Source organism: Rattus rattus, chromosome 9 (genome assembly GCF_011064425.1).
Source record: "Rattus rattus isolate New Zealand chromosome 9, Rrattus_CSIRO_v1, whole genome shotgun sequence".
NCBI classification, from domain to species: domain Eukaryota; kingdom Metazoa; phylum Chordata; class Mammalia; order Rodentia; family Muridae; genus Rattus; species Rattus rattus.
Window position 1 is genome coordinate 60,429,407 of NC_046162.1, and position 113,971 is coordinate 60,543,377.

At 48.7% G+C, this 113,971-nt stretch overlaps 5 protein-coding genes across 11 annotated transcripts; 2 read left to right on the plus strand and 3 right to left on the minus strand.

Moving 5' to 3' along the window:
• The first annotated feature begins 24,718 nt into the window (after nucleotides 1-24,718).
• LOC116910611 (tubulin gamma-2 chain) lies at nucleotides 24,719-30,662 on the plus strand. Its single transcript, XM_032914558.1, has 11 exons — nucleotides 24,719-24,767; nucleotides 25,045-25,157; nucleotides 25,357-25,524; nucleotides 25,830-25,898; nucleotides 26,173-26,252; nucleotides 27,699-27,825; nucleotides 28,928-29,014; nucleotides 29,121-29,270; nucleotides 29,686-29,838; nucleotides 29,917-30,078; nucleotides 30,284-30,662. Exons 1-11 carry the CDS (start codon nucleotides 24,719-24,721, stop codon nucleotides 30,479-30,481), a joined length of 1,356 nt encoding a protein of 451 aa, XP_032770449.1. The 3' UTR covers nucleotides 30,482-30,662.
• Nucleotides 30,663-31,545: 883 nt separating this feature from the next.
• Nucleotides 31,546-39,973, minus strand: Plekhh3 (pleckstrin homology, MyTH4 and FERM domain containing H3). Of its 7 annotated transcripts, none has more exons than XM_032914553.1 (13): nucleotides 39,357-39,973; nucleotides 37,282-37,337; nucleotides 36,858-36,937; nucleotides 36,571-36,762; nucleotides 36,328-36,485; nucleotides 36,100-36,220; nucleotides 35,034-35,340; nucleotides 34,277-34,484; nucleotides 33,873-34,000; nucleotides 33,476-33,608; nucleotides 32,822-33,283; nucleotides 32,345-32,536; nucleotides 31,546-31,925 (listed from the first exon to the last, which is right to left on the minus strand). In XM_032914553.1, exons 1-13 carry the CDS (start codon nucleotides 39,516-39,518, stop codon nucleotides 31,749-31,751), a joined length of 2,376 nt encoding a protein of 791 aa, XP_032770444.1. In that variant the 5' UTR covers nucleotides 39,519-39,973; the 3' UTR covers nucleotides 31,546-31,748. The 7 variants fall into 7 exon arrangements, 4 of the variants coding, with proteins under 4 accessions (XP_032770444.1, XP_032770443.1, XP_032770442.1 ...); XM_032914552.1 differs by having other exon boundaries at nucleotides 33,864-34,000; XM_032914551.1 differs by lacking the exon at nucleotides 39,357-39,973 and adding an exon at nucleotides 38,787-39,345.
• Nucleotides 39,974-42,071: 2,098 nt separating this feature from the next.
• On the minus strand, nucleotides 42,072-43,476 carry Ccr10 (C-C motif chemokine receptor 10). Its single transcript, XM_032914426.1, has one exon. The coding sequence runs from the start codon at nucleotides 43,171-43,173 to the stop codon at nucleotides 42,232-42,234; it is 942 nt and encodes a 313-aa protein (XP_032770317.1). The 5' UTR covers nucleotides 43,174-43,476; the 3' UTR covers nucleotides 42,072-42,231.
• A 1,210-nt stretch (nucleotides 43,477-44,686) lies between these two features.
• Cntnap1 (contactin associated protein 1) lies at nucleotides 44,687-58,469 on the plus strand. The gene is given in 24 exon segments (XM_032914427.1): nucleotides 44,687-44,897; nucleotides 45,798-45,899; nucleotides 45,996-46,189; nucleotides 46,595-46,742; nucleotides 46,833-47,036; nucleotides 47,377-47,561; nucleotides 48,037-48,180; nucleotides 48,837-49,098; nucleotides 49,766-49,915; nucleotides 50,174-50,345; nucleotides 50,623-50,729; nucleotides 50,853-50,972; nucleotides 51,293-51,496; nucleotides 51,642-51,817; nucleotides 51,888-52,011; nucleotides 52,285-52,470; nucleotides 52,911-53,132; nucleotides 53,425-53,664; nucleotides 54,498-54,851; nucleotides 54,987-55,114; nucleotides 56,028-56,121; nucleotides 56,267-56,512; nucleotides 56,617-56,664; nucleotides 57,122-58,469. Coding segments are annotated over 24 exon segments (4,167 nt in total). The 5' UTR covers nucleotides 44,687-44,827; the 3' UTR covers nucleotides 57,409-58,469.
• Nucleotides 58,470-58,897: 428 nt separating this feature from the next.
• Ezh1 (enhancer of zeste 1 polycomb repressive complex 2 subunit) lies at nucleotides 58,898-95,926 on the minus strand. Its single transcript, XM_032914428.1, has 21 exons — nucleotides 95,862-95,926; nucleotides 85,425-85,492; nucleotides 84,059-84,179; nucleotides 83,813-83,941; nucleotides 82,092-82,211; nucleotides 80,620-80,740; nucleotides 78,363-78,539; nucleotides 77,216-77,318; nucleotides 76,544-76,707; nucleotides 76,082-76,173; nucleotides 71,849-72,029; nucleotides 70,866-71,062; nucleotides 68,820-68,911; nucleotides 67,903-67,943; nucleotides 67,047-67,172; nucleotides 63,465-63,643; nucleotides 62,841-62,936; nucleotides 62,416-62,497; nucleotides 61,622-61,702; nucleotides 61,122-61,206; nucleotides 58,898-60,903 (listed from the first exon to the last, which is right to left on the minus strand). The coding sequence occupies exons 3-21, from the start codon at nucleotides 84,173-84,175 to the stop codon at nucleotides 60,843-60,845; spliced, it is 2,244 nt and encodes a 747-aa protein (XP_032770319.1). The 5' UTR covers nucleotides 84,176-84,179; nucleotides 85,425-85,492; nucleotides 95,862-95,926; the 3' UTR covers nucleotides 58,898-60,842.
• Between the last annotated feature and the right edge of the window lie 18,045 nt (nucleotides 95,927-113,971).

The following is a 113,971-nucleotide window of genomic DNA, read 5'->3' on the forward strand; positions in this document are numbered from 1 at the left end:
GAGTCAAAAGCTTAATTTTAATTTTTTTTCTTTTTTCTTTTTTCTATTTTTTGGAGCTGGGGACCGAACCCAGGGCCTTGCGCTAGGCAAGCTCTCTACCACTGAGCTAAATCCCCAGTCCTTAATTTTTCTCTAACTGTTCACCATAGACATAAAACCATGCAGAAGATTTGAGAATAAAAACTAGTCAATCAGGGCTGGAGAGATGGCTCAGCGGTTAAGAGCACTGACTGCTCTTCCAGAGGTCCTGAGTTCAATTCCCAACAACCACATGGTGGCTCACAACCATCTGTAATGAGATCTGATGCCCTCTTCTGGTGTGTCTGAAGACAGTGACAGTGTATTCAGATAAATAAAAAGTAATAAAAAATAAAATAAAAAACCAATCAATCGGGGTTGGGGATTTAGCTCAGTGGTAGAGCGCTTGCCTAGCAAGCTCAAGGCCCTGGGTTCGGTCCCCAGCTCCGAAAAAAAGAAAAGAAAAAACAAAAAAACAAAAAAACAATCAATCTAGGTGTGTTATATACCTACAGTCCTAGCTATAGAGAGGCTGAGACAGGAGGATCATTTAAGTTCAAAGTTCTGTGGGGGTGTGGGTGGAAGGTATAAAGATGTGTGGTGGTTGGAAGGGGTTGTAGGAGGAGGTATGAGGTGTGAGAGGTGTGGAGGGTGTGGAGGTATGGGGTGGGGATGTTCATGTGTGGGTGTCGGGTGTGGGGGTGGGGTGGGGGTGTTGACTGGGATGAAGCTCAGTTGGCAGCATGCTTGCCTGACATGCGCAAAGCTCTGGGTTCAATCCCCTGAAGCACGTAGAACCGGGCGAGGTGGTGCTCTGCAGTCTGAACACTCACCGGGAAGATCCAAAGTTCAAGGTTATCTAAGGACACATGGTGAGCTTAAAGCCAACCTGGGCCATATATCAGGACCTCATTTCAGAAAAATTTAAAAAAGGAGGTATAAAATCCATGAGGTGGGGGTAGGGGGGGATAGCTCAGCAGTTAAGAGTGCTGGCTGCTCTTCCAGAGGACCCTGGTTCAAGTCCCAGCACCCACAAGGCAGTTCACAACTGTCTGTGACTCCCGTTCCAGTGAATCTGGCGCCCTCACACCGACATACATGCAGGCAAAACATCAAATGCACATACAAATAAATGGAATGTTTTTAAAAAAAGAAGAAGGGGCAATCAACGAGGTACTATTGTTCATCCTTTGACCACTGAGCTCAGGCCACAGGTAGGTACATGGTGACCAAATGAGGCAACGTCTTCCTCTGAAACTGACACCGGCTGGTCCTCCTGCTCTCGCCTGTACACCTCTGGCTCCAGCCCAGACCTTAGGCCCCTCCCCTCCAGACAACCAGGCCAGCCAGAAGAGTCCGGCTCTCAGATTATCCCTTTGTAACGGGTGCGTGAAAAGGACTTCCAGTTGGCCAGCCGCACAGTTCTGTGTCCCTGCTTCTCTGCCTTGTCTCTCATGGCCTCCAGCTGCTGTGGAAAAACCAGTAAGCATGGACACCGGGACACTCTCGGAGGGAATTTTCTGAATCTATATTCTGGGAAGTCTCGTTTAGTAAGGTCTGCCACTTGGCCACTGGCCAGATGACATTTTCTGGGTCACGTTGACCTCTTCAAAGGCTACGGCGCCTAGGACTCTCCCTCGCTGGCATCCTACTCCGACTCTGTCAGCCCCAACAGAACCAAAGGAGCTCTCCATTCTGGCACCAGCCTGGGCGCTCGTCGTTATAGAGAGGATCACAACCTACGCCCGAAAGGACGATGGCATTGCCCCCTTTATTCAAGGTCTGACTGCCTTCCAATTCAGTTACCTCTCCTCTAAGCTAAGGGTGGCGATGTGTCTACAACCCTAAAGCTCAGGAGGCGACAGCAGGAGGGGCCAGGGGTTCAAGACCAGCATGAGCTACCTGAGACCCTGTTGCCAAACAAAGAGAAACAAAGCAAACCAGTGGTTGAAAAAATAGTGGGCGGAACTTTCCGAAATAACAATTCATCCACTCTACTAAACTCCATCCCTCTGGGGAAGTTCTTCCAGTCAAGTCTTTCCCAATTGTGAGACGCCAGGTAGATCCTTCCACAAATACAGACCTATTCATTCCTACAGGTACAGGCAGGCCCTAGAGGCCTTCTTGGATGTTGTAAATTATTACAGGACATATTTTAAGGTTTTCTTTTTTTTTTCATCTCATGCACCCAGCATGGCAAAAAAAAAAAAAAAAAAAAAAAAGTCCCTCTAGAACCACACAGCCATGAGTGTCTGATCTCCTGCCTCCACCCTCAGAGTGCCCACTAACAATATGTTTTTATGACTATTTGGGGGTTGGGGTTTTTTTTTTTTTTTTTTTTTTGAGCATTTTGCCTGGATGTATGCCTGTGTACCACATTCCTGATAGCCTTAGAGGTAAGAAGAGGGCATTTTTGTTTTGTTTTGAGACAGTTTGTCTGTGTAACTTTGGCTGGTCTGGAACTCACCCTGCAGACAAGTAGGCTGGCTTCGAACTCACAGAAATCCAGCTGCCTCTGCCTCCTGAGTGCTGGGATTAAATGTGTGTGCCAGAGCCACCTGGCTAGAAGAGAGAGAGAGAGAGAGAGAGAGAGAGAGAGAGAGAGAGAGAGAGAAAGAACGTTTTGAATCCCCTAGGACTGGAATTATTGACAGTTGTGACCTGCCCTCTGGGATGCTGGGATTTGAACCTTGTCCTCTGCAAAGCCAAGTGTTCTTAACCACTGAGCCATCTCTCCAGTCCCAACACTGTTCTTTATTTTTAGTTGTTTGATACAGGATCTTATTCTACAGGCTAGTCTGCCCCGAAAGTCAATTTGTAACCCAGGTTGGCCTCTAACACATGACAGCCCTCCTGCCTTAGCTTCCCAAACACTGGGATTACAGGCATGGGCCACCACACCCATCTCACAAATTTCTAATTCTGCGGAAAAACCTGCCACCAAAAGTTTAGGTCAAGATACAGTTTAACTGGGCAGGGTAACTATAACTTTAATCTCAGTACTCAGGAGGCAAAGGCAGATGAATCAAGTTTGAGGTCAACCCATAGGACATCTGGGGTTACATTGTAGACCCTGTACCAGGATGGATGGATGGATGGATAGATAGATAGATAGATAGATAGATAGATAGATAGATAGATAGATAGATAGATAGCCTCTGACACTTTCCTTCCTCTCTCTCTCCCTTCCTTCCTTCTGTGAAACAGGGTCCTAACATGTATCCCAGGCTGGCCTGCAGATTAGGTCCTTCTCCTCCTCCATATCTTCAAGTTCGGGATTACAAGTCAGTACACCATAGCCAGTCTTATAGCTCGGTTTCAAATAGTACAGTTCAATTAAAATGTCTTGGTAACTTCCCTCTCAGAAAGTTGTTATTAAGTAGACTCGTGATCTTGGGCAGGTCACTTCCTGTCCCAAGATCATTCATCATTCATTCATTCATTCAGACAAATGTTTATTGAGAGACTACTAATTTATAGACACCTGTTAGGTGCCGGAGACAACTAAGATGGGCAAGATACCACAGCTGTAAAATTCCACTGCACGCTGTTCTCCTGTCAGCGTAAATAACTCATCAAGTTGCTGCGTGATTAGGTCTCTGGTGAGGAGGCTGGGCAAGACACTGGAGGAACTGGAGAAGACATTTAAGTCTCATTAGGGGTACAGGGGTCTGCAAAACAAGGGGTTGCATCTCTAGAGGGGCGTCTGCTACTATACGGTCGGGATGCATTTCAAAAGCACACAGAGGTTGCTAGGATACTCAACTTCAGAAGAACCGTGTGAGATACCAGCTCTGCACACATTCACCTCAGGAGTTGGCCAACTATTTATGGCCCAAGATCTTCTGGCCGGATTCAATGTTAGAAGAACATTTTATAAAGTTGAGTTATACGTGTAGTTATAGGATCAAAGAAACGAATATATCATTTGGCAAAGGATTTAAATCTAGACATACATAAAATGAGCCCATCTGTCTTAGTCAGGGTTTCTTTCTTCTTTTTTTTTTTTTCTTCCTTTTTCTTTTTTTTCAGAGCTGGGGACCGAACCCAGGGCCTTGCGTTTGCTAGGCAAGCGCTCTACCACTGAGCTAAATCCCCAACCCCTTAGTCAGGGTTTCTAATCCAGCACAAACATCAGGACCAAGAAGCGAGTTGGTGAGGAAAGGGTTTATTCAGCTTACACATTCACATTGCTGTTCATCACCAAAGGAAGTCAGGACTGGAACTCACACTGGGCAGGAAGCAGGAGCTGATGCAGAGGCCACGGAGGGATGTTACGTACTGGCTTGCTTCCCTGGCTTGCTCCCCTGGCTTGCTCAGCTGGCTCTCTTATAGACCCCAGGACCACCAGCCCAGGGATGGCACCACCCACAATGGGCTGGATCCTCCCCCCTGATCACTCATTGAGAAAACGCCTTACAGCTGGGTCTCATGGAGGCCTTTCCTCAACGGAGGCTCCTTTCTCTGTGATCGCTTCAGCTTGTGTAAGTTGACACACAGAACCAAACATTACACCCTCCTAATGCCTTCTCTCAAACAAGGCAAATGCCTTGAATTCCCAGCACTTGAGAGGGAGAATTGGGAGGATGGGGAGCACAAGGCCAGCCTCAGTTACACACGGAGTTGAAGGCCAGACTGAACCATAAGAGACTCTGTCTCAACAAAACAGACCAGAAATAACAGCAACAGAAGTTGTCTTTAAAACAAAGCTACAAAGAAAGTTTTCTTGCCAGAAACCCTGTATCCACCCCGAGTACTGTTGAATTAGTAACTTACTAGCTGTGATTTATGCCTAAGTCAAACACCAGCTGATACTATGTAAATCCTTAAGTGCTGAAGAGAATAGTTATCATTCCTAAAAACCACTGTGAATCCTCCCATGTAGTCACTCTGGTCTACAGAGCAAGTTCCAGGATAGCTGGGACTACACAGAGAAATTCTCTTTAAAATAAAAATGAAAAAGCAAGGTTTGTATTAGTGTATGGGTGTTTTGTCTGTGTGCCGCGTGCACGACTGGTGTCCTTGCAGGCCAGAAGAGTGTATCAGATCCCCTGGAACTGGAGTTAAATGCTCGTGAACTGTCGCGTGGGTGCTGGGAACTGAATCTGAGACTTCTGGAGGAGTACCCAGTGCTCTTACCCACTGAGCCATCTCTCTACCTTTCCTTTATTTTCTAGACTTACTTCAGTACATGCTTTTGTTTTTGCAATGCTTATTTATTGACTGACTTCTGGATTACGTTTGGTGGTGCCAGAGATGGAATTCAGGGCCTCGCATATACAGGCAAAAATGCTCTACCGGGGGTTGGGGATTTAGCTCAGTGGTAGAGCGCTTGCCTAGCAAGCGCAAGGCCCTGGGTTCAGTCCCCAGCTCCAGGGGGGAAAAAATGCTCTACCACTGAGCTACATCCCTAACCTGGTTGTCATCATATTCAAAGATCGAGAGAAGTTATTTTATTCAGAATAAAGTGTGCTTCAGGATTCTCTATTAACAACCGTGCCTTATTTTTCAGGATTTGTTTCTTTTTATGTATATGAGTGCTTTGCCTGCACGCATGGAAGTCTACCTTTCATATGTGTGCCTGGTGCCCTTGGAGGCCGGAAGAAGATATCAGATCCCCTTGGCACTGTAGTTACAAATAGTTGTGAGCTGCTGTGTGGGTGCTGAGAATTGAACCCAGGTCCTTCACAACTGCAGCCAGTGCTCTTAATTACGGAGCCATCTCTCCAGCCCCAGTCCTGTTGCCTATAAACAAACAAAAATTTTTTATTTCTTCCTTAAAACAATAAAATAAAACAAGACACCTCTACATTAGCAAGTAAAAGATAACAGGGACTATAATAAGATTTTTTTTTCTGTATAAAATATTTTTTTCTGTAACCCAGTCACTCCAAAAAGTCTCTGGGGGAGGAAGTTTACTAGATGAAGAGAACACAAGATTAAAATCACTTTGGTTCCAACATCTGAGAACAACAGAAAACACCCCAAGCCACTTGTGTGTCACCAGAACCACGAACAGGGATGTACAGCAGAAGACAGCAGGATCCTGCACGTGGTTCTCTTTTTAAGGTCCCTTGGTTTATCAACTCCTTATCGTTAGAGCACAGGGTGATTCAACCAGGGATCAGTTCCAACCTGTCTGGTGTTGGTCTATCCTGGGAACTTCCTGGTCCACTTGCTTCTTGCTTCATTGCCAAAGTGCAGATTGTAACAGCTCTCACCACTGGGGACGCTTCATAGGCATCGCGCATTCACTGTGACGGTGTCTACAGGACAGAGCTACTGGGCTCCAGGGTCAACAGCCAAAGTCTTACTCAGACAGAGTAGGCTATGGGAAGGCACTAGGCAGGCTGACTGACTGCAGCTACTGCTCTCCATGAAAAGCTGGGTGTGGTGAGCACGAGACTATAATCACAGCACTTGGGAGGAGGGGCCTGTGGTGGGTCAGGGGTTTTAAATCAGCCTAGGCTACATGAGACTCTGTCCAAAAATAAAAAGGCCTGGTGGATCAGGCTCATAAGGGACATTGAGACCCGTCACCTTTGTGGTTGCTGCCTCTAGCAGCCCATCCAGGACAAACGGCTTCTACCTCCCTGTCCTATGACATCATTTCCTGTGTGAGCACTGGGGCAGGGTTGGGAAGACCTAATTAATAAATGATCTCCAAGTCCGGTCCAGCTGTAGCATGCTGTCACTGCCCCTGCAATGAATCAACTGCAGGATGCATGCCGGCTGCACAGGAGGAGACAGACTCCATCATCATTCTGCACAAAGGCCAGAAAGAGAAGGGTAGAAGCAGCAAAGAACAACACAATTTTGAAAATTAAATACAATCTAAGAGCAGTAAAAAGGGGGTGGGGTGGGGGAGTTCCTTTTCTTTCTTTTCTTTTCTTTCTTTTTTTTTTTTTTTTTTTTTTTTTTTTTAGACAGGGTTTCTCTATGTAGCCCTGGCTGTCCTAAAACTCGATCTGTAGACCAGGCTGGCCTCCAACTCAGAGATCTGTCTCCCACATGCTGACATCAGAGATGTGTGCCACTATATCCAACTGCAAAAATGTGTTTTCCACAGTGGACCTAAATGAAGACTGGGGGAGTATCTATTATGGCTCTGCTGGGAAGTGAGAATTGAAAAGGGGACGATATGGATCTGAACAAAAACTGTCACAGAGTCACGAAAACTACATCATGAGGTTCCAATAAATAGCACAGAAATAGACACAGTGGAGTAAGGAGACGGCTCAGTTGGTAAGGAAGCTTGCTCTGTAAGCAGGAGGTCCTAAGCTCAAATCCCCAGCACCCACATAAAAAGCTGAGCAGAGCTGTGTGCCCCTGAAACACCAGTACTGGGGTACAGAGACAAGTGGGTCCTGGGAGTTAGTTGGCTGGCTAGTCAGTTCAGAAGAAAAAGCAAGCTGCTGTGTTGTTGGGAGTCCCTATTTTTTTCCTTCCCTCCCTCCTCCTCCTCCCTCCCCCTCCCTCCCCCTTTCCTTCCTTCCTTCCTTCCTTCCTTCCTTCCTTCCTTCCTTCCTTTTCCTTTTCCCTTGGTTTTTCAAGACAGAGTTTCTCTGTGTAGCTCTGGCTATCCTGGAACTCACTCTGTAGGTCAGGCTGGCCTCGAACTCACAGAGATGCACCTGCCTCTGACTCCCCAGTGCTGGGATTAAAGACATGGGCCACCACCACTCAGGGAGAGCCCCTGTTTCTTGAACCTGGCACAGGTCTTTAATGCCAGCACTTGGGAGGTAGAAGCAGATGGATCTCTGTGAGTTCAAGGCCAGCTTTATCTATGGAACGAGTTCCAGCACAGCCAAAACTACACAAAGAAGCCTCATGTCAAACAAAAACAACAACAACAACCATAACATACTGTGGTGTAGTGCCTGTGCATAGGACACAAAGATCTCCTAAAGACACAGGTCCAGATCCAGGAGGTCCGCAGTGGCCCTGAGATGAGGCGGTTTCAGTGTGCCCTCCTAAATGACAATGCTGCGACTGGTGCAGAAGTCCACAGCACAGCAGGGCAGCTGGAGGATTGCACCCCTCAGTTCTCAGGTGCTACAGGCCTCTGAAGGGCTCCTTTGACCAGATTGCTGCTTGCCACCCCTAGGATTCCTGACTTCGAAGCCCTTGGATGAGCACAGAACACTGTGATTCTGGAGACTTGCTAGGTGCTGGTGTTGCCTGCCTGAGACCACTCTTAGAACCATTGCTGCCCAGGAAAGACTCCAGAGGGCTAGGGTGCAAACCTGGGTTTAGCTTTGCCTCTGCTTCTAGCCGGTTCTATGACTCTATCGAGCAGGAATGCATTCAGCTGCAGTCAACAGAATGCCCAATTAACAGCAGCTTAAGCAAACAGCACACTGTGGATGTTTTTCTTACTTGCTAAACACTGAGACAGGCAGACCAAGGCTTGGCCTCTCTTAGGAAGTCAGCGAGAACACTGTGGTCTGCTAGAGTTTGGATCTTGACTATTCCCGCAAAGGCCCATATGTTAAAAAGCTTGGTCCCCAATGTGGCCCTATTGAGAAATTGGAAAGACTAAGGTCAGCAAGCCTGGGAGATGGCTCAGTGGTCTGAGTAACTATTCCAAGCTTGGTGAGTTGAGTCCAAACACTGGAACTCACAGGGGAAGCAGAGACTTGACTTCTGAAAGATGTCCTCCAACTTCCTTCCATGGCACAAGTCCACTACCACTGTAACACTCGTGCACGGACGCACGGGTGGGTGCGTGCGCTCGTGCAGGCCTGCACGGACACCCAAGCGTGTGCACAATAAGAGCAAATTAAAATAAAAAGGGGTAGGGATTGAGTCAGACTTGGTGATGTTGCCCTGTCATCGCTGCATTCCAGAGGTGAGGCACTCGAGTAAGTTCAAAACTGTCCTCGGCTATGTAGCAAGTTTGAGGGATAGCCTGTGCTATGTGAGATCCTGTCTGACCCCCTCACACCCCCAAAAACCCAAACGATAAAGGAGTGGGGGTGGGCTCATTGTTTAGTATATTGTTTGCCTGGGTTTGATCCCTAGCACTGAATAAAAACTGCATGTGCTGGTGGACGTCTGTAAGCCCAGTGTAGAGGTAGCGCAAGTAGGAGGTTGCTAGGCGGTTGACGATTTCCTGAGATCCAGGCCAGCCTGGACTACATGAGACCCAATTTTTTAAAATAAGAGTCAGGGACTGGGGAGAGTTCTTAACATTATGGAGATGTACCCTTTTAAAGGGAACTGTGGGAACCTGACCCTTCCTCTTTTGTTCCTTTGCTATAAGGTAAATGGGAAATGGGTTCGTTCCACCACCACGAGATCCTGCCTCACCGCAGGTCCAAAGCCATAGGGCCGAGAGCTCATAGAGTCCTGAAAGCTGGGCGCCAAATGACCCTTTTCTCCTTGATGGTTGATCTTCTCAGTTATTACAGGGGCAAGTCACCAACATGTGGTCACCTTGCCTCTCTGTCTGTTGTGTGACAAAAGTTCCCCTGAGGAGATGCAACACCCACGTCTACTCACAACAGACCACAAGATGGACAGCACTAAAGTTCAAGCAGGTGAACAGTGAGTTTCGTTGGGGTGATTTATGGAGTGGTTCTCAACCTGTGGGTCGCTAGCCCTTAGGAAGTTGAATCATCTTGACACAGGAGTCACCTAAGACCATCAGAAAACAAATATTTGCATTGTGATTCATAACAGCAGCAAATTTACAGTCATGGCTAGCAATGAAAATAATTGTATGGTTGGAAGTCACCACAACATGAGGAACTGTATTAAAGGGTTGCTGCATTAGGAAGGTTGAGAACCACCGACTTATAGGAATTTGGATGAGGGGTTACTCAAAGACAGATGCATCACCAAAACCCACCCCAGCATGGATAACATCTCACACAGCTGGGAACCTGGAGCCCACTGCCCAGCCTACACGCAGCTCAACAGGCCGGCTGGAGAGTGCCCTTTCCGGGTGCCTCAGTTGTTCTAAACCTCTACTAGGCTGGTTTCTGCTTCTCCCAGACAGCTGGTCTGGTCTAAGAGTCTTCTTTGCAGCTTTGCAACTTGACTGCCTTTCTGATGGGGACTCTGAGCTTTTTACTGCTTACTCTGGCAGGGAGGAGCCTAGTAAACCTGGTCAGTTTCAGGGACTTCCTGAAGTTACTTTAGTTGTCCTGCTTAAGGAGCGCTCCTGTAGGATGGAGCAGGCACAAGAAGGCTACAGAACCTCCAAGGAGAAAGAGGGGAGCAGAGCAAAGGAGGCTGAGGCATCAAGCTGCTCCCACTTTTTCCAGTTTCATGTCTTATCTGGTACTCAGAGTCAAACCCAGGGTGAGTGGTAGACAAGCATTCTATGGAGCCACATTCCCCAGGTCTATCATCATTGTCATCGTCGTCATCATCATCATCATCATCATCGTCATCGTCATCGTCATCACCATCATCACTACTATATAACGATGATGATAACTATTAAGACAGGTCTTGCTATTTCTCCCAGGATAGTTTCAAACTTGCAATCCTCCTGCCTCAGCCTCCTCTGTGCTAGAACAAGTGTGTGCCATGAAACCCACCTTTATTACGACTTTGCTTCATTTTGCCAGGTGTGGTGGCAACATGCCTTTAATCCCAGTATCAGACAGGTGGGTCTCTGTGAACAAGGCCAGCCTGGGCTACATGGTAAATTCCAGTACAGCCAGGGCTACATTCTGAGACTGTGTGTATATATATATATATATATATATATATATATATATATATATTATTTAAGTTTCAATATAATATTTGTTTGTTTTTTATTTTCCAGTGATTTGATCAACTTCAAATTTGTTTGGCAACAAAAGGGTTTGTTTATTTTTCAAGTGTACTGGCCAGAAATTTGAAGGAACCTGAGGTTCTTTTTTTTTTTTTTTTTTTTTTTTTTAAAGATTTATTTAATCAAATGCTGAGCCTTCAGACAACAAGGGTTCTTTACAGATGGGGGAGTTGTGGGAATGTGTCTTAGGACCTCTGGCCAGAACATTTCGGAGCCATATCTCCATGTGACTCTGAGGGTTCTTAATCATAAGAAAAGGAGAAGAGGGGAGATCCCTGTTCTCCACACAGGCAGTCATATGGCAGAGCGCTGTGTGAGTGGGTGAAAGGACTTGCCCTTCAGACCAGAAGATAAAACAAGACGAAATTACTACAAGGGAGGAGCAGCGAGCCTGCAGGGACAGAAGGACCTCCTGCCTGATGCCTTGCATTCGCACTCACCAGGCTCCTCCCTGCACATGCCAAGCCGACCTTCATCCTGGTGACTCATGCATCCCTACAGGTAGCTCTCCTTGGAATGGCCTTCCCACCTCCTGGGCCCTTCACGTCTCTGCTTCATTCGCCCTCACTGCGGCAGATCCCAGGGCTGGTTCTCCTGCCGCTCCTTAACTTTAAACTTTGAAATGTTATTTTATTTGCCTATTTAATATTTTTTTAGATTCTTGTTTATTTTGTGTATGAGCGTTTCACCTGAATGAGTACCACTTGTGTGCCTAATGCCTCCGGAGACCAGAAGAGGGCGTCGGATCCTCTGGAACCAGGGTTACTGATGATTGGAAGCTACCCAGGATGGGCGCTGGAAAGCAAACTCAGATCCTTTGCCACAGCAACCGTCCTCTTAACCTCCGAGCCATCTCTCTACCCTTAAATTTCGCTTTTTCTTGTTATTATTATTTATTTTTATTTGTGTGTGTGTGTGGTGTGCATATCACAGCAGGCACATGGGTGCCACTGCACATGTCTGGAGGTCATAGGACAACTTTTGGAGACTGGTGCTCTCCTTCCCAGGTGGGTCCCAGGAATTGAACTCAGGTCATCGGGTTTACACTAAGTGTTCTTAACTGCTGCATCGTCTCTCCAGCCCTGTGCTTCTTTCTTTCTTTTTTATTTATTTTATTTTATTTTTTGAGACAGGGTTTCTCTGTGTAGCCTTGTCTGTCCTGAAACTCATTTTATAGACCAGGCTGACCTTGAACTCAGAGATCCAACTGCCTCAGACTCCCTCGTGCTGGGATTATAAAGGCGTGAACGTGTGAGGGGGGTGACTGTGCATGTGTGTGTGAGTGACCTTGGAGGGCTGAGGTGTATGCCCTAGAATGGAGTTACAGGCAGTTGTGAGACACTTGATGTGGATGCTGGGAACCAAACTCTGGTCCAGTACATGATCTTATGCTTAACTGCCCTGGAGGGCAGTAAGAGCTCTTGACTCTATAACCACTGAGTCATCTCGCCCGCCCCTACTACTTTCAACCTTAAACTTGACGGCTTATTCCTGTGAGTGCGTTTCCTGCACCTCTGTTTCCTTTCTCTCTTTGTCTCGCTGTCTGCATAGGGCCGCTTTCTCTCTCCCAAGTCATCGATGGCTTTGTGGATTTATATCCTTCTCCCTAGAGTCTGGATGACCCGATCTAATTATCCTTTACTCCGTCGTCATCTTCAGCTGGCCCCCCTGATCAAACCCGGGACTAGCTTTCCCTGCCTGACTGCTCTCAAAGTCCTCCAGCTGAGTACCGATCGAGACGGTGCAAGCCTAGGCTGCCCACAGTTGTCATGGCAACTGTCTTCAACCTGGCAATCTTCCCCCACCCCTTGGGGCTCGGAGTACTGGTCTGTCTTCACCAGCTCTCTGCTGTTTCCTACCGTTGTCTCCCTCCTCTCTCCGCTCCAAATGCGGAACTTCACTCCTACTTGACAGTGAAAATCAAAGCGTGCTGAAGCCCCATCAACTTCCTGTTCCCCCCCCACACACACACTTCCATCCCTACTGACTTATTTTTAACTGCCCTCATCCTTTCCTCCTTCCTGCAGTTAATCTCTCTACCTGAACCCTGAATCCAGTAGTTCCACCTTCTCAAGGACCTTGAGCTTCACCCCCACCCCCCACCCCCCCACTCCTGTCCTTTCAATATTTTGACAAGGAAGTTTCCTCCCTCATTCTGAAAAGCCGAGTCTCCCAGACACCACATTCCAGTTCCATCAGGAGACAACCTTCCTTCCTGTCTGTCTTTTAGAATACTTCTTAACTTATTTTTAAATTATTGTTATATTATTAGCAGTAATTTTTATTATTTTTATTTTATGCATTTAGTTTTTATTTATTAGTATTATTTATAGTTTTTTGAGACAGGGTCTCTTTATATAATTCTGGCTATCCTCGAACCCCCTGTGTAGAACAGGCTGGCCTCGAACTCACAGAGAGTCGCCTGCCTCCAGAGCACTTGTACTAAAGGTATGCACCACCATGCCCAGCTTCTTCTTAACTTTCTCAAATTACAGATGCCTTCTACAGCATATTCTTTGACTGCATAAAGTAGCATGTGTGGAATCACAAGGAGAGTCTGCTGTATTGTAAGTACTGTTACAATATTTGTAAGTTTTATGATATTTGGGGAGTGGGGTCGCAAGCACATGCATATGTGTTCTTGTATGCTTGCAGAGACCAGAGAAGGATGTTGGTGTTCAGCTCTGTTAGTGTCCGTTTATTCCCTTGAGAGAGATCTCTCAACGAAGCTGGATCGAGGCTGGCACCCAAAGATCTTGATCAACTCCTCAGTGCTGGGGTTACACAGGCCTTCATGTGGCCATGTCCAACTTAAAAAAAGTATATATTTGTGTATATGTGTATATGTATGTATATATGTGTATATGTGTATGTGTGTGTAAATATGTGTATGTGTGTAAATATATGTGTATATGTGTGTAAATATGTGTATGTGTGTGAATATATGTATATATGTGTATGTGTGTATATATGTGTGTATGTGTGTAAATATGTGTAAATATGTGTATAGGTGTATATCTGTATATAGGCATAACACACACACACGTATATGTATATGTATATGTATATGTATATGTATATGTATATGTATATGTATATGTATATATGAGGCTGAAGAGATGACGTGGTGGATAGGAGCACTTGTTCTTTCAGACGACCCAGGCTCAATTCCCAGCATCTCTTCGGCAGCTCACAACTGTCCATACAGTTCCCCTTTTGTGACCTTCGCGGGTACCAGGCATGTGGATGATGGGGATCTGATGTACCTGTGGGTGGTGGAGAACAACTTTGGGAAGTCCGTTCTCTTCTACTTTTTTCTTTCTTTCTTTCTTTCTTTCTTTTTTTTTTTTTTTGTAGCTGGGGATCGAACCTGGGGCCTTGCGCTTGCTAGGCAAGCCCTCTACCACTGAGTTAAATCCCCAACCCCTCTCTTCTACTTTTATGTGGTTCTGTCCCTGGGATCCAACTCAGGTTGCCATGCTTGGAGGGCAAGTTCCTTTATCCCCTTAGCATCCCGCTGCTCCATTCCCTTTTCCTTTCTTTTTTTTATTATTATTTATTTATTTATTTTATATGCATTGGTGGTTTTCTTCCATAGAAGTCTGTGTGAGGGTGTTGGAACCCGTGGAACTGGAGTTACAGACAGTTGTAAGCGGCCGTGTGGGTGCTGGGAATTGATCCGCAGTTCTCTGGAAGAGCAGCCAGCGCTCTGAACTGCGGAGCCATCTCTCCAGCCTCCCCTCCCCATTTTTTCTTATAAAGAGCTCCTTTGCATTCCTTCACAGGGATTTGCAAAATATACTTAACTAGAATTTTTATTGACGAACACAGGAGCATATAGGTTGGTGTTCACCGTTATGAACACCCCCGCAGGAAACACCCCCACGTGTACATCTTCAAACACATGTCCTAGGCTGGATTCCTCAAAGTGGAACTGTCAGGTCATGCACTTTATATAATAAGACCACCAGTTCCCCTCAGGAGTATAGCCACTTACGACACCATGAATACTGTACAAAAATACTGCACAGAAGACGCTCCATCAACACTGTTACCATCCGAAGCTGTCTAGAGCCAGCCTCTGAAACCAACGATGACATCATCCCTAGGCAACAAGGACCCTCCTGTGTCTGTTGCCATAGCCACCGTCGCACACACCCCTGCGCATGCGTTACCTGCACGTTACCTGCTTCACCTGCGCATGTCACCACATGCGTAACCTACGTCATGGCCCAGATAAAAGACACAGACCCTGACCCATAGATAGCTCTCTTCTCTCTTCCTCACTTCTTCCCCTCTTTCAATAAAGACCTCCCAAAGCGAGAACTGTGCTGGCTTGGCGTGATCTATCCAGGAAGGAATATGCTGCTTTTCAACTAACAAACACTGGATGCTAATCAGACCCTTATATTTGTCCTTCAGCAATTTATCATCTTCAATCTACATGCTTCTTTTTTGCACATGTATCTGTGTGGTGTACATGTATATGTGCATGTGTGCTCCTATGTGTGTGTACATGTGTGTCTGAGGTTTCATGTGCACATGCATCCCTGTGTAGAGGCCTTAAGCTGACATTGGGCGTCCTCTTCCATCACTTTCTACTTTATTTATTGAGGGGGAGTCTCTCACAGAACCTGGAATTTGGCAATCCTTGCTAGTCTAGCAAGCCAGCTTACTCTTGAGAATTCTGTGTCTGTTCCATGAGTGCTGGGATCGTAGGCAGCCATGACACCGGCTGACTTTTACAAGGGTTACAAGCTCTGGTCCTCCTGCTTGCAAGGTAAGTGTTTGCTCCACTAAGCCATTGCCCCAGCCCTAAGTCTGCATATTTCTGACAACTAGTGAGACTGAATATCATATAATTTATCATGAACGGTTTATTATTATTGTTATTGTTGTTGTTGTTGTTGGAGTGTTTTGTTTGTACCTCCCTTTATTTTCCCTTTATTTTTTTCAGCTGCCCAATTACCAAACCAAACTTCCAGACCTGGGCCGGGTGCCACCACCTCCAGAAAGTCTTTCCGGGTTAATAGTCCCACCTCACCAAGTTCAACCGGTTATGCCGAAGTCAGGCCCAACATATTTGCAAATTTATTTCTTCCACAAGACCATAAGCAGGTTGGTTCATTATCAAGACAGGCCAGCTTAAAGCAGAGTCCCTGACAGAGTGCAGATACGTAATAAAAGAACCAGCAAACGGACCACGAACAGGATTACTTTCGGTCTTATTTTCTCTTTCCTCTTTCTTGAGTAAACAAGACAGCACAGAAAAAGTCTGCTTCACAATCAAAAGTATGAATTTACCACAACTCCCTTCACACAGAGAACTTTGCTTTTGTTTTCATTGTCCATGCTTTAATTTTCAAAGATTTTATTACATCTGTGTGGGGTCGGGGGAGGACTGGGAGGTTTGTGAAAGTCAGGACAACTTTTTTTTTAAAAGGTTTATTTATTTTACGTATGAGTACACTGTCGCTGTCTTCAGACACACCAGAAGAGGACATCAGATCCCATTACAGATGGTTGTGAGGCACCATGTGCTTGCTGGGAATTGAACTCAGGACCTCTGGAAGAGCGGTCAGTGCTCTTAACCACTGAGCATCTCTCCAGCCCTGCCCCCCTTTTTAAATATATAGTTATATTTTATTTATTTAATGTCTGAGTGCTCTGCTGCATATACATACACCTGTCTGAAGAGACCATCAGATTCCCCTGTAGATGGTTGTGGTTGCTGGGATTTGAACTCAGGACCTCTGGAAGAGCAGTCAGTGCTTTTAACCACTGAGCCATCTCAGCAGCCTGTCAGAGGACAACTGAGAAGGTTGATTCTCTCCATCCACCATGTGGGTCCAGAGGATGGAACCTGGATTCTCAGGCTCCGTGACAAGTGCCTTTTTTTTTTTTTTTTTTTTCTCGGAGCTGGGGACCAACCCAGGGCCTTGTGCTTCCTAGGCAAGTGCTCTACCACTGAGCTAAATCCCCAACCCCGACAAGTGCCTTTACCCAGTGGCAGAACCTGTGAGAGCTGAATTTCCTGGGGTAACAGATTCCTGGCCTGAGGACCGGGGGCAGCTTTATGTAGCAGCCGTATGGGATGAGCCCTGCTGCTCTTCTTCCAGGCACTGGGAAATAGCCTCATGTCCCAACCTCACCCCTCCACCTCTCTTTACCTCCACAAGACGCCTAAGCTACTCACACAGTACAGCGAAGCCAGGCAGAATGAAGGCGCAGCCAGGGATGATGGCTGCTGCATCTCTGTGAGTTCGAGACCAGCCTGGTCTACAGACTATGACGAGCATGTTCCAGGCCAGTCGGGGCTACACAGTGGGAGCCTGATCTCAAAAAATCAGAGAAAGGAAAAAAAAAATGAAAATGAAGGAGTACCCGAACCCATGTTTCCTCAATATTGGGACGTCCCCAGTAAAAGGTCCATATGTTTGTCACTTGTTAGTTTACAGATGCAACAGGTAATTTGAAAGGCAGGCTAAGGCCTTGGACAAGGAACCTCATCCTGAATAATTATCATAACCAGGATCAGAAAACCTCGAGTCAAGGATTCTCGACACCAGCAATGGGCAAACAGCCTTTAGATCCTGGGTGAGACCAACCCCTCTACCTATGCTTTCTGCTTGTCAGTAGAATTCAAATGGAAACCCAGTCTGTACAATCGTAAACACCCGAGTTCAGGTGTTTTGTTATTAGTTACTTAACTATTTGTTTCTTCGTTCCCTGAGTAAGATGGATGGTTCATCTGTAGCGACACCCAAGCTTGCTGCATCCCTGATTACATCCAGCCATGATAAAAACAGCTAATGTTCCTTGAGGGTTTGCTAGGCACTGGGTGTGTTCAGTGCCCGTTCTCTGTCTCACCGAACCACTACTAATGATCAGTTCTCAACAGAAATAGACGGAAGGGTTCACCCTCAGCTGCGTCAACACACAGATTTCCCAGTTTCCCACTCATCTCCACAGGACTAAGAGGAGAGGACACCTCTGCCGTGTCAGGGTATGATCTGCACATTCTAACCTTGCTTGCCTATAAACAGGGATTTGGAGACAAGTCTCGCCGCTTCTGGCAGAGTAGAAGGCGCAATAAGGAAGGCACTGTGATTAATCCAAGAAAGGGCGAAATTCAACTCTTACTCCCCAAGCTTTCACAAACTGCTTACAGCTTATTTGAAAGGCAGTAAACTGAGCCTCACCAGGCTCACCCAGTGGGGAGGCAAGTTCACACCCATTTGCCCGGGCTTCTGGGTAGGCTCTGCAAAGTGGAAGGCCTGGCCTCGGAAGATCATCCCAGCCAGCAGTCACAAACCCCCAGCTCTCCCACCCCACCCTCAAGCTTCAAAGGCTGCAGCTAGGCTCTCCCTGGCACTTCCTCTTGGGGTCGCTTGCTAACTAACCTGTAAGAGGAAAAGAGTCCTGGCACCGGGAGGGGGATGCAGACAGCCGAGGCCAGGGAGGGCTGTGGGGTGATTTAAAGCCTTCTACAGAAGTCAGAAGGTTCTATGCGGAGAGCCTGGGAGGCAGCCAAGCTCTCTTTTTAAAAGAGAAAGGAAAGAAAAGAAAAACCCTTGTCTGATCATGACTTAGTAGAGGCACTTTGCCTAGCAATTTTCAGTGTCTCCCTCCCAGAGAAAGGCAGCCAGACCGGGACTGCCAGACCCAAAGGAGGCCAGAAGCCTGCAGCTGGTGGCTAACAGCCCAGCCAGATTGTAGAGAGCAGCAAACAATCAGCAAGCAGGGCTCGGAATGTTCCAGAGGCTGGAGGAGGAGGCTCCGACCGACCCCTCAATAATTGGTTCAGAGACAATTAGACATCCATATGGAAAAAATAAAATAGATCCCTATCTCACGGCAGGCCTCCAGATAAATTCCAGATGAATTGAAGACCTACAGGGAACAAGCTGAACTATCCAAGCGCGGCTGGAAGAAGGCATAGGGTAGAGTCGGGGCTCCGGGACAAACATGTAAGGAAAAGATGGGTGCTATCCTCATGAAGAGGAAAATGGTAAGCAGGAGTTCAGGGGTGATGCCCGCTGTGCTTGATCTGGAGCTGACTCTGGGGCTCGATCTGGGGCTCGCTCTGGGACTGGGAGCAGGAAACAAAACTCTTTTTCTTTTTTAAAATTTTATTTTCAAGACAAGGTTTCTCTGGGTAGCCCAGCTGTCCTGGGACTCCCTGTATAGTCCAGGCTAGCCTGGAATTTAGAGTTTCACCTGCCTCTGCCTCCTGATTGCTGGGATCAGAGGAGTGTGCCACTTTAAAACAAACAAACAAACAAACAAACCCCCCTATTATTGTGTATATAAATTTCTGCAAGTGAAGGCCAGAGGACAATTGTATGTAGTGGTTTCTCACCTACTTTGGGTTCTGGGAAATGAATTCTTGTCAGCAGGCTTCTGAAGCAAGTGCTTTTCCCAATGAAACAGCCCGTCAAAATCTTTTCGAGGTGTAAAACTTAAGACACCTAGAATACACACACACACACCACACACCACACACACACACACTTCAGCCAAGAAAGTGCTGTGATGACAAGTGTGCACCACCATACCTGGCTGAAGAATATCTTTCACTGTCTAAAAGAGACAATCCAAGGAGCAGCCAATTCAGGGAGGAAAAAAACCCCAAATCATAAGAAAAGTAGAAATGCCAGGTGGTGGTGATCTTGTTACTACCAGGCTGCCTGCCCTTGCGGGATACTCAAAAAACCCATTTTCTTCCAAAAGAAAGAGGAGTCGGGGGAGGTGGGTAGCAAAGTTTAATGGAGTTCACTGTGATAACTAGAAACAAGAAATTCCATCCAGGATCCAGGGAACTGACAACTGTTGCCATCTGATAGCCCAGGTGCAGATTTAGGTACAAGAAAAAAAAAGAGAAGAGTGTAACGCGCTACAAGGATCTATAATGAAATAAGAAACCCGTTGAGTAACAAGTTTCCCAAAGATTAAAATTCCATCCTGGAAGAAGCTCCTAAGGAGGAAGGTAAACAATTCAAAATAACTTCAGGAAGCCCCTGAAACTGACAAGGGTCACTAGGTTGTCTTTGCCAGAGTAAGCAATAAAAGCTGAGATTGTTTATGAGTGAAGAATAAATTTACTTTATTCGTCCACTGGGATACTACCAAGACGCTGCAAAGAACGAAACCGGGCTGGAAATGCAATTCAGAGGCGGGCGGGAGTATTTACTAAGCTTATGAGCACAAAAAACAAACAACTCAAACAAACAACAAAAGGGGCTTTAGGACAGCACAGTGGGCAAACATGCTGACCACACAAGGATGAGACATGCATTTCATGCATTTCGGGGACCTGGAGAGATGGCTCAGCGGTTAAGAGCATTGACTGATCTTCCAGAGGTCCTGAGTTCAATTCCCAGCAACCACATGGTGGCTCACAACCATCTGTAATGAGATCTGATGCCCTCTTCTGGTGTGTCTGAAGACAGCTACAGTGTACTCACATACATAAAAGAATAAATAAATTAATAAAAAAAGAAAGAAATGGGAAACATACGTTTCCTCTCTGGAACCCACACTCCTAAAAGTATGACCTCCATGGGTCATGATTTGTTCCTGCCTGGTGCCTACACACACAAGATATATACATATATCCAATAATAATAATGAAATAAAAATAGTATGGGCCGGAGAGACAGTTCATCAGTTAAGAGTACTTGTTGCTTTTGCTGAGGACCGGAGTTCAATTCCCAGCACCTATTTGATGGCTCACAACCATCTGTAACCCCAGTTGTGGGAGTCTGACACCCTCTTTTAACCTCTATGCACACAAGACATGCACATGGCACACACACACAGGTGCGTTATATGTATATGCGGGCAACACACTCATATATATATAAAATGTAATTAAATAAATAATACATGGTGGCCAGGGATGTGGCAGAGATAGGACATCTGGCTGAATACCTGTAAGGTCTTGGGTTCCATCCTTAAGAACTAATATTTTAAAAGTGTTTAACTAAAAATAATAGTACAAAATATATATATATATATATATATATATATATATATACTCTTTGTGTACAGGAGAGAAGGAAAGAAAAGAAAAACTAAATTTACATACATAAACATGACCAGATCGCAACAATTCTAATGTACAGAGAAAAAAAGTAGGTTGCTTTTTATGCTGTTATACTCTGACACCATTTATATAAGATTTCAGGGCTGGAGAATTAGTTCATCAGTTAAGGGCACTTGTTGTTCCTACAAAGGATCACCCTCCCACCCCAGGTAATCTGATGCTTTCTTCTGGCCTTTGAGTGCATATTCATATATGAATACAAACCACTCAAATACAGAAAATAATAAAAATCAATAAATCCTCTCCAAGGCTGGAAAGGTTTTGGTCTGACCTCAAAGCTGAGGTCAAACAGTCATAAGTTCAAGGGTAGCCTGGGCATTTTAGTAAGACCCTGTCTCAAAATAAAAAGTAAAAAAGGAGCTAGCATGGAGATTAAGCACCCTGACCAATCTTGGAGAGGATTAGAGGTCGAATGCACACACACAAACACACACACACACACACACACACACACACACACACACCAAAGTTAAAATAGACATTTAAATTTTAATTTTAGTTTTTGGGGTTTTTTTTTTGTTTGTTTGTTTGTTTGTTTGTTTGTTTCCTGAGTACTGGTGTTTGGGCTGCAGGGTCTGTGCTACAGCAGGGACCAGAAGAAAGCATCGGAACCTCTGGGACTGGAGCTGTTAGCCATGATGCACTGCTGTGTAACAATTTCCTCAGAGATTGAAACATTCTATTTCCTCAAGATTGAAACACTCTACCTCTCTAGGAAGCTCCCGAAGCAGGAAGGTTTAAAAAAAAAACAAAAACCTCAAACTTCAGGAAGTCCCTGAAACTGACCAGAATCAATAGGCCCCTCCCTGCCAGAGTAAACAATAAAAACTGAGAGTCCCTTTCAGCCAAGGTAAAGCTAAGCCTCAAAGATTCTCAGACCAAACCAGTTTTCTGGAAGAAGGAAAAACCTAGAAAGCTGCTTGAAGGAGGGTTAGACCAACTGAGTCACTTGGAAAGGACAAGGTCCAACCTGTTGAGCTGCCTGTAGACTGTGCAGTGTGCTCCAAGCTCCCAGCTTTGTGAGCTGTCACCATCCTGGGTGGGCTTTGGTGATGCACCATGATTCATTTCTGCTCCTGTGTGTAAGCCTTCACCCACATCCCTGTAAGTAACCCCAATAAAACTCACTGGTTCAGCAACTTTGACTTTGGTGTTATCTGTGTACTATGGTCTGTCCTGTGCTTCCTATCTGGGGTGAGTAGATGTGTGTGTTGGGTCTCCCCAGGAAAAGTTTTGTCACTCTATACAAGTGCTGGGAACCAAACCCAGTTCTCTTAACTGCTGGGCCATCCCTGCAACCCCAGTGGGTTTTGTTTTGTTTGTTTTTTTAAGTAAAAAGAGAGCTGTGATTATATCTTGAGGAAGGGTATTAGCCTCATGTGAGAGCAAAATCCTAGGTTCAGTTCCTAGCACCACAAGAAGAAGAGGGAGGAGGGGGACCATTAAGAAGAGAATGGATCAAACACACACACACACACACACACACACACACACACACACACGTAATTCTTTACTTTTTATCTAGTTTTAAATTTTATTACTATTATTATTTTATTTATTTTTATTTGTTCATTTTCTAAGACAGGTTTTCACCGTGTAGCCCTGGCTGTCCTGGAACTTGCCCTGTAGACCAGGCTGGCCTCTAACTCAAAGATCTGCCTGCCTCTTCCTCCCAAGTGCCAGGACTAATGGCATGTGCCACCACTGCCTGGCCTATTATTCAACTTTAAAAGGCAAAACTGTCCTGACTTGGGTACAAACTGGAGAAAGATATTATGCTGCCTAAAAGAAATGGGCAGAAACAAAAGGAAAAAAATATTGTATGGATCCTTTAAGTAGGTAGAGAAGGCAAATCCCTAAGACAGAAAGGATGGTCAATGTCAAGGGCTGGAGGGGGCGGGGCTACACAATTGAGGAGTTTAGTTGTGAAAGTTCTGGCTGTGGTGGCCTAACCTGTGATGCTAGCACTCGAGAAACATCAGCCGGGGGATCAAGAGATCATGACTGTGAGCTACACAGTGACACTGCGGTCAGCCTGGGTCGTGTGAGAGACCCTGTCCCCTCCTCCAACCCCTCAAAAAAAAAAAAAATCAAGACAAAAAGTTCTTACACTTACAAAAGGTTAAAATAGTAAACTTTGGCATGGCAGTGGTGGCGCACACCTTTAATTCCAGCGTTTGGGAGTCAGAGACAGGTGCATCTCTGTGAGTTCAAGGCCAGCCTGGTCTCAGATCGAATTCCAAGACAGCCAGGGCTACACAGAGAAATCCTGTCCCCCAAAACCACCTGGTATCTTTTAAAAAGGTACACATTAATTAATTAAGATACAGTGTAGCCTGAGCTGCCCTAGAACTCAATATGTAGACTAGGCTGACGTCTCTGGCTCTGGGTGCTGGGCTGAAAGGTATGCCTCTGTCTGGACCTACTTTTCTTTTTCTTTTTTTAAGATTTTATTTACTTATTTTATATGAGTACACTGTCGCTGTCTTCAGACACACGAGAAGAGGACATCAGATCCCATTACAGATGGTTGTGAGCCACCATGTGGTTGCTGGGATTTGAACTCAGGACCTCTGGAAGAGCAGTCAGTGCTCTTAACCGCTGAGCCATCTCTCCAGCCCAGGACCTACTTTCTAATTATATTTATTTATTCTGTGCAAGTTTGCATACTCCAAGAGCAAGCGTATACAGAGGTCAAAGGACAACCCACGAGTAGGTTCTTGATTCTCTCTTTCCATCATGGGGACCCCACAATCAAACTCAGACATTGTCAGGTTGGTCAGTCAGGGCCTTTATGACGCCCGCCAACCTAAAATGTGATTTATTTTATGACCCAGGGTCTCACTATGTAGCTCCAGTTGGTCTGAAATCCATTAAATAGATTGGATGACCTAGAACTCACAAAGATCCTCCTGGCTCTGCCTCTGCCCCGCCAAGTGCTGGGATTAAAGGCACAAGCCACCACACCAGGTCCCAGTTGAAAAACTCTATAGTTTTCATAGTGTAAGACTATGTAAATAGCTGAACCCTTTTAATCCCAGCACTTGGGAGGCTGAGGCAAGCAGATCTATGTATTCGAGGCAGCCTAGTCTACAGAGTGAGTTCCAGGATAGCCAAGGCTACACAAAGAAACACTGTCATGAAACACAGAAAGATAAAATTAAAGAATACACACACACGGGGTTGGGGATTTAGCTCGGTGGTAGAGCGCTTGCCTAGCAAGCGCAAGGCCCTGGGTTCGGTCCTCAGCTCAAAAAAAAAAAAAAAAAAAAAAAAAAGAACACACACACACACACACACACACACACACAAATTCGGCTTGGGTTAGATGTGTAGCTAAGTGGTTTGGCTCTTGCCTAGCATGCTCAGGGACATGGGTTCAATTCCCCAGCTTAAATATAGCCCCTCAATTTAGCAGATCCGGCAGGTGTAGGCAGGTGACTCCCACACTTGGAGCATCCACCTGGCCGCTTCTCCCTCTCCTCCCCCACATCCCTGGGGATCCTCGGCTGGCCAAGTGTTACCGTGCGCACGCGCACATAGTGACAGGAAGCGTGGCCTCACTCTGCGCCTGCGCTGAATTCCAGCTGCAACTGCTAGGAGAGAAAATGATGCCCAGGATGGGCTCTGCCGCCCGCCGGCTGCGGAGAGGCCCACACTGCACACGCGCAGACCCAGCGCCCGCATCAAAACAGCGGCGGACAGCGCGGTCCCCATGTCCTGCGCCTCCGGCTGGCAGGAGTTCCTCTCAGCCGTGACCCCCGCCCGGCCAGGCCAGACAAGCTCCCGTCTGATCGGAGATGCCCCGGGAGATCATCACCCTGCAGCTTGGCCAGTGCGGCAACCAGAGTGAGCAAGCAACCACTGTGCCCCGCTAGTCTCTGGTTCTATCCCTCGGGCCGCACTCAAGTGCCTGGTACCCATCAATTCCCTTTGTCCTTCCCATGGACCACCCTTCCTATTGAGCATGATGATTCAGGGAAGAGCTGCCTTCTCAGCCCTGGGCTGTGACATCTTCCAGACCCAGGCGTTTTGGGTCACCTCCTGGAGTGTAATAGGCTCTGAGCCTGGGGTTCTCAGGCCTTAAGGCTCTAGCAGACTTGGGCCTCTTTCCCCCCTCCCCCAGTTGGGTTCGAATTCTGGAAACAGCTGTGTGCTGAGCATGGCATCAGCCCTGAGGGCATCGTAGAGGAGTTCGCCACCGAGGGCACTGACCGCAAGGACGTCTTTTTCTACCAGGTGCCCCTCCCCCTCCACAGAAACTTGCCAGGACCTTGGAGACCTGAAGGGACTGGCAGCGACATGGTGCTGGGAAAGTCACTGGGCAGATGGGAACAGAATGGCTGTCTTGAGGGAGGGCCTGCCAAAGCCAGAGTTGGGGGACTCAGGATTTGACTCATCCTAGCTCCCTGGGCCCATCCTGGCTTCCCTTTGACAGGCAGACGATGAGCATTACATCCCCCGGGCTGTGCTGCTGGACCTGGAGCCCCGGGTGATCCATTCCATCCTCAACTCCTCCTATGCCAAGCTCTACAACCCAGAGAACATCTACCTGTCCGAGCATGGAGGAGGAGCTGGCAACAACTGGGCCAGGGGATTCTCCCAGGTGTCAGTCCCAGACTTTCTTGGTAATCCTAGCCAGGGATAAGGCAAGGCTCAAACAAATCTGGGGATCTGTCCAGGCTAGACTTGCAATAAATAAAGAGACTAATGGATATGTTGAGAAGAGGGACTACTTGGAAGGTTATGCAAATTTTATGTAAATCCTTTCACAAAGTAGCATTTCAGGGTTGAGAAAGATTGCAGTCGGGAAGCTCAGCTTCAGGATGGCAACAGAGACAAAGTGTGGAGTTCTTGGTGCTGAGAAAGGAACCTTTGGCCTGACTTTCCCTTCCCCATGTCTACATATAGGGCGAGAAAATTCACGAGGACATCTTTGACATCATAGACCGAGAAGCAGATGGAAGTGACAGTCTAGAGGTAAGGGTCTTCCACAGGGAAACAGACTGGGGGAAAGATCAGGCAGGATTTAAACACGTGATGTGGTGGAGCCATTCAACTGGGCATCCATTTGGGGACATCATATAGAACACATTAAGGTGACTAAGCCACTGCCTTGTTCCAGGGAAATCAGAATCTCAGTGCTGTCACTTAGCCTCTCCTTGGTCTCTGAGCCTTTCCAAGGAGCCTCAGAGACAAGGCTGATGTCTCTCTTTGAGATACCTGGACACTGCCTCTTTCTCTCCCCATTCAGGGATTTGTGCTGTGTCACTCCATTGCTGGGGGGACAGGTTCCGGTCTGGGCTCCTACCTCTTAGAGCGACTGAATGACAGGTAAGCCTGTGTTTAAGAAGTCATTAGCCTTGACTCTTTGGTATGCTGGTTAATATTTTAATTACATTGTTGCTTATTTTGGGGGAGGCATACCTGTCCATGCATAGATGCATACGTGTGGAAGTCAGAGGACAGAGTGTGCCGGTTGGTTCTCTTTCACCATGTGGATCTCAGGAACCGCTGAGGTCATTATTGTGGTGGCAAGCATCTATACCTTACCCGCTGAGTCACTTTACTGTTGACTGGTTTCTTTTAAAACCCAGTTATGTTCTGTGAATGTTTTTGTTTTAATCCCAGGTGTGGGATGAGAGGCTGCTTCCCAGCAGGTGATTATGATTTGCCTCATGCACTGGAAGGGGCATGATCTTTGCCAGCTGCAGATAGTTTGATTCTGGGGACTCTGGAGAGAGTATAAATGCCAGAGGCCTGAGAGGGGCAGGGGTGCTTGAAGGGAGGCTGCTGCTCTCCCCCACCCCCTGCTGCTTCTGGTTGCTGTTGTTGGTTGACAAGAAGCTGGAGATACCCTGACATGAAAATCGGACTGGCCCCAAGAAGCTCGACAACCCTAATCAGCAGGAAGTAGTCTAAAGAGGACTATAACCGCTTTCCCCTCTAGCCTTCTTTCTCCCATATCTAGTGTTTGGAGCATTGGAAGGGATCAGAGTGAAATAAAGGTTGGAAGGGAGGTAGAAGTAAAAAAATAATAATAATAAAATAACTAAAAAAAACAAAAAATGCGAAGACCTCATTGGTCAATAAGAAGAGAGTTTTGATGAGTTACCTACCTTGAGCTGACCTGTTAACATGTCTGGAAGGGACCGGCCTGATGGTTAATTGATACAGGAAGACCTGGCCTATTGTAGGTGGCACTATTCCCTTGGTAGGTGTTCCTGCACAGCATAAAAGAGAAAGCTAGCTGCCAGCCAGCAAGCAAGGATCCATGCATTTAATTCCCTCTGCTCTTGACTGTGGACATCCTGCTTTGACTCCCCAGAAATAATGTGTTGTAACCGAAAACTGAAAGTCAAACAAGTCCTTTCTTTCCCAAGTTGCTTTTTGCTGTGTTTGTCACAGTAACAGGAACTGAAGTAGAATTCCTAATCTCTTCCCACGTTGTTTCTTTACCCCCTTGAGCTGGAAGTTTTGGGGGGTTCTGTTGTGGTGTTGTTGGGTTTTTGTTGTTTGTTCATTTGTTTGCTTGCTACTCCTTGAGTCACCGGGACAGAACCATCCAGAGAACACCTTGGAAGCAAAAACTGGGCAGGGAGATGGGATGTTCCCTTGGGACCTACAGAACGTGGTTTATCCTCTGGGTGCGGAGCACTGAGGTGTGTTCTTGATCCTTTTGTACACGAGCTCAGTGGCCTTTGGAAAGGAGATCGATGGCTGGGGAGGTCCTTCCGGTTCACAGTGCCTTCCTCCGCTTTCCCTCTTCTTTGTCCTCAGGTACCCCAAGAAATTGGTGCAGACCTACTCTGTGTTTCCCAACCAGGATGAGATGAGTGACGTGGTGGTCCAGCCCTACAACTCCCTCCTCACCCTAAAGAGGCTGACCCAGAACGCGGACTGTGTGGTAAGGAAAGGAAGAGGGAGTCAGGACTTAGCTCCCCTTCTAAGACTTGTCCGTGCCCTTCTTTGGCCATGGCTCACACAAAACACCCAACAAAGCCATGACACTGGACCAGATTATGAACTAAGATGCCAACTTCCAAGTTGCTTCCTGGATTTTGGGGCAGCGACAGAGTATTCCCCTGTCCCAACATATTACCCCCTTTTGCCTATTCAGTGCCTCCTTGTGATTGAACTCAAAGGTCACTTTAATAGCAAACACCCCCCCCATTATTCAGGCAAGGCCAGATCCCTTTGTGTATATTGTTAACTAAATTTGTCTGACTTTTTAGAAACAGCATCTTAGGTGCACGTGGTTGTTTATGCCTGTAATTCCATTTTTGAGTAGGCTGAGGCAAGAGGATCACTATTTGTTCAAAGGATAGCCTGGGCTACATAATTAAGTTCCAAGCCAGTCTGAGCTATGGACTGAGATCTAGTCTAGACTAAAAGAAAGAAATGAAGCAGGATTTTACTAAATCTGCCCTAGCTGACTTCAAACTTGTGATCCTCCTTACCTCACCTTTTTCTTAAATGTATTTATTCTATGTGAATACACTGCAGCTGTCTTCAGACACACCAGGAGAGGGCATTGGCTCCCATTACAGGAGGTTGTGAGGCACCATGTGGTTTCCTGGGATTTGAACTCAGGACCTCTGGAAGAGCAGTCAGTGCTCTTAACCACTGAGCCATCTCTCCAGCTCCCCTACCTGGCTTTCTAATTGGAAATGTGTGTACTCCCATGCCTGCTGTATTTATGGCTAAAAGAGACTAAATCTGAGCTATACCTCCAGCCTTGTTTCGATAATTGCTTTTTCCTGGACTGTAGGCCCAAGGGCGGCACATGTCTGTTCTCTGTAGTCTCTCTAGAACCAAGGCATGTGGGGGACATATATGTTTACGGTCCTGTGTCATGCCATTACTCTTATGGTATCCCAGAGATAGAATATTTCTTTGAAGGTAGCAAACCCACTTCCTGGTTTGGGAATTTACAGACATTAAGCATTGTCTTATTCCAAGGTCCCCTTTTGCCTCAAAGGATGTTATAGAGCCCCATATCCTGCCAGGTGGTGCTGGACAACACGGCCCTGAACCGGATCGCCACAGACCGCTTGCACATCCAGAACCCATCCTTCTCCCAGATCAACCAGCTGGTGAGCCCCCACTCCTGGAATGAGAGCCCTCTGTCTAGAGAGGGTCATCAGAGGAGGGACGCTCCACCTCCATCAAGCCCCATGACACAGTATCTCCTGCTCCCAGGTGTCCACCATCATGTCAGCCAGCACCACCACCCTGCGCTACCCCGGATACATGAATAACGACCTCATCGGCCTCATCGCCTCGCTCATTCCCACCCCTCGGCTGCACTTCCTCATGACTGGCTATACCCCCCTCACCACGGACCAGTCAGTAAGAGCTCCCCCAGTGTCCCAGCACTGAGGCCTTTCCCTTTTCCATACTCTCCCACACAAAGCCGCTCTTTGCAGCCCTTCTCTACCCACCTCCCAGGTTCTATACTCAGGGCCTGACACTGCCACCAGCTTGCGGCCCTGCCTCCGTGTTCTACTACCTTTGGCTCCTGCAGGAGCAGTGCCCATTGGGGTCTCCTGCTCATTGCTCAAGGGCATGGGATTGGTGAGCTGAGAGCCATGATCGATCCTAATCCCATGGCAGAGACTCAGCACAGACCTGATCTAAAGACAGTCCCCAGAGGCCACACCTCCTGCCAGCTGATGGGGGCAGAGTTGACCCTTCTCCTCTGTCCATGCCTCTCTGAGTTGTTCCCTGACTGCTGCCCGGGTCCCTGTGAACCCCGTTCCCTCAGGTGGCCAGTGTGAGGAAGACAACGGTCCTGGATGTCATGAGGAGACTGCTACAGCCCAAGAACGTGATGGTGTCCACAGGCCGGGATCGTCAGACCAACCACTGCTACATCGCCATCCTCAACATCATCCAGGGAGAGGTGGACCCCACCCAGGTAAGGGAGGCCCCTTCACCCTAGCCTGGGGACCACAGGATGGAGAAACAGCCACCACCACCTCTCTGCCCACCCCAGGTCCACAAGAGCCTGCAGAGGATCCGGGAGAGGAAGTTAGCCAACTTCATCCCCTGGGGCCCGGCCAGCATCCAGGTGGCCCTGTCAAGGAAGTCTCCCTACCTGCCCTCAGCCCACCGGGTTAGCGGGCTCATGATGGCCAACCACACCAGTATCTCCTCGGTGAGCACAGTCTCCTGTTGTTCCTGTGTTACCGGGAGTCAAACCCAGGGCTTCGGGAATGGGAGGTAGCTCTCCCCGCTCTGGGCCACACCCCCAGCTCCTGGTCTTTGGCCACTCTGCTCCACTCCCTATGTCCTTAGCACCCTGTCTGTCCCTAGTTCTGTGTCCTGCCTGGATGCTGTTCTGAAGCTCTCTTTCCCTCTAGCTTTTTGAAAGTTCCTGCCAGCAGTATGACAAACTGTGGAAGCGCGGGGCCTTCCTGGAGCAGTTCCGCAAAGAGGACATCTTCAAGGACAACTTTGAGGAGATGGACAGATCCAGGGAGGTGGTGCAGGAGCTCATCGACGAGTACCACGCTGCTACCAGGCCGGACTACATCTCCTGGGGCACGCAGGAGCAGTGATTGCATTTTCTGCTGTTCCCCTGGACAAGCCCAGCCCCCACCATGCCTGGACCCTCTGACCCAATGTCCCCTCACATTTCTGAGTTCATGTCCCGTCTAGGAGCTGTTCCTATCTCTTCCTTCTCATTCCTGGCTCTTTGCCGACTTCTTTGGTTCTAATAAAGCAAGAAGGCTCGATGATGAATACAGCAGAGCTTGGTCTGTGACTATGGGACACCAAGTGAGCACACCTTCCATATGACAACACATGACAACAGGCTGGCCTTCACCTGCTCCAACTTACTCCTTAGGTCTTAGTGTGTTTTCACTGTTCCCCATCTTACCTCGAACCAGCCTGTTTTCCTAGGGGTCAGTCCCTCTCTTGGGATTACTGAAAGTTCCTGACCTGCTGTATCCTCAGTGCCTATGCCCCTGTTCCCAGTTGGGTGACGTTGCCTTAACCTCTTATACTCAAGAGAGACAGGGTCTAGGGACAAAGGGGCCATGGTGGTCTGAGTAAGTTAGAATAGCTAGGATAGAGGAGTCCCATTGTCGAGGACCACCAGCGTCTTCAGGAACATAACCGTACTGAACCAGCCTGACAGAATAAAAAATTCAAGAGTAGGCCTGCGCCCACCATACCAGAGATGTTTCTACATCTGCACTCGGCCCCAGTCACCTCTCCATTTCATTCTGAAGGCACAGGGAAATGAAACATGGACCAGATAGGGCCCAGGAACTGAACACCAAGGGAGGACCTGGGTAGTGCCTGTCTTGATGACTCACTGCCCTCACAGGCCAGGGATGACAGGAGGCCACCCTCATACCACTTCATGGTGAACAGAGGGTGAGTAATTGCCAGCTTCCAGTATTGCCTTCTTGCCCGCTCCACCCACCATCCTATGATGGCATACTGGCCAGGAGGAGGTTAAAACCAGAAGGTCAAGGAGGGTGGAGCTCTGTGGTATCCAGACTTCCCTCAGTGCCTGGTAAAAGCCCAGTGTGTGGGTGTCCTGGTAGGGGGGAGGGGTTGTTCTGAGCCATGGGGACTCCGACTTGTCCCACCAACAACAGTCCCTCAGGAAGGCTTTGTGTAAATAGCGATTTTTTTTTCTTCTACAAATAAATTAAGAAACAAACTAGAAAACTGTCCACACCCATTGCTGCCCTCTGGTGTGGGTGTACCCTGTCCCTGCAGGGCCAAAAAGGGTCCATGGTTGCCTCGGATCTCGGAGCACTCCCGGTCTCAGGCTGGAGGCAAAAGAAAAGTCCTGACCTCTTGGCAGACTTAGTCCTGCAGCTGCCTCAAGCAGCCAGACTGTCCCTGGGGCTTTTCCAGAACTTGGTGCTGGCTGGGAGGGGAGGTGTCCGGCAGGTCTTGGCTTGGAGGACCAGAGCTGCTGCAGGGCCTCTCAGGGGAGGGGTTGGCCAAGTAGGCATTCACGAGCTCCATGATCTCGTCCACCTAACAGAGGGCAGAGGGCAGTGTGTAACAGGACCCACTGGGTTCTCTTTTTCTTTCCTCTTCCTAAGCTCTAGGGCTCAAGCTTCTGCTAGGTAGGTTCCTGCATGTTCCAGGACGAGCAACTTTCTCTTCCCTTTCACCTCTCTCCCTTCACACTCATTCCTCCCAGCCCTCATCTCTTTCCCCACATCTTCCTAAGGCTGTCTTTGTGAAACTCCCTCCCTACCTACCCAGTGCCTCAGGCCTCTCCAGTGGACTCCTGTCCAGTTACTCTTTGTACTATCTTGGTCTTAGTCTATCATTTGACTCCCCCCAATCCCTTGAAAGCTCCTTAGGCTTGCTTCTGACCACAGCTGGAACCCGAGTATGTACAGCTGTACCTATGCCCGCGTTTTCTCTTCAGCCACCCTTGTTCTCACCTGGGGACTCTGCAGGAGGAGCTGGCTGTCACCCACCCTCAGCGCTAAGGTGTGAGGGCCTATTAGCTGGCAGGCGGCCACATGACCATAGCTGACACTGTGGATGGGTTCTGATTCACCAGGCCTGGAGAGCGACATGGCCTTTGCTCCCAGACCAAGGCAGAGCTTCTGTGGAGCACCTCCACCAGGCTCCTGCAGAGAGATGGGCGGGGTCAGGGTCGAAGGCGGGGCTGCTGCATCTTTATTTCTGGTAAGGGAGATGGCTGCGATCCGGAAGCTTCCTTGACCCTTGATTGACAGCACAGGTGTGGAGTGGCCAAAAGCACCTGGAGGTGCAAGCCTAAAAGCCTGAGAGTCCAGGAGTTTGAGATGGGCGAAATGACCCTCACTGGGGGTATAGAGGGAGGCCTATGGCTCTGGGATAAAGGTGTTGGGGCTTGGACCACCAGAGTCCCCCTTCTCCCTTCTCCCCCTCACCGTGCTCAGCTCCAGAACGTCATACCGAGCAGCGCCGAACCCCGGACACTGCGCCGCCAGAGCCAGGTAGGCAGCCATAGCCTCAGCTTGGCCCATGCCCCGCAGCCGCTTCCAGCCTCCCAGCACCGCAGCCGTCGTGCTGCCGCCGCCTCCTCCTCCCACCTGGGCTGTGCTTTCCGTCGAGCGGCCCGTCCCGATGCGCCGGGCACGCTCCGCCCGCCTCTTGGCCAGGCCAGGGCTCCAGAGCGCCCCGGCCAGCAGGGCGGCGGAGGGCGGTGGCCTCCGGGCAGGGCGCGACGGTTGTTCGCGCGGCGGGGCGGGGGGCGGCATCAGACGGTCCAGGAGCGGCAGGGGACCCCGTGGGGAAAAGTCGCGGTGCAAACTCTGCAGGCGCAGCGCCGCCAGGGCGCGCAGTGTGTCATCGGGTGGGGGCGGCCGGCCGCGCAGCAGCAGTGCGTGCGCCTGCAAGGGAGGTACAGCGTCAGTGTTGAAGCTGTAAAGACACCTCCGGGTTTGGAATCTGGGGAGATCTGGGTTTGAGGAAAGTCTCCCGTGGGGTTGCCACAATGATGAAATGAAGTTGGTTGGGAATAAGAGTTGTGCAAGCTTTGGTCGGTTTGGTCTGTCTGGAGGCGTGGAAACCAGAGATCCCACCTGCTCAAAGAGGAAAGGCAATTCGTGACCCTCTGGAGATAGCCCTTCTGGGTGCAGAGGTCCGTGAAGACGAAGACACAGCCTCCACCCGGAGTCGGGCGAGTCCTCCAGTTCGGCTTCCTCTGAGGTCAAACTGCAGAAGGGAAAAAGCAGCATTGAGACCAGGAAGCAGGGCCCTTTGGATGCAGGCTAGTGGTGGGGAAGGGGCAGGGACAAGACACATTTGGGGGCTGGGCCCTGGCGAGCTTTTTAAATCAAGACTACACACCACCGGCGGGTAAGGACTTGTCTGCAGATCAGCTAGCTACTGGCACGCCTAGATAAACGTGCTCAGTGATAGACAAAGTGGATTGGCTAATACAGCGCAGGGCTGGGGCTGGACATTTACTTCTCAAACCTGGTGAGCACGTCGGCCACAAGAGTCCCGCCAGCCAGGGCTCGCTCCTGGGCCCCTCGCTGCTCATACAAAGCGAATGCGTTCCGGCTCCGGGCCAAACCTAGTCTACCCACCAACTCTCGAGCCACCTAGAAAGAAGGGAGGAAGACGAAAGTCAAACCACTCGGGAGTCTTTTTCAGAATTCTGGAAAGAGCTGATCCTACTGGAGAGGGTCCCTTCGTTTTTGTTACCACCATTCCCAATGAAACAAATCTCAGACTAGGGGCAAAACGGTACCAGAGTTGGGCATGAGAAGCTAGAAAGGGTGTACCCTGTACCGGGGACCCTGAGTTCAACCACCAGTACTGTGGGTAAACAAAGCTGGAAGGTGAGTTTCCGAGAGGGATTCTTTCTTTGACCTCACCTCTCCCGCCGTAGTGTGGGAATCGATGGACACAGGACAGGCTCCAGCTCCGGGACAGTGTACGGTACACAACAGCTCTTGCCTTCTGCTCAGTGCAGAAATCTCTGCTAACGAAGGCACCAGCTCTCGGCCCCGAGTACGGCCCAGGGCTTTCCGAATGAAGCGTGCATATTCTGCCAGTTCTGAGTCCGGGAGTGCCTGCTCCGTCCTGAATTAAAAGGAATCCAAGGAACAGTGTTCCAAGAGTTTCTTTCTTAGTTTCTTTCTTTCTTCCTTCCTCCCTTTCCTTCCTTCCTTCCTTCCTTCCTTCCTTCCTTCCTTCCTTCCTTCCTTCCTTCCAGCCTGCTGTCCTACAATTGCTCTACCTACTTCCTCCAGCTCCATGATCTTAGGGGGATTAAAATCTGAAATCCAGGGGTTGGGGATTTAGCTCAGGGGTAGAGCGCTTGCCTAGCAAGCACAAGGCCCTGGGTTCGGTCCCCAGCTCTGAAAGAAAAAAAGAAAAAAAGAAAAGAAAATCTGAAATCCAAGCACATTGCTTCCTTAAATCTTGCCTCGCTGTGATTCACCTGGTCACGCGTGGGATATGATCTTGTAATTCCTATGAAGGTACTAAATACATTATTAGCACCAGGCCAGCTCTTGGGCATGTCTCGTCCCTTCCTTGGATCTTGGTTCTCCATTTCTCAAACTATTACACCGGGTCTGCCATGCTCTCCCAGCCCGGTAGCTTTTTGACTGAGGCCTCCACTCTTACCTCTCCAAATGCCCCAGGAGGTGCCCTCGGACAGCTCCCCCGGGCCGAAAGGTACAGCTCATGCAAGTGAGAAGCTGCCAGTATCGCAAGGCTGCAGGATCTTGAGTAGCAGGGAGCCCAGGGGGACCGGCAGGACCAGAGGTCTGCTTAGCCAGCTGCAGGAAAAGTTCGTCCTGGAGTGCAGGCAGGTCCCGGCAGGTCTGGAGCACACCCTGCATCAGGGGCCCAGGGCGCCGTGCCCCCTCCAGGGCCTGCAGTGCCAGGAACAGCCTCACTGCCTCCTCTCGTAAGGGTGCATAACCTGGACCTGTGGGAGGGTGGAGGTGGAGGGATGGTTTGGAGAGGGGACACAGAGCAGCGCCCTGGGAGGAAGGCACCATCCAGAGGAAGGTCAGAGGGAGTTTAAGGGCACAGGGGATGGCATGGACAGGAGGTACTAATGAAAGGAAAAGCAATGGTTCACAGACCCAAACTCTCAAGAACTCCTCTCTAGCCTGCTTAGCCTTTCCTAGTGAGGAAGAGAGAAAGACGAGGGGCCAGATATTCAACCCCTCCCCACATTCTTTAACTGGGTACCCAGAGCCATCACTGTGAGTCAGTAAAAGAAAAAAAAGCTGCTCTGGAAACCGAAACCAGGGCTCCTGACATTCTGTAAGCCTCTAGCTTTATGACTTGAGCCAGTCAGTACTCCCTTTGCAGGGAGAAGTGTCCCTAGATGAGGCTGGCACAATTCCCCCAAATGATGGTTTCCCACTACCTGTAAGGATGATGTGTCCTAGTCTTAAGAGGATAATGAAAAAAAGATAGGAACGTGTAAATGCTTCTGAAGGAAGTAATCAGAATGAGACCCTTAGGGGTAGAAGCCGGAGGAAGGCAGAGTTTTTATCCTGTTCTGGTTTTGCTGCCTCCAATCTTAGACTGCTTCCAGGTACACCCATAGACACTTTGAGAAGTCAGGTGATGGCTAGAACCCCAAAAGACTGAAAACTCCCTTCAGCTATTCAGTTCTTACCCCAAGTCTACCCCATCCCATCAAGGAGACTTGATCTAGGGTTCACTCACTCACCTGGAGCACTGACTTCATAGGGCAGGGGCAAGAGTGGGGCATACAAGGCACTACTGGTGTGCCTCAGAATAGGGTTCCGCCGGTAGATAAGGGCCACTGCTTCTGGGTCCCCACCGCTCTCCTAGAGGTCAAGAAGAGGCTCACTTAATAGAGGAAGGGAGTTCTTTATGAGACCAGAAGGTTTCTAGGACCACAACCCTCCTGGTTCTGATTGGAGAACTCTCTTACCTGTATGTCCCTGAGCAGTAGTTGGGTAGGGGTCTCCAGTGGGGCCTTGGAGGCAATCACCTCACGCAGTGCTACCCCCCAGCGCTCTGCCTCTGCCTGGCGTGGGGAGCAGAGGCGGATGCTATGTTTCCGGCCAGACACAGTGACTGACCACAGACCTGGTGGAAAGAGAAGCCACAGAGAGCAATCAGGGATTGTTGAGGCCCCTACCAGGAAGGTAGGGAAATTCTCAAGATGTCTCACCGGTCTCTTTGGGCCTACGTTCCGGCCCAGTCACTGAGCACAGGCTTGTGAGGACCAGACTTCCGAGACGCCTTGCCCCTTTCCCGCTGCTGCTGAACTGGTCTAGGGAATCTCTGGTGAGCACAAACCAAGCTCTGCGTGGGAGCAACCATGGCCGTGCCCCTCCTCCACGGGGCTCCCGGTACAGCCAACCTGGGGGGTGGGGTGGGGAGGGGGAGATAGGGAAGACATTATTCCTAGGAGGGATGTGTTTGGGGGCCTCCAAAATTGGACCCAGGTGTTCCCACCTTTCACAATGACGTCAGGGTCGTCCTCCGGAAGTCCCTTGTCTGGGATGAGGCTCCAGGTCTCTTCCCAGCTCTGCAGTCTGGACCAGAGATGAAAAGTTGGACGAGGCTGAAGGGCCTCCACTCCGTCTCCTTATTAGGGGTTCCCCAGACTACAAGGGGTACATGCTCCCTCACTGGGCACCCATCCTCCAGGCTGTGGGAACCGCGGGGCCGTTCTGACCTTGCACCAGAAATAACTAGGACCCCCCTTCCTCCCCGCGCCCCCGGCTGGACCGCCCCCCGGGACCCCAGCCAAACCACAGCGTCCGGAGGCACAAGGCCTCTCCCTTATTGCACAACCCGAGGAGGAAAGACAGCAAGGAAGGGGGTCCTGAGAACTGGCTGCAATATTCGAACTAAAAGACTTAGAGTAGAAGCTCACCTGTCTGTGATGGGCCCGTTCCTTGTTGGCTGAGTCAGTGTAACGTCCAGGGAACCCTAGGGAGATAAGCAGGAATACACTCAGAGGCCTTGACCCCTGGCACCAATGGTTTCACATGGGCCCAGGACATCTCTCACTGGATTGAGGAAGGAGTGTCTGAAGTCCGGTGACCGGGCAGGAAGAGCCAAAGCCACTCTGGGATTGTCCCTTCTACATACAAGTCTCTGAGGACCACTAGAGAATGCCCGAGAGCTATGAGCTCTAGACTTTTATCCATTGCCCTTTGAAAATGCAAGTATGGGGTGGGCAGGGAAATACAGGGCTGGGAGTCAGGAGACCTGTGTTCTGCTGACAGAGGCTGGACCACTAAGCAGCTGCCATACCTTAGGAGAGTCCCCTCCCATCTCTGGGGTTTAATTCTCCATCTTTCGAACTGGAAACCTGATGAAGTCCCTTCTACCCACGGAAGCCTCTTCAATTTTTTTTCCCTTCCCCCTCCTTGCTTTGCTCAGAACCTCCAGGGAAGAAGAAGATAGGCTCCCAGGAAAACTGCAGGACAAGACTGGGCAAGGGTGGTTACAGGGTTGAACGAAGGGAAGAAGGGCCCTTTTACAGAAGATGTTCTCCAAGAGCTTTGTGTGTTACTTTGCAGACAACCCTGAAGAAAGTGACATATGACCCCCTTGCCAGGGCTCAGGAGGGCATGAGGCTGCTAAGTGCATACAATTCAGGCCAAGGGTGGTTTGGAATTTTGCCCTTCTTGTACATAAACCCTGCCTAGGAACTTCAATTGTAACCTGGGGTCTGAGGTTGGTCAAAATCAACCCAGAGTCAAGCTAACTAGACAGGAACTGTGCCACGGTCCCATTGAGCCCAGACTGCTAAAGCCAGGAGGAGGATTGGGGGAGGAGGACTAGGGACACCTGTCCCTGAGCTCCTAGGAGTGGGGTGGAGGTGGGGCACAAGAGAGGCCATGGCCTATTTGACAGATATCCTACCCATGCTGGAAGCTTGAGGACTTCCCTCAAGCCTGGGAACATACCCATTTCTTTTCTGGAGGTTCTGAGGCGGGGGGCTATCCACCACTCCATCAGAGGGCAGGTACTGATCCCCCCACCCCCCAACTACCCTAATCTCAGTCCCCTGCTTCCCTCCTCCTCCTCCCCTCCTCCCCTCTATATTTATCTGCCCTCTGCCTCGCCAGGTGCTGGCTCCTGCACTGGCTTCGGTGCAGCCCGCCCCACCCAGGAATGAAGCCACCGGGCTTGCTAGGGACCCCTGAGCGGGGTGGTGGTGGGGAATAGGAACTGGACCCAGGCCACAGCACACAGAAGTCTGGTTGCCTCTGGTGGGTAAGGGTGTGAGAGAGGGCTCCTTGAAGGATGGAGGTCCTACACACCAATTGTTCCAGAGTGTCTCTCTCCCAGGGGAGATTTGATTAAAAAAAAAAAAATCATCAACCAAGTGACCCTCACCCATTCCCCCTGGTTTCCCAGGAACCTCACCAGAGAAGGCAGAGAGTTCTGTCTTAAGTGGCAGGATAATGAGAAGTCCTCAAAGGGCCATCGTCCTGAGCTTTTTCTTTGTGAGGTCCCTGATGCAGACCCCAATTCTAGGATGTCTTTTTCCCCTCGCCCAGGATCCCGTGGTGGGAGCTCCCGCATCTGGCCCCAGTGCTCATGAACTATGAGCAGAGCGAACCCAGGCGTTCCAGCCGCCCAGCCGGCCTCACCACATTCCTTGGCTCTGGCGGAGGCGGAAGGAGACGGGATGGGACGCGGGCCCGGCAGGGAAGGGAGAGGCAGGGCCAGGTCGGGCCACGCGTGACGCCTCCTCTGCCTCAGGGCCCCCAGCAGGTGGACAGCGCCTTGTGTGAGGCGCAAGGCCCACAGGCACATCCCGAATAGGGATACTTGCCCCTGGAGCTCCGGGGTTCTGGCCTTCAGACAAGAATCTCCCCCACATTTCCAGTTGGCCAAGAGGACCGAGTTTGGCCCGAGTATGGAGCAGGCTCAGGCGTGACGGCGATTGTAGTAGGAAGGATTGAACACGGTTCTAAATCCCTCTAGACTTACCCTCCCGCCGCCCGCTGGACTCGGGGTCCTTAGCTCAAAGGTCTCGTCGTCCTCGTCTTCGTCCCCGTCCCCGCTAAGCTCGCCGTCCCCGTAGTCCCGGTGCAGAAGAGTGAAGCCTCGACGGCAGCAAAGAAGCCACCACAATCCCCCGGGGAGAGGCATCCGGGCGAGCAGCCTGGGAATGGGGGCGCGGGCAGCGTTGCCGGAGCAGCAGGGAATCTGAGAAACTGAAGGTGCTCCGACCAGAACTCGGTAGAGATGAGGTGCGATGAGAGGAAAGAAGGGGGCCGGAAGGAGGCAGTGTCCAGCGCTGAGGTGCAAGAGAACTACCACCAGAACCCGTTGGGGGCTCGATGTTTGGGCCCGGGCAGAGGAGGGGGGATTAGTGTCCAGGGCCGGGAGAAGGGAGCGGGGAGCAATGTCCGGAGCTGGGAAGTAGTGTTCGTTGTAGTGTCCAGCCCTGTAGGAGAAGTGCCTGGTGCAGCAATCGTGGTGGGCGGTTGTCCAAGCTCCAAGGAGGGTGGTGTCCGGTAGGGCGTCCGGTGGCCGGGGCCCGGGCGGCGCGCGCTGCGCTCCCTGCAGCCCCGGGACTGGCGCGTTGGGGGCGCGGGCAGAGTTCCCAGACCCCGCCTCCCTCTCTCCCCCCCCCTTCCCTCCGCCTTCCCTCTTCTTTCTCTCCTCCCTTCTTTACTGGGTAGGGTCTACACTGCATCACAGCCTCCTCTGCCCAATCACTGTTCCTGGCGCCGGCCAGTGAGACCAATCCCAAGCTCAAAACCACGGCGGGTTGTGTCACGTGTCTCGCTGAGCGACAGTGCGGAGGGGCGGGGGGAACTGGGGAGGGAGGGGGCGGTGCGATGTTAGCTACGCCCCAGCTTTTGAGGTCGGACCAGGGTGTCTGTGGCGTCACGAAGGCCCGCCTTCGTGCTCTTGTTTTAACTCTTGGCTCACCAAGCAGCAAATTAAAAACCCTCTCGAAGATCTGGAGAAGGAAGAGCATAAAACTGGAAGGAAGCCGAGCTACTGGCCTGTGATTACCTGTCACATCTTGGAGTCCCTGCAAAAGCAGAGAGCCTTAATATCTTTGAGGCATCCCACTCCTGCGTGTGAGATTTAGCTGAGAGGATTTAGATGAGATGGCAGCTCTCCATCCTTGGAGTTAAAAGGGTCCAGATTTAGATCTTAGCGACCCCCACTTTTGAGATGAAAAAGCTGAGAAAGGAGCACCTGGAAATCTCAGACAAAGATCGGAAATAAACGCAAATTTACAGTGCATCGAAGCGGAATGGGGAGAGTGGCATGGCATGCTCGGGGATTCTGTGGTCTCAGAAAATCGACAGATCAGAAGCCCCTCAGGGCATCTATGCTGCATTATCTGAACAAGAAGGGGTTAATAAGGGTGCTAAGAGTCCAGGGCGGGGTCCGCGCTACAGCCTAGACAGCGGGCGCGCACGAGTGCGCGTTGCTGACTCAGCGGCGATTCCCGCGGTCACTGGCGGAGGGCTCCAGGTGGACTCCGGTGGGTAGTGTATCCCTCTTGGAGTATATGCACAGTTTTCGAGCCTTTCCTCGTTTCTGGTTCCAAGAGGCCAAAGTTTTAAGTCTCTACCGCCTGAGGCTCTAGGACAGGCGCACGACTAGCCAAGGCTGGGCTACGCTAGGCTGGACGAAGTGCAGACTTCAGGCCAACGCCTCCCTAGGGACCTGTACACCACGCCCCTTTTGCTCCTAGACTCCAGGCTGGAGCGGTGGTCTGACTTTGCTGACAGATATAAGCTGGGAGAATTGTCTCATTTGAGCACAATCCTGGCACGTGTGATTATGCAAAGCAGAGACCAGAAATCAATGTACCATGTCCAGAAGCCATGCTGACGGTACTTTCACAGTAAAGTGGTGTATGCTGAGATTTCAGAGGGCCAGGGACTCCACAACCATAACCTCCCTTCCTCTTCAAGATCCTAGACCCTTGTCTGCCGGAGAGTTCTGTCTGATATCTAACCTCCCCTTTCCTGGCAAGCTCAGCGCGTTTCCTTTGACTTGATCCCCAGGGGAAATAAGCAGCACAAGCCGCCCGCACCCGCACCCGGAGCTCAGGCTGATTAACTCCTCTTGGGAAATTTGCAAATTGCACGCCCCCCCCCCATTTTTTTTTTAAAATCCTAGGTGGAAAACTCCGCCTCAACATTTTTCTATCTGTCTCAACCTCTGGAGTGGCTGGGGTTACAGGTATCTGGTCGTCACACACCATCAGACTCAACTTTTTAAATACGTTTCTCTTTTCACAGCAGGACTTTAGAAGGGATCCCCAAACCCACCCCAAGCTAGAATCTCTTGCCTCCTGCCCCTACCAGACCCACGCACAAACAGCTTGAGACAACATCACCGCGCATATTTCACACGCTGGGAGCTAGGTACTTGCTAAAGCAGCCATTACTGGATAGCTCTAGGGTTGTTAGAAAGCCCTTTCTTACGGTGACTCGCGAGGAGAAACCCCGCCCCTCCTCACCTTGGCAGCTTTCTCACCTCACCTCGGTTGGCAGAGACCGAGTGAAGCAGAGGGCGTGTCAGTATTCAAAGCTTTAGCCGACTCAGCAACCCCCGTCCCCTCACACCTCCTACTCAGATCCAAGCAGGGGCGTGGGGGGGTGTGACCCACTGCCTTGGCCCTGCTGCAACTCATTTCCAAAGCTGCTAATTCAAAAATAGTAACAGTAGTTGGGTTGCAATATCATTTGCATTGAATCATTTAATTGAGCACAGAGTGAGTTCCTTTAAATCCTAAAGTCTTTCTCAACGTCCCCCTACTTACCTCCCCTTTCTGTTTCCCTCCCTGGGATCGTTTCTTTAGCCCTCCCCCTTCTCTGGAATTGTAGCCCTAGTTGTCCCAAGAGACACTGTGGGTCTCAGTAGGAGCGGAGCAGGAAGAAAGGCGGAGTCGGCGGGGGCAGCGGCCACGAGGGTTGGGCTTCGGGCTGCATCCTCCGCCCTGTAGCAGCCTCCTCAGGTCCTGGCGGAAGCGCAGGCCCAAAAAAGCGTACAGCACCGGATTGAGGCTGCAGCGGACTAAGGTCAGGCCTCCGGTGACCAGCAGAGCTAAATCCTTGCGCTTGCTGGAGGAGCAGCTCCGCTCACGGGCTGCCAGTAGATCGGCTGTATCCAGCAGCAGGGCGAGGCTGTAGGGCAACTGCAGCACCACGAAGGCCACCACCAAGGCCACCACGACGCGCAGTGCACGCCGCCGCTCTGGCCCCCTGGCGGCCAGAAGCGTGCGGCCCAGGAGCGCATAACAGGCTGCCATGACACCCAGAGGCAGCGCGAAGCCCAGGACCACCTGCGCCACGGCGCTTGCCCCTTTCACAGTCTGCGTGAGGCTTTCGGGAAAAAGGAGCCGACAGCGTCGTTGGCCTTCCCGTGGCCCGTCCCGGCTGAAAAGGAGCGCAGGTAGAGCCAGAAGCAGCGACAACAGCCACACGAAGACTGAGACCAAGTGGGCACGGCTAGGCGTGGAGGGCCGCTGCCCTGCTGGGAGAGCTCTTGTGATGGCCACATAGCGGTCGGCGCTGATGCAGGCTAGGAAGAGGAAGCCTGCGTGGAAGGAGGCCGAGTAGAGGCCTGAGATGGCACGGCAGGTGGTACTTCCTAAATTCCAGCCCTGAAGAGCCCCTGCTGCAGCAAAAGGCAAGGTCAGGGCCAATAAGAGGTCAGCCAGGGCCAACTGGAGCAGGTGAACGGAGGTGGGAGATCGGGTAGTTCGGCGGGCTGCCAGATGGGTGGCCAAGACTAAGCCATTGCCCACCAGACCCAGCACAGCCACCATCAGGGAGACACTGGGTTGGAAGGCCCGACTAAAAGCCTGGACATCAGCCTTGTAACAGAGCTCCGGCAGCGGCCCAGCTGAATAAGCCTCCTCCTCATACCCGGAGTAAGGTCCCCAGGAGACCTGGTGGCATCAAAATGAGAAGAGGGACCGTGTAAGACACATTCCTACACCTCTCCCTCTCACACACTAGTCCCTCACTTGAAGCCTCGACACCAGCAGAAGACGCATATACTCTTTCCAGATTCTTGCTAGTGTACCCTGAGTAGGCAGTTCAGCTTCCCTTGCAGTCTCCCTAGCGCTGCTTCGAGCTTCCCAGTGACCTTGAGCAGCCACTGGCTCTTTCTGGACGCCACTTACCAAATGTGTTCTACCCAGTGTAGAGGTCCTTCCTATTCAGCCCACGGGGCAAGGTTAGCAGTGAGCACGGTTGAAACCATGAAAGATAACAGACAACGGAAACATCTAACTCCCCCTAGACCAAGCATTTGTATTATTAATAAATCTCAGCTCTTCTGTTCGCTTTGAGTGCCCTCTCATGGAAGGCAGGTCAGATGCAGGGCTCTGCTTCAGCCCTGGACCCTGGACTTCAAGCTTAGGCTAAAGGGCTTCTCCTTTCCCTTCTCTCCTCCCCGCCCTACCATTAGAACTCAGACATATTGAAAACACTCACACCAGCGGGGTCTTACATAGGATTTATAGGCTCCTGCACAGGTGCTAAATGGCAGAGGCCTGCTATCAGGCGGGGAATCCCATTCCTTTCCCCTTCCCCACCCTCTCTGCAACCCTTTTCCGCCTCCCTGCCCCGACTCCCACCTGTTCTGTGGGCTTGGTCCCCATCTCTGGCTACAAGGGTTTCTGAGGTACAGTCACAGGGGCTAAAGTTAAATAACTAGTGGGGCAGGAAGGAAGGGGTGGGGAGAAGAGCCAAGAAGGAGGGTGGAGATTAGGGTCTGCGGGTTCACTTTTCCATCCCACCTTGCCTGGTTTCTACCTAGTCAAAGGAAAAGGAATGCTCGCATGGTCTTGTGTGAGCTTTGTTTTCCTCCGAGCCTTCCCTATGTAAGGTACAGTAAGGTGAAAGTTCACAGTTTCCAGCACTGAACCAGGAGCACTTTTTTTTTTTTTTAATTTGCCCTTCATTCCATCTCTAGGTGTCCTTCTCCAAAGCTTTTCCCCTTTCCTTGAAAATGCCAGGCTCCACCTCGCCTCCTCCGATTTCTCTTTTATGCCACCCTGTAGCTCCATTCCTTGTCAGCCTTGGGTTACTTGGGGGTATTTCCCAGCCGCAGGTTGTCTACCCCGCCCTTTCGGAACAGGGCCGAGGCACGCGCTTGCGCGGGGTCCGGGAAAAACCGTGCGTGCAATGAGAGGCGGGGTGGGGGGGCAGAGGGAGAGAGAGAGAGCGGGAGGGAGGGAGAGAGGAACAGAGAGGGAGAGAGAGGGGAGAGAGAGAGAGAGAGAGAGAGAGAGAGAGAGAGAGAGAGAGAGAGAGAGAGAGAGAGAGAGATTGGGGGGTAGGAGAGGGAAGGGTGGGTAAGGACGGAAAAAGCAGCATCGGTCAGCCGCGAACCCCAGGAGAAAAGCTGGGGGCCTGAGGCAGAACCGGAGCCCTAGCGGCACAAGGCAGACACCCAGGGTTCGTCAGCTCCGCATGATGAGTCTTCGGCTTTTCAGCATTCTGCTCGCCGCTGTGGTCTCTGGAGCCCAGGGCTGGGGCTACTGTGAGTGCTGGTCTCAGAGGCAGGTGGGATTTGGTGCAGGAGTCTGGAGTTTACAGGGCGAGTTCTGCACCGCATTGCGGCTGGGTGGTCGCCGGTCCTTCCCGCACGCGCCGGCTCGCTCCCATCTTTCCCTGCCTCTCCCCAGCGCTCCGCAATGCAGTTCTGAGGCTGCTGCGCGCGCGCCGCCGCCGTCTGGGGCTGGTCTCTGATCTGAGGAACCAGTCAACCCAGGGGATTTGGAGCTGTTAATCCAAGCGGGAGCTGGTGCCTAGGTTTGAGGTTAGGGTTGGCTGTAAGTGCTGTACTGGTGACCCAGCCTAGAGTTGAGGATTTCCCCTAAGGGGTTGGGGCTAGAATTGGGAGCTGGCCCAGGGACTAGGTTGGTTTGTGGTTGAGGCTGGATTTTATGGCTAGAATCCAAATAGGAGTTGGTGACCTCGACTAAGGCCAAGGATGATGCTAAGAATGGGACTGGGGCGGGGGCAGATTGGGGAGTAAGGTCTGATTTGGGGATTGGTGCACGTTTTAGTGGGGAGGGGTGCTGATGAACGGAAGCAATGGTTAGGCTGGGGTTAATTTCATGTTCTGAGGCCCATTTAGATTTTAAATACGCTGAAGTTTGGGGATTATGTTTAGGGGAGCACTGAGCCAGGGGAGGCACTGGGTTAGCAAGGATCTGGCTCTGAATCTATAGATGGAGGCTATGGGTACCCCAAGAGGAGAGGGCAAATTCCCCCCAGGGAGTAGCTGTTGCTGCAGCCCAGGTTGAGTGCACGGGCTTTAAGGTAGGGCTGAGTCAGCCACAGGGGGGCAGTGAAGAGGCGCTTTAACTGCTAAGTGGGCACAGCCTTTGGAAGAGGGGTCACACTAACACGCTCATCTCCTCACCCCCACTCCCAGATGGCTGCAATGAGGAGCTGGTGGGGCCTCTGTATGCACGGTCTCTGGGCGCGTCCTCCTACTATGGACTCTTTACCACAGCCCGCTTTGCCCGGCTACACGGTGAGTTTAACCAACCAGGGAGGGGAGGAGGACCTCCCCCCCCCCAGTGAGCTGAGAGAGGAGAGTGGGTGGTAAAATCCCTTGCCCCTTTTGCAGGCATCAGTGGATGGTCGCCCCGGATTGGGGACCCGAATCCCTGGCTCCAGATAGACTTAATGAAGAAGCATCGAATCCGGGCTGTGGCCACACAGGGAGCCTTTAATTCTTGGGATTGGGTCACACGTTACATGCTGCTCTACGGGGACCGTGTGGACAGCTGGACACCGTTCTACCAACAAGGGCACAACGCGGTACTCTCAGTGCCCAAGCGCACATACTTGGGGAGCCTTCCCCAGCTCTGAGCCCTGGGCTGGGCACTAGCCTGAAAGGAAGGGGAGGGGACAGCATGAGGCAAAGGTGAGGTCCCCTCTCTTGGAATCCAGTCATCTTAGAATGTTCCATAGGGTTTAACACGTAAACCATAAGGTTTAACACAATTTAGGGTAAAACCTAGGAGAGCTTCCTGAGGGCAGTGACATTCGATTTTTACTTTGAAGAAATAATAGGACACTCTAGACCAGGAAAACTGTGTAATCATGGAGACGGAGTAAATTCCTGTTGTTACTGCTCCAGTCAAGGTTGGGTAGGTTTAAAGCTATCGCTGCCAGGGAAGCTGAGGGTGGAGGCAGAGTTACTACTGTTCCCAATCCCCGCAGACCTTCTTCGGTAATGTCAACGACTCGGCGGTGGTACGCCATGACCTGCACTACCATTTTACGGCTCGCTACATCCGCATCGTGCCACTGGCCTGGAACCCGCGCGGCAAGATTGGCTTGAGGCTGGGCATCTACGGTTGTCCCTACAGTAAGGCTGTGGAGGCCAGGGGGTGGGGGCGAGGACCCTGAGAGGGACCATCTCCCTGGTCCCTCCACCCACCCACGGTCCTTTGCACAGCGTCCAACATCCTGTATTTTGACGGCGATGATGCCATCTCATACCGCTTCCAGCGAGGGGCCAGCCAAAGTCTTTGGGACGTGTTCGCTTTTAGTTTCAAGACAGAGGAGAAGGACGGGCTGCTGTTGCACACCGAAGGCTCCCAGGGGGATTATGTGACGCTTGAACTGCAAGGAGCACACCTGCTGCTGCACATGAGCCTGGGTGAGCCTCAGAACCCCACGAGGAGCTGTCTGAATCGAACTTCCCTTTTGTAGCGCTTGGGGCTAGCAAAACAGCGGGCTTAAGAGTCAGAACTGGATTTGGTTTACCAACTGTGTGGAAGCCTTGAACTAGACATCACAAACACATACAGACACACAAAATGATTTTTGTATCTCCTTTGCTTTCCATAACACCCCTGTAATGAGATACAAGCAGCGGCCTCCTCTCCACTCTAGGCTTTGACTGGGTCCTGGGTAGCCTCTACTCTGTATTGAGAGCTGCTGCTGGCATGGGAGCTAGAGCCTGCTAGAGTCCTCACTCTGTCCTGCACTGCCCTCAGGCAGCAGCCCCATCCAGCCGAGACCTGGTCACACCACGGTGAGCGCTGGTGGCGTACTTAATGACCTAAGCTGGCATTATGTGCGGGTGGACCGATATGGCCGAGAAGCAAATCTCACCCTGGATGGTTACGTACATCGCTTTGTGCTCAACGGCGACTTTGAAAGGCTGAATCTCGAAAATGAGGTGACTAAGGGTGGGGTACCATTTTGGGGATGTGATAATAGGAAGGTAGCGATCCACCCCCCCCATCCCATGTGCCAGAGTTAGTTCTTGTCATTGTTCTGGTCCTCACCAGAGATCTACTAAGATGGGTCTAGAAATCCAGATTTGGGGTGCAGGGGGAAAAGTAGAAAATTGTCCCCTAGTCTCCTCCCAAAATTTTGCACGGTTGATAAAAACCATGTCTCCATCGTCATTTTAAGTATCTAAGACTGACCATTTGACCTACTGAAGGCCTACAACCAACTATGATGTACTGATGTTAAGGCTTTTAAGCCTAAACACAAGTTTAGCACTAACGCTGGGGAAATTGTGTTCCAAGGCTTTTGGAAGCCAGGCCAGTACGCCACTGTGGAAAGGGAACTTACTAAGCATGCACACAGGAAAAGCAGGCGTTCCCCTCAGCCCAGGGAAACCCCTCTTCACCTGCTTCCCACAGATATTCATCGGAGGTCTAGTGGGCGCAGCGCGTAAGAACCTGGCCTACCGCCATAACTTCCGTGGCTGTATAGAAAACGTGATCTACAACCGGATCAACATAGCTGAAATGGCAGTGCAGCGCCATTCGCGGATCACCTTCGAGGCCAGTGGGGCAGGGAGATCTGGGAGGACAGGGACATTAAAGCCACTTGGGAAGCCAAGAGGCAAAGAGAAAAGAGGTCTTGTTGGGGATGAGACCCACTCAGAACGGTCAGCTTCTCAGATGTGGGGGGAGTACCACGAACTCAAAGCTCTAAGTACCATTCCCCCCTTAGTTAAGCTGTGAACCGATCCAGTTGTTAGCTAGACAAGGAAAGTGAGGTGCAGAGGCTGAGAGCAGTTTGATCAGGAGCATGTGACTCTGAAGTGACAGGGTAGTCACTGAACTGTCTGTCACTGGAAGTCTTGATACGCTTTCCTCTTCGGTCGACTCTGGAGCTTGTGCGCATGCTCCGTAGCCTTTGGGCTAAATTTGGCTTGTGCTCTATGATACTGCTCTTAGCTCTCTGAGAGGAAAATTTTTTTGTTTTGTGGACATTAGGATTAGCAACAAAAAGCAAACACGGGGTGGGGTGGGGGAGTCCGAAAGCAGGCTTGTTAGAGTCTCTTCCACAAACATGGACATATTTGCATGGGTGATGGAAGGAAAACAATTGGAGGTCTTATCTCCACTAATGCTTGGGATTATTTCAACTGGGTCTTTAAACCCAGTGAGAATATTGATGGCGAGTCCTGATGCATCCATCCATTCTTCTCTAGGGTAATGTGGCTTTCCGGTGCTTGGATCCCGTTCCACACCCCATCAACTTCGGAGGCCCTCACAACTTCGTCCAAGTGCCTGGCTTTCCACGTCGAGGCCGCCTTGCTGTCTCCTTCCGCTTCCGCACCTGGGACCTCACAGGGCTGCTCCTTTTCTCCCGCTTGGGGGATGGGCTGGGTCATGTGGAGCTGATGCTTAGTGAAGGGCAAGTCAATGTATCCATCGCGCAGACTGGCCGCAAGAAGCTTCAGTTTGCTGCGGGTGAGGGATTCTTGGGGAGGCACAAGCAGGCTGGAAAAGGGTGGGATCTGGAAGACACAGGTGTTCTCCGGTTCTGGGGGATTCCTGAAGATGCTTGCCAGTTAGAATCAGTTTTGCACACTGTGTCAATGACTAGGGCTGCGGATAGTGAAGCAAACCATCAGAAGTGCCACTGCGCAAGGAGTGAAGTGTAATAATGGGGTGCACTTAGACTGCGATTGGGATCCAGAGTGGGGCTGCTGCTTCCCCCATTCAAGACCATCCACTCTCTGGGCATGGTGGCTTCTGGTAATTGATGCCCATAATCCCAACATCTGGGAGGCCAAGACAGGAAAACCACGAGTTTGAGGCCAGTCAGGACTACATAGTGAGTTCTAGGCCAGAATACAGAGAGACCCTGTCTCAAAAACACAGCGAGGGGGCTGGAACCCTGCTTGGGTGTTATGCAAGAACAGTCAGTAGCTACTGAACTGCTCTCCAGCCCCACTGTAATTCCATGAGGACGCAGCTCCCCCTTCTGGCTTTCCAGGGTACTGCGCTCATGCGCATAGTTCAATTTTTTTTTAAATTTTTTTATTTTTTCAAAGACAGGTGCGAGAGTGGGGAACAAACCAATCTTCTCATATTCTGCTTACTTCTTCTTACCCCGTCCTCCTTTCTTGTTCAGGGTACCGCCTGAATGATGGCTTCTGGCACGAGGTGAACTTTGTGGCACAGGAAAACCATGCGGTCATCAGTATTGATGATGTGGAGGGGGCAGAGGTCAGGGTATCATACCCACTGCTGATCCGCACAGGGACTTCATACTTCTTTGGTGGTGAGTGGCAACTTTGCCCTGTCTCTGGGTGAGAAGGTCTCATTTCAGTTCTGATGGGGCCACATGGAGAGTACTGGAGAGAGACCAAACCTCCTTTCACCTCTGGGACCTTGGGGTGTAGTCCCTTGCCTTTATTTGCACTTGGATTCCTGCATCCTTTCATTTAATGTACAGCTCTCTCTTGGCATTTCCTCAGGGGGGTGGGGCACGGCTCTGGGAGCTCTCCTGGGAAGGACCTTACAGGTGTGGTTGCTCCAGGTTGTCCCAAACCAGCCAGTCGATGGGGCTGCCACTCCAACCAGACAGCATTCCATGGCTGCATGGAGCTGCTCAAGGTGGATGGTCAACTGGTCAACCTCACTCTGGTAGAGTTTCGGAAGCTTGGTTACTTTGCTGAGGTCCTCTTTGACACATGTGGCATCACAGACAGGTATCTAGAAGGTTCTCTCCCTACCTAACAAGTGACCCCTCCAAAGCTCACTTCCATTTTTCTTTTTAAAAAATAATCTCCCTTCTGCTTACGTTCATGCCCTCCTACACACACACACACACACATACACGCGTGCACACACACACACACACAACAGAGAGAGAGAGAGAGAGAGAGAGAGAGAGAGAGAGAGAGAGAGAGTGAGTGCACGCTGGGAGTCTGGTCCTCTGGGTAGCTGGTCCCAAGCCTCCTTCCCTTGTGCTGACCCTTCCCCCAGATGCAGCCCTAATATGTGTGAGCATGATGGGCGCTGCTACCAGTCTTGGGATGACTTCATCTGCTACTGCGAACTCACTGGCTACAAGGGAGTTACCTGCCATGAACGTAAGCTAGATGGTATAGGGGGTGGGGTGGGGGGTTGTTGGGGATCAGGAAGCTACTAGAGATGATAGGGATGACCATTCTTCTAGACTTCTAGCTTCACAATTGCCTTGTTGCCCCCACTAGCATTGTATAAGGAGTCCTGTGAAGCCTATCGCCTCAGCGGGAAATATTCTGGAAATTACACCATTGATCCTGATGGCAGTGGACCCCTGAAACCATTTGTAGTGTATTGTGATATCCGAGGTAAGTGGCTTTGATGGGTAGAGGGTTGACTAGGCAATGTAGGAGATGTGGAGGTCAGAGAAGCTGTAGGAGGGGTCAAGATGAAACTGTAGTGGGGCTAAAGGACAGCGTGGAAAGGAACACCTAACAATTTGTAATGTAGCCTTACAGCTAAGTTCCCACTTCTGGCCATTGCAGCAGCCTCATCTCCATCCTCCATTGCGGAGAACCCAAGGCTGGACTGCAGTGAAGTGGCTGGCCACTTTGATTGGCTCTAGCTAGGTTGGTAAGGAGGGAGACAGAATGTTCACGTACAGCTAAAGCTCTGTCCTCTCTTTCAGAGAACCGAGCGTGGACAGTTGTGCGACATGACAGGCTATGGACCACTCGAGTGACAGGTTCCAGCATGGATCGGCCCTTTCTGGGGGCCATCCAATACTGGAATGCCTCCTGGGAGGAAGTCAGTGCTCTGGCCAATGCTTCCCAGCACTGTGAGCAGTGGATCGAGTTCTCCTGCTACAATTCCCGGCTGCTCAACACTGCAGGTTGAGGCTGGTGATAGGGAGGGCAAGGCATAGCTGGTAGAAAGCCTTGGGTGGGGGTGAGGTCAGGGATGCTTGAACCTAGGTAAGAGGAACTTAGAGGCTGACAGAGAGGCGGGGACTGGAAGCTGCTTGGTGTCTGCCCCAGGAGGCTACCCCTACAGCTTTTGGATTGGCCGAAATGAAGAACAGCATTTCTACTGGGGAGGCTCCCAGCCTGGGATCCAACGCTGTGCCTGCGGGCTGGACCAGAGCTGTATAGACCCTGCACTGCACTGCAACTGTGATGCTGACCAGCCACAGTGGTGAGGAAAGGACGGCAGGGTTTTCTCCTCAAGACTCTAGGGGCAGCCGAGAGGCAAGGTTGAGTCACTGCATCCTATTCCCACAGGAGAACAGACAAGGGCTCCTGACCTTTGTGGATCATCTGCCTGTCACTCAGGTAGTGATAGGTGACACAAACCGCTCCAGCTCTGAAGCTCAGTTCTTCCTGAGGCCTCTGCGCTGTTATGGTGACCGTGAGTGGCAGACTTTGGTGTGCCTATCCAGTACTGGCTGTTTCCGAAACCTAGATCACCTGACCCCCTGAGGATGAAGCCACATGGCCAGATGCTCCAGCTGTGATCTTACCTCCATTGTCTTTCTGCACCTTATTCATCCCCCATCTTAGTCTCTGTTCAAAGAGGCTCCCCAACTCTCCCTGCTCCACCCTCCCTCCTGTCCACTGAGGCTCCTTTACTCCTCCACCCTCCACCTCCCTTGACAAGGCCTTCCTCACTCTGTTTTCGCAGGCAATTCCTGGAACACTATCTCCTTCCGCACTGGAGCTGCACTGCGTTTCCCTCCAATCCGTGCCAACCACAGCCTTGATGTCTCCTTCTACTTCAGGACCTCAGCTCCCTCAGGAGTCTTCCTAGAGAACATGGGGGGTCCTTTCTGCCAGTGGCGCCGACCTTACGTGAGAGTGGAACTCAACAGTGAGTGGGCAGACCAGGAGGAATGGGAAGATAGAGAGGGCTGGGTTAGGGAACAGGGCAGTCGCCTTTCTGAGAGATGGCAGGGAGAGGATTGGAAATCACTCTAGGTCCTAGACTTACTGTCTTGGTGTCTGGCTCTGTGGCCAGTGACCCTTGGGCACATACTCTGCGCTTCTGCAAGCCCTTAGGCTCTTGAGGTCTCAACCCTAACTAGCTAAGCTTCTAGCCTGGGCATGGAAGCTGGGATACTGACTGCAGGAAATCTGTAAAACTGGGGAAGAGGTTGTGTGGTTTCTTTCGTAGATTGTTTTAGGCTATGAATGAAGTGGAGGGCTATAGGGGGACCCCATTAGGTGAGGAGATTGTACTGAACAAGAATTCTGTGAGGGATCTAGATCTGGGCTTCTCTTTGCTCCCTTACCTACTGTCACGCTGTCCAGCATCCCGGGATGTGGTCTTTGCCTTTGATATTGGCAATGGGGATGAGAACCTGACAGTGCACTCAGATGACTTCGAGTTCAATGATGACGAGTGGCATTTGGTCCGGGCTGAAATCAACGTGAAGCAGGCCCGGCTGCGAGTGGATCATCGGCCCTGGGTGCTAAGGCCCATGCCCCTGCAGACGTACATCTGGCTGGAGTATGACCAACCCCTCTATGTGGGTAAGCATCAACCCCGGAGCACAGAGAGAGCCTTCATGACACTCCTATACTCTCATGAGTCACGTTTCCAGGAAGTCCATGTTCTAATCCTCCCTGCCCAAGTGAGCCAGGGGGCCATATATCTCCTTCGCTCCCTTATATCCTAGTCCCTCCTCCTAGCCCCCTGGGCTCCCTTCCCACTCATAGTACTTACTCCTGTCTCTGGCTCTGCAGTCATTTTAGGGGAGCTCTTGGGATGTTCTACCTTTGAGCTACACCCCCAGCCTTAGCCTCTCCACTTATTCCTGACCAGGATCTGCAGAGCTTAAGAGGCGCCCTTTTGTGGGATGCTTGAGGGCCATGCGTTTGAATGGAGTGACTCTGAACTTGGAGGGTCGTGCTAATGCCTCCGAGGGCACCTTCCCCAACTGCACGGGCCACTGCACACACCCCCGGTTCCCCTGTTTCCACGGAGGACGCTGTGTGGAGCGATACAGCTACTACACGTGTGACTGTGACCTCACAGCTTTTGATGGACCATATTGTAATCACGGTCAGTGCTGCTGGTCACCAGGGATGGGGGTGGGGATGACAAGGAGCCTTAGGACATGATGGGAGCTTAGAAGGAAGGGAAAATAACACAAGTCGGCAGTCGTGGAAAACTAGAGTTGTCAGGAGACTTCTGAGCTCTTAAATGGGGCAATCAGGCATTAGAAGATGCTGGGTAACTCCAAAGTCATAACAATGGAGTGACGGTAGAGCTAGCTGACCCAAGAGCCCCAACATTAGACAAATAACTCCCATTTTCTCACTATCATCAAGGTCACACAGGTTGCTCCCAGGCCCCATGCATATCTGCTTTGTGTATACACAGATGTATGTGCATGTATGTTGGTGGTGCATGAAGGCCAGGGGTCAACCCCGAGTGTTGTTTCTCAAGTGCATCTACCCTGTGTTTTCAGACAGGGTCTCTCACTGGGACCTGGAACTCAATAATTAGGTAGGCTGGCTGGACAGTGAGCCACAGAGATCCTCAGCCTCCCTTGGCTGTCCATATAACCTCGTCCTTGGGAGAAATCATCACTCATCTTTAGGGTTCAGTTTCCTCAGGTGTAAATGCAGGGATGAGACCAGATGATTCCAGTTTCTTAGACGACTATTCTTCTATTTAGTGCTACAGGGGGTGGTGTGAGCTTGTCATCCCAGCACTCGACAGGCTGGCTGAGGCACAGGATTCTAAATTTGAGCCACAAAGTGAAAGTGTCCCCAAAATTAAAGGGGGGAAAAAGCAAATAGTGGCAGATACGGTTACGTGCATGGATTGGTGACATAAAAACCCTTTGAACTTGTGACTGCGACGTCTTCACCTTGATATCTTTGCCTCAGATATTGGTGGATTCTTTGAGACTGGCACGTGGATGCGCTATAACCTCCAATCAGCACTGCGTTCTGCTGCCCAGGAGTTCTCTCACATGCTGAGCCGGCCGGTACCGGGCTATGAGCCTGGCTATATCCCAGGCTATGACACTCCTGGTTACGTGCCTGGGTACCATGGTCCTGGGTACCGCCTACCCGACTACCCAAGGCCTGGCCGGCCAGTGCCCGGATACCGGGGGCCCGTGTACAATGTTACTGGAGAGGAGGTCTCCTTTAGCTTCAGCACCAGCTCTGCTCCTGCAGTCCTGCTCTATGTCAGCTCCTTTGTGCGTGACTACATGGCCGTGCTCATCAAGGAAGATGGTAAGTCCTCCACGGCTGTCTCCCTCCAGGCACCCAAACCCCCGAGATACTGATGAATGCAAAGACCCACACTTTAGAAGCCGAGGGGTTGTGGAAGCTGAGAGAAGAGCCCATGTTCCTCCTCCCACCCTACAGGGACCCTACAGCTTCGCTATCAGCTGGGCACCAGTCCCTATGTGTACCAGCTAACCACCCGGCCAGTGACCGATGGCCAACCCCATAGTGTCAACATCACCCGGGTCTACCGAAACCTCTTTATCCAGGTACAGGCGGAAGGGGATGGGCCAGTTTAAGTCATAGCCTCATGATCCTGGCTATGGCACCAAGAAAGTGTCAAAGGATTACATGTCTGAAACACAGTTCCGTATGCGAGGGATTTTCACATGTTATCGCCATTGGCTCTGTGAAGTAGGTGTGACTGGAAACTATTCTGAGCCTCACTTTACAAACCAGTAAACAGGCTGAAGAAGGTAAAGTGTTTCTTTCAGTCGAACTAGTAGGGGTATTGATGTAGCTTAGTTGATAAGAGTGCTTGTCTGCTAGGCATGAAGCCCTGGGCTCCACCCCCAGCACTGCGTAGCCTGGGCACGTCCTCTCAGTATGTGGGAGGATGGCAGGAGGATCAGAAGTTTAAGACCATCCGTGGCTGTATAGGAGTCTGAGGCCAGCCTGGGCTACATGAAACCCTATATCAAAGAGGGGGTGGTGGTGCTGGTGAGATGCTCAGTGGGTAACCTGATAACAAGAGTTTGATATTGAGATCCACATTGGAAAAGGGGAGACACGACTGCCACGTTGCTACCTGAACTTCAGACAACTTGTGGCACTCCCCCTAAGAAAGTGTAGTACAACAGCTCAAGCTTTTAATCCCAACACTTGGGAGGCAGAGGTAGACATGGATCTCCGAATCTGAGACCAGTCTGGACTACATAGGGATTTCCACAACAGCCAGGGCTATGTAGAGACGCCTCCCACCCTACCCCCACCCCAAAATAAAGTTAGATTACTGGTAAACTGCAAAGACGGGGACCAAAACCAGACTGAGTTATGTGTCAGCTCCTACCTCTGGGCCCAGGGGTTCGCTCACTTTGAGCAAGGCTGGTTTGGGTGGAGTGAACTCCTTTATGGTCTTGGCTATGTCTACCCAGGGTTCTCCCTCCCGCACTCCTACCCTAGGTGGACTACTTCCCGCTGACAGAACAGAAGTTCTCTCTCCTGGTGGACAGCCAGCTGGACTCCCCCAAGGCCTTGTATCTAGGGCGCGTGATGGGTAAGCTGCTTGTGTGGATGGATCTGGGGAAAGAGCAAGTGAGAGTGAAGAAATGGAAGGCAGGAGGGTAGTGGGAGGGGAACAGAAGAGGGGCAAGGCTTCCGGGTGGATCTAGATGCCTCTCTCTCGGTGGCCTCTCCCCCAGAGACAGGAGTCATTGACCCAGAGATTCAGCGGTACAACACCCCAGGTTTCTCAGGCTGCCTGTCTGGTGTCCGGTTCAACAATGTGGCTCCTCTCAAGACCCATTTCCGAACCCCTCGCCCCATGACTGCTGAGCTGGCGGAGGCCATGCGGGTTCAAGGAGAACTGTCGGAGTCTAACTGTGGCGCTATGCCACGCCTTGTCTCCGAGGTGCCACCAGAGCTTGATCCCTGGTACCTGCCCCCAGGTAAATCGCTAGACTCAGGTGAAGATGGGGGTGGGGTGACAGTGATTGGAAATGGCTCTGAATACAGAGGCAGTGTCCCTTGATCAGCCTTTTCTCCTCTTTAGATTTCCCATACTACCATGACGACGGATGGATTGCCATACTCTTAGGTTGTAAGTAGCACTGGCCACGAACCCAACTTCCCAAGACCACCTTGCCAGCATCTTTCCTGGCTCCTGTCCTCAGAAGCGGGGTGGGTGGAGGGGTTCTCGGTGAGAAGGGTGAGGGAAGAAGGGTGAGACAGGCTATGCTGACATCAGTGTATAGCTGGGGGAAGATTGGGCAGCTATAAATTTTTAATTGAAATGAAATATTAAAATGCAGCCCTAGTTACAGGATAAGGAAAGAGAGAGATGTAGTAACATTTAGAGAAATAAGAAATTGGAGAAGCCATCAGAGATATGGAAAGAGTAAAGTGGGCCGTGGATAAGCCAAGAATTCAGCCATTTTAGACAGAGCCACGGCCTGACAGTTATGTTTGCCATACACGGGTATACACAATGCTTTGGCCGAGTGTGTATGTGTGTACCCCAAAGACCGTCCCTAAGTCACTGCTTTTCTTCCATTCAGTTTTGGTGGCCTTCCTGCTGCTGGGGCTTGTGGGAATGCTGGTGCTGTTCTATCTGCAAAATCATCGATACAAGGGCTCCTACCACACCAATGAGCCCAAGGCCACCCATGATTCCCACCCTGGCGGCAAAGCTCCCCTACCTCCCTCAGGCCCTGCCCAGGCCCCTGCCCCCACTCCAGCTCCCACCCAGGTTCCGACCCCGACCCCAGCCCCAGCCCCAGCCTCTGGCCCAGGCCCCAGGGACCAGAACCTCCCCCAGATCTTGGAGGAGTCCAGGTCTGAATGAGTCACAAGGGCTTCAGGGACCAAGGCCAACTCCTCTAAGTCCCTTCAGCTCCTGCCTCTCCCCTCCCCTGCCAGGGACATTTGGCTCTTCTTAGCAGGCTCTGTTCACCAGGAGGATCCCCTCTTGCCAAGTTTGGTGTGCAGAGCTACAGATGGGACCAAAGGGAGTGGCCGAGCCTCACTGCCTAAACCAATGCCCTGCCCCCACCCCCCACCCCAGCTCCTGGCTGTTTGCCTGCCCTACGGGAGAAAGCTCATGGAGCTGAGGCCGGCCTTTCCTGCCATCTCTGTCCCAGCTGCTGGCAAGGATTAACAACCAAGGGCAGGGGAGATGAACTGCCTCCCTTCCTGTGGGTATTATCAGCAGGGACAGATGTGGGGGATCGAGGGGCTGCACAGGGCAGGCAGGGAGGGAGGGAGGAGGCTGCTAAAACACACCCTGGAGCCTCCCCCCTGCCCTGCTGACCGGCTGTCTTCCATCTGCTTCCTCTCAGCTGGGGTTGAGGGAAGAACTTCATCATCCCCACCCCCCACCTCACCCAACCCTTTTTGTTCTTACAGAGACCAAGAGGCCTCAGCTTAGCACTTTAGTACCTCCACTGCTTCACATGCTTTAGCCAAAGCCATAAAAAGCCTGCAAGTAGAAGAAATAATGCAGACCCTGCCTAGCCAGTCCTCTGCTCCTCCACCCCTTTCCAAAATACACAATAGCCTGGGTGCCTGTGTGCAGGCCTGGCCCCCTCCGTGCATGAGGAGCCCCCCTCCCCCGCTCAGAGATGCTGCGTGTTCGTCCAGGAGGTCATATTCTTTATATATATTTTTTGTTGCAAAGCCTCTCTCTAGAGAACTATATATTACTCTAATTTTTTAATTATCTGTTTATATATAAAAGAACTCAGTGGGCCGTCCTGTGCTGTGCCCAGTTTGTAGTGAGCTCCTTCTGTGTTGGATGTCTCATGAGTCCTGCCAGCCACTCACCCACCTGCTGGGCCTCCATTCTAGAGCAGGGCAGAGCCCGCTGTGCCCTCACCTGAGCAGGTTTAATAAAAGCAGAGTGGCAGAGCCCCAGTCTGTGCGTGGTAGCTGGCGTCATGGCCAAGGTGAATGGAGTCTTCTTAAGGGATCTACTATGAGAGCTTGGAAATCTCCAGTCCTCAAAACCTATACAAATAAGTCAGGAAGTGGTGGTCACACCTTTGATCCCAGCATTCAGGAGGCAGAGGCAGGCGGATCTCTCAGGCGGATCTCTGAATTCAAGGCCAGCCTGGTCTACAGATTGAGTTCCAGGCAGCCAGGGCTACACAGAGAAACCTTGTCTCCAAAAACCAAAACCTATGCACCTGACAGGGGCTCCACCTGGTCACCCTACCTCCCACCCCTGCTCCCAGAGGATTGTGGGGATCAGAGTGCTAAAGCTTCTACCCAATCTGTTCCCATGCCACCACCTCTTATGCTTCCAGCCCAAGCATGCAAGACACAACTTGCCAAAATGGACTCTAACACTTTATTAGATAAGAGGTCACAAGCCACAGGGCTTTAAAGTGCAAGAAACTCACTGGCAATAAAGCCGCATGTACGCCAGTTCCCCACCAGTCCACAGCACCTCACATTATCATTTTACATGACGTGGGGCACAAGTGGAGAGGAGGGGTGAAACCCGTCATTAAAAATAGAGGACAGCAGGAACCAAGAATGGGTGTCTGGAGGAGCATGAGTATTATTGGCCTGAACTGTGGTGGAAGGAGGGGCTGCCAGTGATGCTTGCTGAGGGAAGGCTGAGGTCAGTCTAGAGCCGACATGTTTTAAAGCATTCCTCATGACCAGTCCCTCCTCCACCTGTCTCTGTTTCCCAGAGAATTCATGAGTAATTCAGAGCCTGTAGCTAGGCTTGAGGGTATCCCTGATACACACAACAGACACAAACCATTGGCAGATGTCAATTTCAGAACTGTGGTAGGGACTAGCATGATTGGGAGGTGGGCGAGGCTACTGTCAGGAGCTGTGGGGTGTGTGCCGAGTGTGAGGTACACATGTACCTACCAGTGCAGTGAAGGAGTGTGTATGTGCACAAACATGCATGACCCATGCAAATCTCTAAGAGGCAGTGTGGTGGAAAGGAGCCTGGTTTCTTTGGTGGAGAAGGGAACGGTTAGCAAGGACCACGGGAGGAGCTCTGGTTCTCCAGGAAGCAAGAAGCCTGTCCCCATTCTAACACTGCCTAGGGCAGTCTATCTGCCCAAGCCCTTTCCAGAACATAGCCCTGTGTTCTCAGCACATCAGATACAAGGCTGACTAGTTTTTGTTCTTGTGTCAAGCCAGCTCCTCCTGCCTCTCAGAAGATGAGATAGAACTGGAGAATCTTCTACTCTCTTCCTCCTACAGAGGTGGGATTTGGGTAGGAACCCCAGAGACCTTGGCTTAAGCTCCACTCTATGCTCTAAACCTTCTACAGGAGAGTTAAAGTGCGTGGTTCTGTAGGAGTCCCAGAGGACGGTGGTCTGCCTGCCACTCTACCCTGCACTGTGACACGCCCCCACCCACAAACACAACCAACAGCAGGTACTACAGATAGGAGAACCCAGACCCGCAACACCTCCCTCTGTCTAGATAGACCCAGCTACCCTGAAGAAGCCAAGCTGCTCCCTGGATAAGCCTCTGAGGAATGGAGGGCCTGACGCCAACTGCAGCTTCACTGACCTGGAGTACACGCTCCAGCCAGGCACTGCCCCGTGCTCAGCAGCGGCCTAGGCATGTGGCCATTGAGCCAGGACTTCGGAAGGGGTGACTTCGGAAGGGGTTGGGTCACTGGTGCATGCTCCTAGGAGCCTCCAAACGCCCTACCCCCCCCCCCCGAATCTGTAGGATAGGCCTCTGCCAGGGTCTAGTTGGCTCTTCCTATATCTACAGGATGGGGATGTAGCTTTCCCTCCGGTATCCTTAAATTCCTGCTTTGATGTCACGAGATGCATCTCCCTTTGAGTTCTGTCTGCATTGCCTGCCAGGCTCACCTTTGACCCCGAGCACCTGCAGGCTCCAGGCACCTGGTTTCACTTAGCAATGCCTGACAGCTAGTGACATAAGAACTCTCAATTTAGAAAGCCGAAATGGTAGCACTGGTTGATTCCTGAGGGCCCACAGCTTGGGAGCTGAGGAAAAGTCAAGCACTGATATCATCCCAAGCCCACCATCTCCTCTCCTCTAACATGGAGGTGCAGCTTCTCACATCTGAACTCTCCTGGGAGAGCAGGTCTTCACCGCCTGTTCCCCTTCTCACTGAGGCAGTGTGTCATCCCCTTGGAATAAAGTGGAGGCCTAGTTATGCAGGAGTGGGTGGGTTTTCAGCATGGAAGACATTGCAGGAGCTGGAGCAGCAGTGGTGTATGCCTGAAGCCATGACAGTGCAGCTACCACAGCACTGGCACAGGGCCCAGAGGGCTAGAAGACGTCCGTTTCCCTTTCGATGCCCACATACTTGAGGGCATCAGCTTGGCTGTACCTATCCCAGGGCAGGGAGGAGGAACCGGGTTACTCTGTGATTGACAAGATGGGGGCCCCTCCTGCTTCCCTCCCACCCGATTTCCAGCAGCCATTCGTAATGTTCCTGGTTCCGAGGCAAACAATGACAACTGTAGACCCTCTCCTCCCCCCACTGTAGCTGCTGCAAGCCCCAAAGCAGTTCCAACAGTCACTCTGCATCCTTCCCAACCACCTCACCTATAATCAAAGAAGAGCTCTTCGCCAGCCTGAATTGCTCTCTTGGCAAAGATCCCAATGCGGTGATCTCCATTCACCATGACCACTGCAGAGAGGAGAGGACAAGCCTAGGCTAGCTTCCAAGCCTTCCTGCTTATTGACAGGGCAAGCCTGCATTCAGGAGAATACTGGGCTGGTTTCTCCAAATTCCCAAGAGGATCAAATGGAAATAGAATGTAGTCAAGAAGGCAGGCACTTATCTCTCTGCTTTTGACTCAGCTATTCCAACAGTGAGTTTGGGGAAATGGTGACCTTTTGAATCATGGTTGTAAATTTTTACTGTAGTCAGTGGAAAAGGCCAAGTAAGAAAGGAGAGGCCTAAAATGATGGCAGCCAGGCCACCAAGAATCTCCTTGGAAAATGGTTAACACAGCCTTGAAAGTTGAATGACGGCTAAACATCACAGGCTGTGAGGAGTTCACTCGGCCCGCCCGCTCCCTAGGCTCTGAAGACTCACTCACCTTTGGCATAACAGTTGGGGTTCACTGAATGGTTTGCAAAGCGAATTTTGTTTCCTTTCCGGGTAGCATCCACTACAAAATCTACATGACATAAATCAAAGAAAATCATGAGTGTCCCAGGAATCTCTATAGTTGGGGGGTGAGGGGGGTGTATACAAGGTCTAGCTCTGTGGCCCAGGATGGCCTAGAACTTACTGTAACCCTCATGCCTTAGCCTCCCCAGTGCTACGATCACAGGTATGTACCACTGTGATCAAAACAGGCAAAAATATGCCTGTTTTTGTTTGTTGTTGAAGACAGGATCCCCTGTGGCTCAGGCTGGCCTCAAATCTGTGGTAGTTCTCTTGTTGTAGCCTGCAAATGCTGGGATTAGACATGAGAAATGAGCCTAGTTTCAACCCCCCACTTCTTTAGTTCTAGTTTAGGATCAGTTAAGTGGTAACAGAAACAATGTAGTCTAATGGGAATGTGAAGCCCAGAACAGTTAACAGGAGATGGGAAAAGCAGAGCCTGCCTCCTCAGGTGGGGGCGTCCCCTGTGGGTCCTCCCTCTGAATTTTGGACCTCCTCCCATCTACTGGTTGGGGTAGCATCTCAAGTGGAAGTGTCCACTGTTCCCACTCCAAGCAGAACTCAGAAATGAAGCAGATCCAATGAGGCCTCAGAGCTCAGCTTAGCATTCTGTTAGAGGAATCTGTTGACAGACTCAGTGTGGTTTGAACCTGGATCACAGCAAAGGTTGCTTAGTGTAAAGACTTGCACATGATCACCTTGGTACAGAAGGCCATGCCATACCATTGTTGAGGTTGAAGAGGAAGCTGGACATATATTTATCATAGACCTTCCCTCGTCGATCAGCCTCATCCTGAGAGATGAGCTGGAGGAGCAAACAAGGAAGAAGAGGGTGTCATGCCCGCTCGAGGTATGACACTGTCGGAACCGGGAAGGGGCAGTGCAGGAGAGCAAGACCCTGCTAGCCCCATCCCTACCCAGAGCTGATCAGGGTGAAGGCTAGAGAGAGCCAGACACCAACACTTGACAAACAGTGGTTTGTTTCAGGATTGCAAACAGTTCTGTGGGATTCCCTGTGAGGCCACATGAAAACTGGGCTGAGTTATTTAGAGACTAATTAATTCACAGAAGCCTCAGCCACAGAAAGTCAGAGAGTTTCTTGTCAGTATCTTCCCAGTAAGAACACGGGCTCAACCTGGAACACTCACCTCACCACAATATTCAGAAATGAATTCGTTCTTCTGCACAGACTCCTTGATGAAGGTGCCCCATCCGGCCACATCGGAAGGGGCCAGCAGCAGGTGCTGGGGGAGAGGGAGGCAAGCCTTAGATGGCAGGCGGGCTGAGTGGGTGTGGGTGCTTTATGTGCACGTGTGTGATGGGGGCAGGTGGAAAGAATTACCAACTGTCAGGGGAACCTGAAAACAGAAAAGGTCCAAACCATTTCACGCTTGAGGGGGTAAGAAAAACTGGAAATGGTCAGGAAATAGGATACTTTCTTCCTCTTCCTTGGGGACCTCTGGGGCTGAGTCTGGGCTACACTATAATGTAGGCAGTAGCACAGGCTACACTGGGCCTGAAGGCAGAGGCTGGAGGTAAAGGGCTCGTCTCCCATGTGTAGAGACCTGGACTTCAATCCAACACCAAAGGGGAACAGAATGGTACGTACTCCTTTGCTCCGTTTGGTAGAATGGAAAATTAGATTAATTCGACCACTGGCAAAATCTGTCAAGCACTTTTACATACAACCCCTCCGAGGAGCCAAAGGAACAATGACATCTGGGGACATTTCTTCTTTCCCACTATGATCTTGACCCAAGAAAAGACCTCACCTTTTTGAGGCCACGCTGGATGCTGCAGTTTTTGCAAGACACCACCTTACAGTCCCAGTGCTCTGAGGCCCCGCAGGTGAGGCACAAGTCAGGGTCACACTCACGAACGGCCAAGTAGCAAGGACACTGCTTGGTATTGCACTGAGTCTTACAGCGACAACCAGGGAAGCGGTTCTGGCCTGAGTGAGGAGATGGGGTGGTTAGGAAGCCCGCACTGACACAGGTCAGACTCGGGGACAGCAGAGCAGTGAATGTGACACGGCCAACCAAGGACTCTCGGCACAACAGGCAGAAGGCTCCTTCCCTTGAACATCTGGCTTTCCCCTTAGACAAGGAAGTGCCTCCTTCAGGGCTCAGGACATGGCTCAGTTGGTAAAGTACTCACCATGTAGACAGGAAGAATTGAATTTGATCCACAGAACCCATATACAAAAATCAGGCATGGGAGCACCTTGTGCTTAGAACCCCAGTGCAGGGAGGGTGCACACAGGTGGATTCCAGATTGCCTTAACTAATGAGCAAGCCTTAGCTGCAGTGAGAGATCCCATCTAGAAAAACAAGGTAGGTGGCTCCTCACAAATGACGCCCAAGCCCAAGGTTGACCTTTGGCTACACATGTATGCACATGCGCACATGTGCTTACACAGAAACAAACACACTGTGAACAAATTCCCAACAGACAGGAAGGCAGGTGTAACGACCAAGTGTCACCTGGAGATTTCCTAACAGGGTTCCCCTCTTGTCCTTGTTGACAGAGTTTGGAATCGAGGTGGAAAGAACCCTAAAGAAAATGAAATCAGTGCTTTTCACAGTAAACCCTCCTCTTCAACACAAGCATCATCTTCTGAAACGAACGCATCCGCTCTACGCTGCCCCCCTGCCCGCAGCCCTCAACAGCTCTAGTTATTATCTACTGTGGCTGAGATCGCTATCTGTTCCTTGTCAGGTGACAATCACAGCACAGATGCCTGGGCACTGCCCTCTGCAAACCCAGAGGCTGCCATCTACTGCTTGGCCACAAGCAGGAAAAAGGGGAAAGGTATGGTGGGTAAGAAGTGGACAACTTTTCTGCTGACACCACCCACTCTGTCTCCCACCAGATGTGTATGCACCTATGTATGTATTTTTATTTGATGTGGGTATGTGCGCCCACGTATCTATGTGAAACAAATCCACAGAGGCCAGAAGAAAATAGCAGATTCTATGAGTAGAGTTATAGCTGGTTATGAGGGTGCTGTGAACAGAACCCAGGCTCTCTGCTTTTAACCACTGAACTGTCTCTCTAGCTCCCTCCTACACATGTATTCTTAAATTTAATTATTTGTGTATATCTTATAATTCTGTATATTATTTGTGTATTATTTGAGTATGTGCACCTGAGTGCAAAAGCCCTTGGAGGCCAAAAGGTGACAATAGATCCCTCAGAGCTAAAATTTTATTTCCTTCCACTCCGGAGGCAAAGACAGGTAGATCTCTGTGAGTCTGAGGCCATCCAGGACTGCACAATAAGATCCTGTCTCAAAATGAATCAAAATATACCAACAAAATAAACTCCAGCTAATAAGAAAATATTGAAATCAATGTTCTTTATCCTGCTCACGTAATACATGCTGGGGAAAGAGTTCTAAGAGAACTTCAGCTAGGATGAGCATACAGACAGAGTCTAGCAAGCACAGGTCATAGAGTCAACAGCGAGTCTGCAGTTATTACAGACATAAAGAATCCACACAGGGGCTGAAGAGACGGCTCAGCAGTTAAGAGCACTGACTGCTCTTCCAGAGGACCAGCGTTCAATTCTCAACAATCACAACCATGAGTAGCTCCAGGATACAACATCCTCATACAAACATACATGCAGATAAAACACCAATGAACTTTAGAAAATTAAAGAAATAAATAAAAGACTCCGCGTGGGTCCAGCGTGATGGTGCACACCTATCATCCCAGCAGCTGGGAGGTGGGGCTGGAGGAGCAGGAGGTCAAGGTCAGTTCCAGTTCAGAAATGTTTGCTCAAACTGCTAAAAAATTCTACGCATGTACTCTTTTTCTTCTCTTCAACCTTTTCCCTTTAATTACATATTTAGTGGGTGTGCACCCACGTGTGGGGTTAGAGGACAGCACAGGAATCCTTTCTTCCCTTTCCTCATGTGGTTCCAGGATCTAAGCAGCCCTCTTTTTTCTTCTCTTCTTTCCCTTCTCCCCCCCTCTCCTGTTCTCTCTTTTGAAGCAGGGTTTAAGCTGGGTTCAAGGCCTGCGTCATTCCCAATGCTGGGGTTGGTTATAGGTAGGTGCTCCTGTATGTACTTGAACAAACCTGGAGGTGGTAGGTGTTGCTAAGATATAGTTTCTTTAGTATCACAGGTTGGCCTTGAACACTGATCCTCCTGCCTCAGACTCCTACAGTGGAGTTCCAGACTTAATTACAGTTACACACTACCACACTCAACCCACATAACTTTTTTTGTTCGCTTTTATTTTTATTTATGTCTATGTGGATGTCAAATGTGCATGGATGTCCAAGGACAGAAGAGAGTGTCAGATCTCCTGGAGCCAGAGTTACAAGTGGTTGTAAACTGCCTGATACAGACGGGTGCTGGGACCAAACTCAGGTCTTCCAGAAGAGCAGAAAATGTCTTAACCACTGAGCCATCTCTCTAGCCCTACACTCTTAAAAACATCGCCCTAGAGAGGAGACCCTGAATGCACCTTAGCAAAATCTCCTGCTTCTCAGCGCTCCTTGGAAGCAGATGGAGAAGCATCATATCTAGTTCCTGCTTCTAGAGTCCCCACTAAAGGCTTAAAAATGACGTCCACAGCTAGGAAAGGTGGTCATACCTATAATCTCAGCTACCTGTGAGGTAGAGTAAGGAAAATTGCTTGAAAATACAGACCCCGTAGGAAGGAGAAGAAGGCGGCAGGAGATGGGAGGGAGAGAAAAGTCTTTTTGGTGGTGGGGGCGTGTTTTGTGACGGGGGTTTTCTGTGCAGCCCTGGCTGTCCTGGAACTCAAACTCACTCTGTAGACCAGGCTGGCCTCAAACTTTAGAGAGCCGCCTACCTCTGCCTCTAGAGTGCTGGGGATAAAGATGTGCACCACCACCTAGTGTTTAGTTTTTTTTGTTTGTTTTGTTTTTTTGAGACTTTATGAACTCAGGAATTGAGTAGAACAGGGGTTGGAGAGACAGCTCAGCAGCTAGGAACAATGGCTGCTCCTCCAGAGGCCCTGAGATTGATTCCCAGCACCCACATGATGGCTCATGACTATCTAACTCCAGTTCCAGGGGTTTTTATTCCCTCTTCTGACCTCCTTGGACAACAGGTGTGCCCCACAGTGCAGACATACATGCAGGGAAAACACTCATATACATAAAATAATAAAATAAAGTTTTAAAATTAAAAATAAGAAAATAGAACACACCAATCCCCACAACTTGGGGATCCCACCTTCCTTCCCTGTAGGATGCCTAAAGCCCAGCAAAGGGAAAGGAAAAGTCTACAGGCAGCTAGGGGGCAGGAGAAAAGAGCCTGGGCAGTCCAAGGCCAACCACTTTGGTAGACGATGGTGAAAGCAGGGTGCTCTTACAGTCTGGGCTGCACTGGCAGAACTTTTCACAAAAGTTCTGGGTCATGATGCAGGGGCATGTGCTGTCACAGGGACGGTCCGGGTGGTCACAGGGTTGGTAGTTATACACTTGTGTTGAATTGTTGTCTAAAAGAGAGAATAGAGCAGGACATTGTTGCGACCAGGCTGCCTTGATGGCCTATCCCCCAAATGTTCCAATGCCCCAAGTTTGAAGCCGGCTTGTCCCAACCGTGACCCTGGACACACTCATCACCTGATTATGTGGCTGACCCCGTGCATAAACAACAGAGTATCTGCTTTGTGGGCAGGGTGTAGAGATGGCCCGAGATAAGAAGGCAGCTACTTTAAACATGAAAAGAGGCCTAGAGCTGGCAAACAGCGTACTAGGAAACTCAAGAGACCACAGGCTTAGAGTTTATCTTCTGAGACGGCGTCTTGGCTGTAGTCGTTGGCTCAGCCCTAGAGAAGCTGCAAAGAAATCTGCAATCTGTAGAAGCAGCCAGGGCCCACAGGAGAGCTACAGGGTGCAGCAGGGCGATAACCACAGGGTGAGGCCTTAATCTGAACTCTGTGTGTGTGTGTGTGTGTGTGTGTCTGTGTGTGTGTGTGTGTGTCTGTGTGTGTGTGTGTGTGTGTGTGTGTGTGAGCCAGGAGCCTAAGATGGAGCCCTTGACCTTGCACATGTATCTGAACTCTGTGTGTGTGTGTGTGTGTGTGTGTGTGTGTGTGTGTGTGTGTGTGTGTGTGTGTGTGTGTTCCTGTGAGCCAGGAGCCTAAGATGGAGCCCTTGACCTTGCACATGCTAAGCGTGCACTCCACTTTGCTCTGTCCCCCACCTTTCTTCAACTGAACTCACCTTTCTTCAGCTGAATTTTCCTGCAGTGCGCAGCCCACAACCTAGGGGAAAAAGAAAGACAGGGCTGAGCGTGCAGGCAAATGACAGCGTGCCCTGCTCTGAGGGGCAGCTTAACAACTGTAAGGTACCCTTTCTGAGTATTTAACAGGAGGCTCCTCCTCCCAAAATGAGAACCTGGACAAAGCAAAAGTCGTGTAACTGTTGACTCACACTACCGCTTCCCCCTGTCCCCACTTCTTCCCTCGCCAGGCAGAACTCTAAGGTGGTGGATGAGAAAGACTTTTCCAGTGAAGATGCTGACAGAGAAGAGCAGAAGAACTTCCTTTCTAGTAGAGCTAGAACCACCTCCTTTATTTGTCTGGTAATACATTAGGGAACCTGGCCATCAAAGACAGCGTCTCACCATGTAGTTCTGGTTGGCCTGACACTATGTAGATCAGGCTAGCCTTGAACAAACAAACAGAGACCCCTCTGCCTCTGAGGTCTGGGATTAAAAGTATATGACCATGCAAAGCTATTACTTTTTTTTTGTTCAACTTCCAGCCAATAAACAGCACTGTGTATCTCTGAAAAACAACACTACAGTTAAAGAAAGGGAACAAACTCTGCAGAGTGGGGAAGATGGTCAGCACCCAAGAAAGGGAAAATAATCTTAGTGAGTGCAGAGCCAAAGGCCAGCCATATCGGACTGGCTAGACAGCTAGCTCAGAGCCCTCGGGGTGAGCACGGGGAAGGGCTGGCCCCAGTCACAGGTCCTGAAGGAGTTATGAAGACACTGGCTCTCATCTGAGTGTCCCAGTGAGATGGGCTGGCTCTGCCAGTGCAGTAAGTGGCCAAGGGGGAGGCAAGGGTGACCCCAAGGAGGTCAGAGCAGAGATAACACGAGGAGCCTTAAGAGTCCTTTGTGTAACCCTTGCCTGTGTTTTCTTTTCTTCTTCTGTGAAGGGTTCATGAGCTCATCTGTTGGCAGCTTCAGGATAAGTGATTCTTTGACTGCAAACTGAAAGACCTGGAAGAGAAATGAATAGGACCAGTCACATCTCTGGGATGGGGACCAGGCAGGTGACTGGGCCAGGTGCTGGGCTTGTTAAGAATCTGGAATTTGCAAGCAGCTAACAGGGCACCTTTTTAATAGAGAGAGGCAGGATGTGGCTGGGATGGAGGTCACTGGCACTGAAGGTTTAGTTAGACCCGGGAGGCAGAACTCCCGAGCCGGTACTGCTGTCTACCATTCTGGCTTTTACCTACCACTTCTCAAGCCACAGTGAGCTGCCTGAGTAGCTCTGTGTTTTTAGAAAGAAAACTGCAGTTGCTGAGGGAGGCCTGATGGGAAGGGTGTCACTGGGCTAAGCACTAGCTCCCTCTGTCGGTAGAAAGGTACTAGGGCCTTGGCTGTCTATCAGGGCAGCATTTAGGGAAAGCCGGCTCCTCTTCCAGGGTCCTCTTCCTTTACAGCACTCATTTCTAGTGTCTCCTCCCTCATTTTCTTTATTCCCCTCTTGGCTACAGAAACATCTGATGTCCTGCAAAGACTGTAAATAGTATCAGGAAAAGACTTGCTTGTTTATGGTTTTCAAGACTGGGTTTTCTGTGTAGCCCTGGCTGTCCTAGAACTAGCTCTTTAGACCAGGTTGGCCTGGAACTCAGAGAACTGCCTGCCTCTGCCTCTCAAGTGCTGGAATTAAAGGTGTGCACCACCATGCCCAGCTGTCTTTTTAAAAAACACATATAATCTACAGACTTTTAGGTTAAGGAACCTGTGCTGTGGGCTGGCAATACAATGGCTGAGCAGGAAAAAGCACTTGCCGGGCAACTCTGATGACCTGAGTTTCGTCCACAGATCCTATGGCTTAAGGAAAGGACTGATCCCAAGAGTCGTTCTCTGCCCTCCACAGAAATGCTATGGCAACGCACACTTACACACTTACATACCACATGCAGACATAGTAATAAACATAATAAAATTTAAAAAAGAATCTGGGTTGCAAGGAAACAGATCTGGGCTCTGAAATGAAAGTGCAAATCCCTTCCTCTCATAATTCTCCTTAGCAATCCCATGAAGGAGCGTGATGAAGCAGGCGCCCAAGGCCTTCAGAAGCGCCTGGCTTAGTAATGCCATGGATGTGCTCCTAGGAAGAAACCATGCAGGCCTGCAGAAGTCAGGGAGCTGTGGGGTTAGGGTGTCAGCATTGGGCTCCCTTCTTGCTGGACAAACTGGCCCAGGCACTTGATTCTCATCTCTGTTCTGCCCTCCTTTCTCCTGCCATTTCTTCTGAAGAATTTTACTACATTTCATTTATTCATTGCGTATGCATGTGTATGTTTGTGTAGGTGTGTGTGTATCATAGTAAGTGTGAAGGCTGGAGAACAACTTTGAATAGATGGTTCTCTCCTAACGAGTGGGTTCTGGGGATCGAACTTGGGTCATAAAGCACCTTTAGTCTGCAGTCTTTTCTTGCCTCTGGACCATCAGTGCACAAGGTGCTATCAAACTGCATTTTCAGGTATGGTATGAGCAAGAAGGCTAAGGTCTGCACCCAGGTATTGGAGTGGCAATTAGAAAGCCAAGTGACAGGAAACTTTGAATACAGCATGTGAAGGGCTGGGCATGGCAGCACACACAACTGTACTGCCAGCATCTGGGAGGCAAAGCAGGTGCATCTCTGGGAGTTCAATGTTAACTTATATGTTAACCTATAGCCTACATAGTGAGCTCCATTCTAGGCCAGCCAGAGCTATCTCAAAGAAAAAAATTTCTCTCTCTCTCTCTCTCTCCCCCCCTCTCTCTCTGTCTCTCAACACATGCACACATGCACACGCATACATGCACGCGTGCATGCGCACTCCCTGATCTAGGAGAAGTTCGCAAGACAATTACTGTCTGGACCCAGCCTGCTAAGGTGGTGGAGGAGGTGAGCAATGAGGAGAGAACCCACTTTCATCCTGTTGCTCTCAGGAAGTACCTGTTTGCATGTCTTTGTCCCCAGAAGCCTGGCTATTGAGCAGAAGTTGTTGAAGTAGGTGCCATGGAAGACTCGGAAAAGAGATTCTTCAGCTCCAGTCCATTCCACGGGCTCTGAGGGAGCTTCCACAACACAGAGCTGAGGTGGGGCTGGACTAGCTTTCTGCTTCGTGGGGGTCTGACAGCGAGAGTTAGCCTCTGAGCAAGGGAGAAAACACACATGTGTGGAATGCAGCTTGTTGGCAGCCTTATGTCAGAAGTGCACCGTTCTGATTTGAAAAGAACATTTAGGAATGGAAATGTTAGCTGTACATGGGCACCTTCCTATAATCCAAAGTCAGCAGGATCAGGACAAGTTTGTGTGTGTGTGTGTGTGTGTGTGTGTGTGTGTGTGTGTGTGTGTGTGTGTGTGTGTGTGTGTGTGGTGTGTGTGTGTGTGTGTGTGGTATCTGTGTTTCTGTGTGTGTGTGTGTGGTATCTATGTGTGTGTGTGTGTTATCTGTGTGTGTGTGGTATCTATGTGTGTGTTATCTGTGTGTGTGTGTGTGTGTGGTATATCTGTGTGTGTGTGTGTGTTATCTGTGTGTGTGTGTGTGTTATCTGTGTGTGTCTGTGTGTGTGGTATCTGTGTGTGTGTGTGTGTGGTATCTGTGTGTGTGTGTGTGTGTGTGGTATCTGTGTGTGTGTGTGTGTGTGGTATCTCTGTGTGTGTGTGTGTTTGTGTGTGTGTGTGTGTGTGTGTGTGTGTGTGTGTGTGTGTGTGTGTGTGTGTGTGTGTGTGTGTGTGTGTGTGGGTCTGTGTGTGTGTGTGTGGTATCTGTGTGTGTGTGGGGGGGGTATCTGTGTGTGTGTTATCTGTGTGTGTGTGTGTATGTGTCTGTGTACCTCACTTTCATTGCTTACAGATAAATTGGTAGAAAAGATGAATAGTTTTTTAAAAGTTATAAATATTAAGAGATTAGGAGCTGGGCATTTTCTGTTTACCTGATGAACTGGAGGCCCAGTCATTGCCAGTGTCTCTGTCACTGTCTCCTTCTTTAGTCTCGGCCATAGCAGAGGCGGATGTATTGGAACAGGAAGCACTGACCACTGGGTGCCTTCGGCGGCGGCGCCCAGAGCACTTGGACCGAGGGTTATGCAGCATGGCGTACTCCTTTGCTCCTTCCTGTGGTGAACACATTTCAGGACAGAAACAGGAATAGGCACAGTCTCTAAGTTGATGCCACCATCATAAAACTGTGCACAATGATACTTTGTTTTTATCTGTTCAAATGATGTATGAAGTGTGACCATATTATAACAGTGGTTAAACATTCCCCAAACATGGAAACATCCCTTTTCACAGAAAAGGTATCCTAAAATCTTAAAAGATATAATCTATACATCTTGAGCTTTGAGGAGCATCTGAAATTCTTCCCGTGTTAGCCATCTGGGATTTGAGAACATCCCCTGCGTATGAACCGAGGGTCAGAGGGGTTGGAGCCTGCTTCGGAGACTGTAGCTCCACGTTCCAGAGTGGATAAAGAGTCAGGGCTCCTTTCCCTAGGCCACTCTCTTCACAGATGACCACAAAGCTTCCGTTTCAGCTAACACACGTGTGATCTTTGAATTACAACATAATCTACCACTGTTTAACTTAGAAGCTTCTCCCTAAATCTGCATAAGACTCAGAAGAATGCAGAAACTATAACTTAGCTCGGCCATAACTGCCTCCCACAGATTTCTACCTGTTTCTCAGGAATAGTATATTGTGTTTTGAAATTAATTGGCTCTGATAGCACTCATGCTCTCCACTCTGAATACACAGCACTGGCTTCCTATATTCCGTGTACTTTCTTCCTCTTTTTTGTTTTGTTTGTTTGTTTGTTTGAGACAGGGTTTCTCTGTGCAGACTTGGCTGTCCCAGAACTTGCTCTGTAGATCAGGCTGACCTCAAACTCAGAGATCCACATGTCTCTGCCTCCTGGGTGCTGGGAGCTGCACCCAGTCTTTCTTCCTCTTTTTTTCAGTGCTGGGAAATGAATGCAAGGCATTGTACATGTAGACAATTGCTCTCCCGCTGAGATATATCCAAGTCCTATAAATATTAGCCCAAAATACTGTATTACCATAAATAAAACCCGATCACAGAGCTTGCTTCTGAGAATCCTGGGGTCAGAGAACAAGGCCAGTGATGCTCTGAGAAAACAACTAAGTCTAGAACACAGGTCATCCCACAAGACTGAACCTGCACGAGGAAGACATGAGGGCTGGATACCAGCACTCGGGAGACAGAGGCAGGCAGATTTCTGGGAGTTTGAGGCCAGTATGGTTTTCAGAATGAGTTCCCAGACAGCAAGGCAAACAAAGTGAGACCTTGTCTCAAAACAAACAAACAAACAAACACAAAAAGAAGAGATGAATGATGGAATTGTCTGATGTAAAAATAGTAAAGTATCTTATGTGAAATATGGTCTCTGCCTAGATAATGTGTAGTCAAGGATGTGGCTCCCGGGAAGGGATGTGTCTAGCAAGCATGTCACCTTGGCTCTAATTCCTGCACCAAAGTCTTCACAAACATCTGGATAAAGATGGGAAAATATTTCAAGTCCAGGAGGGCTTCTTTTGATTTCTTTTGGACATTAAAAATGTTATTTAAGAGCTGATGCAGACAAGTGCTGGTACACACCTATAATCCCAGCATTTGAGAGGCTGAACCAAGATCTTGAGCCTGAACTATATTTCAGACTAATCTAAAACCAAAAAGTTCTTATTAAAAAGTTGGTAAGCCGAGAATAGCTCAGTGTTCGAGCACCTGCCTAGCATACATGTGGCTGTAAATTCAATTCTCAGCACTGTAAAAAGGAAAAAAACCTAAAGAAACTATAAACACTGGTTTCTCTTCAGTCTTTTGCCTTCTTCTGAAGCTTTTTATAAGAACTGAGTCCTAGGGGTTGGAGATTTAGCTCAGTGGTAGAGCGTTTGCCTAGCAAGTGCAAGGCCCTGGGTTTGGTCCCCAGCTCCGAAAAATAGAAAAGAAAAAAAAAAAGAACTGAGTCCTAGATTACCATTCCAAAGGCTTGCTTTGGCGGGGCCAAACATCTTGTTATGATTAAAGACACTGTCTGTAAAGAAAACAAAAATAGGGGAAGATAGCCCAGCACATTAGACAGGTCACACAAATGTATGTGTGTGGCTCTCAATTGAACAAACACACACACAGGGTTCCAGAGTGGTGACCCTGAGAAGAGTGATGACCTTTTGAGTTAATGAAGTGCTAAATAATAATAAATATTGGAATAATTTTAAAAGGACGAGTTATAGATCAGGACCTGAATCTGAACAACACTGCGAGCACTGACTTATCTGTTACCCTGCTGAAGACGGTCCAGAAGGCACACGGCTGTGCACTGTAGTTTTAACCAATGGCGGAAACTGTGTGAAGCAGCCGATCCTTCGCCTGAGCACAGCCTGTTACATAGAGAACTGAGCAATGCCCTCCTGTGGGGGTTGTTCTGGACAAGTACTTTCCCCCACCCCTTTCCAAAGTTACCTCCCCTTCCCCTGCCTAGCATCCGAAGTCTAAAAACAAGTGACATCTTAAGCAGTAAATAATCTACGTGCAGACTGACAGGCCCCGAGAGCAGCTGATGGCCTTCAGATAGTACAGAATTCTGCATTATCCTTCAGTTTGTGCATCGCCTCACACAGACCACACAGATTACTGAGGTTTAACAGTAGTATGTCTGGGCAGATGACTCAGTGGGTAAAAGTGCAGCTGACCTGAGTCTGATTACCAGGACTCACACAGAGAGAAAACCAACTCCAGAAAGTTGTCTTCTGACCTCTATACATACACTATTGACACGCCTCACCCAAAGCTCAAAATAAAGGATTAAAATAGGTCTGCCCACAGAACTACAGAAACTAGCCTCAGAAGATCAAGATCTACTGATATGTGCTCGTCGGCGATGAAAGGACACCTGCCCCAGATGACCAAGATCTCACCCCCCACACACAGCCCTCCAGCAAAGCACCACATAGCTCCCCATGTCAAAGCCTCCCTTCCCCAATCCCCCATCCTTTCTCCCACTTAGCCCTGAGGAGCCATGAATGAAGGCTGGCAGCAGAGTCAATGGTGGCCCCTTAGCAGTTGTCCTGGGGAGTTCCTGTTACTTCCCTTTCTCCTTGCCCCCATAGTTGTCACCTTCCTTTGCCCAATTCTAAATCCTAATGAGAAGTTCACCCAAATGATCAAGATATTAAATGCTAACTAGTCTGTCTTTCCACATACAGCATGCACGGTACCAGATAACGAGAACACAGGGACTCCTTACTGTTTACAACTGTGCATCAGCTCAGAGACCATGTGGCTACTCTGAAGGTTAGAAATGACGTATCTGCCTACGTAACTAACTGTATGGATTTACAAAGGAGGCTGGGGACCACTGGGCCAGTCAGAGAACTTTTCAAAAGAACACTCCCTGAACGACCAGATCCTCGTCAGCCAACTGCCATCCTGCCCACTCCTCTGTTCCTCCCTGGAAGCCCTTTGAGTTCCTTCGTTCTCTGAGACGTTTTTTTCCAGGATTTTCAAGACAGGGGTTTCTCTGTGTATCCATGGCTGTCTTAGAACTCACTCCATAGACCAGGCTGGCCTCGAACTCAAAGATCCATATGCCTGTCTCCTGAATATTAAAGGCATGAGCCATCACGCCCATCGAGATGGAATCTTAAGGTACCCCACCACCACATCCTCAGGATGCCAGCCAGCTGTTGAGTAAACACGATCTTCCCACCAACTCTCTCTTATCTTCCAAGCATTGGTTTTGTGGAGAAAACAGCATATATGCCATTCACACACACACACACACACACACACACACGCACGCACACTTTGCTCTATTATTTTTTTCTTTGACGGTGCTGGGGCCCAAGCCCAAGACCTCTAGCACCAACACACAGGTACAGACCTCTTTGCTCTAAATTGACAACAGTCTCAAACTGAAGTTTAGGTAGGTGATATTTAAAGCAGAAAATCCTTTACTAATGTTCATCAAATCTTACCCCATCAGCCCAAAAGAAAGACTAAAAACCCATTCTATCATGTCTGGACCGCCTCTGCAGTGCTGTGGGCTGACTCACTTAGCATGTGTTCCCAGACAGAGAAAGTTCAAGGACCATTTCCTGCTCAACCTTAAACAGAGCTAACCAAGCCAGGACAGCTTATGGACTTACCAGCCAAAGGAAGCAGTCTGCACCACATGGTTCTGGCTCAATCTTGATTTCTCTGTTCTTCCTTTTGTACACATTAGGGGTGGCATGGAAAGCTAGAAAACAAAAGGCTGTAGTGTTTCCAAGGCTCTACCCCGACATAAGAGGAAGCAGGGAAACCGAGTCAGGGAGCTATGGCAGGTATTAACTCCATATAAAGGTGACCCAAAGGGTACAGAAAATTTAGCTCTCATAACTATACAATCCTTTCAAAGACGGGAGGCACCAAGGGACAAGCCCAGTGTTTAATTAAATTGAACCTATCATGCAAACCATATCAGTGTCACCGAGCAAATAAAGGCAGACCTGGCCTTTTGTGAAGCCCTCGCCAGAGCAGGAACTGGGAACTCCACAGAGTAAATACACAGGAGGAATTGGGCTGGGGTGGGAGGAGAGAAGCACTTCACACAGAGCAGCCCCACTCACGGTGAAGGAAGCAGTCGTATTTAAAACAGCGCCGACAGAACAGGGTGTGGAAAGAGTGCAGAGACTGCTCCCGCTGCACTGACTTAGCATTGGGGCCATCGATGTTGGGTGTGCACTGAGGGGGAAGTGCATTGGGGTCCGACATCTCTGTCAGCTCTCGATACCTGTAAGAAAAGAGAGAACTCCTCTTTAGGAAACTCCCCACTGTAACCAGGGGAACGGCCATAAAGGGTTGGCGTGCCAAGGGAGGATGGGTGGTTTTTATAGGCCTGGTGGGTGGGACGATAAGCAGCTAAGCGGACATGCTGTCGGAACTGTGCAGGGCTGTATCAGAGTAAGGAGAAGGTGGCTGGGTAAGTTCGGTGCTGGTAGAACTATCCAGAAGGACAGAGCAAGTTTTCTGCTCATTCAGCCTCAAAAGCAGCACAGAGAATGAACCCTCATATGACAAGGGACATTCAGAGGTAACCAGACAAGAAAGTCAGAAGTGCAGGCAAACCATGGCACACAACAGGGCTTTTTATTAAGCAAAAGATGGGCTTGGCTAAGAATCTGTTCACGAGGGGTTGGGGATTTGGCTCAGTGGTAGAGCGAAAAGAGGGGGGAAAAAAAAAAAAAAAAAGAATCTGTTCACGAGCCTGGGTGTAGCCTGAGAGGAACGGCTTTCCCTACCTCTCCTTCATGTCATCAGGGACACCATTCTCGGGGAACATGGAAGCGATGGCGCTGAAGATCATGTCATTTGGAAACTGTTTCTTGGAGCTCTTTTTGTTGCCTGAATGGGAAATGACAGTGAACTCGTGAGTGTAGGCAAGGCTGTCTGGATTTCCCCCTTGGGTGCAGCAGAGTGATTAGAGCTGCTGTGCTCATCCAAACCTCAACTATATTGACAACAAAGTCTGTAGTCCTGATAGAATCAAGAGAAGGGTCTCTCGGAGGTGAAGACGGACGGACCCACCATGACACTGTGCTGAGGAGTGGGACTGACACTGGGACTCTTTCACAGGAAGAGAGACATGTCTCTGGATATACAATTAAAGAGCAGTGCAAGTCCGTAATCTGACAGCCCCTTCTGTCCCCAGTCTTATGTGCATGGGCATGTATGCAGATGTGTGTTTGTGTATGTGGGCACACATGTGGGCATGCATGACAGCAAATGTGAGGTCCTGAGGCAGATTTCTAGAATCATCTTCCTCCACTCCTCTTCCACCTTATCCTTTGGCCCAAGATTTGCCAACATGAATATTCTGGCTAGCCATCTTGTCTTGGGGATGCCCTTTTGGCCCTTAGAAGGCCAGAAGTACAGACAGGTTTTCCCCATTCTGCATTTCCATGGCTCCTGGGTATCTGGAGACCTCATGCTTGCATAGCAAACTCCACAGCCAAGTAATACTGAGTTAAATACTAATGACTTGGAAAATATTTATAAAATTAATAAGATAAAAGTTTATATCATGCACCCATATGATCTCAATTTAGTATCATGATGATTTATTTATGTACAATTTAAAATCTACAAGAAATAATCAGATTATTCCAATGTAGCAAGATTGAAGTATAATCTTATTTTCTCCTTTATATCTTCCCAGATTTCCCAAACACACTAGAATTAGAAATAGCAGTGATTATTCTAGAAGTTGTTCTACTTTTCTTCAGCTACTTTAGTCAGCTGAAGCTATCAGTTAATGACCAGTTTTTTCTTTTAAATAGACCAATGAGAAGCATGAATATTTTTTAGTGAATAATACACTTCTCAAGTTTTCCCTTCTTTCCTGTCCCTGTCAACTTCAAAATAGTCTGTGGGAGTGGGGCTATGCACCTTCGATAGCATGGCGTTTCCGCTTTCTTGTCACTGGCAGGTCCTCTTTGCTGTCATCCTGCTTTCCATCGGAGGTGTCATTGTGCCCTTCCTCCTCCTCATCCGAGTACTGATTGAGGGCATCTACCAACTCCAGAAACACAGCATCGCTGATCAGCACAGACCCAGGGATCATCTCTGGAACACAAGGAGGAGAAAAGTGAGCAGTGGTGGCCTCATCTTTATAGGTAGGGTTCCCCCTCCTACCCACTTAAGACAGGATCTTGGGGCTGGAGAGATAGCCCAGTGGTTAAGAGCCCTGCCTGCTGGGCTGGGGATTTAGCTCAGTGGTAGAGCGCTTGCCTAGCAAGAGCAAGGCCCTGGGTTCGGTCCTCAGCTCCGAAAAATAGAAAAGTAAAAAAAAAAAAAAAGAGCCCTGCCTGCTGTTCCAGAAGACCCGTGTTCAATTCCCAGCACAGCTTACAACTATCTTTAACTCCAGTTCCAGGGGACTCAATACCTTTACCTAGACATACATATAGGCAAAACACTGGGACATTTAAAAAGACTGTCTTATCAGGTGTGGTAGTGCACACCTCTAATCCGAGCACTTGGAAAGCAGAGGCAAGCGGATCTCTGAGTTTGTGGCTAGTCTATATAGTGAGTTCTAAGACAGTCAAAGCTATAAAGGGAGACCAGTCTCAAATTTCTGTGGCCACTGTTAGCACTGGACTTGCTGTTCAAAATCTCAACAGCAAGCCTAGTACAAACTTTGTGGTACAAACTTTAATCCCAGCCTTCGAAAGACAGGGCTCTACAGGTCTACAGCCTGGTCTGCAAAGCAAGCTCCAAGACAGCCAGGGCTGTTAAACAGACAAACTCTCCGATTATCAAACAGTAACAACAAATGCATGCCAACAACTACAAGCGAGGCAGAAAAATAACAGTCAAGTGAAAAATCGCTTGGCTTTGTGCTATGTCTCAATAGTGACTTCTCTTAATCAAGACACTTTTTTTCAAAAATCATAGTCCATTTGGTTATACTACAACTTGAAATAATGTCTTTGAACACTAGAGGGTGCTGTGGGTGCACTTTTGAATGTGCAGGGCTATTGGCTGGCATCTGCATGGGGAGTCAGGCCCTCTTCTTTCTCCCCACTGAACTCAGGGCTGTGGGCAGGCTAGGCATGAGCTCTCACTGAGCTATATCCAAGTCTCACTAGATTGCCTAGTCTGGCATTGAACTTCCTCTGCAGCCTTAATCAAACTTTGAATTTGCAACTCCCCTGCCATAGCCTCCTGAGTTCTTGGGACTACAAGGGTGCACTGCCATGCCCAGGTCCCCTTTCTACTTTTTTTTTTTTTTTAATTCTTCAAAATAGGATTTCTCTGTGTCACCCTGGCTGTCCACAAATTCAGAGATCCTCCTGCCTCTGCCACCACATCCAACACCTCCTCCTACTTTTTATTCACTAACAACCTTTTCTAGAATTAAAACTAGGACCTGGCAAGATGATGAGGCTCGCTGGGTAAAAGCACTCGCTGTCAAACCTGGTGACCTGAGTTCAATCCTTTGCATCAATTAACTCTTTGATTTCCATACCCACACTGTGGCACGTGTGGACTGCATCCCCCAAATAAATGTTTTTTGGTTTTGTTTTAAATTACAACAGGGGGCTAGAGAAACCATTCAGAGGTTAAGAGGACCAACCCAACGGACCTAGTCCCAGCACCCACATGGCTGCTCACAACCTTCAGGAACTTGAGGTCCAAAGAGATCCACTGCCCTCTTTTGGACACTGCAGACACATGGTACACAGACATTTGTACAGGCAAAACAACAATACACATAAAATAAACAAACAAAAACTCAAAAGAATTAAAAAAAATAACAACTAAGTTCAAATGTTTTGCTTTGATAAAATAAGGATATTTAAGCCAGTTTCTGAGAATGCAGAGGAAACTGGACTGAAGTACTCTGACAGAGACGATATGCCCAATGCTCTCCTCAGAGAAAGAGAAATGAAAATCAAGATGGCCTCTGACGTATTTATGGAAAATGTCAAAGATTAAATTCACCTGTTCAACAAATACCGTCCTAGCCACCGATTGCTAGGCAGTTCTTGTTGTGGCCCCGCTTCTTTTGTAATATAGAATTCTAATCCTAAGTCCTGTCATCACACTGGAATACTCTTTAGCATGCGCCTACAGGGACGGGACAGAACAATGGCAGCAGTGTGCGGGCAAAGCCCTCCTGCAGCGAGCCCAGGACCACTACCTTCTTCACCATGGACTTTGCCGTCATAGTTGTTGATCAGCTCCTCAATGAAAGTTTCGTCTTCCTCCTTCACCTCGTCACCCATGTAGGGAATATTGCACAAAACCGTCTCATCCTCCACCTGCGAAAATGATGGATTCATCCCATGAACCACCCTGTCTCCCTCCCTCCTATCCAATGGAACATCTGCTGCTGGTCTTTCTTTGGCCTGAGTCTCTGACATGCCTTTTAAGGATCAGCCATTTTGTTTTGGCAACAAAACCTTAAATGAAGGGGGCAGCTCTACTCTTAGGGGGAAAAAAACAAGTTTAGTCAAATATCAACCACTAGCTGTTTACCTTGACATTAGCACTGGTATGTCCCAGCCTAAAATTTGACTACAGGTACCGTAAAAATAGAAACATCCTCTTCCCCATAATGAAGAAGCATGGTTATAACTCGTATCAACACAGGTCATAGACGTTTTAGGGCAATAAATAATACTAAAGGAGAAAGGTGTTCAGCAGAGAACACAGACATACACCAAGGCTAAGCAAATGCTCTATCACTAAGCTACACTCCAGTGCCAACCTAGTCATTCTTCAATCCCCGGGGATCAAGTAAAACCACCCGACAGTTTTACTCTGAGAGATGACTCCCTCCTGCAGACCCTGTCTTAGTCTAATCAGGAGCACTGCTCTCAGTGGGCAGATGATGAGCGACAGGATTAGAGGAGAGAGGACCAGATCCTAGCAGGCGTCAGGATAAAGGACTACATGAAGGCACTGTTACCCACAGCCACCTCTGTTCTCTCCGCCACCTTCAGAGCACCTTGCCATTAGAGGATTCCGAAAGACTTGCTCCATCAGCAGAGATGGCAAACTGCTTAAGCCTAAAGGGTCTGACTCAGCCACATTTAACTGTGAGTAATATTATAAAGTTGGGTCAAGGTAATAAGAAAATTGGGAGTCTTGTCCTATCTCGTTAATTAAAAAAAAAAAAACAAACCCAGCCATCAGAAGTGTATTTTAGAGAGCACCAAAATCTAACAGGATAGTGCAATCTGCAGTGTGAGAGTGTGTGTGTGTGTGTGTGTGTGTGTGTGTGTGTGTGTGTGTATGTAAGAGAGAGACAGAGACAGAGAGACAGAGACTGTGTGTGTGTGTGTGTTGGGGAGGTGGGTGGAGGACACATATATGTAAAGGTCAAAGGAAAACTTGCAAAAGTCAGTTCTTTACTCCTACAACATGGGTTCTGGAGACAGAACTCAGATTGTCGGGCAGATTGGTAGCAGGTGCTCTATCTGCTGAGCCTCTCTGCTGCTTAAAATATATTTATCATTTCAGAGCGAGTGAGTTACAATAACCTTGCACTCTCTAGGTCCAAGTTTTGTGGCATGCCCTGACAGTCTTTACTCTAAAAGACCTTCACACAGATCAGCATAAAATGACAACACAGTTTTAAACAATTGTGTCAGCGTTTTCAACACATACCATGAAGTTCTGCTGGAGAGGGGACCAGGAATACATGATTGGAACCAATGCAACTGTGTTCAGAGACCTCATCAACATATCCTGGCTGTCAAAACCTGGGAAAATGCTCTCTATGGTACACTGAAAGGAAAGCAGTGATTCACAGTGAGTAAGCACAGAACTCAAGAGAGGATCAGCTGTAAGTCAGCCACCACAGCATCACTCCCACAACACCGGCACTCAGGAGGCCGAGGCAGGATAACCGCGGTGTCTGAGGCCAGGCTACCCTACGGTGAATTTCAGGCCAGGCTAGGCCACAGAGCAAAATGAATGACAACAAAACTATAAGAAACACTCTACAGTTTCCTTCCAAAAAGATGCTGATATTTTTCTAACCTCTTTTCCCCCGTTGAGGGCCAAGATTACAGATGTGTGTCATCATGCCAGTTTAATGCAGAGAGAGCTTAGGATCAAACCCAGGGTTTCATGTGCGCTAAGCAAACACTCTACCTCTGAGCCACACCCCATCCCCATATTCTTTGAAATCTTCTTAGATTAATTTTAATTATGTATGTATGTATGTGTGTGTGTGTGTGTGTGTGTACGAGTGCAAATGAGTGTGAGTGCCCACAGAGGCTAGAAACATCAGATGCCTGGAGTTAAAGGTGCTGGGAGTCACCAAAGTGGGTTCTGGGAACCGAACTCAGGTCCTCTGCACAAGCAGTAGTCTCCAAATTCTTCTAAGCTATTAAGTTGGGCAAGTGTTAATGGCAGCTCCTACAGGGAACCGCTAACCTGACCAGCTGTGGAAAGCAGGGACTGTTGCTAACTCACATCTGTGTCTCTTCAGAGTTTGAGGTAACACTTGCCATACCCTACAGATGTTTGCATCTGCCAGAGTATGGGTCTCCTAGAGGATCTCAGAATCCTGGGACTTGAGATCAGAAATGCTTTCTAACAGATCTCGACTTTGGATACAGCTACAGAGGTAATGGAGACTGCACATGGGGAAGCAAAGTGGTGGACAAATTAATTATATCCTGCTTTGGGAATGCTCACTGGTCTTAAAACACTATCAGCTTTTAGAATTAAAAAAAAATTTTTACCAGGCCATTAAGATGACGCGTTAGGTAAAAATGCTGGCCACCAAATCGACGGCCTGAGTTCAACTGCTGGGACCCACGTGTGGGAGGAGCACCTGTGCATGCACGCATGTGGGAACACACACACAATTTGAGCATAATAAAGACAAGCAACCAAAAATTAAAAATATTACCTCTTGAAAGCAAGAGTGCTTTTCTTCCCTTTTAAACACAGGCTCTACAGTAGCCAGGATGACCTGATTTATTACGTAGCCAAGGCCAACCTCAAACTCCTTACTCTTCCTGCCTGCACCTCTTGAACTGGGCTGTAAAGGCACGTGCCACCATACCCAGCGACGGTGTGCTTTTAAACTTACGATTCAATTGAACAGTAAACAAACATTCATTTACAGTAAGGCAGTCGCTCTGATCGGCACACTTCTGCCCATTACCCAGAGAATTCGTCTCCTAGTATCTACGTTTATCAAACACAAAATAGGACGCTGTGGACAAAAGAATCAGTAAATGTTTTGTTTTTCTATGAAAAGTCACAACTATATTCATTAACAGAGGACGATAGGCAAGATGGTTAATTTTCAAGCTAGATTTATAACTTCATGTCCAAGGAGAAAGGAGGGCTAGCTCAACCCCTGAAAGTACCTTTTTCAGAAAAGGGTGCCCACTCACAGGCTTCATTGGCTGAACAGGCTGGACGCGAAGTTTCTTCCACTCTTCATTGAGGATTTGGGTTTTTTCTTGAACTTTTGCAAAATTTGCCACATACAGAGCCTAGCAAAGGCAAGGCAAAGACTGTCAAGAGTTTAATGCAGGTCACAAAGGAAAAGCCCCTAAGTGCACAGCGGACAGACACAGAGACACAGCCTTGCTCTTGGGAGCCGTCTTTACCTTCGCCCCCATATTTGCCTGGAGCCGTTTGAGCTGCCGCAGCCGCATGTATTCAGACTTCACCTTTCTTTTCCAGTATGTGATGCATTTGGAAGTTGGGGGACTTGCTATATCCATTTTCCTGGACTCAGAAAGACAGACATGACAAACACCACTTGATTACCTGGGAAGGAAGACTTCCTTGAATTTAAATGACTGTGGTACATCAGAACGCCCAAGTAATGAATTTAAATTTTCCACTGAAAACAGGTCTTGTGGGAGTAATTTCTGGTCTGAACTGTGAAAACCTGCAGTGCGTGTCAGCCTTTAGTGCCTTGCATTACACTTAGAACCGCAGCAGCATGGTGCAGCTCAAAGTGCAGAGATCACGGTGGACATGTGTGGCTCTAGATTCTAGCCCCGGCACTGCAACAACCAACGAAAACGTCGTAGAACTTTTGAGAATACCCATGTCTAATCTCATCACTCGGGAGACAGAGGCAGGAAGGCCAGGAGGTCAAGGCCAGTCTGCTCCATATAACCAGTTCCAGGCAACCCTGAGCTACAGAGCAAAAGTGTCTCAAACAACAAAACAGGATGAACCTCAATGGCAGAGGACTGGCCTGGCATGAGCCAGGGCCCAGTTCAATCCCCAGGCAATCCCTGTCCTCATAGCTATTAAAGACTTGATTTTTTTTTTGGATCCATTGATGACTATTCACTAAATTCAAATTTACTTTTGTTACTTTTAATTACAAGTATGTGTATATCCGTGGATGTGCACGTGCATGAGCTGAGTTTTTCAGCGTTTATTCAAACCTCACTGAAGTCACAAGCAGTTGTAAACAGCCCAACGCGAATGTTGCAGCTCAACCTAGTCCCCCTGAAGAGCTGCAAGTACAACTCACTACTGCAAGGCCAGTGTCAGAGGATCTGACACCCTCTTCCTGCCTCCTCGGGCCCTCTGTGCACATGATGCACAGACAGTTATGCAGGCAAAACACCCATATTCATAAATAAAAATATACATCTTTTAAAAAGGAGAGAGGGGTTTTTAATGATTCATTCATTTCTTCTGTGCACTGTGGTGGGGTCATGTGAGGGTTCCGAGCCCCTGGTACTGGTGTTACAGACATTTGGGATTAGTTATGTAGGGACTGAACCGAGTCCTCTGGAGGAGCAGCGCTATCTGCTGAGCCATCCCTCCAGCCCCAAGAGAAGGGGGATGCATGTACCAAGTCCAAGCTGATACTCAGGCTCTCACCTGCACATCAGCTGCAGCCCCATGCAGCCCCACAGACACTGACCACGCTGCAGCTTTCCTTTGGGGGTGGGGCTGAATTACATTTGGAAATTTAGAGAATTTAGTGTGATATGCTCTACTTACCTCACGGAATGCAGCAGGAAATGCTGGACTTTATACTGTACCTCTGTTCTTCAGAAGAATGGCGAGACCTAAGGGTAAAAAGAAGTGTTCAGCTTTTCATGAGAATAAATACATGGGTTTATGAATCAGTCCAGCATATTCAGATACCGAGTCTCCGAGCAGGATACTTCTCCAGAACCAGAAAACTTCAGGGTCTCTGCTGCCATTTTGTATATTAAGTCAGTCTCAAAGATGCTTGACACTATTTAGAAAGTTGCTTTCAAAATTCTATCCTTCTGGGGTTGGGGATTTAGCTCAGTGGTAGAGTGCTTGCCTAGGAAGCGCAAGGCCCTGGTTTCGGTCCCCAGCTCCAAAAAAAAGGAAAAAAAAAAAAATTCTATCCTTCTAGGGCTAGAGAGTTAGCTCAGAGGTAAAGAGCACTTGCTGCTCTTGCAGAGGACCTCCACGGGCACCACATATACCCAGACACACACGTGGTGTACATATACACGTATAGGCAAAACCAACACATACATAATATAATAAATATTTTCTTAATTAAGAAAAAAAAGCAACACTTTCAATCAAGTGCATTCCTGCAATCACCAAGCTTTTTTCCTTATCCAATTGCTTTTTTTTTTTTTTTTTTTCCCGGAGCTGGGGATTGAACCCAGGGCCTTGCGCTTGCTAGGCAAGCGCTCTACCGCTGAGCCAAATCCTCAACCCTCAATTGCTTTTTTAAAAAATATTATTTTATTTTAATGTATGAGTACACTATAGCCATCCCCACATACCAGAAGAGGGCATCAGAACCCATCACAGGTGGTTGTGAGCCACTATGTGGTTGCTGGGAATTGAACTCAGGACCCATGGAAGAGCACAGTCACTGAGCCATCTCTCCAGCCCCTCCTTACCCAATTTCTAGGCTTAACCAGCGGATAGACTTAAAACATTAAATATATGTACAAATCAATAAAATCTAGTTTTATTCTATTTATTCTAGCAAGTAACTAGCTTGCTAGACCTATTTCTTTTAATCACAGTTATTTTCATTTTATGTGTATGAGTGTTTTGCCTACAAATATGCATATGCGTTGTGTGTGTGTGTGTGTGTGTGTGTGTGTGTGTGTGTGTGTGTGTGTGTGTTGCCCGCAGAAATCAGAGGAGGGTATCAGACCCCGTGTGACTGCAGTTCCAGATGACTGTGAGGCACCACGTGGGTGCTGGGAATCCAAACTAGGTTATCTGAAAGAGCAGCCAGTGCTCCTCTGTGCTCTCTCTCCAGCCCTGAGAACTACTTCTGCTCAAACTTCCCTCAAATAGTTTACGTTTCAAAAATCATTTCAAGGAGCCATAAATAAAGCTAAAATTCCAAACAGAAACAAGAGGTTTCAGACTGTATATGTGTGCATGTGCCTTTTTGATACTGAATCTTATATAATCTACATCGGCCTTGAACTCTTGATTCTTCTGCATTAGTCTCAAAAGTGCTGGGATTTTAGGTCTCCACCACACATCCAGCTTTGTGAAGGAAGCCTAACGTTAAAGGTCAACCTTGTTACTCAGAGCTCACCCTGGACATGGTCTCAAAAAATCATTTAAAAAAATGCTATTGGGGGTTGGGGATTTAGCTCAGTGGTAGAGCGCTAGCAAGCGCAAGACCCTGGGTTTGGTCCCCAGCTCCGAAAAAAAGAAAAGAAAAAAAAATGCTATTAAAGGTATGTATCAAAATATGTAGTTATTAACAGCTGTTCTAACATTGTGTGTATATCTGAAAACAAATTTTTCTTTTCTTTTTTTCGGAGCTGGGGACCGAACCCAGGGCCTTGTGCTTGCTAGGCAAGTGCTCTACCACTGAGCCAAATCCCCAACCCCATATCTGAAATTTTAACTTTAAAATATTTTTTAAAGAGTTGCTTATTTATTATATGAGTACACTGTAGCTGTCTTCAGACACACCAGAAGAGGGCATCAGATGCCATTACAGATGGTTGTGAGCCACCATGTGGTTGCTGGGATTTGAACTCAGGACCTCTGGAAGGAAGGGCAGTCAGTGTTTTTAACCTCCGAGCCATCTCTCCGGCCCTTTAAAACACTTTTATCTATTTAATTTTAAATTGGGTGAGGGTGGGGCTGTACATGTGCATGTGATGCCCACAGTGACTGGGAAGAGGCACACAGATCCCCTGGAACTGGAGTTATAGGTGTTTTTGAGCCTGGCTTAGGTACAGGAGACTGAATCGGGTCCTCCAAAAGGGCTGCAAGTGCCTCTTAAGGATTCCTTTTCTTTATGTGTCTGTGAACATATATTTCACAGGTGTACAGGTCTCTGTAGAGACAAGGAAGAGAGCTTTGAATTCCCTGTGCTGGATTAAAGGTGACTGTAAGCGACCCAATGTGAATGCTGGGAACCAAACTCATCCTCTGGAAGAGCAGCAAGCATCTCTCCAGTCCCAGGCAAAATTTAAAGTCAATAATTTTTTTTTTCTTTTTTTCGGAGCTGGGGACCGAACCCAGGGCCTTGTGCTTGCTAGGCAAGCGCTCTACCACTGAGCTAAATCCCCAACCCCAATAAATTTTTATTTACTGATTTTACATGTTGTGGGTTTTCACTGCCCATTAAAGCCCACTCTAAGTCCCTTAAAGCTAAAGCCCAAGAGTTTTCAAAATCACTTTTGTGTTTAGTTCTGTGGTTGAGACAGGGCCTTTCTTGTAGCTCTGATTGGCCTGGAATACACTACGTGGACCAGGCTGGCCTTGTACTCAGATCTGTCCACTCTTCCCCCTGAAGACTGGGATTAAAGAGGCATATGTCAACAGGCCAGACAGCCCACACCTTTCAAATCTCAGCTTCTATTATCTCCATTTGAATCATGGACATAATTGATAAGAGTTCCCCATCTGAAATCTACAGCATTTAACTCCTTAAAAACCATTTACTTCAGGACAGGTTGATTGCCTGGCTCTCATCCGGTGGCATCCTAAGCTGGCCTGCTTCTTGTTTGTTTTTGTTTTTTTTTTTAATATTTATTTATATATTATGTATACATCATACAACTTCTTCCCTGCATGTATGCCTGCAGGCCAGAAGAGGGCATCAGATCCCATTACAGATGGTTGTGAGCCACCATGTGGTTGCTGGGAGTTGAACTCAGGACCTCTGGAAGAGCGCTGAGCCATCTCTCCAGTCCGGTTTATTTTTGAGACAGTCTCATGTAGCAGGGGCTGGCCTTGAACTCCCTATGTGACTTTGAACTCTCGATCCTCCTGTCTTCACCCAAGTGCAGTTATGATACAGCACACATGGCTTCTTCTGGTCTTATCACCTCTGCCCTGAACAGTTAACAAGCCTACTCCAGGAAATGAAGAAGTACTTCAACCACAAACAGGACTGGCTGCCTCAGAAACCTTAGGCTATGTTTACTGAGACCCACAGGACCTGAATGCAAACTCCAGTTTAAGGAGACAGCTTTAACAAAAGTTCTCTCACTGCTCTTAGTCCCCGTCACACACACCCCCTGTCTCTCCTCCCTTCCCAAACACATGCCTCATTTTTTGTTTGTTTTTTAATTTTTGAAACAGGTTATGCTTTGAACTCAGGATCATTCTGAAGCAGCTAAGTGACAAGTGCAAAGTTCCATGTTTTGAAACAGTAAGCTCAGAACAAATCGCTCTATCCAACTGAAACTGGACATTAGTAATAGGGAAAAACTTACCCAGATGTTCCCAGTACTCACTGTGGTGGTACTGAGTGAGGGGAGTGCTGGCTGTGGTGAGGGGGTGAGGATGGGGTGCTGGCTGTGGTGAGGGGGTGAGGATGGGGTGTGGCTGTGGTGAGGGGGGTGAGGATGGGGTGCTGGCTGTGGTGGGGGGTGAGGATGGGGTGCTGGCTGTGGTGAGGGGGTGAGGATGGGGTGCTGGCTGTGGTGAGGGGGGTGAGGATGGGGTGCTGGCTGTGGTGGGGGGTGAGGATGGGGTGGCTGGTGAGGGGGTGAGGATGGTGGGGGTGAGGATGGGGTGCTGGCTGTGGTGAGGGGGTGAGGATGGGGTGTGGCTGTGGTGAGGGGGTGAGGATGGGGGTGGCTGTGGTGGGGGGGTGAGGATGGGGTGCTGGCTGTGGTGGGGGTGAGGATGGGGTGTGGCTGTGGTGGGGGTGAGGATGGGGTGCTGGCTGTGGTGGGGGGGGTGAGGGATGGGGTGCTGGCTGTGGTGAGGGGTGAGGATGGGGGGGCTGGTGAGGGATGGGATGGGGTGTGGCTGTGGTGGGGGTGAGGGATGGGGTGTGGCTGTGGTGGGGGTGAGGATGGGGTGTGGCTGTGATGAGGGGGTGGGGATGGGGTGCTGGCTGTGCTGGGGTGAGGGATGGGGTGCTGGCTGTGGTGAAGGGGTGAGGATGGGGTGCTGGCTGTGCTGGGGTGAGGATGGAGTGTGGCTGTGGTGGGGTGAGGATGGGGTGCTGGCTGTGATGGGGTGAGGATGGAGTATGGCTGTGGTGGTGTAGGGAGCCTTATCGGATTTGGGCCTGGCCGCTTTGTGACTGTATGGCCACAGTTAAGATTACTGCCATAGGGGTTGGGGATTTAGCTCAGCGGTAGAGCGCTTGCCTAGCGAGCGCAAGGCCCTGGGTTCGGTCCCCAGCTCCGGGGGGGGGAAGATTACTGCCATAAAGTCTTGAGATTGTTGGACAAAAGCCTCTCCCATGAATTTATGGCACAGGAAGAAAAGACCAAGTATCTCCTGAGTAAACACCCGGTGTCTCCACTGCATGACCTCTGCTGAGCCCAGCTGATGCATGTGGAACCGACACACCTGGGCCATACCTGGGCGGTGGTCAATTTATTCCTGCCTTTTGCCTTATCAGCCTTTATCCTTGAGATTTAGGCTGGTCTTCTCGGATTTCTCCCTAATTAATTCAGGTCTCCTAGTCGATCTTTCATTACGGAAGTCACGAGCCAGGGTTTCCCACTGTGCTTCCCAGACACAGATATTTTCTACCTGGAGAACTTGGGTATATAAGTGGTGAATAAAGCTACAGGAGACTCTTCCGCCTCTTCCGCTCTGACTTACACACACACACACACTCACTCACACTCACTCTCTCTCTCTCTCTCTCTCTCTCTCTCTCTCTTCCTCTCCTGGCTTGACACGAATAACCTGTGTGTGTGTGTTTCTTTAATTCCACAGGCTTTCGCCCAATTCTCGGTACCGTGTCGGTGCAGGCGCCGACATGGTGGGGTGAGGATAGGGTGCTGGCTGTGGTGAGGGGGTGAGGATGGGGTGTGGCTGTGGTGAGGGGGTGAGGATGGGGTGTGGCTGTGGTGGGGTGAGGATGGGGTGCTGGCTGTGGTGGGGTGAGGATGGGGTGCTGGCTGTGGGGGTGAGGATGGGGGTGTGGGAGGGGGTGAGGATGGGGTGTGTCTGTGGTGGGGGGTGAGGATGGGGTGCTGGCTGTGGTGGGGTGAGGATGGGGTGTGGCTGTGGTGAGGGGGTGAGGATGGGGTGCTGGCTGTGGTGGGGTGAGGATGGGGTGCTGGCTGTGGTGGGGTGAGGATGGGGTGTGGCTGTGGTGGGGTGAGGATGGGGTGTGGCTGTGCTGGGGTGAGGATGGAGTGATGGTTAGGTGGTGATTAAGGGTGAGGGTAAGTGCAATGGCTGTGGTAACAGTGGCATGTATTTAGAGTTTTTAGAGGAAGTGATCACAGGAAAATACCAGAATTTTCATTAGAGTCATAACTGAACTGTTATCACCCACGTACAGTCTGTTGGGAGATGACAGTAACAAAACAATCCAACAACTGACGGTGCCATATCTAACTTTTCTCAAGTGTTTTATTTGGCAAGGAATGTATACACACACACATGAAAAATGTCCTAGAGTTTTAACTAGTCACAACGCAAATAAAACACACTTCCTCTTACAATTTAAGTGGTATGGGAATCTTGCCTGTCCACGAGCCATATTTATCTCACTTGGCTTTTTGATTCACCTTCTATGTCTCTAAAAGTTTACTTGGCGGATGATTCCTCACAGAATGTAGAAAGAAATGAATAGACTGTAGAAACAGGTAGACATGATCAAAAAACACTTGAAAGGGCTGGAGAGATGATTCATCGGTTAAAAGCACTGCATGCTGTTCAAGAGGACCTAAGTTCTATTCCCAGGACCCACACAGCAGCTCACAAACATATGTAGTTCCAATCCCAGATTCGACACACTTTTTGGACCTCCCCTACTACCAGGCAAAGCACTCATATACACTAAATAAAAATAAAATGTAAAACAAAACACAACACTTAAGTACAGCTCCATGATACCACAGCAGCAGCTGGAGCCTCCTAATTGGTTATCACAACAAAGGGGAAAAAAAGCAAACAAACGATTGAGCATCTGGAACAGCCTTGGAGAAAAACCGGGTCATCTACCTCAGGCACAGGAGGGGGAACAAAAAACACCATTTCTATAACCATTTTTTATCAGCACTTACACTTCAGTTAAGTATTACAAGCCTTCCATCATGGTCATTGTACACTGAAGACACCCCAAAACGTCCTGTTTGGGGCCTACATCTTCATATAATTAACTTCAGCTCCACAAAAACAGCTTAATAAAGAGCAGCATCTCCAACAGATCATAAAGGACTCATTGGAAAATGCTGATTAAGCACAATAAGGGGCTCAGGGACTAAGAGCGCTTGCTGTTCTTCCAGAAGACCTGAGTTCAATTCCCAGCACCCATGAACGACCACCTCTTACTGCAGCTCCACAGGATCTGATACCTCTTCTGGCCTCCAGGGATACCCGCACTCACACACATGGATAAGCAATTAAAAATTAATTTCAAAAAATAATGAGATTGTAAGAATACTCACTAATATGGCTAACTTAGAAAAGGTTGATAAGGGCTGGAGAGATGGCTCAGCAGTTAAGAGCACTGACTGTTCTTCCAGAGGTCCTGAGTTCAAATCCCAGCAACCACATGGTGGCATAAAACCATCTGTAGTGAGATCCGATGCCCTCTTCTGGTGTGTCTGAAGACAGCAACAGTGTACTCACAAAATAAACCAACCTTCCCCCCCCCTACCCCCACCGAGCTGAGGACCAAACCCAGGGCCTTGCGCTCTACCACTGAGCTAAATTCCCAACCCTTTTTAAAAAAAAAAAAAAAAGGCTGATACAATTAATTATAAATGGGTATATGAGGCAAACAGAACCGTCACACTGGGCGAGAATGTGAAATTTGAATAAAGGTTCTTCCTGCCAAGCCTGACAACCGAGTTCCAGCCCTTAAACCCACATGGTGGAGAAACTACTCCTCAAAGATAACCTCTGACGGGGTTGGGGATTTAGCTCAGCGGTAGAGCACTTGCCTAGCATGTGCAAGGCCCTGGGTTCGATCCCCAGTTCCGAAAAAAAAAAAAAAAGAAAAGATAACCTCTGACTTCATGAGTGCACACAAAGAAAAACAAATAGCAGAGTGCTGCATATGCTTAGCACACAACCTACTGTAGAAGAAAAAGCACCACACACACACACACACACACACACATACACACACACACAAAGAGCACACCTGGCCCTTCACTACTTAATAATCCAGTTAGGAAGCAAAGTAAAAAAGGCTTTGGAGCCACGCGGCACCACTGCTTCTTCATTTTCCCATGATGTTTATTTTTCATTTTAATTAAAATTCACTTTTAGATTTTATCTCACGTCAGTGTTTGGTCTACATGTGCGTATTCGTGCTGTGGAAGTGGCAGTGCCCTCGGAGTTCAGAAGCTAGTGTCAGTCTGATCCCCTAGAACTGGAGTTATGGGCCATGTGGGTCCTGACAGTCAAATCAGGATCCTCTACAAAAGTAACAGACACTTTAACAGCTGAGCCATCTCCCCAGCCCACTGGAAAGCAGACAGTGCTTTTTTTTTTTTTTTTAAAGATTTATTTTATTTATATGAGCTGTCTTCAGACACACCAGAAGGCGGCATCAGATCCCATTACAAATGGTTGTTGAGCCACCATGTGGTTGCTGGGAACTGAACTCAGGACCTCTGGAAGAGCAGTCAGTGCTCTTAACCACTGAGCCATCTCTCCAGCCCCTAAAATAAATAAAATCTTTAAAACATATATAATTATTATATGTGTGTGTATGTGTGTATGTGTGTGTGTGTGTGTGTGAGTCACTTTTCTCAATTTCACCAATATTTGAATTAAAATCAACCATGAGGCAAGAACACAAGTTAAGAGAGTAGTCACAAGCTGGAGCTGCTCCCAGTTAATAGAACCAGGTCATTTCCACTGCAGATAAGAGTGACAAAAATCAAAGCAGGTTTGGTTTTCTTGGGGAGACTTTTATTTTTATTTCCAGGAACCGAGGAAAATGCTGCCTTGGAGATATACAATGTTGATGGAGAAGAGCTACAGCAGTCTGCTCCAGGCAAGGCCCTGCCTTAGCTGGTTATAAGCTACATAGGTATAAAGTTTTTTTTTTTTTTTGGGGGGGGGTCTATCCATTGTCATTCAATAAAAACAAGATTTTTCAGTTAGACATACAAGTATTAGAATAAATAAGTCAAGGTGGAGAGATGGCTCAGCGGTTAAGAGGACTGACTGCTCTTCCAGAGGTCCTGAGTTCAATTCCCAGCAACCACATGGTGGCTCACAACCATCTGTAGTGGGATCCGATGCCCTCATCTGGTGTGTCCAAAGACAGCAACAGTGTACACATATATAATAAATCAATCTTTTAAAAAAAAATGTAGACTAAATGAGTCAGAACATACCACATAAGGCTTTAGAAGGGTGTGCATACCACATCCCATTAGATGTTGCATTTTTACAGGTGGTTCTTCCGTGTTTACATACTTTTGTGGTTGTTTTGGCACTGGATTTAGTTTAGGCCAGGCTGACCTTGAACTCCTGAGTCTCCCAATTCCATTAACCAAGTTCTGGGATGCAAAGCCTGCACATCACAACCCGATCTCATGATTAAGTTCTTCTCTCCTAACATATATTCACTCCTATGTGAACTGGTCACCTCCCTTTCAGTGCCACAACTGGGGTTCCAAGGCTAAAACCACCTTTCTCAAAAATCAAAAGACTAGCAGAGGTCATACCTTCTCAGGCCGGAAAAAAACAACCCAGGTCCTTTCCTTATCTTAAAATCTTTGGGCGGAGGTGGGCCACACCTTCCAACCTCAACATTCCTGAGGCAGAGGCCTGAGGATCAGGTTAGTGTAAGGTCTGCCTAGTCTACTTGGAGAGTTCCAAGACAGCCAGGGCTATGCGGAGATCAAAATCAAAAAAATTTACTGGGTGGGAGATTTCTAATTCTGAGAGATCATGTAGCAAATGTACCCCCAAATCCTCTACATTTTCAATGTCATTCCTGTACATATCCAATTATTTGTGTTCCTTGGCTTGTTTTTCCCCAAGGCATAGCTTCCAAATTTTGGCTACTCAGTTTATCCATCCCCCAACACTGACCTCTATCTACATCCATTCTCTTCCTTGTGCCCCACACCACCTACATCATCTCAGTGGTCACTTTGACCAAAATAAGTTAGTCCCCAAGGGCTGGAAAGCCACTCTGCGGTTAAGAACACTTGTTGCTCCTGCAAAGAACAAGGACGGGTTCAGTTCCCTGCACCCACATGGTGTGGTACATAACCATCCTTAACTCTACTTCCAGAGGATTCGATGCCCCTGGTACCATCCACACACAGAGTGCACACACATTTAAAGTAAAAATTTAAAAAAAAAAAAAAAACCTAAATCTTAAAAATCCTTTTAAATTTTTTCCTCACATTTACTTCCTGACAAGTTACATCCCACATATAGTACCTCCCCTTTTACTTCAGGACACGTTCATTTGTATATCGTTTGTTTCTCCAGAGAATTCTGGGGACGGGAGAGACAGTCACAGTTTGAAGGCGAATCTTTACTCAAACCCGGAACTAAAGTGAGGCGAGTTAGATCAGCGGCAAGCTCCGGGAGCAAAATGTTGGGGAGGTGACGCGCGACCCTTGGAACCTCGACCCTTACACTTGGGCGCCTTGAGAACCTCGCTCATTTCGCCTTTATATCGGCCTGGCCACCCCTTCCTCAACATCACCTAAAGCCTCTGCAAGCTGGATCCGGGCCTCTGGCCCTCCTGCTTGCGAGTGTCAGGGTCCCTTGCAGACGCCAAGGACCACCCACGCTTGCACGGGACACGAGCCGGGCCCGCCCCCGCCGCGCCCCCTCCGCCACGCGGCCCCCCGCAGCTCGCACGCGCTCTCGCCCCGGGTCCCTCAACACTCAGGACTGCACCCTTCGCGCTACCCCAGGTGAGGCAATGGTATGGACCTCAGCTTCCCCTCATCAGTTTCCTCATCTCTTCGCCTCTCGAGCCCTGAGTTTCCGATGTCACGCCATGCAGAGGCCCGGCCCCACCGCCCAGCCCCGGCTTGTTTACTCACTCACCCTCCATCCTGAGACGCAGACACTCGCCACTAGGACGCCTGCGCGCTACGGCCACGCCCCTGCGCCGCGGCCACGCCCCGCGCCTCCACTCCGTGCGCGTGCGCACTTTGAAGGTGGATCACCTGGGCTGCCTTCTTCGCAGGTATGTGTTTTCGCTAAGGTGATATTGCCGTAGTCTGACACTTTCCCAGGTGGCGCTGCCAGAGAAAATACATCCGGGATCCACGTATCTCTTCTTGAAGACTTTATTCAGCAGCGCACCATCGCCAACTGTGTTTAGACAACTTACATGTCAAGTTTTGGAAGACAGCCTAGAATTTCTTCACTCTGATACCTCGTATTTACCGACACCCCAAATACCTCTGGGCTCTTAAGTTATTGTTTTATTCATACTTGATATTCCTATTTCTGTCTATCCTTCACCTAAAAATATAAAACCTTATATCAAAATATCTCCCCACACAGCAGGAAGAGTTGGATCAGAGGTTAAGAACATAGCTTTTCGGGGCTGGAGAGTTGGCTCAGCGGTTAAGAGCACTGGCTACTCTTCCAGAGGACCTGAGTTCAATTCCCAGCAACCACATGGTGCCTCCCATCCATCTGTAATGGGATTTGATGCCCTCTTCTGGTGTGTCTGAAGACAGTGACAGTGTACTCATAAATAAACATATAAGTAAACATATTTTAAAAAAAACAACATAGCTTTTCTAGATGACTCTGGTTCAATTCTCAGTACCCATAGCACCCAGCCTCACAACCATCTGTAATTCAAGTCTCAGGGGATTTGACTCCTTCTGGCCTCCAGTTACCGGACACACAACATACCATTACACATATTTTTTAAAGATTTATTTATATGTTAGTACACTGTAGTTCTCTTCAGACACTTCAGAAGAGAGCATCCCATTACAGATGGTGGTGAGCCACCATGTGGTTGCTGGGAATTGAACTCAGGACCTCTGGAAGAGCAGTCAGTGCTCTTAACCACTGAGCCATCTCTCCAGCCCCATTACATATATTTTAAAAGCTAGAATTAAAGGCATACACCACCACCTCCAGCCTTGATAATTTCTTTTTAACCTCTCCACAAAATACTTAATAGTGCAAGAAGGAAATAGTAACTTTAGAGGTAGGAAATATCAATCACCAGAAATGAGCAGGTTCTTATTTAAAAAATACCTTATTATTTATTTATTTATTTATTTACTTGTGTGTGTGTGTGTGTGTGTGTGTGTACATTAATACTTGCTATGGTGTTCTTTTGTAACAACTGTCAGAAGTTGTTCCTAGTCTTCCTTCATGTGAGTGCTAGGGCTGGGCCTCAGGTCATCAGGCCAGGCTCAGTAGCAAGTGTCTTTTTTGCCTCCCGAGAGCGCCCTCTTGCTGGCCTTAGCAGTACTTCTCACTATGATTCAATGAAAGGGGCACAAATTCACTAATACATGTCCTTGGCAAATTACATGACTTCAGGTTATTCTTTTAACTATTTTTTTTCCATCTGTATTAACTTGAGTATTTCTTATTTACATTTCGATTGTTATTCCCTTTCCCAGTTTTTGGGCCAACATCCCCCTAACCCTTCCCCCTCCCCTTCTCTATCGGTGTTCCCCTCCCCATCCTCCCCCCATTACCACCCTCCCCCCAACAATCACGTTCACTGTGGGTTCTGTCTTGGCAGGACCAAGGGCTTCCCCTTCCACTGGTGCTCTTACTAGGCTATTCATTGCTACCTATGAGGTTGGAGCCCAGGGTCAGTCCATGTATACTCTTTGGGTAGTGGCTTAGTCCCTGGAAGCTCTGGTTGGTTGGCATTGTTGTTATATGGGGTTAACTAATTTTTTAAAAATAATTATTTATTTTATGCATATGAGTACACTCGCTGTCTTCAGACACACCAGGGGAAGGCATTGGATCTGGATCCCATTACAGATGGTTGTGAGCCACCATGTGGGTGTTGGGAATTGAGCTCAGGACCTCTGGAAGAGCAGTCAGTGCTCTTAACCGCTGAGCCACCTCTGCAGCCCTTTAGTTATTTTTTAAAGATACATTTTTTTTTTTTTTGGTTTTATTGTATATGTGTGTGTGCATGTGTGGCTGTGTGCCTGAGTATATGTATCAGTACCATGTGTGGGCAAGCACACGTGGAGGCCAGAAGGGGGCAGTAGATCCCCTGGGACTGGAGTTGCTGATTGTTGAGGTACCATGTAGGTGCTGGAGATCAAACCCTGGTCCTTTGTAAAAGTAGCCATTGCTGTTAACCACTGTTCCCCCCTCCAGCCCCTACTATTCTTTTCCATTTATCAAAAACTTTGGAGGTAGGTATAGTGGCACACACCTTTAATCCCCAGCACTTGGGAGGCAGAGGCAGCTATCTGGAGACAAGGGACGGCCGTGCATATTTTCCATAGCAAAACAGACCTGGCCTCCCAAGTTCTCCCAGCATCCCTCAGTTCCAACTTGGGCACCTAATCCTGAACTTTCCAGCCCAGGGGCTGGGCTTCTCTTCCCCCTATATAATCCACATCTCTCCATATAATCCTCCCCTCCCTCCCTCTCCTCTCCCTCCCTCTCCCTCCCTCCCTCTCCCTCTCCCTCTCCCTCTCCCTCTCCTCTCCTCTCCCTCTCCCTCCCTCCCTCTCCCTCTCCCTCTCCCTCTCCCTCTCCCTCTCCCTCTCCCCTCCCTCTCCCCTCTCCTCCCTCTCCCCTCTTCCCTCTCCCTCTCCCTCTCCCTCTCCCTCTCCCTCTCCTCTCCCTCTCCCCTCTCCCTCCTCTCCCCTCTCCCTCTCCATGTGTTTCCCATTCCTCTCTTCTCCCTCCCTCTCCCCTCCCCACCCCAGCCCCTTTCCCCATGGCAACTCCCCTGGCCTCAATCCTTGGGAGCAGAGAATTTACCTGCCTGAGAGCAGCTCCCTAACAAAACTGCCCATAATCTAATCTGGCTTGAATGGCTCATTTCACCAGCAGCAGAGGAGTAACCTATCAGCAGGTAAGTAGATCTTCATGAGTTTTGAGGTCAGCCTGGTCTACACGGTTAGTTCCAGGACAGCCAGATCTACATGATGAAAGTCTGTCTTAATAAAAGAATATGGAAGGAAAGAAGGAAGGAAGGAAGGAAGGAAGGAAGGAAGGAAGGAAGGAAGGAAGGAAACCAACCTTTGGGTTTCTAGTCCAGTGAGTTGGCTCAGAATAAAGGTGCTTTCTGGGCAAGCCTGGTAACCTGGGTTTAATCCCCACAATCTAAAGGTGAAGGGAGAAAAGCAACTCATTCTGACACCTCCCACCCACCCACATCCATTGCTGCTACGACTATTTCAATAATAATAATTAATAATAAATTTAAAAACAAAGAAAACATTTTACTGTTTTCCTCTTGTACCTTTTTGTTCAATAACCAAATTAAGTATTCCTTTTTGTTATTTTGGGTTTTTTTTTTTTTCCTTCTCTGTAGCGTTGGCTGTCCTGGAGCTCACTCTGTAGACCAGGCTGTCCTCAAACCCAGAGATCTGCTTACCTCTTGCCTTCCGAGTGCTGAGATTAAAGGCATGTGCCACCATTGTTTAGCATCCTGTTATATTTGCAATGTGTAATAGTATTCTCTTATATTTCTGCTGCCTTCTGGGTATGGGGATATTTGGGTCTCAAACTTGGATTTTACTAAGATTGTCTGGAGAATTCGAGTAATTAAAGAGGTCTGCATACCACCTTCCAGAAAAAAAAAAAGTGTAATCAGTCCAGAGGACAGCCTGGGCTTTCAGTGTTTTAAAAGCATTTGTACCACATTTATAATTAGCGAAGCATTGCCAAAGTCAGAATCTCTGAAGTGACAGAAAGATTGAACCAAATACGCAAGAACATAGGCAGAGGTTTCCTGGAATTTCAGCTCAGGAGCAGAAAGAACCCAGCACTGACCAAAGAGATCAAACATTTCCCCCAAAAAAAGAGTGAATAAGCTTCTATTGATTTGCTGAGGTGGGCTGAAGGGCCAGCCTCATTTTGCCTGGAGAAGGTCAAGTGCTTTACCAGGCGGGTACAGCCGCAGTGAAAAAGGCTGAGATCAAAGAAAACGTACACCAAACTCTTAACAGTGAGCAAGCTGAGTAAGGGGCCCTAGTTTCTTTGCCTTCTATTGTCTTGTGGTAATACCCGACTTTCTCAAAATAATGCGTGTTATCTAAAGAGGGGTTCAGAGGATCCGAATGTCAGAGAGACTACTGAGAGATTTGGGCATCACCAAGAGACTGATAACTGAAGCCAAGGGAGGGGACCTGGCCTTGGGAGGTGTGCCAAGTGGAGAGGAAAGAAAGACACACTTGAGCTAACAACATGGTTACAACATGGGATGTATGTTTCTGAAGTGGCAAGGGAGGGAGTTGGAAAGATTTGTAAAGATATGGAGGATGAGAGCTGGGGAGAGCCGCCAGAGTTCCACCTCCTCATTCAGCCTAGCTGTCTTCCTCTTCCACCCCCAATTTTACCCCTTTCTTCCTCACAGTAATTGGCATGGGACTAACCACAAGGTTTAGTAATTCTTGTCAAGGAAGGACTGTAAAACAACTTTCCACTTTATCCTCCAGTATGGGGTTCGTGGAGGAAATTTTGCCTCCCAGTGTGTTCCTCCTCCTTGGACTGGGCCAGGTACAAACCCCCTCCCCTCCACCCTCTACCCTCACCCCCGTCCCCAGACCAGGCATTTTCTCAGCTGACAGTGTTCCACCAGATACCATCAGCAAGCCTGTGTTTGGCCAGCTCTTCTTCTGAATCTTTTTTTTTTTTTTTTCTTTTGCAACCCTTTAGGTCTTTGTCAGGGGTGGGGTGGTTACAGTGACATCTGCTGGCCAGTGGTCAGCAGCTGGACCTTTGAAAGACCAGCATCTCAGTCTCATTCTCTCTTGGCCCCACCCCCCAGCCACACTGTCCTCTCTGTCCTACTCCCAGGAAGCTACAGAGAGAAAGGAATAGCTGTGCCTCTTCTGGCTTCTCTCTGCACATCTTGCTCTTAAATTGGAGGCCTCCGGGGCCAGGGAAACTGGACACAGTGTGCTGAGCAGTCTAATAGGACTGGTTCTTTTTCTGAAATTTCCCCTATTGCGGAAAAATAAAATTAAGTGTTTAATTTCTGAAACCTAATGCCTCATTTGCCTTGGCAGCCATTCTGCCTGGCTTGGCTGAGAGTCTGGCAACACAAGTCGACTGATTAATACCAGCTCAACTTGCTCCCTGGAGGAAAGTGTTATTTACTTGACCATTTTCTCAAATCCTCTTTAATTGGCTTGTATTTCAGTATAATCATATTGGTTTTAACATGTCCTGTCTCTGACTACCAGCCCCAATGAAGCCCGGGAGAGCTCCCCAATCAGTACACCCTCATCCCCTTCACAAAGCAAGATTTTGTTCAAACCAGTGATTAGAAATGGAACATCATGTGTGCCTTCTGGGATGGGCAAGTTCTAAGTGTACTTTCATCCGGGTTAGTCTTCCGTCCCTGGTAGAAAGGGAAAGAGATGAGGCGTCTCAGAATGTCAAAGGGCTTTCCGTAGTCTCCCTTCCTCCCTTCCAACCTGAGATCCCTTCAGATAAGTGACCCCAACCCAATGTCCTAAACCCTCCCTTGTGAAGCCCCCCAGGGATATCAAATAGCAAGTGTTGGAGTAGGGCACAGAGGGACTGTGGAAAGATTAGGCCCCAGATTTCCCCAACAGTGAAGTGTAAACACAGCTGTGGAGATGGGTGTGAGGCACCCTCCCTCCCCCAGTTCCCACCCAGAAGCAGGGAAAGGCCTGCAGCGAGCAACCAAACAGGAAAACAAAGCGAGGCGCAACCTAAACGCCCAGCAGGAAGGTCACCAGAAACTGGGGCTGCTGCCCAGGACGTGATGTGACCAGTGGAAGAGCCAGACCCCTCCCTGAATGCTTAGGGGCCAATACAATTCCAAAGCCAGTGGAGGTCTGGACATTATGGAGCCTGGAACCGTGGCTTGATTTTGGAAGCTTCTCCATGGCTGGACACTTTGTCCTCTGATCTCGGAAAACTCACTTTCTGCCTTAGGTACTTAGCCTCTGGCCCCTAGTGGCTTAGGGATAGTAAGAATGCATTTGATTCAGCGAGCAAGAGCGAGCCCACAGTAAACCCTTGTCCTGGGCAGTTCGAAACTTCAACTCTGAGCCTCCGAGCCAAAACGTTAAACAGGACTTCCTCAGCCTTTGTTAATTACAAAATAAATAATTCCAGCAGGAGGAGCTTGCCTCTTCAGGAGATTACTTGATGGGGAGGTTATGTGGGTGGGTGGGGAGGGATGGGCACTGTGCTACTCTAAAAGCTCCAACCCCACAGCCATGCGCGGCTCTCTGCTCGTGCTCTCTCTCTCTCTCTCTCTCTCTCTCTCTCTCTCTCTCTCTCTCTCTCTCTCTCTCTCTCTCCTCTTCCCCTCCCTCTCGTTCAGCTGTTACTGCAGGACCTTCATCTCTCAGGACACACCTTTGGCACAGCCCCGCCAGGGTAGTAGCTCTGGTCAGCTGGACAGCTAATGAGCTGTGCTTCCTTTCTGGCCATCGGGAGCCTCCCCTGTAAAAGGGAAATTGCAGAGCTAGAGAAAACAGAAACAACAGCAGCTGACAAACATTAAGCTCTCCTGGGCCTGGTCCTATGCGAAATACTTTGTTTACAGGGATCCTCTCATTTCACAGAGCCAGGCATATTCTCCTCCTCCTTTTACCGCTGAACAAACTAGGGCTTATAAGGTTCTAGAACTTTCCCTCAGGTTATGCAGCCATAAACTAGAGTGGCCAGGATCTGTGCTTTCTGAATTCATTCTGCTTCTTTAGCCCATGCTCTGCAATTCTCTACTACCCCCTCCCTCCTCCGAGGTCTTCTAACTCTGACATCATGATTCTGGATCCACTCCCTGGCTTTCTGCTCTTACCAGTGGCGCCAGAAACTGAATCTATTAGGGGCTCCAGTCTGCTGGTCCAGAGGGAAATAGCTGAACGTTAAGGGGGCTCCTCACTTCCTCTGTACTAAAGATGCCAATCAAAGCTAGACACTCCACAGACCCCCATATCAGCAGGGAACAGTCTCCCTGGAAGACAAACAAATCCCAGGCAGGCAGGAAAGGGGAGGTTCCTTGGCTGGGTGACTTCCCCTTTCTCTTTCCTGGTGTATCAGTTTATCAAGACAGACACTCTCCCACCCCTCCCCCACTCCACTCCCAATGATAGTATCAGTTCTGTGTAACACCGTGGTTAGGATGGGTCATCCAGCTACAGATCTCCTTCAGAACAAGTATATACATCCATCGATGATATTGTATGTAAATGAACAAAAATAAAATACATAAGCCGGGCATGACAGCCGAGTGGCAGTCATCCCAGCATAGGATCTAGCAGGGCAGTAGTGGCCCTACGCCTTTAGTCCCAGCGCTCAGAAGGCAGAGGCAGGCAGATCTCTTGAGTTTGAGGCCAGGCTGGTCTATATAGTGAGTTCCAGGACACCCAGAGCTACATAGTGAGACCCTGTCTCCAACCCCACCCCACCCCTACAGACCCCACAAGAGCATATACCAATCTTTCAGAGGACCAGAGTTCAGTTCCCAGAACCCACATTAGGTGGTTCACAACATCCTGTAACTCTAGCTCCAGGGATCTGACTTCCCTAGGCACTCGTACTCACATGGACACACACATCACATCACATTTATTTATACACTTAACAATTTGTTATAGTGGACTCGAATCTATGTAATCCTTGCAAAATAGATATTCTTATTCCCGTTTTACAGACGACACCGAACTCTGAGAAATCGCCACATGGTGCATGGCCTCACGCTGCTAAGAAGGAAAGTTGAAATTCCAACACAAATTAAAACTGAGTCCAAGGGGTTGGGGATTTAGCTCAGCGGTAGAGCACTTGCCTAGCAAGCACAAGGCCCTGGGTTCAGTCCCCAGCTCCGGAAAAAAAAAAAAACCAAAAAACAAAAAACTGAGTCCAAAATCTGCATTGTTTACAATAGAAGGAGTGTTACATAGTAAACACAAAATTGTGAGACTGCAGAGATCCCAAAATATCTTAGAAATATAGTTGGAAGATTGTTATTATATGTGATTATGACTATGGGTCACTTCTTTTTAATGAAAGAAAAAAAACTTGCCATTCATTTATTTAGTGAGACGGGCACATGTCACAGTGAGAGCCTATCAAAATCTGGCCTTGAGCTTTCTACATCTTGGAGAATGACCTTGAATTCCTGATCTCCCTGCCTTCACTTCCCCCAGGGCTGAGAGACAGCTAAACACCACCACACCTGCTTTATCTAGTGCTGGGTAGCCTGGTGCTCGATTGCTGGGTAAGTGCTCAACCTTCTGAGCTGCATCCCTGGTGACCTTTTTTCAGATATACGTTTGTTCACAGGATCCCAGGTATTTGGTCACAAGCTTTACCTGTATCATCTATACTGATTGGTGAGGTACATCAAGTAATCCCATTTGGCAGATAAGAAACCAGTTTAGAGGGGATAGATGCCTCAAACAAAGCCATTCACAGCTAAAGAAGCAATGGAACTGGGAGACAAAGTCAGGCCTGCTTAATGCTGACAGTATGCTCTAAACAACAAAGGCACCAACAGCCACAGTACTACAGACCGTTTTGGGTAGCCCTAGTGCAGTTTGTATTTTGATGTTAATTTGGCTTTCTCAAGAGGGGCTGCCCGAAAGATGAGTGGATCACATACTCAGGTGATTTCATGTGAACCTTCGCTCCATTTTAACTGGTCAAATAAAAGCCTGTGATTGGGCAACGGAAGGGAAAGGTGGGGCTGGTGGTTTTAGAGAAGGGGAAGGGGAGGAGGGGGAGGCAAGGAGACAGAGGAAGAGGTGGAAGGAAGATGGGGTAGAACTACGTGGCCCCAAGAAACCGCAAGTAGCAAGGGATCTCATAGTTGGGGGATAGAGTAGGGCAAGGGTAAATCTGCCCAATCCAGGCAATGCCTCTTATAACTATTGTATCTGAGTTGTGTGTTCTTTACACAGGCTTATTGGGGTTGGAGATACTGCAACAATAGACTATGGCCACATTCTGCTCTAAGTGTTTTATGCCTTATAACTTACTGGTAATTATCCCCTGTATTAGTCACTTGAACATCACTGTGACCATAGTTCCTGATAGAACCAAGTTAAGGCAAGAAATATGTATTTTACTTGGTTTATAGTTTCACAGTTTAAGCCCATCACAGTAGAAAAGGGAGGCATGGAAGACGGAGCAGCCCAGGTCATGGTGGCAAGACCATGTGGCAGAAGCTGTTCATGTTATGAATAGACCAAGAAGCAGAAAGAACCATAGAAACCATGGGTGGGGTCGCACATTCATACATACTGTGCAAAGCCCCTTCCTTAGTGACCTGCTTCTTTGGTGATGTTCCTAGAGAGGTTTAACTGAGGAGAGGAGAGCAATTCTGAATGTGCATGGCATCCTCAAGTGGACTGGTGATCCAAGATTGAAGAAAATGGGGGCTGGAGAGATAGCTCAGCGGTTAAGAGCATTGGTTCCTTTTCCAGAGGTCCTGAGTTCAAATCCCAGCAACCACATGGTGGCTTACAACCATCTGTAATGAGATCTGATGCCCTCTTCTGGTATGCAGGTGTACATGCAGATAGAGCACTCACATACATAAAATAGATAAATCTTTAAAAAAAAAAAATTTGAAGAAGATGTGGGGAAAACACTGTTCATTTCTCCCAAAGTTTCCAGAATTCTCCAAAGGTCTGCCACCAGCTAGGAATCAAGTGTTCAAAATGTTCGCCTGTGAAGGACATATAGATTTCAAACTACATCAAAACATTTGAAAAAAAAAATCAGTTTAAGGAAGGAAAGGTTTATTTTGGCTCACGGAGCAGCAGTTCTCAATCTGGGGCTGGTATATAAAAAGATATCCCGCATATCAGATATTTAGATTATGACTTGTAACAGCAAAATTATGTTTATAAAGTAGCGATGAAAATTGTATGATTGAGGTGACCACAACCTGAAGAACTGTGTCAGCATTAGGAGGGTTGAGAACTACTAAGTTAGAGAGTATAGTTCACTGTGACAGGAAGGGCACGGCAGTGAGAGCTACTCTAGCTAGGCAGCTGGTCACATTGCCTACATGGTCAGGAAACAGAGCGAGATTGGATGCAGGTGCTCAGTAGGCTGTCTTCTTTTTGCCTTTTGGTTCAGTCCAGGACCCCCCCACCCATGGGATGGTACCGCCCACATTCACACTAGGTCCCCCCTAACCATTTAAACCTCTCTGAAAACACGCAGACACACCCACCGGCATATCTCCTAGATGATTCTAAGTCTGATCCAGTTGACAACCATGACCAATCATCGGAAGTCGTGCGCACTACCACACTCGGCTTTCCATTTTCTTTAAGATTTACTTTTACTATTTTTTTAATTATGTGAGTGTGTGGAAGTTGTAAGCTGCCTGAAGTGGGTGCTGGGAACTAAGTTCCAAGAGCAAAATGTGCTCTTAATGATGGATTACAGACAATTCCGCTAGGCTCCGCCCAACAGCTACCTAGCAACAGTTGCGTCATCAGCTTGCTCGTGGGCGCTCACAGGATCCAGAAGAGAGTATCAAACTACTTGAAGGTAGAGTTACAGGAAGTTGTAAGCTGCCTGAAGTGGGTGCTGGGAACTAAGTTCCAAGAGCAAAATGTGCTCTTAATGATGGATTAAAGACAATTCCGCTAGGCTCCGCCCAACAACTACCTAGCTTATGAGGACTGCTCCATTCCTCATTCTCCTCTTCTACTTTCTTTCCCATTCAGTTCCCACGTGTTCCTGGCTGACCTCTCTTCCTCTCTTTCTGTCCTTCTCTGTTCCCCATTTCTCTGCCTCTACCCTTTTCCAGGTCCCTGCGCCCTTTCCCCGCAATAAATCTTTATAACTAGGTCTGTCACTTGACATGACTCCGCAGGGTGACACCTCAGCATGGGCCCGCCAGATATTCCCTTACCCCATTATATCGCTTTACAGTTCATAATACTTAACCACTGAGCCACCTCTCCAGCTTCAAGTTACTCAACTTCTCTGAGCCTCTATTTCCTTGTCTCTAATTCAGGTTGCTACCGTACCTCATTTAATAGTCACCTTTCAAATGACACAAGTTGCACGAAGCTTTCGACATCCTGCTTGGCATTCCCAGGACTTGGTAAATTAGTGTAGTATATACTCTATGTTCTGTGATATCCAGGTTCTTGAGATGCTACGGAGACCGTACGGTTTTGTGGGCCAGCCATGAGGGAGATGGGGAGGGTCACAGCAATCTTTGCATCTGGCATTGGATCCTGAGAGTGACAATGAGTCAGCCTCAGGTACTTAGGGACTAGCTGTGTTCTCAGCAGGGCTGGGCGTATGCTGTGGTCATTTTGGCCCCAGTTCTTCTCGGTCACGCTGTCTGACTGTCATTCTTGTAAATGCGGCCTGGGTTCTTTTCAGAAAAACAGCCTCTATTATATGATGTCATGGTCCAGCCTGGGTCAGAGAAGGAAGGGAAAGCAGTTTGCACACATGTCTTGTTTCCAGATGAGTCCATCTGCTCCTTAAAAACAAAGAAAGAAGGAAAGAGACAACAATTTCTGTCTTCCTCTCAGAACTCAGTTAGGAGAGCTGGTGGTATAGCTCAATTGCAGGGGGTATGTTTAGTATAAAGGAGACCCGGGGTTGGGGATTTAGCTCAGTGGTAAAGCGCTTGCCTAGCAAGCACAAGGCCCTGAGTTCGGTCCCCAGCTCCCCAGCTCTGAAAAAAAAAAAAAAAAAAAAAAAAAAAAAAAAAGAGGAGCCCTGGGTTCAACCCAGTGCCCAATATTTGGACTCCACAAAAAAAAAAAAAAAATTTGACAGTATTTATTTTTAATCTGGAATAAGAAGTGGGTGATAAAACATATGGTTAATACACGGCCCTAGCGTCAAGGTATCCTGGGTTCAAATCTTGGCTCTGCTAGTACCTCGACCATCTTCTCATTTCCTGATTGAGAATAAAATTCTGATGTTATTTATTTTTTAATTCTGAGACCGGGTCTCATTATATAGCCCTGGCTAGCCTAGAACTCCATGTGTAGGCCATGTTGTCCTTGACCTAACGCACAAAGCTCAGCTTGCTCCTGCTTCCTGAGTGCCCGGATTGAAGGTAAGTTCCAGCATTCCCATCTCCAATGTATCAAGTTTTTTTTTTTTTAAAGATTTTATTTATTACATATGAGTACACTGTAGCTGTCTTCAGACACACCAGAAGAGAGCATCGGATCTCATTACAGATGCTTATGAGCCACCACGTGGTTGCTGGGATTTGAACTCAGGACCTCAGGAAGAACAGTCGGTGCTCTTAACCACTGAGCCATCTCTCCAGCCCCTCAGGGATTATTCTTATAGTTCATTCGTTATACAATACAGGGCATAACACATCCAAGCCCTGAGAATGCCGTGTAGGAAACTCAGTTCTTAAAACGAATCGCTCCATTTTAAACTCGCACCTCTGTTAAACTGGAGGCCTAACCCTTTGCCTTTTACCAACTTAGGAACCAGTTTTCCTCCAAGAAGCATCGTTTTCTCTGAGAAATACCTGGTGTTACACTCGGTGTGCCAGCCTCCTGGGGTTGAGAAGGCTGGATGCAGTAATCCAGTGCCTCTGTCCACCTCATCTCCCTTCTCCTAGCCAGCTGGCTCCAGGCTGGTACCTCCTCTCCTTCCTGGCGCCGCTTTCCCCCCTGAAGAAGTCTGTCTCCTCTCTGGTTTGGGAAGACCGGTCCCTCCCAGCCAGGACTTCTGGTTTCCCTTACCCTGCTTCTCCCCCCGCCCCCCATCTTCTCTTGTTCTCTGCTTTTCATTTTGCAGTCAGCTGGGGAAGCGTCCAGCATGTGTAAACTAACGGCAGGATGCTCCAACAGGATTTCACAGTGTAGGAGGCCTCTGGTACTTTTGACTCCCTTCTGTGTCGTTCTGGCTTTGTGGGTGTGTAGGGGGGAGTTTAAAGAGTATAAATGGCACCCCTTCAAAGAGTTGAGTCACCCCTTTCTCTGCTCCGGGCAAGATGGCCCTTGGCCTGAAACAAGAAGGGAACTCATATGGCAGTAAGTTCCCTGCTCAGAAGGAATCAATCTACACTGGGGTAAGAAATCTCCGGATAGTGTCCAGCTGGACCCAAACCAGATCCTTCTGCTTTTAAGCACTGGGACATAGGGAGTGGGGTGGGAACAGAGGAATAAAGGGCTGTGTGAGAGCCTTAAAGACAGGACTCTGATGAATAGAAAAGGAAAAAATAAAAACATGTTGCCATGGTTAAAAGGAAAGAGACTTGTCTATATGCAGCATCATGGACGTTATTCAAGGCATACTAGTAGGTAGGTTTTAAAAGAACAAAGGCACTGAATGGGCCGGAAAGATAGCTCAGCAGGTAAATATATCTGCTGGCTAAGTCTGACAGCCCAGTTCAATCCCTGGGCTCCATGTGGTGGAAGGAATACACTCTTGACAGGTTGTTCATTGATTACCACATCTGTGCTGTGGTGTGAGCACGAACACACACACACACACACACACACACACACACACACAGAGTAATAAAAAATATAAAGTAATTGAATAAAAGATATATTAAATCTCATTTATGTTGTGTTTTTATCTGAAACATATGTAAGGCTAGAGAGGTGGCTTAGATATTCAGAGCACTTGCTCTTGTAGAGAACCCAGGATCAGTTCCCAGCACCCACGTGGTGGCTCATGACCATCTGTAGCTTCAGTTCCAGGAGATCCAGTACCCTCTGCTGACCTACACAGGCACCAAGCATGCATGTGGAGTCATATGCAGGCAAAACACTCATATACATAAAGTTATTATTATTATTATTATTATTATTATTATTATTATTATTATTATTAATTTTTTTCGGGTAGGGACCCTACATAGTCCTGGCCGTCCTGGAACTTTCTCTGTAGACCAGGGTGGTCTCAAACTTACAAAGATCCACTTACCTCTGCCTCCTGAGTGCTGGGATCAAAAATATGAACTGCCATGCCTGGCCAGGAAAATTATTTTTTAAAAATTTAAAATGTTGAGGTTAGACAAGAGTAGGGGTATAAAGTTTCCTTATTAAATACTCTGCAATTAGTATACATTTGTATATTGTTTGTAATAATTTTTTTCCTAAAGGTGGTGGTTTATGCCTGTAATCCTAGCACCTGGGAGGCTGAGCCAGGAGGATGGCCATTAGTTTGAGGTCAATTTGGATTACACAGCGAATTCCAGCCTACTGAATGGGATTATTTTTGTGGGGGGTTTATTTTGTCCCTTTTTACTCCTCAATATCCATTGGGGGTTTCTACCCTACTTCTTCTCCATATGTTCCTGAGTAAACGACACAGAAACACTACAACTTATTAATAAGCTAGAGGCACTGTGCTGGGCAGATTTTGAGCTATTCTAATTCTTCTACCTGTTCAAAACCACCCAATGGCCAGTCCCTTGACAATGTGCCATCTCCCAGGCTGCCTCTGCTCCATCAGCCTGTTCTCAGGGTCCACTTTTCTTGGCCATGTGCTCCTGAGGGTCCATCTGTCTAATATTGCTCTCCTCCTCCCCCTGCCTTCTCTCCTTCTCTCTCATGGTCTCTTGAGGCCTCTCACTTGATTCTTACTTAGCTCTGCCTTCCTGTCCTCTCTGCCCAGTTATAGGCCCCAGCCATTTATTAGCCAGTCAGGGACTAATAGGAAGCACTCGTTACAGTACATAGGTTAATACAGTGCCCCAAGACCAGGTTACAGCCCAGTTAGGGGCGCAGAACTCAGCTTCTAAATATACAGCACACAAGACTAACCCCAACACCAGCCCAGCCTTGACCACAGACTGAGACCTCTCAGAAAACAGAACAAAGCCAAACAAAACAGAGTTGTGTATGTGCCTGTGATTGTTTTAATTTTTAATTTTTATTATATTTACTTATTTTGTGTGTGTGTGTGTGTGTGTGTGTGTGTGTGTATGTGCATGTACACAGCACATTTATGGAAGTCAGAGGACAACTCCTCAGAGTCATTTCTCTCCTTCCACCATGTAGGTAGGACCCAAGGATTGAACCCAGATCACTAGGTTTGGCAGGAAGTGCTCTTGCCTGCTGACCTGCTAAGCCATCTTTCATCACCTCTGCTACGTATATAATTAATAGCAGAAGTGGGATTGGGAAGGGAGGGTAGTAACCCTTAGGGAGACAAAACCAGCTAGGTCCCTAGTGAAGCTTGTGCTTCTAGTGGCTGAGGGTCATGGGATGGTCTCCCATGGCTTCTTGGAAGAGGAAGTTGAGACCTAAAGTCCCCTGTCTGCCTCAGCCGACCCTCCCCTTCCCAAGAGACCCTTAGTTACCAGGATGCTCCCAAGGACACAGTGAAAACATCTGTCATTTAAATATGCTTACCCAAGGGAATGGCATAACTTAGAGGTGTGCCCTTGTTGGAATAGGTGTGTCACTGTGGGTGTGGGCTTTAACAACCTCATCCTAGGTCCCTGGAAGTCAGTCTTGTCCTAGTGGTCTTCAGATCTTCAGATGAAGATGTAGAACTCTCAGCATCTCCTGCACCATGCCTTGCCGGGAAGCTGCCATTCTCCCACCTTGATAAAAATGGACTAGGGGTTGGGGATTTAGCTCAATGGTAGAGCGCTTGCCTAGGAAGCGCAAGGCCCTGGGTTGGTCCCCAGCTCGGAAAAAAAAAAAAGAAAAAAAAAAATGGACTAAACCTCTGAACCAGTAAGCCAGTGTCTCAAAAAAAAAAAAAAAAAAAAAAAGATTTACTTATTATATAGAAGTACGCTGTAGCTGTCTTCAGACACACCGGAAGAGGGCATCAGATCCCATTACAGATGGTTGTGAGCCACCATGTGGTTGCTGGGAATTGAACTCAGGACCTTTGGAAGAGCAGTCAGTGCTTTTAACCATTGAGCCATCTCTCCAATAAGCCAGTGTCTTAGGGTTTCTATTCCTGCACAAAACATCATGACCAAGATACAAGTTGTGGGGAAAAGGGTTTATTCAGCTTACACTTCCACATCGCTGTTCACCACAAAGAAAATCAGGACTGGAACTGAAACAGGTCAGGAAGCAGGAGCTGATGCAGAGGCCATGGAAGGATGTTACTTACTGACTTGCTTCCCCTGGCTTGCTCAGCTTGCTTTCTTATAGAACCCAGGACCACCACCCCAGGGATGGCACCACCCACAATGGGCTGGGTCCTCTCACCTTGATCACTAGTTGAGAAAATGCCTTACAGCTGGATCTCATGGAGGCATTTCCTCAAGGGAGGCTCCTTTCTTTGTGACAACTCCAGCCTGTGTCAAGTTGACACACAAACCCAGGAAGTACAATTGACCCCTTGTCAACTTGACACACAAACACATCACTATTAAGCCTCAACCCTTACTTTCTTATTCATTCCCAAGATCTAAATAACTTTAAAAGTCCCACAGTCTTTACAAATTCTTACATATTATAATTTCAATCCCTTTAAAATATCCATTCTCTTTTAAAATTCAACGTCTTTTTTCGATTCAAAATATCTTAACTGTGGGCTCCACTAAAATAATTTCTTCCTTCAAGAGCGAAAAATATCAGGGCACAGTCACAATCAAAAGCAAAATCAAACTCTTAACTGTTCAGTGTCTGGGATCCACCCACGATCTTCTGGGCTCCTCCAAGGACTTGGGGTCACTTCTCCAGCTCTGCCCTTTGTAGCACACATCTTGTCTTTTAGGCTCCAGCTGCCTGTTCTCCACTGCTGCTGCTGATCTTGGCGGTCATCTCATGGTACTGGCATCTCCAAAACACTGCTGTCTTCTGCTACAACTAGGCTTCACCAATAGCCTCTCATACACTCTCTTCATGGTGCCAAGCCTTAACTCTTTTGCATGACCCCTTTAGTCCTGGGCCATCAAATGCAACTGAGGCTGCACCTCTACAAATGGCCTTCCATGACCTCCCACAATGTCTAGCCTTAGTGCCTCATCATGACCCCTTCATTCCTTCAAAACCAGTACCACCTGGGTGACTCTTACACACTACCAAGTCCAGCCACAGCACGAGGTACAACTTTGACTATCTCTAGAACACAACCTCTTTGTGCTCTCAGAAAACACTTCCCAGAATATTTCACCTCAGTGATGCTGGTCTCTTCTTAATCACCACTAATCTCTTAGCTACAGCTGACCAGCATCAGTAGTCTCCGTAATGAAAAGGCTTTGTTTCAGTATTTCTGGTATCTTGTTAATCATTGCTGATTCTTCAGCCCCAGCTAACCAAAACCACACACTCATCACAATCAAAATAGCAACAGCCCTGATAAGAGTCTTTAATCTTCCCTCTGAAATTTCACAAGCCAGGCCTCCATCTTCTACACTGTTCTCAACATTATCTTCCGAGATCCTATAGAACATCCCACAGAGCTCTTAACATCTCAATGGCTCTTCTAACTCAAAGTTCCAAAGTCCTTTCACATTCCTCCCCAAAACATGGTCACGTTGTCACAGAAATACCCCACTCCTGGTACAAATTTGTCTTAGGGTTTCTATTCCTGCATCTGGCCAGGACACAAGTTGGGGAGGAAAGGGTTTATTCAGCTCACACTTTCCATATTGCTGTTTATCATCAAAGGAAGTCAAGACTGGAACTGAATGAAGCAGGTCAGGAAGCAGGAGCTGATGCAGAGGCCATGGAGGGATGTTACTTATTGGCTTGCTTCCCCTGGCTTGCTCAGCTTGCTCTCTTATAGAACCCAAGACTACCAGCCCAGGGATGGCATCACCCACATGGAAGCATTTCCTCAATTGAGACTCCTTTCTTTGTGATAAGTCTAGTTTGTGTCAAATTGACACACAAAATCAGCTAGTACGGCCAGCCTTAATTTGTCCTTATAAGAGCTGCCTTGGTCACGATGTCTATTCACAGCAGTAAAACCTGAAGACAACATCCAAATATCCAATGCTTCAGGGAAATGGGAGGAGCGAAATCGAGAGGCAAGAATATTCCCAGATTCTACAAGGAAGCTTTGGGCTGCCAACTTGAGGAATGAATATTACTGTTTTGATTTTTTTAAGA

Coding starts and splice junctions, on each gene's coding strand:
- LOC116910611 (XM_032914558.1), top strand. CDS start 24,719: ATGCCCCGGGAGATCATCACCCTGCAGCTTGGCCAGTGCGGCAACCAG. Junction 25,158..25,356: donor AGGACGTCTTTTTCTACCAG/GTGCCCCTCCCC, acceptor TCCCTTTGACAG/GCAGACGATGAGCATTACAT. Junction 27,826..28,927: donor CCCAGAACGCGGACTGTGTG/GTAAGGAAAGGA, acceptor ATATCCTGCCAG/GTGGTGCTGGACAACACGGC.
- Plekhh3 (XM_032914550.1), bottom strand. CDS start 39,179: ATGTGCCTGTGGGCCTTGCGCCTCACACAAGGCGCTGTCCACCTGCTG. Junction 36,763..36,857: donor CCCTGACGTCATTGTGAAAG/GTGGGAACACCT, acceptor CCCACCCCCCAG/GTTGGCTGTACCGGGAGCCC. Junction 36,221..36,327: donor TACTGCTCAGGGACATACAG/GTAAGAGAGTTC, acceptor CTTGACCTCTAG/GAGAGCGGTGGGGACCCAGA.
- Ccr10 (XM_032914426.1), bottom strand. CDS start 43,173: ATGGTGGCTGTGCTGGGTCTGGTGGGCAATGGCTTAGTCTTGGCCACC.
- Ezh1 (XM_032914428.1), bottom strand. CDS start 84,175: ATGGATATAGCAAGTCCCCCAACTTCCAAATGCATCACATACTGGAAA. Junction 80,741..82,091: donor CTCTCCAGCAGAACTTCATG/GTATGTGTTGAA, acceptor TCATTTTCGCAG/GTGGAGGATGAGACGGTTTT. Junction 77,319..78,362: donor GAAACGCCATGCTATCGAAG/GTGCATAGCCCC, acceptor TTTCCCATTCAG/GCAACAAAAAGAGCTCCAAG.